The sequence below is a fragment of the Pinus tabuliformis genome, chromosome 7, assembly GCF_031772625.1.
Source record: "Pinus tabuliformis cultivar Carrire ecotype Pingquan chromosome 7, CPIR1, whole genome shotgun sequence".
Lineage (NCBI taxonomy): Eukaryota > Viridiplantae > Streptophyta > Pinopsida > Pinales > Pinaceae > Pinus > Pinus tabuliformis.
In genome coordinates this window covers 15699315-15843493 of record NC_142293.1, presented here as the reverse complement: position 1 = coordinate 15843493, position 144179 = coordinate 15699315, and the positions used below count along the sequence as shown (strand labels likewise).

Here is a 144179-nt window from a genome sequence, read left to right as displayed (position 1 = left end):
CATGGTATTGATCCATGATTTTAGGAGGAGCTTGCCTATATAAAGCAAAGGAGATCACTTGGCTAAGTATCTTTTGCAATTGAATATCTTAAGATCTGAAATATTGGGTTATGGTCTTAAAAGCTTGATCTATATGTAAGGGAAGTTGAAAGCGAATCTGTGAAGGGTGATCTCTCGAGCACATGATCAGATCTGAGCAACTGTGCCACTCTGGTGGACTACCAATTCGGCCCTAATCAGAAGTATGCAGGTGTTTAACAGGAGAGCTACGTGGGTACGCAGAGCAGAAACAGGAGATCTGCGTGGGTATGAAGAGTAGAAACGGGAGAGCTGCGTGGGTACGCAGAGCAGAAGAAGGAGAATCGCGTGGGTACGCAGAGCGACAAAGGTTCAAGTGCGTACACACAGTAAAAGTACGCGGCGCAATAGTATCTCTGGTTGTGTACACACTGTAAAAGTACGCGGCGCGATAGTATCTCGGGTGCGTACATGCAGTAAAAGTACGCAGCGCGATAGTATCTCTGGGTGCGTACCTGCATAACAGTACGCGGCGCGATAGTGTCTCTGGGTGCATACCTGCAGTAACAGTACGCAGAGCGGTTGAAGGAACAGTGCGTGGACACGCAGTGCGGCAGAAGGATCTCTGCAGATATACGCAGGGAAGCAGAAGGTGAAGTGCGTAGCGACGCAGGCCACAGAGGGAAAAACTGCGTATCTGTCTTAAGATCTTCTGTTGATTGAATTTTTCTGTTGATTAGTTGTTCTGGGTTAGTTCTGTTATTGCTGATCTGATTACTGCAGTGGACTGTGTAACTTACATGTACTTGATGATCATTTGATGCTTTATGAAAAGAAGTAGGGGGTTGTAGCTCCCTTCTAGGAAAGACTGGAAAACGAGAGAGAGTTGTAGCTCTCTGCAAGTTGCATCCTGTGTACTGGTAAAGGAATGCACCAGTACAAAATCATTGTAAAAGGAGTTTCTAATTTGAAAGAAGATAGAGACATATTGCAGCAGGTGGTTTTCACCCACATTGGGTTTCCACCTTACATCTGGTGTTCTTTGGTGTTTTTCTTGTTCATGCTCATTATTTTATGGTACTGATATGCAAAAATAATTCAAAGTATAAATAAGGAAGATTTGTTAAAAAGAATTTAATAATACTGATTCACCCCCCCTCTCAGTATTATTTCCAACAATTGGTATCAGAGCAGGTCCTTCGGAGAAGCTTGATCGCTTGAAGGCAGATCATTCATCATGAGCAACTACGAGAGGGAAGCATCAATCAAGCCACCAATTTTTGATGGGACAAACTTCAATTATTGGAAGGTAAGAGTTAATGCCTATCTTCAATCTCTTGGTACAGAAGTTTGGGATATCATAGATACAGGCTACACTTTTCCTTCAACTACTCCTACAGATGCGGCCGAAAAGAAGAAATATGAAACAAATGCTAAAGCAGTCAATACTTTGCTGGGATGCTTATCTCAAACAGAATTCGTAAAGGTTATGCAATATAAATCCGCAAAAGAAATATGCGACAAGATTGTCTTGAGCTACGAAGGAGATGAACAGGTAAAGCGTGCTAAACTTCAAACTCTCAGGATTCAGTATGAGAATCTCAGGATGTATAATGATGAAAGTGTGGCTAACTATTTTCTTCGGGTAGATGAGATTGTTAATTGCATGAAAAATTTGGGTGAAGAAATAAAAGAGGCTATTGTGGTTGAAAAAGTTCTAAGATCATTGTCCCCCAAGTTTAAATCTAAGGTGTCTGCAATAGAAGAAAAGGAAAATCTACGAATTCTTACTATGTCTCAGCTTCACGGAATTCTAACTGCTTATGAAATGAGAAAGGGAGGTCCTCCAGACAGAAGAGAATCTGCTTTCAAGGCTTCAGGCAAAGGAGATTATTATGAAGCAAGCCACGTCCCAGAAGAAGAAGAAGAAGAATCAAATTTTGTCAGAAATCTTCAAAGGGGTTCTGGAAGGTTCAGAGGTAAGTTACCTTTTAAATGCTTTTCTTGTGGAAGAGTAGGTCATTATGCTGCAAAATGTCCTTATAAGGATAAAGGAAAGGAACCTGCTAGATGGAACAAGAAACAGAGTGCAAATAAGAAAAGCTACTACACTCATGAAGATAGTGATGGTCTATCAAACAGTGATGAAGATGAATGAGGTAATGAATATAAATTGTTAATGGCATTTGAAGATGATGATTATATGGATGCTATAGATGTGGATAACCTTTATGAAGAAATTACTAGACTCAAGAGATGTATAGAAGAAAAGAATATGATCATTGATACTCTACAATTTCAAATTGATGAAAAGGAAAAACATCTTGAAAAATTAGAAGGTGAAATTGTTGGTCTTAGAAAAGAGATTGAGAAAACAAAAGCTATTAATCTTAAGTTTGTCAAAGGATCTGAAACTTTGGATGAGATTATCAATGTACAGCGGTCTCCACTAAACAAGATAGGTCTGGGCTATAATGGAGAAACTTCTCAAGCATCCACCTCAAAAAGTTATCTTGATGCAGCAAGAAGAAATGAGAAAAAGCACAATGGAGACCATCAGGTAAAGTAGGGACGAATTGCAAACAGAGACTATCAGGGGCAATCTGCCTTAAGGGTGAACAAAAGCTACAACCAGCCATAGGTAAAATCTTCTCAATTTGGTTCAAGAATGGATGACAATAGAAATTGCAATCATTTGGCTGGTAGATTTGATAACCGCAGAAGTTTCTTCAATGGACAATGCTTTTCTTGCCATAACTTTGGTCACAAAGCAGCTCAATGTGTTGCATATAAAACGATCATGACGAGAGAAGCTCAAAAACAAAGAAGTATGACCAGGATTACAAAAAGGACCTATAACAATTTTTCGGTTCTTGAAAATGAAGTTGAATGTTCTATTTGCAATAACTTTGGTCATGAAGATTCTGAATGCAGGAGCAGGTTTCAGCAGGAAAAAGGAACAAGCCTCAAGCACCAAAACATGGAAAATAAAGGAACCACAAACAGAAAGATGTGGGATAGAATTTTATGCAGAGGGACAGGAAAATCTATGGTACATTGACAGTGGATGTTTGAAGCATATGACAGGTGATAAAGAAAAACTTGAGTCATATTCTGCTTTAGAAAAGGGAAAGAAAGTTTCTTTTGGAAATGATACTCCTACAACTATAAAAGGAAAAGGCATTGCTCAGTTAAAAGAAAAGGTCAAGGCTGGAAATGTTTTGTATGTTGATGGATTGAAACATAATCTTCTAAGTGTCAGCCAGATGTGTGATCAAAGAACCGAGGTGATATTCAGATCAAATGGATGTCTTGTTCGTGATCTTGATACAGGTAAAACAGTGATCAAAGGTAAAAGAACTCAAAATAATCTGTACATATTTGAAGAAGGACAACAACAATGCTATCTGAGCAAGGATGATGAGCACTGGTTATGGCATCGAAGGTTGGGGCATCTAAGCTTTTCACAAATGAGGAAAGCATGCAAATATCAGGCAGTTCGCGATCTTCCAGATATCAAAATTCCTGACAACACCATATGCAAATCATGTCAGTTTGGAAAACAAACCAGAACTAACTTTCTAGAGAAGGAAGGATCAGCTAGCATGCCTCTTGAGCTAGTACATACAGATACATGCGGTCCATTCAGGAAAAGAACACCTCGAGGAGAAGAATACTTGATATTATTCATTGACGATTTCTCCAGGTTTGTCTGGTTAGGACTTATGAAGCACAAAGATGAAGCATTCGAAAAATTCAAATCCTTCAAAGCCTTGGTTGAAAATGAATCAGGTCACAAAATTAAGTTCCTCAGATCCGACAGAGGTGGGGAGTTTACCTCAAATGAATTTTTCAATTTCTGTGAAGAACATGGGATAAGAAGAGAATTCTCTATAGCTAGAACTCCTCAGCAAAATGGAGTTGTAGAAAGAATGAACAGAACAGTCCAACAAATGGCTCGTGCTATGCTTGATGAGTCAGGAACTCCCGCAACTTTCTGGGGTGAAGCTGCACATGTTGCGGTTGTTATTCTCAACAAGACAAATGTCCGGGTGAACAGCACTCAAACTCCTCATGAGCTCTGGAGTGGTAAGACTCCTTCGGTAAAGCACTTCAAAATCTTTGGGAGAAAATGCTATATCAAGAATACTGATGAGCAGCTTGGCAAACTTGAACATAGAGCAGATGAAGGCATTCTTCTTGGTTACTCTCCACATAGCAAAGCATACAAATGTTACAATAAAAGACTTCGCAGAATTGTTGACAATATTGATGTAGTGGTTGATGAGAAGGGATACATTCCTAGGCAAGTACATCATGAAGACATCGAAGAAGATGAAGGCTACCCTCAACGACAGAATGATGAAGAAGAAGAACCTCAAGAATAATCTCAAGAAGAACCAGAGGAGCAGACAAGAATAGAAGAAAAGACTCCATCCAGATATGTTCAAAAGAATCATCCAGAATCTCAGATTATGGGGCAGAAAGAAGCAGGTGTACAAACAAGAAGAACAGTTTCCGAAGCTTCAAGCTATTTGGCATTACTCTCCTCCACTGAACCACAAAATGTGAAAGAGGCATGCAAAGATGAATGTTGGGTGAAAGCAATGGATGAAGAACTTGAGCAGATAGAAAAGAACAACACTTGGGAGTTGGTTCCTAGACCAAAGGATAAGAATGTTATCGGAACAAAATGGGTCTTCAAAAATAAATTGAATGAAAATGGAGAAGTAATTAGAAACAAGGCCAGACTTGTTTGTAAAGGGTATGCGCAGCAAGAAGGAATAGACTTTGAAGAAACCTTTGCTCCTGTTTCAAGACTTGAGGCCACCCGAATGTTCCTTGATCTCTCAAGTTTTCAAAACTTCAAAGTATTTCAAATGGACGTGAAATCAGCCTTTCTGAATGGAGACTTGGAAGAAGAAGTATACATTGAGCAGCCAGATGGGTTCATTCTTGGAAATGATCCAAATCTTGTATGCAGATTGAAAAAGGCTCTTTATGGTCTCAAACAAGCTCCAAGGGCTTGGTACTATCGTTTGGACAAATATCTTCATCAACAAGGTTTTTCAAAAGGATCAGCAGATAGCAATATATAAAAGTTGAAAATGACAAATTGCTAATACTTGTTGTGTATGTAGATGACATTATTTTTGGCAGCAATGAAGAAGCTATGAGTCAAAGCTTTGCCTTGGTCATGCAGAAATAATTTGAAATGTCTTTGCTGGGAGAACTAACATATTTCCTTGGTTTGCAAATCCAACAAAAAGAAGGAGGAATCTTTTTATCTCAAACCAAGTATCTCAAACAGATTTTGAAGAAATATGGCATGGAAGATGCAAAACCAGTATGTACACCCATGGTCACAGGATGTAGCCTCAGCGCAAATGATGAATCTACAGCAGTACATCAACCAACCTATAGATCTATGATTGGAAGTCTACTTTATTTGACAGGTACCCGACCGGACATCATGCATGCAGTAGGAATAGTTGGAAGATTTCAGGCAAATCCAAAGGCGACTCATCTTCAGGCAGTGAAGAGAATTTTCAAATATCTTCAAGGGACACAAAATTATGGCTTATGGTATCCTAGAGATACAGATCTCACACTTCATGCTTATACAGATGCAGATTGGGCCGGAAGCGTGGATGACAGGAAGAGCACAAGTGGTGGTGCGTTCTTTATGGGTTCCATATTAGTATCTTGGTTCAGCAAGAAACAGAGTTCGATTGCCTTGTCTACAGCTGAAGCGGAATATGTTGCTGCTGCATCTTGCTGCACTCAACTCCTTTGGATGATGCAGACCTTGCAGGATTTTCAAATCACTTGTACACCACCTATCTCCATCTTATGTGATAACAAAAGTGCAATCAGCATCTCAAAGAATTCTGTCATGCATTCAAAAACCAAGCACATACCAATCAAGTATCATTTTCTCCGGGAACAAGTGCTTGAACAGAAATTCAGGTTGGAGTATGTTCCTTCTAAGGAACAAGTTGCTGATATTCTCACCAAACCATTGCCCAGGGAGACTTTTGAATACCTCAGGAAAAAGCTGGGGGTTGTTGATGCATCATCTTATTGTTGAAACTCTTCTGATTGATGGTTGTACGCATGGTTTATCTGGGGTATATGCGTACATGTGCTGGGTTGCGGCACAGGTTCAGGGGGAGCATATAATGCATTTGTTGGAATTATGGAGGATGTACAGAAGGAGATCATGGAAGCTGGTATGTATATAGCTGCAATATGTCTCTATCTCTTTCTGGTGGATTATGGTTCTTCTTCACAGATCTGGTTCATATTCAGGGGGAGCATGTTCTAAGGGGGAGCATAACCCTTTGCCCTTGATGTCAAAGGGGGAGAATGAAGCTGAAGTTTTTGAGGTTGCCATCAAGTCCAAAGGGGGAGATTGTTGGCATTATGTTTCTGGTATGGCTATATGTTACAGATGTTGTACTTGATGGCAACACCCGTGGCAAGGCTCTCAATATGTTGAAAAGTAAGAAGTACGCAGGAGATCAGTTCAGAAGGTGCGTACCCGCAGGTACACCGTGAAGGGACCGTGGCCAGTTACGCAGGTCAGCCGTTCAGGAGGTGCGTACCCCCAGTGCACTCATTTCAAGGCAGAGAAAAGCACACGTGGGGTTTCTTATGTTTAACCCTTGGTATTTAGCTGACAGTATTTTTGTTATTATGGTTTTGGCTCGTGGTATTGATCCATGATTTTAGGAGGAGCTTGCCTATATAAAGCAAAGGAGATCACTTGGCTAAGTATCTTTTGCAATTGAATATCTTAAGATCTGAAATATTGGGTTATGGTCTTAAAAGCTTGATCTATATGTAAGGGAAGTTGAAAGCGAATCTGTGAAGGGTGATCTCTCGAGCGCATGATCAGATCTGAGCAACTGTGCCACTCTGGTGGACTGCCAATTCGGCCCTAATCAGAAGTACGCAGGTGTTTAACAGGAGAGCTGCGTGGGTACGCAGAGCAGAAACAGGAGATCTGCGTGGGTACGCAGAGCAGAAACAGGAGAGTTGCGTGGGTACGCAAAGCAGAAGAAGGAGAACTGTGTGGGTACGCAGAGCGACAAAGGTTCAAGTGCGTACACACAGTAAAAGTACGCGGCGCGATAGTATCTCTGGGTGCGTACACACAGTAAAAGTACGCAGCGCGATAGTATCTCTGGGTGCGTACATGCAGTAAAAGTACGTGGCGCGATAGTAACTCTGGGTGCATACCGGCATAATAGTACGCGGCGCGATAGTGTCTCTGGGTGCGTACCTGCAGTAACAGTACGCAGAGCGGTTGAAGAAACAGTGCGTGGACACGTAGTGCGGCAGAAGGATCTCTGTGGATATACGCAGGGAAGCAGAAGGTGAAGTGCGTAGCGACGCAGGCCACAGAAGGAAAAACTGTGTATTTGTCTTAAGATCTTCTATTGATTAGGTGTTCTGGGTTAGTTCTGTTATTGCTGATCTGATTACTGCAGTGGACTATGTAACTTACATGTACTTGATGATCATTTGATGCTTTATGAAAAGAAGTAGGGGGTTGTAGCTCCCTTCCAGGAAAGACTGGAAAACGAGAGAGAGTTGTAGCTCTCTGCAGGTTTCAGCCTGTGTACTGGTAAAGGACTGCACCAGTACAAAATCATTGTAAAAGGAGTTTCTAATTTGAAAGAAGATAGAGACATATTGCAGCAGGTGGTTTTCACCCACATTGGGTTTCCACCTTACATCTGGTGTTCTTTGGTGTTTTTCTTGTTCATGCTCATTATTTTATGGTACTGATATGCAAAAATAATTCAAAATATAAATAAGGAAGATTTGTTAAAAAGAATTTAATAATACTGATTCACTCCCCCTCTCAGTATTATTTCCAACAGCTATGTTATGTAGCTCGAAGAGGACCATGGAAGCCTATTCATTCTGATATGATGCAAGCACCTAAGCCACAATTTCAAGATTTTGCACATCCATCTCAAAATAATTGGAACACACCCTTTCCTTGGCAACCTTGGCCATCTCAACCCCAAAACCAATCTTCACAGTAAGGTTGTCAAGGAACTTATGGGAGCCATCCACAATATCCTCAATATCTTCCATACCCAACTCCATGTTATCCCTACCATTCACCTCCACCGTAACCGCAACCCCAACCACATCCATCTAAAATATCCACTTCCACCCAACTGCCTATATCATCATTTCCAAACTCCCACAATGAAGTAGCTCAGCCCAATTACAATGCTGAGGTACAACACTTCCAAATATTTCCTCTTGATCTCAATGGTATTCATCTCAGCTCAGGAATAGTATTGGAAAAGAGAGATTCTCTTGATATCATTGAAGGACCACATCTAGAAGGAGAATATTCAAATGGGAATATTGAAGGATCATGGGCTGCATTTGATGAAGAGCAGACATCAAAATTAGAGATTGAGAAATCTCCCTCATGGTTACCATCGAATCCTCCGTGTGTTTAAGAGAACAATTAGCAAAAAGAGGAAGATTTAAAGGTCATGGAAGAAGAAGACATCCAAGATGATCCAAATCAACAAGTGGACCAAGGGCATCACAACTATATTGAAATATGGTTCTAGAGAGTCATTAAGTTGCAGTAACGCTCTCTTCTTCAACTGCGCTAGATATAATCAAAGTCAAATCATTTGATATCTCAAATTAAGGTACATGTCAAATCATACATTTCAAGCTTACACATCCGTTTGTCTATCATATTGATGTGCACATGGCTCCATTGGATGTATTCTTATACTTAAAAGTGATTTTGTTTTCAAATAGAGTAGGGTAGAAAAAATTAAAAATGAAAAATAAGATAAAACTTAAAAATATCAGATGAAAACCTCCTTTGAGGTGCCTAAGATTGGCACATTGATTGAAAACCTCCATGAGGTGGTCAGTGGGTTGGAAAAAAGGAAATAAAAAGGAAAGGTCCTAGGTGAAAACCTCCTTTGAGGCACCTAGGTAGACCTACTAGTTGAAAACCTCATTGAGGCGTATAGAAGGCCTTGAAGAAAAAAAGGAAAAAATAAAAAATCTTTTCTCCATGGATCTCTCTGATGAATGTAGGTTCTCTCGAACATTTGGAAGCAACAAAAACAAGTTGGCACAAAAAAAAAAAAAAAAAAAAAAAATGGTCAAAATTCTAATCAAAGGAAGTCAAAATTGGATTTTGTCTTCCTTTGCTCATATGCTCCATAAGGGCCAAGGCCATGTCAATCCATCACCCTCATCTATTTCCAACATCCACCCATCATTCTCAAGCTTTTCCCATTCAGTTTCCTTGTTGTCCTAAAATACTACAGGAATGCTCTATTTTACTATAGGAAACAAAAATACATCAAGCATAAATTTATTTTTGTCATATATTGAAAACCACGCATCTATTTGCCAAGTTGTTTCAGGTGGAGATGCATATGGATGATGGTAACATGCTCAAGCGATTTCAGTAAATTCTAGCGCACATTTCTTGAGAAATCGGTCTCCATCACCTCCATCCATTTTTTTTTTTTCTCGGTATTCATGCATCCATTTAAAAGCTTGTTTCATGGGGAGATGAATATGGATGATAGTAACATGCCCAAGAAATTTCAGCAAATTATAGTGCATGGTTTCCCTGAATTCAACCTCCATCAACTTCAGCCACTTTTAATATTTCTCAAGATTCGTGCATCCATTGGACATTTTTTTTATGGGAAGGTGCATAAGGATGATGGCAACATGCTTAGGAAATTTTAGGTCAATCCATTCTACTATTTGGGAGATATGCACAAAACAAGGCAAATGTGTTGTTTCCTGTAGTACTACTTCAGGGGTCCAAGTTTACTACAGGAAACAAAAGGAAAGCTATAGGAAGGTAAAGAAGGTGAAATAAAGTGTGGGAGAGGTGTCTAATGGTGGAATAATGTATAAGGAAGGTAAACATCTCCCATGGAAAAACCCATCACTCCAAGAAGGCTCGATTTGACAAGGATAGCTTGCTCATGGTAACTGGAAGACAAAGGTTTAGAATCACCAAGCTATGAAGACCTGTGCAAAAGAAAACAAAGGAAATTATCACCTCTAAAGGACCATGGATCAATCATTAACTCAGCAGCAGCATGCATGTCTCTCCAACAACCATCAGGTAGGTACAGGTATGCAATATTCTTGACCTCTTCTCTTGAGCATATTATAGTTATAAATTTGTTGTCAATGCATGAGAGATGAGGATTTATAAGCTAGGATGGGTCAAAAGTCTCAACCACCTGCAAATACTTAATTACAGATCACTCCTTCACTCATGCAATGTGGAAAAGCCAAATTATGAAGGGTGATGATTTCGAGGAATGGGAATAATAGTTAAAACAGGAAATTTGTGCAAAGGCCAAGTCACCAAAGCACTCCAATCCCTCCATCCACTTCATATCCACTATCTATCAATCATTCATCCTTTCCATTTCATAGAAAAAAATAATATTTTTCAAGAACAAACTCTACACTCTGTCTCACCCTGAAAATTTCTTGAAAAGACAAACAGAACATCCTTTCCATTTTCACAAACCTACACTACTCCCTCTAATCCCTAGCATCATCCTCCAACCCCTATACATCATTTCTTGTCACTCCCATATAGTTAGAAGACCCTAAATGAAGAAGGAATGACTACTATAGGAAGGTAGAATTCTGCTACAAGAAGGAAGAAAGGAACAAATTGTGCTAAAATCCAAAATGGCAGTGCCTAAGAGAGACCTAATCAAAACATAGAACTCCAAAGCCATTAGGAAATCATATATGCCACAAAATAGAAGAAGAAGGCAACAAAAGGAAATAAATAATTCACCATCAAAACAAAACTCAAACTACAGTGAGGAAAAGAGGCTTTCCAAGAGGTGCCTAATCTCTTTCTAGGTTTTTTCCAAGGCCTAAAAGATGTTATAGAAATGGGAGAAAGGCATGGAAGTCAAGTTGAGGGCCTACCCAAGGCTCGGCCTATCAATTTTTCTCAAAACATGTTTAAACAGAGTTTCCTGTAGTACTACAGAAACTGCTATAGGGTTTCCTGTAGTACTATAGGAACTGCTACAGGGTTTCCTGTAGTTTTTGCCAGAATTATTACAAAATGTCCTAGTTCTTGTTTTTAACGTTTTAGAGGTGTCCAAATGGTGGAACAATGTAGAAGAAGGTTGGAAAAGGATGTGAAAGACCTTGCTATACTAAAAAATATTCAAGAACTCATCTTGAATAAGGGAAAGAAGGCAGGCTAATGGTCTCAAAAAAGACTCTGATTTTTTCTATGCACAAACAATTTTGGAAAAATGAGTGAAAATGGAATGAAAGTTTCAAGGGAGAGGATATGAATGAAATGGATCTACAAGGCAACATAATTCACTTGCAAAGAGGAAAGTTATGTTTGTTATGTTTATGGATAATTGCATATTTGTGCCTAATATTATTTATTTTTGTGGAATATTGTGAGAATATTGGGCAGATTATGAAGATTTGGAGGAGGAGATAATTTAGGGACTTGCTCCCTACTATAGGAGGATCAATATTAAATAATAAATCAACAATATATTCTATAATTATGGCACAGATTGTGGAGCTCCAATGATTGAGAAAATCTAGGAATGTGTTCCCTGCCATTTAATGCAGATTCCTAGTATTGGGAACCAGATCCACTAATCAAGGGATTTTGGTGGAGAAGCTTCCTCCTTTCATGGGGAATGATTCCTAATCACTTTGTATAAGTACCAAATCGAATTTTCCTCTAGGGGTGTATTTTTATTAGTCTTCTTGTGGACAGAACTCGTATTTTTACATCTCCATTCTCATCTCTTGCAGGTATGTAATTGTATCAATGGAAATAATGAAGATTGGCACCATGTTCAGCATCTAAACCTTGGTATCCGTCATAGGACTCTAGTTTTTCTTGGGATTGGCCATCCCAAGAGCCTCAGATCTCTTTTGTATCATTTTCTTTTCTTCTTTTCAATTCTTATTCACACGCATCTCTTGTTCTTGTTTCTTTCTATTTCTGCCTTTAGTATTAATGATTTCTTATTGTAGGATTGGGTTAAATGGTTGATGTAAGTTCTTTTGCAGGATCACAAGCATAATTTCATCCTTGGAAAACATTTGGAATGTCATATTAATCATTGAGCTACTTGGATTAGTTTTCTTATTCCAAAATCTAGATTTCTGGAACTACTTTGTCGCAAATAACAATAAATTCCTGCTTCTTTTTAGAGCATGCTAACAAGCTTCAATCGAGTGGGTTTCACTTTTATTATATCACAAAAACATTCTAGTTAATAACAAAAATTACCCCACTAAATTTTCACTTGATTAGGTTAGGCATTTGATAGCTTTACTAGCTCACTAGTTCTTGAATTTCTAGATTTTAGACTAGTAGTTTTCTGCCATTTTTTAGCATGGGTTAATAGAGGTATTTTTGAGTGATTCCACTTGGAATGGAGACATAGGTCTTCCTAGTCAACAATTTTCTTTTTCAATCCATTTTGAATTTTATTTGGTTTGTCATTCAATGAAATATAGCTCCCTATATCAAATATGTTGTTTCCTGTAGTAGTACTAGAGGAAACCCTTAGTAGCCTTCCAACATGCATATACTTGCCCAGATTCCCTCAATTAGATATTTTATTATCCCTTAGGGTTGAATCAAGACCCCTAGGTTCTAAATCAATTATTAGGGAAGACTAAAGACCAGTTAGGACTTTCCTCTTTACCCATGCAAAACATTTCAGCGATTTGGGCTAATGGAAAGATTTATGAAATGGATAATACAATGATGATTTTTTTGATTTCCACATCCAATGAACTTTGTTAATGGATATAAATTATTTGAAATGTAATGATTGAAATTTAGTTTCTGATATTTACTTTATGAAATTAGAATAAGTTTCCTTCCTTGTACTTTGTTTTTACAATAGGTTGAGGTTTCCATTTCGATCATTTCATTTTCTACAATTAGTTTAGGATTTGACTTTAGTACATGCACTCCATTACATCATGATAGAAAAGGAAGGACACATTGTATGTTGCACACATACTGTCGATAACTCTTAAGTTTGTACGAACCCCGAGTTGATAATTAAAGTCGATAGCCTTGGGAGTTGCAACATTCTTGTTGCAATATCAAGGCTCATCACCTTTTGGTGCCATTGTCGGGGAGGTGTCAAAGTATGCATTGACTTCTTCCCTAGTTGATTTATTTACTTTATTCTCTGCATACAAAAAAAAAAACATTAGGCTTATTTCATTTCAAAAACAAAAAAGTGCATTGCATTAGCATTTTCATTCAATCATAAAAGCAAAAAAAAAAACTCCAACACCAACCCATCCCCCCATTTGATCACGTGGTGCAGTAAGAGCCACATCACCATCTAGTTTTGCAGGTAAAAGAGGAAGATATGGAAAATAAGGTATAATAAATGGATGCATACGACGACAATGAGGAAGATCCTCTAGGATTTACCATTCAAGATACTGATATCAATGTGCATATGAAGAACATACCTGCATCTTTTCTTCCAAACTTTCATGCTCTAAGGTTAGAGGATTCGGAAACCTTTCTCTTTGAATTTCAAATCCTTTGTAGATCTTATGGTTACTTGTTAAACACTCAAAAATTGATATTGTTTCAGGCAACATTGAAGGATAGAACTCTTAAATGGTTCATGAGTTTAGGGACTAATTCAATAAGATCATGGAATGATATGCAAAATATATTTCTAGAAAAATATAAAGATCATGATCTTAAAGAAGAAATATTTAGAATGAATCGAAAATAAGATGAGAGCCTTGAGGATTTAATAGAGAGGTTCATGTACAATGTTAAGAGGGGAAAATTACATCATTTAGTATTTGACACACTAATAACTTTCTTACTTAGAAAAATTAGAGATGAGTGGATTGATATTCTTGATCTCATGAGTACAAGTGATGTATACCAATTATCATTTGAAGAAATATGTGAAACATGTAAACACATATCAAGAAGAAGCACAAGAGTAAGTCAATCAGAATCAAGATTGGTAAATCAAGCTAAACTTGGAAATTTGCTTGATAAATTCAAAATAGAAATTCTTACAAATCTAAGTGAACAAGTAGAAATGTTAATAATACAAAATGACCAAAACAAAGATGTTGATATTTTTGTTTTCTATGCAAAATCACATATGTTAAATATTTCCCCTCATTACCCAGGTTGAAGGAAGTTTACCAAGAGGACAATGGAGCAAATCAATTGCCAATGCAGCTATGTTATGTAGCTCCAAGAGGACCATGGCAGCCTATTCATTCTCATATGATGCAAGTGCCTAATTCACAATTTCAAGCTTATGCACATCCATCTCAAAATAATTGGAAAACACCCTTTCCTTAGAAACCTTCGCCATCTCAACCCCAAAACCAATCTTCACAATAAGGTTGTCAAGGAACTTACGGGAGCCATCCACAATATCCTCAATATCTTCCATACCCAACTCCATGTTATCCCTACCATTCACCTCCACCATAACTGCAACCCCAACCACATCCATCTAAAATATCCAATTCCACCCAACTACCTGTATCATCATTTCCAAACCCCCACAATGAAGTAGCTCAGCCCACTTACAATGTTGAGGTACAACACTTCCAAATATTTCCTCTTGATCTCAATGGTATTCATCTCAGCTTAGGAAGAGTACTGGAAAAAAGAGATTCTCTTGATATCATTGAAGGACCACATCCAGAAGAAGAATATTCAAATGAGAATATTGAAGGATCATGGGTTGTATTTGATGAAGAGCAGACATCAAAATTAGGGATTGAGAAATCTTCCTCATGGTTACCATCGAATCCTCTGTGTGTTTAAGAGAACAATCAGCAAAAAAAGGAAGATTTAAAGGTCATGGAAGAAGAAGACATCCAAGATTATCCAAATCAACAAGTGGACCAAGGGCATCACAACTATATTGAAATATGGTTCTAAACAGTCATTAAGTTGCAGTAATGCTCTCTTCTTCAACTGTGCTAGATATAATCAAAGTCAAATCATTTGATATCTCAAATTAAGGTACATGTCAAATCATACATTTCAAGCCTACACATCAGTTTGTCTATCATATTGATGTGCACATGGCCCCATTGGATGTATTCTTATACTTAAAAGTGATTTTGTTTTCAAATAGAGTAGGGTAGAAAAAATTAAAAATGAAAAATAAGAGAAAAATTAAAAATATCATATGAAAACCTCCTTTTAGGTGCCTGAGATTAGCTCATTGATTGAAAACCTCCATGAGGCTATCAATTGGTTGGAAAAAAAGAAAGAAAAAGGAAAGGTCCTAGGTGAAAACCTCCTTTGAGGCACCTAGGTAGACCTACTAGTTGAAAACCTCATTAATGCGTATAGAAGGCCTCGAAGAAAAAAAGGAAAAAATAAAAATCTTTTCTCCATGGATCTCTCTGATGAATGTAGGTTCTCTCGAACATCTGCAAGCAACAAAAACAAGTTGGCACAAAAAAAAATGGTCAAAATTCTAGTCAAAGGAAGTCAAAATTGGATTTTGTCTTCCTTTTCTCATATGCTCCATAAGGGCTAAGGCCATGTCAATCCATCACCCTCATATATTCCCAAAATCCACCCATCATTCTCAAGCTTTTCCCATTCAGTTTCCTTGTTGTCCTAAAATACTACAGGAATGCTCTGTTTTAGTGTAGGAAACAAAAATACTCCGAGCATAAATTTATTTTTGTCATATATTGAAAACCACGCATCCATTTTCCAAGTTGTTTCAGGTGGAGATGCATATGGATGTGTTGTGGCCACCAACAACGCCCCTCCTTATTTAGTATTAGCAATAAGACTATGTAAGTGGGGACCCTTAGTCAAAAAATTCAAAAAATCAACTCATGTATGTTACTCCTTAAGAAACATCACATCGCGCAAAGAATGATAGGGTATTTCCTCGTGAGTCAAAGTGATGAAATGCGAGATCGCGATGCGAACTCCATCACATCACATGCATTAAGAAAAGCTCACGTTAGAAAACCTTAAGAAAATGCCGATATGCGAAAACGCCAATATGCGATATCGCATATCACATCTCGCAAAATTGCATGAAAGACACATAACGATTTAGCGATTAAGCGACCTGCGATCTTGCGATACTGCGATCCACGATCTTGCGATAGCACAGCACGATGAAATTGCAGTAATGTGATACTGCGATGCAGATCGCAGAAACATTCCATTGCAGATTTTCCTGGCTCAATAATCAAGAAAAAGTTTTCTGGTTACGCGCTTTAATGATGATTAATGTATTATATGCCAGTTGTTAATAAAATATGGTTTTGTGTTGTTCGAAGAGCCAGTTCATGTCAGGTGGCGTGTTTTTACATATCCGTAGCATTTAAACTTTCATGTCGTTATTTATTATCATTACTCTCTCCTCACCTGTGAACTACAGGAACGAAAAACAAAAGTTACATAAAGCAATGTGCAAGAAGCTATGAGGAAAAAGGGTAAAGCTCCAATGTTCAAAGACAGAGAAAAGACACTCTCATAAATAGATACCGCATGCAACAGAGCCGCAGATTCATAGAATGCTGCTGAGCCATCCATTACAGATCTTTCATATACAGCCATGGTTAAATGAGCACTAAAGGATGCTGATATCAACAGGCAGTTTAATGATCAGGGTCAAGAACTCACAAGGACATTATTTTTTTTACAGATTTTGAAGCTTTATACCCGATAAAGATGAAGAGGTGCAAAAGGAGAAAAACGCATTAGAGAAGCCTGGATCAAAGAACGGAGGCAATTTTCGATGCGCGATTAGCACCTAGCGCTAATCACGCATCACTGAGAAAAGTGTTCGAAAAGGAAAGCTTCTAACGGCTCAGTCACTTGTACGCCCGAGAAGTGCAAGGAAGCAATGGTAAAAAACAAACTGGAAATAGAAAGTTAAAGAAAATGCAGAAGCAATCCAAAGGGTTAATCAAGTGAACTGCGATTATTACTGGGCATACGCAGTAAATCCACATAGTCACAGGATGACTCTCGAGTATATCATCGACTTTGCTGAGAAGGTGGTGCCAGCTCTTACCAATTCTGTTTGCTTAGCTCAACCAAAAGCGGAAGACAATCAGCCGACTCTACCCAGGAAAATACTGAATGCTTGCAACATTAAGGAGCAAATGCAGAAATAATTAGATATTAGATTTAATTTTTAGAAATAGTTTTGTTTTATTTTTTTCTTAGAAAAAGGGCGGTCTTTTAAACCATATCCTGAATATGTGTAATTAAGTTATTTAGTTAGTAGTATTTAAACCCTTCTCATGCATTTAGAGAAGGGTCGAGAAATTTATCAAAAACTTGTCCTCAGAACATGCACTTTTGCACCCTCAGAGGAGGTTTTGGTGAATGAATGGATCAAGATTTGTTGATGTTTGCATTTGATGTCTGCTACTGATGTTGCACTTCTGTACTCTTAGTGGATGTTAGAGCAAGGAGAGATAAATCATTGTCGCTTGAAGCTTATGAGTAGGACTAGTCATAAATGGTACTTTTATCTCTTGACCATTTCTGCTTATATGTTAGCGCGATATACCGTTTTTAGTTGTTTATGTATTATTGCATGAATTCCTGAGTTATCATTTGGCACTTTAGTACGGTGATAGCTATTTATTTATGCTTAATGTATGAATAGCTCATTATGCGATATGTTTTTCACAATTGTTTCGTCTAAGTTTTTATGTGAAGTGGTTCATCCTTATTGATTTCCTTTCTTATAATAGTTGAATGATCTTTATTACCAGTTGTTATATGCGATCTTTTTAGATCGTATAATAGAAGAATTACATCTCGGGTTAGTATAGACTTAGATGTTACTGCTTATTAGATTACAATAGCATAACATTAGATTACATTTACAATTAGAATATCTTAAATTAGGAACTGTTAGATCAGGAACATCAAATTCTACACACACACACTCATAGATTGGGAAACTAGTCCCATATCCCCAATCGGACCCGCTATACCAAACGGATAAGGAGCTGCCAACCAAAGTCCAGACCAGGTGGGTATCCCCCTTGTTGTAGACCCGATTTTTGGGGCTTCAACATATTTGGCGCTAGAAGGAGGGCCTGAACTATGAATGGCAAGTAAATCTAAATCTGAATACCATTCTAAGAGTAAATCGCCCTCACCATCTCCCCCGACTTCTCAATTACACTTAAATCCAGAGTTAGAAGTTGCTCGAGTATCAACCGCTGCTACAAATCCTAACATTTTAGAACAATATACAGTTGAACTTCCTGAAGTCGAATCTCTAATTCACAAACTTCAGTGATTTTCCATTTCTCCTCAAAGGTCTGATAAATCTCAAGGCAACGTGACTTCGCATTATAACCCTGCTCATCCCCTGACCAGGCTAAAGAGTGAAAATTTTGGCATTTAGCCAACCGAATTACCTCTTCCCACCAGGAAAAGAGCAAGGAAATCACCTAAAGAGTCCGACAGTGAGACTCTTTCATCAACATCATCCATCTCAACTTCTTCACCGCGAAGTCAACCATCCACTCCACCACTTCAGATCATTGTCCATCCATCCACTAGAACCCCCACAACTCTTCCTCAGTCATCTACAATCATAGTATCCTCATCTTCCTAGCCACAGGGATCATCTTCTGCACTTTACACTATTAGTAGCACAACAATGACCTAGTCTCCATGGAATAACCCTGGGGCAGTCTTAATGTTTGCACCCTTGAGTCAAATACCAGCCCATCCTGAGAAATGGCTGCCTAAATTTAATCTTGAGGCAGGCATGCTAGCAGAAGAGCACATAAACAAATTTATGCTATCCATTAATCTCAATGGGGTTACTAATGAAGATGTTTTTGTTCGACTCTTTCCTTATACTCTGCAAGGAACAGTCGGATCATGGTATTTTTCATTACCCTCAGGATCTATCACTAGTTGGGATATCTTCCAGGAGCAATTCCTGATCAAGTTTGGTGATGACAGGTCTACGGCTATGTTAATCAATGACCTATCCAACCTTAGGGCCTAATCTAGAGAGCCTAACAAAGATTTCAATTTACGTTTCAATAAAATCCTAAAAACAATTCCTACTGCTTCCCATCCCAGCGAAGAAGTACGAAGTGAATGGTATATCACCGCTCTACCATCAAACATAGCAATCTTCATGGACAGGGCTAATTAAACAACCTTAGCCGAAAACATGAAAGAAGAAATGGCAGTAGAGAAGCATATAATAGCCCTGGAAAAGAAATTTGCGATAGAGGAACGTAAATCCAAGAAAGTCACCTTCAAGGAAGACTCCAAGAAGAAACAAGCAAAATATCCATTCGATTTGGAAGGATTGCAGAAAATTCTAAAGACCATGTCCAATGAAATGGTCGACATCAAAAAGCAAGTAGCAGAAACTTCTTCAAAAAATCCCTACAGAGCTTTTAAAAGAGGCCCTTCAATGGATTCAAAGCCACCCAATGCTATTTCAAATGCTGAATCCAAAGAAGAGGAAGAGGAAATTGCCACCGAAGGGCAAACTGATGAAGAAGAGGTTGTGGAATTACAAGGAATGTGGGATTTCATCCTCCCACAAGAAGAAGATCAAGAAGTATTCCCAGTTAGCACACGAAGCAAAAATCAACTTGATCCTCCCCAAACTATCCCTAAGCCAAAGAGCGCAGGCTCTGCAATAAAGGATAAATTCGCAACAAAGAAAATGACATCTAAAGCGACTCAAACCAGCCCAGTCCAAAAAAATGAATCAACTCCATCTAAAACACTAATCATGTTAGATGAAATGGAGTACAATATTATAGAAGATATGAAAAAGACTAGGGCCAACATCACCCTTTACGAACTGAGCAAGTTAAAGCATCAATAGAAGATAATGATGAAAGAATTGCATGTTGTGCCAGTTGCACCTTTGCCTGCTACTGTACTTTCTCAAGCTTCTCATAACATGGGAAGATCTCCAACTAACGCGATCAATAAGATTGATCCAAATGACATCGCTCTAATTGGAGGAAGATCGAGATCTCATACTCCCTTGTTTCTCCTTACTTATGAAATTTTCAATAAAAATGTGCACAATTGTTTGGTAGATTCTAGTGCTTCATCCAATATTTTACCAAAGTCCATATGTGCCAAGTTAAACGTTCAGCCACTGAAATCCACTGTGCACATAGTTCAGCTAGATCGATCTCAAGTCGAAGTGATTGGCGAACTAAATCAAGTAACCATAAGGCTGTCATCCAACCCAAAGGTATGTCAAGTTATTGACATTCTAGTTGCTGATATTCCAGAATTCTATGGCTTAATTTTTAGCAGGGATTGGTCAGAAAAACTTCATGGATACTTCGCAACTGACTGGTCGCACATGTGGCTGCCCTACAACAGTAAACCGAATCAAATAAAAGTTGAACGAGAACTACACCAGAAATACATAGTAACGGAGCTAGAGGGGGAAAATGAACCAGTAGCGTATAACAGCAACATTATTGGCAATTACTCGGTAGATTCTTTCCTCAACAATTTCAATGCTCATGCGTCACCCTATTTAGAACACTCAGTTTTGTCCCAAGTCGAAAATTTTTCTCGAACTGATAGTTCGAAATGTATCAATTTTTTAGATAAACCTGTAAATAAATCTTTGTTTTGGAAATTATTTTTTGATGGTTCTAGATCGAACAAAGGAGCAGGAGCAGGATGCGTTCTGATTAGTCCAAAAGGAGATAAAATCATGCTCACATGCAAACTCGAATTTGATTGTACCAACAATACAGCAGAATATGAGGCTTTGGTCCAAGGGTTGTATAAAGCAATCGGGTTAGACGTCAAGTATATTCAAGTTTTCGGAGACTCTGAGATTGTGGTTAAACAGGTACGTAACACTATACATTGCTTATCAGGTCATTTAAAACATTATCAATCTTTAGTTCAAGATCTGACTGAGCATTTCATAGCATTTAATATCTCTTCAATCCCCAGGCTCCAAAACGCAAGTGCAGACCTTTTGGCTAACGTAGCTTCTAATCTTATTCCTTCGGAAGATTTTAGTCCAGATAGATTCTCAATAGAATTAATCTTTAGACCATCCATTCCTGATAACATCACAAATTAGAGAGTATTCAATGACGATCTTGATATTGTAAATTTCCTCACATCTGAAGGATCCTACTCCAATCAAATAATTGATGAAGACCAACATGATCGACAGTTGCAACAAGATAACACTAACAATGTTATACCTAAGTCGGTAGTCAAGTTAGAAGACTTGTACGATTTGAAGGATCGGTTTAAAAGGTTTACCAATTCAAAACTCCAAAGTTCAACCTTGAACTACGAATTGGTAAACCTAGGAACCAATGCCAAACCACAAAACATTAATCTAGGTCTCAACCTAGCCCCTGAAGAAAAACTAGCGTATATTCGTCTTTTGAGACAATATAAAAATGATTTTGCCTGGAATTATGATGAACTGAAAACATACGACACTTCCATCATCCAACATATTATTCCCATGATCGATAATGAAAATCCTGTCCAACAAAAGATGAGAAAGATCCATCCCAATTTAGAAAACCAAATAAAAACGGAGCTTAATAAGTTATTGAAAGCTAGAATAATCTTTCCCGTCAGACATTCCAAATGGGTCTCCAATATGGTACCTGTTAGAAAGAAAAACGGAGATATTAGGATCTTCATTGATTTTCAAAACCTTAACAAGGCCTGCCAAAAAGATAATTTTCCTTTACCACCTATGGAATAGATATTGCAGGCAATGGCGGGCTCAGAATAATGTCTTTCTTGGATGGATTTTCAGGATATAACCAAGTGTTGGTACATCCTGATGATCAATTGAAAACCACATTTAGAACTAAATGGGGCACATACGCATATCGAAAGATGCCATTTGGTTTGATTAATGCTGGTGCCACATTTCAAAGAGCCATGGACATCGCATTCAAAGGTTTAGCCAATAAATCTATAGTAATTTATTTGGATGATATAACAGTGTATTCAAAGAAACGAAGTGACCATATTAAAGACTTGAAACAAATCTTCCAATGGTGTTTAAGGTATGGAATTTCACTTAATCCAAAGAAATATTTTTTCGCATTAAGTGAAGGGAAACTTCTAGGATTCATAGTGTCAAAATCCGGTATTCACATCGATTCCAACAGAATCAAAGAAATTTCTGAAATATCCTTACCTCATAACAAAAAATCCATGCAATCTTTCCTTGGTCAGATCAACTTTGTAAAGAGATTCGTTCCAGATTTTTCATGAATCATCTCTCCTTTGAAAGCCATGATTAAAAAGAACTCAAATTTTAAATGGGGCCAAGATGAACACGAAGCATTCAACCTGATCAAACAAGCTATTATTAATGCTCCATCGTTAGCAACTCCGAATTTTTCAAAGTCTTTTATTTTATACACATTTGCCTCAGATAGGTCATATGCTGCGATACTCACTCAAGAAAATCAAGAAAAATCGGAAGCCCCAATTGCGTTTTTTAGTTCAAATTTACAGGGAGCTGAATTAAATTATTCAGACGTGGAGAAATAGGCTTATGTTGTTTTCAAAGCGGTCAAATACTTCAGACCTTTCTTACTCAAAACCCATACTAAAATTATAGTATCGTTTCCAGCGGTATGGAACCTTCTAGTCCAGAAGGATGTTGGTGAGAAAAGGGCCAATTGGGTTACTTCCTTACAAGAATATGGCATTGAGATTAAACCAGCAAACATTGTAAGAGGTCAAGGCTTTTGCAAAAAGCTGGCTGGAGCATCGCAAATTTCTGAAATTCCATTTGCAGAGGTACAAATATGTGAGGTAAGCCTAAACGATGCAGAGTCATTATACACTGATATCATTTATTATCTTAAGAACGGGTATGCTCCTTCACACCTCGATCATACTAAGAAAAGAGCTCTAAGGTTGAAAGCCAAACAATATCAGCTCATAAATGATATTCTTTTTAGAATAAATTATGATTCTATTCTTCTTAGGTGTCTTGAGAAATCTGAAGCTGAAAAAGTTTTGCAGGAACTCCACGATGGGCCAGCAGGCGGACACTATGCTGGAGATGCTACTGCACATAAAATCTTGCGCGCAGGATATTACTGGTGCACTTTATTTAAAGACTCGCACAGTTACATGAGGAGATGTCAAGTCTGCCAAACTACTGCTGGAAGACAAAAGAAGCCATCCTTGCCACTACAACCGATAAACATTGAGCAACCTTTTAGTCAGTGGGGATTGGACATAATAGGTGAGATCGTTCCTTACTCTTCTAAGCAGCATAGATACATCCTCACAGCAACATATTATTTTACTAAGTGGGTAGAAGCAGTTCAACTCAAGACGGCTAATGTTGAAAATATCATTGAGTTCATAGATCAATTTACAATCACCAGGTTTGGATTGCCTTCCTCTTTAATGTTTGATAATGCATCATACTTTTCTGGAAATGCAATGACTGAATTTGCACTTAAAAGAGGATTCAAACTTAAATATTTGGCCAATTATTACCCACAAGGCAATGGGTTAGTTGAATCCACAAATAAAAACCTAATTAGGATTATCAAAAGAACAGTTGACCAAAATCATAAAAAATGGCATAAGGCTTTGATATATGCTTTATGGGCAGATCGAATAACGCAAAAAGCTTCTATCAGCACTTCTCCCTTTAATTTAGTTTATGGGAAAGAAGTGGTTCTTCCGACTCATTTATCAATTCCCTCTTTGTCTCTATTTCAATACATTGATGAAGTACCCACTTCCTCCTTATATCTAAGACAAATGGAAATAATCAAATTAGAAGAACAACGAGAACAGGCTAAGAAAACGCATGCTCATCATCAAGCACTAGTAAAATCCTCTTTTGATTCAAACATCATGACCAGAAAAGATTTTCAGATGGGAGACTTAGTTTTAAAGTGGGACAAGGCTCATGAAGAGAAAGGCAAACATACAAAATTTCAAAAAATGTGGCTTGGTCCTTTTCAAATTGTAGAAGTCATAGGTCCATCAATGTTTGTGTTACAGGATTTAGCAGGTAAGAGAGACTCTTTGCCTGTTAACGGAAAAATTCTCAAGAAATATTTTCCATAGAAGATTGTTCTTCTATTTTTTGTAGAGTAGTTATTTTTATTTTCATAATAAAACCATTTGTGAGTAGTTACATTAGGCATTTAAGAAAAAGACACCAATTCTCTTTCAGATTTTGAACTTTTCGCTTGTATAAATAGAAAATCTTTTGGACAATTGATCTTTATTATTGACAGATATAGTTAAAGACTCTAGCCCAGATATGATACTAGTTTCAACTTCAAAAAGTTTGATGAAAACAACCTTTAGTGAAGAAATTGTTTTATCTCAGTACAATGAAAGGTATCAATAACAAAATAAAGATTCTCTGTAGAACAGCTGTTTCCAAAAACTCTATCATTGTCGTCCAGAGCTATCTTAAGGAAACAATGACTTCCTCCCTGCTAAGGAAATCACAACTTTCAGAGGAACAACCCAAGGATACACTTTATCTTGAAGAATAAGAGGTCTCATCACGAGCTGGCTTATCATAATCACAGATATTATAACTTGCTGACTTTGCCAATACTGTACACCACAACAGGGCAATGACTCAAGATTGTTGCAATCAAAAGACAAGGGGTCTCATCACGAGCCAGCTTGTTCAGCAAAGTTATAAATCAAGTGAATGACTGTGTCATAATTTGGCTACCAAACCAAGACATTGTTCTTTAAGAGTAAAAAAGAAAATCAAAGAAGTAAGTGTGGATATGGATTTTTCTTTGAAAGTTGTAGGCTGCCTTAAGTAGGATACAGGATCATTGCTGGGTAACAGGTAACCCTGTCGAGGCTATAAATGCCTACTGGCAGTAGATCTTTACAAGACCAAGTAATGACTGATGTAAATACAAGGACTAGCCTGAGAAGGTGGTGCCAGCTCTTACCAATTCTGTTTGCTTAGTTCAACCAAAAGTGGAAGATAGTCATCCGACTCTACCCAGGCAAATATTGAATGCTTGCAACATTAAGGAGCAAATGCAGAAATAGTTAGATATTAGATTTAATTTTTAGAAATAGTTTTTTTTTATTTTTTGCTTAGAAAAAGGGCAGTCATTTAAACTGTATCCTGAATCTGTGTAATTAAGTTATTTATTTATTAGTATTTAAACCCTTATCATGCATTTAGAGAAGGGTCGAGAAATTTATCAAAAATTTGTCCTCAGAACATGCACTTTTGCACCCTCAGAGGAGGTTTTGGTGAATGAATGGATCAAGATTTGTTGATGTTTGCATTTGATGTCTACTACTAATGTTGCACTTCTGTACTCTTAGTGGATGTTAGAGCAAGGAGAGATAAATCATTGTCGCTTGAAGCTTATGAGTAGGACTAGTCATAAATGGTACTTTTATCTCTTGACCATTTCTGCTTATATGTTAAAGTGATATACAGTTTTTAGTTGTTTATGTATTATTGCATGAATGCCTGAGTTATCATTTGGAACTTTTGTACGGTGATAGCTATTTATTTATGCTTAATGTATGAATAGCTCATTATGCGATATGTTTTTCACAATTGTTTCGTCTAACTTTTTATGTGAAGTGGTTCATCCTTATTGATTTCCTTTCTTATAATAGCTTAATGATCTTTATTACCAGTTGTTATATGCGATCTTTTTAGATCGCATAATAGAATAATTACATCCCGGGTTAGTATAGACTTAGATGTTGCTGCTTATTAGATTACAATAGCATAACATTATATTACAATTAGAATTAGAATATCTTAAATTAGGAACTGTTAGATCAGGAACATCAAATTCTACACACACACACTCATAGATTGGGAAACTGGTCCCATATCCCCAGTCGGACCCGCTATACCAAACGGATAAGGAGCTGCCAACCAAGGTCCGGACCGGGCGGGTATCCCCCTTGTTGTAGACCCGATTTCGGGGCTTCAACAGGATGATGGTAACATGCTCAAGCGATTTCAATAAATTCCAGCACAAAATTTTGGAGAAATCAGTCTCCATCACCTACATCCATTTTTTTATTTTCTCAGTATTCATGCATCCATTTAAAAGCTTGTTTCATGGGGAGATGAATATGGATAATAGTAACATGCCCAAGAAATTTCAGCAAATTATAGTGCATGGTTTCCAAGAATTCGACCTCCATCAACTTCAGCCACTTTTAATATTTCTCAAGATTCGCACATCCATTGGACAATTTTTTTTTATGGGAAGGTGCATAAGGATGATGGCAACATGCTTAGAAAATTTTAGGTCAATCCATTCTACTATTTGGGAGATATGCACAAAACAAGGCAAATTTGTTGTTTCTTGTAGTACTACTTCAGGTGTCCAAGTTTACTACAAGAAACAGAATGAAAGCTATAGGAAGGTAAAGAAGGTGAAATAAAGTGTGGGAAAGGTGTCTAATGGTGGAATAATGTATAGGGAAGGTAAACATCTCCCATGGAAAAACCCATCACTCCAAGAAGACCCGATTTGACAAAGATAGCTTGCTCATGGTAACTGGAAGACAAAGGTTTAGAATCACCAAGCTATGAAGACCCGTGCAAAAGAAAACAAAGGAAATTATCACCTCCAAAGGACCATGGATCAATCATTAACTTAGCAGCAGCATGCATGTCTCTCTAACAACCATCAGGTAGGTACAGGTATGCAATATTTTTGACCTCTGCTCATGAGCATATTATAGTTAGAAATTTGTTGTCAATGCATGAGAGATGAGGCTTTTTAAGCTAAGGATGGGTCAGAAATATCAACCACCTTCAAATACTTAATTACAGATCACTCCTTCACTCATGCAATGTGGAAAAGCCAAATTATGAAGGGTGATGATTTCGAGGAATGGGGATAATAGTTAAAACAGGAAATTTGTGCAAAGGCCAAGTCACCAAAGCACTCCAATCCCTCCATCCACTTCATATCCACTATCTATCAATCATTCATCCATCCTATTTCATAGAAAAAAAAATATTTTTCGAGAACAAACTCTACACTTTGTCTCGAGTTTTCTTCTTATAACAATTAAATTTGCTAGGAAAAAATACTGCCATTACAACAAAAAACGCGAGCTGGAGCGAATGGAGTTCTCCCACCCCTGGATGCCCTGATCGCCCTTGACTGAGCTTGGGAGCCCTGCTGCCGGGCTGCAGCCCCCGCTGCGGGCCTCCTCCGCTGGTGTCTGCCTTCCCTGCATCCCGGGCATTCTGCCCCGTCTCCGTTTGATCGCGCTGCTCCTGCGGGCATCCACTGCTGCTCCCTCTCAGCTGGGCCTCCTGCCCTTCCCTCCCTTCCCTTGCCGTTCGATGAGCGCCCCTGGCTCGATGGACTCACCCGCCTCTGAACAGGCTGAACTGGAAAAAGCCTTTGCAACTCTCATTCCAGAGAAAAACTCAGAAAGGATTCGACCTACTGCCTCAAAATTTATCAAGAAGCTTGATGAAATCCCGGAAATCCCTCTTCCCCCAACTCTTCCAAGGAGATCCGCTGTAGCCTTGGCTGAACGCGGCCTGGTTGGACAGTTCACGGGGTTATGGCCCTCCCCTCGAACTGTTCAACGTTGGGTGGAAAGAAACTGGAATGCCATGGTCCAGGGGAAAATTGCGATAAGGTTTTGTGGAAGAGCCTTCTTCACCTTCCTCTTCGAAACAGTGGAGGATCGCAATCTAATTTTCAGGAACGGACCATACTTCATGGACACTAGAGGCCTTTATCTCAACCACTGGACCCCGGACTTCGACCCAGAAATGGATGTTCCCAACGCAGTCCCTGTCTGGGTTCGCCTTCCGCATCTTCCGCTTCACTACTGGGCCGACGAATCTGTCCGAGCAATTGGAAACGCAATAGGAAAATACGTGGACAGATCGGAGCCAAAAGAAAATATGCATGCATGTGCGAGGATCTGCGTGGAAGTAGATTTGGGCAAAGGTCTACCAGAGGCAGTCAAGCTCAGAGTGGACCAGTGGACGCATATTCAGTAGGTGGACTATGAGCAACTCCCCTTTAAGTGTAAGGTATGTCATGAGTACGGTCATTTTGCAAATAGGTGCTCTAAATCTAGATCAGAAGTCAATAACAACACTGAATCCCCTGAGGAAGCATGGGAAATAGTCAGGAAAAAAAAGAAGTCAAACCCTCCCCCTGAACCAGAGGTGCCCCACTCTGAAACCCCTCCCCTCTCCACCGTCCCTGCAAGCACGGGCCAATCCATCCCCTCATCCTCCAACCCCTTTGAATCCCTAGCCTCAGAGGAACCCTCATCTCCCCCTCCTTCCCCCAAGGGCCCCAGAATCTCCCCCTCTTCCCCCCTCCAGGCTTCCCCTCCTCAAACAGTGGAAAGGATCTTAACAAGAAACAAAACAAAGGAAAACATTGCAGCCACGGATCCACCAAGGAAAGTTGGAAGAAAATCGAATAAGGAAATAAGAGATGAGAATGCAGCAAAAGAGATGACCACAGGGACTCAGCAACCAATAGACACATACCTGGACAAGAATAAGGGAAGTGGCGAGAAGATGAAGGAGAAAAGCGGGACTCACAACAAATCAGGTAAATGATGATTTTGGTCTCTTGGAACTGTAGGGGGATGGGCTCCTCCCTTAAATCAAATGCAGTCCGAGATCTCATCAAATCAGAACAACCAGACTTCCTCCTACTCCAGGAGACCAAAATCAGTGATCAAGAATTCCAAAACAGCATTTCAAAAAATAAAAAGTATGAAGGAATAGCCACGAGCGCCATAGGAGCCTCAGGAGGCATAGGAGTAATATGGAAAAAAAGCAATTGGAATCTCATAAGCAACAATCAAAAAAGATGGTGGATTAGAACTGATATGCAAAGTTCAGATCAGAAGGAGGAATACACAATCTATAATGTGTATGCACCACCCCACTTCAGAGACAAAGCAACATGTTGGGAATCTTTGAAAGCAGACATCGAGACTACCCAAGGGAGGAAGATCTTTCTTGGAGGAGACATGAAACTAATTAGGAATGCAGAGGAAAAACTAGGAGGGAAGTACTTCATAGACCCATTCAGAGACAAACTGGAGGATATCATCCAAACTTACAAATTTATAGACATCCCTCCTCAAAATGGCCGTTATACATGGTCAAATAAAAGGACAGGCAGGAATAATATCAAAGAGAGACTCGATAGAATTCTCGTTCAGGAGAGTGCAGCAATCAACTTTCAAAGGATCCACAGCTCAATCATACAGGGATACACTTCTGATCACAAGCCCGTGGCGCTGTATCTAGAAAAAGAGGAGGATTTGGGCCCGCTTCCATTCAAATACAATAAAGTCTGGGACGCCAGCGAAGACTTCAAAACCTTGATAAAAGAAACCTGGAGGATAGAGACAACAGGCTCCCCTCACTTCGTTTGGGAATCAAAGATCAAACTATTAAGGATTGTCATAAAAAATTGGGCAAGAAACCACGCAAATGAGGAAAGGCTGGCAAAAAACGAATTGCAAAGAAACTTGGAGAAATGGAATCAGGAAAAGGAGACAGTCCAAGAAATGGAAGAAGACCAAAAGACAGAAGGGGAGATGTATAAAGCATTATACAACCAGCACCGAAAAGAAGAGGAAGAGCTAAGGCAAAAGTCAAGATGCCTCTGGCTCAACTCGGGGGACAAAAATACCTCGTTCTTCCACAATTGTCTCAAGGTAAGGAGAGCTGGGAATAACATAGACAAGATAATGTTTAATGAGAAAGAGATAAGGGAGAAAGAGGAAATCAAGGAGGCTGCCTCAAATCATTTTCAATCCCTGCTCACAGCTGACCCACATTACAAGGAAAACACAGATTTCACAAACATCATTGAAAGAAGGGTTACAGAAGCCCAAAACAGCGAATTGGACAAAGAAATATCCATAGAAGAGGTAGAATGGTCAATCAACAGCATGCCTCTTGACAAAGCTCCCGGGCCGGATGGCTTCACGGTAAGCTTCTACAAAACTCACTGGGATATCATCAAAAAAGATTTTCTCAGAATGGTGAGAAATTTCCACCTAAAAAGCAAAATGGGTAGCAGTGTCAAATCCTTGTTTCTAGCTCTAATCCCAAAAGAGCCCAACCCCCAATCCTTTGATAGGTTCAGACCTATTTCATTATGCAATGTCTCATATAAAATCATCTCAAAGATTCTGGCAAATAGGCTGAAAAAAATCCTACCCTCAGTCATCTCGGACAACCAAGGAGGGTTCCTCCCCAAGAGACACATAACTGATAATGTAATTCTGATACAAGAGGCAATACACAGCAGTATAGCTAGAAATGAGAAAGGCATGATAATCAAGCTGGATATGGCGAACGCTTTTGACAGGGTAAACCACACCTTCTTGGGGACTGTGCTTGCAAAATTTGGGGTTTCAGAGCATTTCATTAATAGGGTCATGGAATGTGTCTCTCAAAACTGGACAGCTCCGTTAATCAACGGGAGGCCATGCAGAGCCTTCAAGAGCACTAGAGGCTTGAGGCAAGGCTGCCCTCTCTCCCCCTTCCTCTATATTATCATGGCAGAAACATTAAGTTTGCACTTGGAAAACAAGCGAAGGTTAAAGGAAATAACTGGAGTGGACATCATCAGAGGAGCTAAAGGGATCAACCATTCCCTATTTGCAGATGACACTCTGCTAATAGGCGGTGCTTCAAGCCTAATGGCTAGGAGATTCAAGGCCATCCTTGATCTCTTCCTTCAAGCCTCGGGGGGCAGATTAAACAACAACAAATGCAAGATATATACCTGGAACGTTCCAAGATATATAACTCAAAGGATCTCTATAATTTTGGAAATCCCAGCCCAATCAAGTTGGTCATACTTTATGTACTTAGGACTTCCGCTGGCCAAAGAGTCAATCAAAAGCGAAGTTTGGGTCAAACTAATTGAGAAGCTGAGGGGGAAACTTCAAGGTTGGGGGATGCATTGGCTCAATCTGGCTGGTAGAACAATCCTTATCAAATCAATCCTTACAGCCCTTCCAATCTACCAATTCGCCATAACCCTTGCCCCTTCAAGCATCCACAAGCACATGGAGCTGATCCTTCGAAGCTTCCTATGGAAGGGAGGAAAGCAAGAAACGAAAAAATTCAGTCTAGTAAAATGGGAAAAGGTCATCCTTCCCATAGAAAAAGGTGGCCTAGGAATTAGAGTTCCCAGATTGGCAAACTTGGCAATGGGATTTAAGCTAATATGGAGAATCTTAATTGAGAAGGGATCCTGGTGGGCAGAGGTTCTCAAAAAGAAATATCTAAGTGGGAGCAATAGCAATATACTCTTAGATACAATCACAGAAAGACAATGCGCCCCTGTTTGGAAGCTGATCAAAAAAACCTTGCCTCTCCTCAAGTCTCATATCTCCAAAGTTCCAGGTAATGGGAAACATACCAGCATATGGAGGGATAGAATAATGGGCCAGGAAGCCAAGGAAAAGCTCTCCCACCTGAGGCCGTTGCAGCAGTGGATGTCTGATACAAACCTTAAAACCCTCTTTGACATCTCAAATTGGGATCATGACAGCTGGAAAGGATGGAAAATTAGGCACCTCCCTGATGGACTAGATGATCTTTGGAACAACCTTAAGCTTTCACTGGCAGGAGCAGCTCCTTCAGGCAGAGCGAAAGAAGACAGCTACATATGGGATCCTACTGGAGGCAATTATTCAGTCAAGGAAGGGTACAAAGCGATCCAAAACCAAGCAGCATCAAACAATTGGCAATACCACAAGAATGCTTGGAAAATCGAAAGCCTTCCGAAGATCAAACTTTTTAATTGGACCTTGCTCCACGGCAAGCTCCTAACAGCAGAAAACCTGAGAAAAAAGGGTATTCAGGGGCCTTCAATATGTTTTATGTGCAGGAAAAAGGAAGAAAACATTAACCACCTCTTCATAGAGTGCCCAATAGCTTCGTCCTGCTGGAAACTCATAACCAGCCCTCTTGAGATAGGGGATGTTCCCAATCAGGTCTCTCTCCTTCAGAAAGGCTGGGGGAAACTCTTTCCTTTTGCAAACAAAAACATGAACCTCGCCAAGAGACTTTGGACCAGCATCCCTTCTAACCTCTGCTGGCAGATATGGCTAGCTAGAAATGAAAGCATATTCAAAGGCAAAAAACCTAGTGTCTCAAGCATCCTGGTCAAATCTATTGCGCTCATAACAGAAACTATCGAAGCTAATGGGATCCAACATGCAGACCCGGACTACACAGATGAGCAGGTGAAGGAATGGGTCCAAAGATTCAATTATAAGATAAAAACAAAATGCAAGCCAATAAAAGAATCAGGGCAGAAGGAATGGAAACTCAGAGGGTCAAAAGAGGAAGTCAACAAATGGATTCAAAGGCAAAAGATGTTTACGCTTCACTTTGATGGGGCCTCAAAAAACAATCCAGGAATAGCTGGAGCAGGGGGAGTAATCAGGGATCCTCAAGGGAGAACGATGGTCACCTATGAATGGAGTTTGGGGACCATGTCAAACAACAAAACCGAAGCATACAGCCTTCTATTGGGGACCTCCATTGCGTGGAAGTTGGGCATTCATGACCTCCTAGTGTTAGGGGATTCAGCAATCCTTATAGCAGCCATGAACACGGGGAATAACTTCAACCAATGTGCCTTGAACAGATTAAAAGACAGAATATTGGAACAAGTCAGGGGCATGAACAACGTGATCTATAAGCACGTCCTCAGAATCCACAATTCGACAGCAGATGAGCTGGCCAATAAGGCCACAAGAAGACCCACGGGCCAGGTGAAGGAGAATAATGAAATCTATGACCATGATATCCCTTAGTCAACTCTCAATCCCTATGCATCAGACTAGAAGTCACCTCAGGCATCCTATTAGAGACAGCCGGCCAGTGCAAAGGCGATCCTCTGTTCTCCAAATCCCTCTCGACTGCCAAAACTGGGGAAGCAGGACATGGAATCGGCCTCAGGATTCGAGCAACGAAGGAATTAACAGTGGCTCTTTACGACACACCTCAGGAAGCAACAAAAGGCGTGATCACGCCCATGCCGGTTCCAGATCACAAGGACGGAGACATATCACCTCAGATGATCCGATGTTAGTCAAGATCAGATCCTCCACACCCATTCACGAGCGGGAGAAAGCCCGATTTGGCCTTATAAATCTCAGCAAGCCTACCAGGGTCCTCACAACTCACCATAATCTCAGGAAGAGGCGGAGAGCTCTTTGGGGTCGGAGGCAGGGACAAGTCGGTCTCTTACACAGTAGCAAGGCTAGTTTTGGTGCCAAAAGAACCTCTGAGACCCTCTCAGCGGACGGCAATCGTTGGTATCTCTTTGCGCACAGTGCCAGCTTGTATCGATTGAAGCAACACATTTCCTGTGGGGGCTCAGTCGGTTTTCCTCTGCTCAGGGTAAACAAACTTCCTCATCTCTGTGTTTTTTCTAAGGCTAATCATCGGATTTGTGTTCTCAGCAGCGCCCTCATTCAGCAACAGGGCTCTCTTTTCCACTCTGCTCCAGCCAAACAGTTCGGCAACACAAAGGTCAAGCCTCCCAAATCCTTTGCATTTGACAAAGCAGAAAACGCTCCAAACAAGATGGCGGACCAGAACAACCAGCCTGCCAATCAGCAGCAGCCAAGGAACCCAATGGATAACATTTTCAATAACAGTGAGTGTCATATGTGCAAAGCACATGTTGTCATGATTAACGCCCTGAAGAAGCAGGTGAAAAAGCTCACGGAGGACTACCACGCGGACAGAAATTCTAAGCGCAAGAAGCTAGAGAAGAGGAAGAAAGATATTGAAGACCTAAAGGACCGTTGCATCCACATGGAAGCTGTAATAGACCACCTCCGCACCATCACTGAAAGTCAGCAAGGAGAAGCCTCAACTAGAGTGAGCAGGAGGGAACCACTCCCGGATGTCTCGGTCACCCAACACTCCCCTTAATCCATATGCACTGCAAATTTAGTTGGATAGGAGGATCTTTTGTAAGGCAATATAGCCGTTTGTTTTCAGCTTTAAGTGTAGTCAAGAGAAGCTTCGAGAACTATGGGTCTGCGAACCCAATTTTGAATCTCAGCTCTTGGAACTTCCCCCTTATTGTAATAGATTTATGAACTGCAGTTTTATAATATACAAGTAGACGACGTTGTTAAAAAAAAAAAAACTCTACACTTTGTCTCACCCTGAAAATTTCTTGAAAAAACAAACAGAACATCCTTTCCATATTCACAAACCTACACTACTCCCTCTGAGCCCTAGCATCATCCTCCAACCCCTATACATAATTTCTCATAACTCCCATATAGTTGGAATACCCTGAATGAAGAAGGAATGACTACTACAGGAAGGCAGAATGTTACTACAAGAAGGAAGAAAGGAACAAATTGTGCTAAAATCCAAAATGGCAGTGCTTAAGAGAGACCTAGTCAAAACATAGAACTCCAAAGCCATTAGGAAATTATGTAGGCCACAAAATAGAAGAAGAAGGCAACAAAAGGAAATAAAGAATTCACCATCAAAACAAAACTCAAACTGCAGTGATGAAAAGAGGCTTTCCAAGAGGTGCCTAATCTCTTTCTAGGTTTTGTCCAAGGCCTAAAAGATGTTATAGAAATGGGAGAAAGGCATGGAAGTCAAGTTGAGGGCCTACCCTAGGCTCAGACTATCAGTTTTTCTCAAAACATGTTTAAACAGAGTTTCCTATAGTACCACAGAAACTGCTATAGGGTTTCTTATAGTACTACAGGAACCGCTACAGGGTTTCTTGTAGTTTTTACTAGAATTACTACAAAATGTCCTAGTTCTTGTTTTTAACATTTTAGAGGTGTCCAAATGGTGGAACAAGGTAGAAAAAGGTTGTAAAAGGATGTGGAAGACATTTCTATATTAAAAAATATTCAAGAACTCATCTTGAATAAGGGAAAGAAGGCAGGCTAATGGTCTCAAAAAAGACTCTGATTTTTCTATGCACAAACAGTTCTGGAAAATAAGTGAAAATGGAATGAAAGTTTCAAGGGAGAGGAAATGAATGAAATGGATCTACAAGGAAAAATAATTCACTTGCAAAGAGGAAAGTTATGTTTGTTATGTTTATGGATAATTTCATATTTGTGCCTGATATTATTTATTTTTGTGGAATATTGTGAGAATATTGGGCAGATTATGAAGATTTGGAGGAGGAGATAATTTAGGGACTTGCTACCTACTATAGGAGGATCAATATTAAATATTAAATCAGAAATATATTCTATAATTATGGCACAGATTGTGGATCTCCAACGATTGAGAAAATCTAGGAATGTGTTCCCTGCCATTTAATGCAAATTCCTAGTATTGGGAACCAGATCCACTAATCAAGAGATTTTGGTGGAGAAAGCTTCCTCCTTTCACGGGGAATGATTCCTAATCACTTTTCATAAGTACCAAATCGAATTTTCCTCTAGGGGTGGATTTTTATTAGTCTTCTTGTGGAGAGAACTTGTATTTTTGCAGCTCCATTCTCATTTCTTGCAGGTATGTAATTGTATCAATGGAAATAATGAAGATTGGCACCATGTTTAGCTTCTAAACCTTGGTCTCCTTCATAGGACTCTAATTTTCCTTGGGCTTGGCCATCCCAAGAGCCTCAGATCTCTTTCTGTATCATTTCCTTTTCTTCTTTTCAATTCTTATTCACATGCATCTCTTGTTCTTGTTTCTTTCTATTTCTGCATTTAGTATTAAAGATTTCTTATTGTAGAATTGGGTGAAATGGTTGATGTAAGTTCTTTTGTAGGATCACAAGCATCATTTCATCCTTTGAAAACATTTGGGAGGTCATATTAATAATTGAGCTACTTGGATTAGTTTTCTTATTCCCAAATCTAGATTTCTGGAACTACTTTGTGGCAAATAACAATAAATTTCTGCTTCTTTTTAGAGCATGCTAAGAAGCTTCAATCGAGTGGGTTTCACTTTTATTAGATCACAAAAAAATTCTAGTTAATAAAAAAAATTACCCCATTTAATTTTCACTTGATTAGTTTAGGCATTTGATAGATTTACTAGCTCACTAGTTCTTGAATTTCTAGATTTTAGACTAGTAGTTTTCTGCCATTTTTTAGCATGGGTTAATAGAGGTATTTTTGAGTGATTCCACTTGGAATGGAGACATAGTTCATCCTAGTCAATAATGTTCTTTTCAGTCCGATTTGAATTTTATTTGGTTTTTCATTCAGTGAATTATAACTCCCTATATCAAATATGTTGTTTCCTGTAGTAGTACTAGAGGAAACCTTGTAGTAGCCTTCCTACATGCATATACTTGCCCAGATTCCCTCAATTGGAATTTTTATTATCCCTTAGGGTTGAATCAAGACCCATAGGTTCTAAATCAATTATTAGGGAAGACTAAAGACCAGTTAGGACTTGCCTCTTTATCCGTGCAAAACATTTCAGCGATTTGGGCTGATGGAAAGATTTATGAAATGGGTAATACAATGATGATTTTATTGATTTCCACATCCAATGAACTTTGTTAATGGAGATAAATTATTTGAAATGTAATGGTTGAAATTTAGTTCATGATATTTACTTTATGAAATTAGAATAGGTTTACTTCCTTGTACTTTTTTTTTGCAATATGTTGAGGTTTCCATTTCGAGCATTTCATTTTCTACAATTAGTTTAGGATTTGAATTCAGTACATGCACTCCATTACATCATGATAGAAAAGAAAGGACACATTGTATGTTGCACATATACTGTTGATACCTCTTAAGTTTGTACGAACCTCGAGTTGATAATTAAAGTCGATAGCCTTGGGAGTTGCAACATTCTTGTTGCAATATCGAGGCTCATCACCTTTTGGTGTCGTTGTCGGTGAGGTGTCAAAGTATGCATTTTTTTCTTCCCTAGTTGATTTATTTACTTTATTTTCTGCATAAACAAATAAATTTCATTAGCCTTATTTCATTTCAAAAATAGAAAAGTGCATTGCATTAGCATTTTCATTCAATCATAAAAGCAAAAAAAAAATCTCCAACACCAACCCATCCCCCCATTTGATCACGTGGTGCAGTAAGAGCCACATCACCGTCCAGTTTTGCAGTTATAAGAAGAAGATATGGAAAAGAAAGTAGAATAAATGGATGGATATGACAACAATAAGGAAGATCCTGTAGGATTTACCATTCAAGATACTGATATCAATGTGCATATGAGGAACATCCCTCCATCTTTTCTTCCAAACTTTCATGTTCTAAGGTGAAAGGATTCGAAAACCTTTCTCTTTGAATTTCAAATCCTTTGTAGATCTTATGGTTACTTGTTAAACACTCAAAAATTGATATTGCTTCAAGCAACATTGAAGGATAGAACTCTTAAATGGTTCATGAGTTTAGGGACTAATTCAATAAGATCATGGAATGATATGCAAAAGATAATTTCTAGAAAAATATAAAGATCACGATTTTAAAGAAGAAATATTTAGAATGAATCAAAAATAAGATGAGAGCCTTGAGGATTTAATAGAGAGGTTCATGTACAATGTTAAGAGGGGAAAATTACATCATTTAGTATTTGACACACTAAAAACCTTCTTACTTAGAACAATTAGAGATGAGTGGATTGATATTCTTGATCTCATGAGTACAAGTGATGTATACCAATTATCATTTGAAGAAATCTGTGAAACATGCAAACACATATCAAGAATAAGCGCAAGAGTAAGTCAATCAGCATCAAGATCGGTAAATCAAGCTAAACTTGGAAATTTTCTTGATAACTTTAAAACAGAAATTCTTAGAAATCTAAGTGAACAAGTAGAAATGTTAATAACACAAAATGACCAAAACGAAGATGTTGATATTTTTTTTTCTATGCAAAATCACATATGTTAAATATTTCCCCTCATTACCCAGGTTGAAGGAAGTTTAACAAGAGGACAATGGAGCAAATCAATTGCCAATGCAGCTATGTTATGTAGCTCCAAGAGGACCATGGCAGCCTATTCATTCTGATACGATGCAAGCGCCTAATTCACAATTTCAAGCTTATGCACATCCATCTCAAAATAATTGGAACACACCCTTTCCTTGGCAACCCTGGCCATCTCAACCCCAAAACCAATCTTCACAAAAAGTTTGTCAAGGAACTTATGGGAGCCATCCACAATATCCTCAATATCTTCCATACCCAACTCCATGTTATCTCTACCATTCACCTCCACCATAACCACAACGCCAACCACATCCATCTAAAATATCCACTTCCACCCAACTACCTGTATCATCATTTCCAAACCCCCACAATGAAGTAGCTCAGCCCACTTACAATGCTGAGGTATAACACTTCCAAACATTTCCTCTTGATCTCAATGGTATTCATCTTAGCTCAGGAAGAGTATTGGAAAAAAGAGATTCTCTTGATATCATTGAAGGACCACATCCAGAAGAAGACTATTCAAATGAGAATATTGAAGGATCATGGGCTGCATTTGATGAAGAGTAGACATCAGAATTAGAGATTGAGAAATATCCCTCATGGTTACCATCAAATCCTCCATGTGTTTAAGAGAAAAATCAGCAAAAAGAGGAAGATTTAAAGGTCATGGAAGAAGAAGACATCCAAGATGATCCAAATCAACAAGTGGACCAAGGGCATCACAACTATATTGAAATATGGTTCTAGACAGTCATTAAGTTACATTAACACTCTCTTCTTCAACTGTGCTAGATATAATCAAAGTCAAATCATTTGATATCTCAAATTAAGGTAAATGTCAAATCATACATTTCAAGCCTACACATCAGGTTGTCTATCATATTGATGTGCACATGGCTCCATTGGATGTATTCTTATACTTAAAAGTGATTTTGCTTTCAAATAGAGTAGGGTAGAAAAAATTAAAAATGAAAAATAAGAGAAAAGTTAAAAATATCAGATGAAAACCTCCTTTGAGGTGCCTGAGATTGGCTCATTAATTGAAAACCTCCATGAGGCGGTCAATGGGTTGGAAAAAAAGAAAGAAAAAGGAAAGGTCCTAGGTGAAAACCTCCGTTAAGGCACCTAGGGAGACCTACTAGTTGAAAACCTCATTGAGGCGTATAGAAGGCCTTGAAGAAAAAAAGGAAAAAATAAAAAATATTTTCTCCATGGATCTCTCTGATGAATGTAGGTTCTCTCGAACATCTGCAAGAAACAAAAAAAAAGTTGGCACAAAAAAAAGTTGGTCAAAATTCTAGTCAAAGGAAGTCAAAATTGGATATTGTCTTCCTTTGTTCATATGCTCTGTAAGGGCCAAGGCCATGTTAATCCATCACCCTCATCTATTTCCAGCATCCACCCATCATTCTCAAGATTTTCCCATTTAGTTTCCTTGTTGTCGTAAAATACTACAGGAATGCTCTGTTTTACTATAGGAAACAAAAATAAATCAAGCATAAATTTATTTTTGTCATATATTGAAAACCACACATCCATTTGCCAAGTTGTTTCAGGTGGAGATGCATATGGATGATGGTAGCATGCTCAAGCAATTTCAGTAAATTCCAACGCACATTTTTTGAGAAATCAGTCTCCATCACCTACATCCAATTTTTTATGTTCTCGGTATTCATTCATCCATTTAAAATCTTGTTTCATGGGGAGATGAATATGGATGATAATAGCATGCCCAAGAAATTTCAGCAAATTATAGTGCATGGTTTCCAAGAATTTAACCTCTATCAACTTCAGCCACTTTTAATATTTCTCAAGATTCGTGCATCCATTGGACAATTTTTTATTTTTTTTATGGGAAGGTGCATAAGGATGATGGCAACATGCCTAGAAAATTTTAGGTCAATCCATTCTACTGTTTGGGAGATATGCACAAAACAAGGCAAATTTGTTGTTTCCTGTAGTACTACTTCAGGGGTCCAAGTTTACTACAGGAAACAGAATGAAAGCCATAGGAAGGTAAAGAAGGTGAAATAAAGTGTGGGAAAGGTGTCTAATGGTGGAATTATGTATAAGGAAGGTAAACATCTCCCATGGAAAAACCCATCACTCCAAGAAGGCCCGATTTGACTAGGATATCTTGCTCATGGTAACTGGAAGACAAAGGTTTAGAATCAACAAGCTATGAAGACCTGTGCAAAATAAAACAAAGGAAATTATCACCTCCAAAGGACCACGGATCAATCATTAACTCAGCAACAACATGCATGTTTCTCCAACAACCATCAGGCAGGTATAGGTATGCAATATTCTTGACCTCTTCTCATGAGCATATTATAGTTATAAATTTGTTGTCAATGCATGAGAGATGAGGCTTTTTAAGCTAAGGATGGGTTAGAAGTATCAACCACCTTCAAATACTTAATTCCAGATCACTCCTTCACTCATGCAATGTGGAAAAGCCAAATTATGAAGGGTGGTGATTTCGAGGAATGGGGATAATAGTTAAAACAGGAAATTTGTGCAAAGGCCAAGTCATCAAAGCACTCCAATCCCTCCATCCACTTCATATCCACTTTCTATCAATCATTCATCCATCCCATTTCATAGAAAAAAATAATATTTTTCAAGAACAAACTCTACACTCTGTCTCACCCTGAAAATTTCTTGAAAAAACAAACAGAACATCCTTTTCATTTTCACAAACCTACACTACTCCCTCTGAGCACTAGCATCATCCTCCAACCCCTATACATCATTTCTCATCACTCCTATATAGTTATAAGACCCTGAATGAAGAATGAATGACTGTTATAGGAAGGTAGAATGCTGCTACAAGAAGGAAGAAATGAACAAATTGTGCTAAAATCCAAAATGGCAATGCCTAAGAGAGACCTAATCAAAACAGAGAACTCCAAAGCCATTAGGAAATCATGTAGGCCACAAAAGAGAAGAAGAATGCAACAAAAGGAAATAAAGAATTCACCATCAAAACAAAACTCGAACTGCAGTGATGAAAAGAGGCTTTCCAAGAGGTGCCTGATCTCTTTCTAGGTTTTGTCCAAGGCCTAAAAGATGTTATAGAAATGGGAGAAAGGCATGGAAGTCAAGTTGAGGGCCTACTCTAGGCTCAGCCTATCAATTTTGCTCAAAACATGTTTAAACAGAGTTTCCTGTAGTACTATAGAAATTGCTATAGGTTTTCCTGTAGTACTATAGGAACCGCTACAAGGTTTCCTGTAGTTTTTATCAGAATTACTACAAAATGTCCTAGTTCTTGTTTTTAACGTTTTAGAGGTTTCAAAATGGTGGAACAAGGTAGAAGAAGGTTGTAAAAGGATGTGGAAGACCTTGCTATACTAAAAAATATTCAAGAACTCATCTTGAATAAGGGAAAGAAGGCAGGCTAATGGTCTCAAAAAAGACTATGATTTTTCTATACACAAACAGTTTTGGAAAAATGAGTGAAAATGGAATGAACGTTTCAAGGGAGAGGATATGAATGAAATGGATATACAAGGCAACATAATTCGCTTGCAAAGAGGAAAGTTATGTTTTTTTCTTTGAAATACTGTTAAACAATCATGAAAAGAACAAATACATTTTTGGACTTGTCTTTGCAGAACTTACAACCAAGATTCTTAAGAGAAAGGACGGAGGAATGCACAAGAGAGAGGCCACCAGAGCCATGAATTAACCAAATTGATGTCTCTAAGTTTCTTAGAGGATGAGCAACACTTTCAGCAGGGGGATATGATGGGCCTTTAAATTAGACATAAATTAAGGCCCATCTGACCATCCTTCAACACAATAAACCTCTCTTTTTGCATTAGATAATGTATTTTTTACTTTAATATGTTGATTAGGAAGGTTTATGGATAATTGCATATTTGTGCCTAATATTATTTATTTTTGTGGAATATTGTGAGAATATTGGGCAGATTATGGAGATTTGGAGGAGGAGATAATTTAGGGGCTTTCTCCCTGATACAGGAGGATTGATATGAAATAATAAATCAACAAGATATTCTGGAATTATGGCACAGATTGTGGAGAAACAATGATTGAGAAAATATAGGAATGTGTTCCCTACCATTTAATGCAGATTCCTAGCATTGGGAACCAGATACCCTAATAAAGGGATTTTGGTGGGGAAAGGTTCCTCTTTCACGGGGAATGATTCCTAAACATTGTGTATAAGTACCAAGTCAAATTTTCCTCTAGGGATGGATTTTTATTAGTATTCTTGTGGAGATAACTCGTATTTTTGCAGCTCCATTTCCATTTCTTGCGGGGATGTGTTTGTATTAATGAAAATAATGAAGATTGGTGTCATGTTCAGCTTCTAAACCTTGGTCTCCTTCATAGTAATATGAGTTTCCTTGGTCTTGGCCATCCTAGGAGCCGCAGGGCCCTTTTGTATCATTTTCTATTCTTCTTTTCACGTATTATTTACATGCATCTCTTGTTCTTGTTTCTTTCTATTTCTTCATTTAGTATTAATGATTTCTTGTTGTAGGATTGGGTTAAATGGTTGATGTAAGTTATTTTTTAGGGTCAAAAGAATCATTTAATCCTTGGAAAAGCTTTGGAAGGTCATAGTAATAATTGAGCTACTTGGATTATTTTTCTTATTCCCAAATCTAGATTTCTGGAATTCCTTTGTGGCAAATAACATTAAATTTATGCTATTTTTTAGAGCGTGATAACAAGATTCAATAAAATTGGTTCCACTTGCATTATATTAAAAAAAAAATCTAGTTAATAAAAAAAGTTACCCCATTTCTATGTCACTTGATTAGGTTAGGCATTTGATAGATTTACTACCTCACTAGTTCTCGAATTTCTAGATTTTAGACTAGTAATTTTCTGCCATTTTTTAGCATGGGTTAACATAGGTATTTTTAAGTGATTCCACTTGGATGGAGACCTAAGACATCCTAGTCAATAAAAAAATTTGTCCCACTGAATTTGGATTTGATTTGGTTGGTCATTCGATGAATTATAACTCCCTATAGCAAATTTGTTGTTTCATGTAGCAGTACTACAAGAAACCCTGTAGTAGCCTTCCAACATGCATATACTTGTCCTGATTCGCTCAAGAAGCTTGGTTATTGTCCCTTAGGGTTGAATCAAGAACCATAGGTTTTAAAACAATGATTAGAGAAGAGGAAATACCACTTAGGATGTGCTCTTTACCCATGTAAAATATTTTAGCGATTTGGGCTAATGGACAATTTTATGAAATGGGTAATACAATGATGATTTTATTGATTTCCACATCCAATGAATTTTTTAATGGCCTAAAATATTTTAAATGTAATGGTTGAAATTTAGTTCATGATGTTTACTTTATGCAATTAGAATAGGTTTCTTTCCTTGTACTTTCTTTCTTGCAATAGGTTGAGGTTTCAATTTCAAGCATTTCATTTTTTGCAATTAGTTTAGGATTTGACTTCAGTACATGCACTCCATTACATCATGACAACAAAGGAAGGACACATTTTATGTTTCACATATAGTTCTGATGCCTCTTAAGTTTTTATGAACCTCGGGTTGATAATTAAAGTCGGTAGCCTTCGGAGTTGCAGCATTCTTGTTGCAATACCAAGGCTCATAAGGTATCTCGTCCAAGCTCATATTATCATGCAGCTATTCTACCACATGAATATTGAGGGTAATTGTTGGGAAGATTAGAATGCAATATGATTAGGTTTAGATTTTCTCCCTTATACAATTTTGGGTTGAGAATGAGCTCCCCGATGTGATTATAGGGTTGAGATGTGCTCCCCTATGTGTTTGGATATCATATTGCTTGATGTGGGGTTGTATATGTATAGCTCCCCCATGAGATTCTAGGTTGAGATGTGCTCCGTGATGATATGTTGTCTAATGATGATGCAGGTCATAGAAATGACAACCTGATGTCTTGATTTCGGGTGGTAGCAATGGCTCCCCAATGAATAGAGGGTTGTGGAATAATTTCCGCTCCAATAACAAATTATTCTTCTTTTAGATTTGATAATATTCAACATATGAGCAGGGACAATCAAGAGATAAGCATGAATAAGCAAGAGATGAATTGAGATGATCAATGATGATTCTTGATGATGAGATACTTGAGACTATATATGATTTGTTGATAGGACACACATGACATGATGTAGGTGGAATTTTCCCTGGATTATTAAAACACGCATCATATTTATAAGTCTCAAAAATCTTCTCTCAGAAATCAAAATGTCTTCTCTCCCCTGCTAAGTGAAGTAGAATTCTTAAAATGTAATAATTTTGGGAACAAATCTAATTAGTGAAAAAGCAAGTTTGAATACCTATCTAAGTCCAAAAATGTTAGACAGACAATTATCCAAAAGGATAAAGGGAGTTGGAAAGCAAATACTAAAAAGAGCATGCAATGTGGACTCACCTTATCAGCTCATAATCAAGAAGACAAATGGAATCTGGATAGTGGTTGTTCCAAACATATGAATGGGGACATCTTGAAGCCTTGAAAATCGTTGCCTCAACATGGGAGAAAACCACCCGGTCTGGACCTTGGTTGGAAGCTCCTTTTCCATATGGAGTAGTGGCTTCGACTGGGATAATGGGACCAGTTTCCCAATCTGTTTAATTATTGTGCTAAATGGGGTGATGTGTGATGTTTTTAGAGTAATGTTTAAGCTAATGGTAATCTAGTCTAAACTAATCAATAACAAATGCATTTAACTTATTATTTCTAAAAATTATCTAATCATAATTTCTAAAAGAAATTGGTAATAAATATCATGCAATTATGATTAGAAGTGAATCCATTTTAACAATAATCATTTCGTATAAAAAGTTGGCCGAAAGGATTGTGAGAAATATATCACATAAAGAGTTATTCATATATTCAGCATAAAATAAAGATCATCATCATATAGAAGTGCAATAATGATAATCAAAATTCAGACTTTCATACATAAATAATTCGAAAAGGAAATGATTGCTTAATACACAATTAAAAAGGATTACGAGATAAAAGTACCATTTATAATACGTCCTAATCATGTGTTTCAGCAATATTGATATATCTTCAATCTGTTCAACATCATCTAAGAGTACAAAAGTCTAATTTCAGTAGAAGATGCTAAGCCAAATAAAAATAAATCTTGTTCCATATATTTTACCAGAACTTCCTCAAAGGGACAGAAGTGCATGTTTTGAAGAGAGTTTCTAATAAAATTCTCGACCCCTTTCTAAATGCATGAGAGGGGTTTAAATACTAAAACTATAAAACAAAAAATAGATTATTACAAAAATAGTTGAGGAGATTTAAATGACCTGCCTAAATTTATGCAAAAATAAAATCAAAATTAAAGTAAATAGGGTGACTAACTACATTGCATTCGATCCTTCAAATCGAAAATATCCACCATAGGCTTTAGCTATGTAGGCTGGCCGACTTTAGCTTTCAACTTTCCATCAAATACGGCATTGGTCAGTGCTGACACCATTTTCTCGGCAGAAATGGTTAGGCATCGGAGGGTCATCGATTGGCTGTGAGGCTTGACCAAATGTTGCCAATATGCCTCCCAGTCTACCCTGGCCATTTGCCTTATCACTTCTACTTTTTCTTCTGTTGCCTATTTCCTTTGTTGCTCAATATAAATCGCATTTGGAAGGAACCCTGGAATGGACTTTGCCACTAGATTGGCACCATGCAAATTCTCATTGATATTTTCTATGATAATGTTTTGTTGTTGCCGCCGTGTCTGTTGTTTCCTTTTCTCCTTTTTTAAGCCAAGAATCCCAGCTTGCAAACAGAATTTCCTTATGTGATTCTTCTAGCTTGGGCAAGTCGGATTTTCTCCCCTCCTCTGTATTTTTCCAGGTGATGAAATCAGATATCTTTTTAAATATCTCATCATATTCAAGTCGCATTTCTATGACTTAACTTGTTAGTTTATCACTTGTTTTGCAATAAGATTTCCGGTGTGAAATCCTCTGGCACAGTAATTCTTTCTGATGTGTCAACTGGGAATTAAGGTCGAGTGATTCGGTAATAAACTAATCAATTTTTGGATCGTCTTTATGTAGATCAATTATTTCCTGAACTTGTGCTTCCTTCTTGGCTAAGATGATTCTATGTTCTATTTGCATCTATTCAAATTCCCATTGAAGCTTGGCCAACTGTATCTATGCCTGTTGGTCGGATTTGACTTGCTGTAATTGTTTCTCAAGCGACGTTATTTTATTTTCCTTTTCTCTAAGCAACATTTCGACTTCTTTTTCTTTGTCTATGGTTGTTGTAGCATAAGCACTTGCAAACTGCGAGAGTCTATTTAGGTTGGCAGATGGATCAACAGGCGAGTACTTCCATAGAACATCCATTAGTTCATTTTCGGGGGTAGTAACATCTATAGAGTCCAATTTTATTTTCTTTCTTTACCTTTTCACCATGGCCTTATGCTGTGGGCTATAGAATACATCTAGAGGGGCTATTTCTTCAATTCTCGGAATTATTTTAGAGGTGGGGGTAATAGGGATATGCTCTACTTCTGGTTCATTTGCATTTTCTTCCACTGTAATTTCCAGAACTATTTTATGTTGTGGAGTTTGCAACTCTAGCACCTATTCCTCTATATTGATACTTTTATTAAAAGTATCCCACTCTTCCTCTAGGTTCGTTTTTGGTATTCGAAAGAATTTCAAAGGCATAAAGACCCATTCCATTACAGGACAGAGGCAGGGAGACAGAAAACCAAAAAGGGGGAAAAAGCCACAGCACAAAACAGCTGAACCAACAAAAATCATGGAGCATCACTAGCACGAGCAAGCCACCTGACAGCGAGGCACAATTACCAGAATTTGGTTACTATGATGTTAGAAAAAGAGACCTCTAAGTTCATGTGTGTCTAGTCATGGCATCAAGTAGTTAGAAGCCAGAGGGGATAAATTAAGACCTCTCGAGCCTCAGAAAGCCCGAAAGCATTGTAAAAAGCCTATAAATGGTTGAAATCTAAAAGAAACAAGGGTTCAACTTTTAGAGACTGTGGATACTATGTTCCTCTCGGCGTCTCATCTTCATTCCAGTAATACAAGCTTCTTTTGTTGTTACATGTTCAATTCCCATTTTCTCCTCTACTCTAAACTTGCACTTGAATATGTTATTCATGTTTTCTTCTATGTCTAATGCCAAATAATCGGCATCTTATATCTGCATTGATAAATTAGATTTACAAGCTTCATTTACTTTCTGTAGCTAGCCATTCATATGTGTTTATGTATGTATCTGCTGGTACAGTCAGGATTCTCCATCTATTCATTGAATCTATAAACTATTGAGCATTAGTGGTCTAAAGCCTTGTCAAGCTAAGGGACTTCATGCATGTCTTGAGTGAAAATGGAGTTGAGATAGTCATTTGACTTGATCCAAACCATCATCCATTCCAATAGTTCCGAGAACGATATTGAAGATTTATATGTTACCAGGCATCTCTGAGCTACAACCTAGGAGAGCTTCCTGGAGTGATAATAGGTCCAACCCTAACCCCTTTATTCATGTAATAAACCCAATAGGGTTGAGTCATAATCATAGTTAGTTAAAGAGACAATAAAGCCTATATTAATAATTGTAAGTGGTTGACCTGCATTTAAGAAAGGGACCATAGTTAGTTGCAAACTGGCCATTGTATTAGATATATGGTATTGAGAGAACCATGGTAATGACCCATGGTACTGTATGTATGAATCCTATAGAGAGGCTAGAGACTCTCCATTGAGAAATATGGAGTCTTATTTTTTAATCGAGCTCCCCTCTGCTAGAGGTTGCCCCCTCGAAGAAGCAAGTGAATTTTGCTTTCATCTCTAAATAATAAAATACTTGTTGTTTTTTTCATTTTGTTGTATGTTTTGGATCGTATTTCTTTGCATATTTGGTATTCTGGAATTTCTCACAGGTCATGATCATAACACTCTTCCACAATGTTGTAGTCAAGAGCGGGTAGACTCACTGATATGTTTGGGGTCAGACTGGTGTCCGTACTATTCAGCGGAGTGTTATGCAGTTTGCTACTCATTTACGTACTCTTGTCCGTCGTTGTCTTCCCGAGCTTGCTTTGTGTTTTCTTCTTTTGGACGGCTGGTGGATCAACCTTCCTCAATAATTCAATATTTTCTCGCATTTCCCCAAATGTAGGGGGAGCCGTTGGAAAATAATGAGAGGGGGGGCGGGGGGGTGAACCAGTACTCCTTAGAAATTAGCACTTTTAAATTTTTTTCAAAGCATTAGTTAATCTTCAATTATTATTAATTTTTATGCAATAATAACAGTAAATAAAAGAACACTGGAGGCACAAAAATTTAGCTGGAAAACCCCCTCCGAGTTAAAAACTATTGAACGCTTTTCTAATCAATTCTTTAGTCTTCAACCCCAACTGAAATGAAAGCAACAACTTCCTAGAATTCTAGAAAAACATTCTTCTCCAACTCCCACTGGAAGGATGCCCCAACGCCCTGGTTTCTTCAGTAATCAACTGAATGAATTCCCTAACACCCTAGACCAACCTACCACCTTAAAGTTTTCACAGGATCCAACCTGTAGGTGACTTCATGCACCTTCCTAGCACCTCCCTACCACCCTATAATGATTGAAATGAGACAAGAGTGTGGATTCTCGTACCAAGGACAATGATCCATGATATAATATGATTTACAATGATTTTGAATGAAGACCCAATCACACTATGACCTGCAACCCAACCATGACATCATCCCAACAGAGACTCCTATACCTCCCAACAATGCCTTTTCGACTCTAGGCAGATTGATTCTTTTACAATAATGACTCTTCCAATGATGACACTTTTACAAATGACTCTTTTACAACTTTACAATGATGACTCTTGGCCTTGACACTTCTTCACAATATACAGATGGTTGTCATGTCTTTAAAGGATGTCCCACTGCAATGCTTCCTTTGATTTGATACTTCAGCTCTTGAATGCTCGCTTGATGTTGTCCTTGAATCTTCTTCTACCTACATGCAAATTTTCCCAGTGAAACCCAATCTCAAAAGGAAAAACAAAATACCCTTCAACTTACCTCTTCCTGCAAAACACATGTAAGTGCATAATAATGAATAAATACAAATTAAAATTACAATGCATACCTGAAATGTTCTTGTCACTTTTGTTGTTGACTTGTTGCAGCAGTAGACAAAGACTCCCACTCTTGATATAGGCCTGGACTCTATGCAAGACTATATCCAAAACTGACCTAAAGATATATACAATAGAAATTGATGACAAACCCTAGACTTGTGATGAACCAAGTTAAGTACAACAACAGAGAGCATTCTATCAACTATGAAAAGACAAGTAACATGAACTTACAACATCATATAGATTTAGCAGACTTGGTGTAGCATCAAATGTGTAGTATTAAGAATAGGACATTTGAAATGTGGTATCAAAATTAATTGTGACATATAGAGACATAGAGATATAACCGAGACCCTATATATACTTACGTTGTCCTGTAAAAACATATGTCAGAGATGATACTCAAAATTCAAATGTAAACACTTAATCATACATACCTTGTTGTAGGAGACTTACCCTTGACTGATGATGTTTTGTCCTTACTGTAGTGATCCTTGAATGCATGCTTTTTCTTTCCTTCTAGGAGTTTGATATTGAATATCTTGTATCTATGTAATTTCAAATCTCCAAGGTCTGAAATTTCATCCTATAGTAGCCTTCTGAGTCCTGTTTGCAACCCCACAGGTCTAATAAAGATTGGATTCTTCAAGAAAGCGTTATTCCAAATCTCCCACAATGACCTGATTATAGGCTAGCTCAGTAGAGCGAACTTGTACGAAGTGCCACGTATCACTGTTGCGACCTTCATCCCTGAAAATGCTACTCAACAAACTATAGCCCATCCTCTTTCTGTGAGTATTTAGGAAATTTGAATCCAATTCTCAGAGAGAACGTTATGACGATTTTCCCAACACCGCCTGTTTGACATGGCATTCGGGATCCTGTAAAAACCCTAACTTCCTCGAATCATATCTCCGAAAATATAGCGAACCAAGATCTACAATTCGGTCACAAGGTTTATCAAGATTTCGACTCAAATGGGTTTTAATTTTAGCTTCTGAAGCTTCGCCTAAAAAACGTTATATCCCAAATTCCACGATTACCTGTTTGAAGCCGCAAACTCCCTACAGGAGGAGGTTTAGGGTCATTATTTATATGAATATCTTGAGTTGAGAGGGTCCTCAACAAGTGAACGTTGGAGGGATTTTAGGAGAAAAATATTATTATTAATTATTGACTATTCAATTACCACAACCAATTATGAGTGCTATTCCACAACCCCATAGGGTTTTAGCCCACTAATTGGGGTTACTAACTCCAAATGCAAATAACTCCCAAATCGTGAAGAACTGGGAGGCGTACCATATATCAACGGAAACATCTAGACGAGTAGAATCCGTAGAGAAAATATTTGATGCAAAATAATATGATTTTTCAAGTCAAATTCCCTTGCAAGATCGGGGTAAACCCTGGTGCTACTTGGGTTGACATCAATGACAACCACTGATCAACAATCTCCCCCTTTTGCATTGATGGAAACACAAGTACTCACCCTGCAATCATGACACCTCTTCCTACTGCCTTCTCTCCTCCTTTTTCATAAATGGAAAATGGTAACTCCCCCCGACAAACATCCATACTGCGGACCTATACACACCTCCACTCCCTCTTTCTACTCGAGTAGATAAGAGAAAGAGTCTAATGAAAACTTGGGAGAATACCAAACTTTTGGTGAAGATACTCAAATGCTTCACTAGGTAATGGTTTGGTAAAGATATCAGTAATTTGTTCCTTTGTGCCAACATATTCAAGCTTGATATTCCTTTCAGTGACCTGCTCTCTAACGAAATGATATTTAATCAGAATGTGCTTCGTTTTGGAATGCATCACAGGATTCTTAGAGATACTGATGGCGCTGGTGTTATCAAAAAATATGGGAATAGGCTCATCAAACTTGACTTGAAGATCTTGCAAAGTTTGCTTCATCCAGAGAAATTGTGTACAACAAGTTGCTGCCACGATATATTCTGCTTCTGCTGTGGATAATGAGATTGAAGACTGCTTTTTACTTAACCATGAAACAAGACAACCACCTAGATAGAATGTTGCTCCACTAGTACTCTTATAATCATCAACACTTCCTGCCCAATCTAAATCTATATAAGCTTGGATAACCATATCATTTCCTTTGGGATACCATAGACCATATTCCGTTGTGCCCTTAAGATATCGAAGAATTCTTTTGACGACAATAATATGAGATTCTTTTGGTGCTGCTTGGAATCTTGCTACTTGTCCAACTGCCTGCATCACATCAGGTCAGGAGGTTTTCACATATAGGAGACTACCAATCATGGATCTATACAACCTTTGGTCCACATCCTTTGATGAATCATCTAAGCTTAACTTGCAACCTGTTATCATGGGGGTAAGTACTGACTTGCAATCTTCCATCTGGAATTTTTTGAGCATTTCCTTGATGTACTTGGTTTGATATATGAATAATCCTTTATCTTGTTGAGAAATATGAAGCCCCAAAAAGTATGTCAACTTGCCAAGCATAGACCTTTCAAACTAACTTTGCACTTTTGTGGCAAAGTCTTTACTTAATCTATCATCATTGCTTCCAAAGATTTTGTCATCCACATATACCTCGATAGTCGTTAGGTTATCTTGATCCACTTTCACATAGAGATTGTTGTCAATGCTTCCTTTCTTGAATCCTTGTTGATGTAGATACCTATCAAGACAATCATAACAAGCCCTAGGAGCTTGCTTGAGACCATATAGTGCCTTCTTTAGTTTGCAAACGTATTTTTCTTTGTTAGTGAGCGAAAAACCTTCGGGTTGTTCAAAGTAAACTTCTTCTTCCAATTCACCATTTAGAATGGATGACTTAACATCCATTTGGTAGAATTTGATTTTTCTCGAGCATGCATAAGAAAGAAACATCCCGATAGCTTCCATTCTGGAAATAGGAGCAAATGTTTCTTCAAAATCGATTCCCTCAACTTGTGCATATCCTTTGCACACTAATCTTTCTTTATTCCTGGTAACCTGTCCGTCCTCATTCAATTTGTTTCAGAAGACCCATTTAGTTCCAATAACATTTTTATCCTTTGGTCGTAGAACAAATTCCCAAGTGTCGTTCTTCTCAATTTGATCCAGTTCTTCATTCATAGTTGCTACCAAGTGTTCATTTTGACTAGCTTCCTCAAAATTGTTAGGCTCAAAAGTCACTAAAAGGGAAAGATGGGCTTGTTGTGATGAATGAAGTTGTTAACTTCTTCTAGTTCCAATTCCTTCATTTATGTTGTTGATGATCTGATTTGACAGATGATTCTTTTGATACCATTCTTTTGATACCATTCTTTTGAACCCTTTGGAGAAACTTCTTGTACATCATGCTGATCATTTCTCATTTCTTCTTGGTTGAATGGTGTTTCCTTATTTGATTAGTCTTGTTCTAGAGCTTGTTCTTCATCCTTCACAAATTCTACCTCAAGCCCCTCAGATTTCCTTGAAGAAACGAGCTCATTGTTATCCTTTAGAACACAGTCTTCGTCAAAAGTAACATTTATACTTTCAACTATTTTTTTTTGCCTTAGATTGTAGCATCTATAAGCCTTTCTTTTGCATGAATAACCAACAAAAATACCTTCGTCAACACGGGAATTGAACTTGCCCAATTTTTGGTCTTCTCTTTTGATGTAGCATTTACTTCCAAATAGTTTGAAGTATTTGACGTTCACTGGTCTTCCTTTCCATAGTTTGTACCATGTTACAATTATTCCTGAGCAGGCCTCTGTTTATAATGAATACGATAGTATCAATTGCTTGAACCCAGAATTTATCATCTAAGTTTGATTCTTTTAACATGGTTCTAGCCATTTCCTGTACTGTTCTATTTTTTCTTTCAACTACTCCATTTCTTTGTGGTGTTCTGGCTATTGAGAATTGCCTTTTTATTCCATGTTCGTCACAGTGTTGCTGAAATTATTTGGACGTGAATTCTCCGCCATTATCTAATCTTAGACATTTGATCTTCAATTTATTTCTTTTTCAACCAATTCCTTGTATATTTTGAAACATTCAAATGCCTCGGACTTTTTCTTCAGGAAACTGACGGTTGTCATTCTGGTGTAATCATCTATCATTAACATAAAGTATAATTCATTGTCTAAACATTTTGTTCTCATAGGAACACATAGATCAGTATGTATTAATTCAAATAGATGTGTCGTAAAATGTTCCTTTGTCTTGAGCTCGACTTTTGTTTGTTTTCTGTGCCGACAAGATTCACATATCGTGTTGGTAGGTTTTGAGATTTTCAGAATTTCTCTAACTGCTTCCTTTTTACTAATCTTAACCAAATTGTCGAAATTTATATGTCCCATTTGTTTGTGCCATAACCATCTCTCGCCTTCTTTTGCCAAGAAACACCCTTTAGGTATCTCATCCATAATATATATGTCTTTTGGAGCTCTGCTTGCTGTAGCCACAATTTTACCACACTTGCCTTCCCTGATTTCACGTCTCTTCAAGTTGAATAACATTGTGTGTTCTTGATCACACATATGTCCAACATTGAGCAAATTGTGATTCATATTTTCAACCAACAACACATCCTTTGCTAATGCATCATTGCTTCCAAGAGTGACTATACCTTCTCCTATGACGTTTGAAGCCCCGTCATTTCCAAAAGACAGTGTTCCATCCTTCTTTTCTTTCAAGGATATGAACTTATTTCTATCTCCAGTCATATGCATTGAACAACCACTTCCAACATACCAATCGTTTATATTTCTTTGAGCCTTGAGAGTGAGAGCACACCTTTGAGTCTTCCTTTTCCATACTTGTTCATTCTAATTTTGTGAGAATTCCTTTGAAGAACTTCCAAGTCTGCAATCTTTGGCCAAGTGTCCAAAATTGTTACATTTGTAACATTCGACATCATCTCTCAAATGATCAAATCTGTTGATATTTTGTTGAGTTCTGTAATATCCATTTCTAAGAGATCTCCTGGAATTATATTCATTTCAAACATACATGTGACATTCTGCAGCTCTATGTCCAAACCTTCCACATGAATAAAAATGACCATAAAAGATAGGTTTATACTTGGGAGGAAATCTTCTTCGAGGAATTGTCTTACAAGGTTCTTCCTATGATTCTTGATCTCTCAATCTAGCTGGGAGATCTACCTACTTGGTAGATTTTGCATATCCACTTCTTTGGTTTTCATAGAAGGGCTTGACTCCTTTTCAAATTTTTCTTTGTAACCAAGACCAGTCTTGTCGCTGCATGATCACTGGTTGCTGATGAGTTCATCCAAAGTCTTTGAGTTATTGGCGTAGTTTTGAAGATTTTTTTCCATTTTTTACTTCCTTTCACAAAGAAACGATTTCATCTTCCAATGCTTCTCTTTCCTTATTGCTTTCCTTTAATTCTTTCCTGAGTGATTCTTTAATTTGTTTGTATTATTCAACCTTGATTTTAAGATTTAGGACCTATTCCCTTTCTGTCTTTAATTCGTTTTTAAGAACGTTGATGTGATTCTTCTCGGCCTTGAGCTCTTTCATAACCCTGATCACTTCGTTTTGAAATTCAACCTCATTCATTTCTTCTTCTTCCTCTCCTTCTTCGTCAGGTGCCTCTTGCTTATTATGCTTGGCCATAAAAAATACTCTTCCGTTGAATTATTCTTCATTATCACTGTCTTCTTCGGATGAGGAGCTATCTTCTTTGGAGAAGAAACTTTTCTTAAACCATTTCTTCTTGCCTTGCTTTTTGAACTTCTGTTGAGGGCCTCGAAATCGGGTCAACAACAAGGGGGATACCCACCCGGTCCGGAACCTGGTTGGCGGCTCCTTGCCCGTTTGGTGTAGCGGGTCCGACTGGGGATAATGGGACCAACTTCCCAATCTAAAGGATGTGTGTGTGTGTGTGTGTAGATTTTGATGATGTTAATTTAGAGGTGATTTTAAGCTAATTTAATTCTAAACTCTAAACTGACTCTATGCTATTGTAATCTAACAAAAACAGCACATCTAATCTATACTAACCCGAGGTAAAATTCTTTCATTATGAGATCTAAAAAGATTTCATACAATAACTGGTAATAAAGATCATTCAGCTATCATAAGAATATAAACCAATTAAGATAAACCATTCTACATAAGAAGTTAGGCAAAACAGTTGTGAACAGCATATCGCATAACAGTTTATTCATATGTCAAGCACAAACAAATGACTCCACCGTACAAAAGTGCCAAATGGTAACCCACATATTCATACATTAACATATAAACAACTCAGCTGTATATCACTCTAAGAATATGAGCAGAAATTAATCAAGAGATAAAAGTACCATTTATGATTGATTTCACTCACAAACTTCAAGCAATAACGATTTATCTCTACTTACTTCTAACATCTACTAACAGTACAGAAGTGCAACATCAGTAGCAGACATTAAAATGCAAACATAAATAAATCTCGATCCATCCATTCATCAAAAACCCCCTCCGAGGGTGCAAAAGTGCATGTTCTGAGGACAAGTTTTTTGACAAATTTCCGGACCCTTCTCCAAATGCCATGAAAAGGGTTAAATACTACTAACTAACTAATCTTAATTACACAAATTTAGGAAACGGCTTCAAATGACCGCCCTTTTACTAAAACAAATTTATTTCTAAAAATTGAATCTAATTTCTAACCGTTTCTGTATCTGCTCCTTAGTGTTGTAAGCAATGCAAGATTCGCCTGGAAAGAGTTGGTTGGTTGTCTTTTTCTTTTGCTTGAGCGATAACAGTAGAAATAACAAAAGCTGGCGCCTCCTTCTGACAAACTAGAAGATATTTTCGAAAATCTTCTTCTGACTGGGTGTGTTTGCTGTGTGTATACTTAGTATAACCTAGATTTCTTTCAAACTGATTGTGTTGTTGCTATTTCGGTTTCCGACCATGCGAATGACTCAATGAGTTAGGGATTTCGTTGCCTGAACAATCTTCTGTTCTTTGTTCCAGGCTTTTCTGGAGCGTCCTCCCTCTTTAGCGTTTTTCTTTTTGCTTTACCCGGTCTGAGCTTCAGGATCTTTTGCAAACATGTTGCTTTTGTGCGCCTTTGACTCTGAGTCTTGGATAGTCTATTTTCATCAGTGTCCGTTGAGTGATACTCTGGAATCCGCGGCCCTGCTGCATGCGGCATCCATCTACGAAGGCATCTCCTCTCTGTTCTTCTAGTATTGGCACTTTCCCCTTTTCCGTAGATGTTTCCTGCATATAGATTTATATTAGTTGCTGCCTTGCAGTTTACACAAACGAAAAGAGAATTGACGAAAAGATTGACATGAAAGCTTTAAGTTCTAAATGAATGCATAATCATGACATTCATAATGACTTGACTCTTCGAAAAACGCAATACGATCATCTTTGGATACTCAGGCGTGCAGTCGTTAATTTTCCTTAAGGTGCGCGCTCAATTTTGGGTTTACAGATCATGCCGAAGAAACTTTGCGATGAGTGGTTTCTGCGATTCGCATCGCAGCAATTAATAGTCTCAGTCATCGCAGATCACAGATCGCAAGATCGCAATATCGCATTTTTCATTTGATCATTGTGCGCTGCTTATGCGACGTTGCGATATGCGACGTCGCATATCGGCCATCGGCGATTCCTTTTTGTTTTCTTTTAAGGGCGCTTTCAAAATATGCGATGCGATGAATTTCGCATCGCTTCTTTGCAGCTTATTTATGCGCATAAGGAAACGCTTCACTCTCTCTTTGCGATGCGATATAGCTTTTAAGGAGTTAAATACAAAAATTTTGATAAAAATATTTTTGGGATTTTTTGTTAAGGGGCCCCCTTTGCTTGATGTTATTGCTAATATAAAACAAAGAGGGGGGTTGTTGGTGACCACAACAATGGCGATTCACTGTGAAGAACCAGTTATCTCTGTTTTTTTATTGACATTTCCACTTCCGAAACAGAAAAATTTTCATATGTCTAAATTTTGTTATGGACAGATAGAGTAGATTACCCCTTGTCCTGTCAATGATACTTTGTCTCAACCTTTCTTTTATCCCAATTGTCTGCTTCCTTAGGCTTAGTTCTTGCATTCATACCAGACATTACTTGGTCCCTTTTAAAGATAAAATAAAGTATTCTCTGCATACTGGCTTTAAAATATGCTCATTTTTCGTAGGTAGAGCCTCTGCTGCCCGCAAGCGTCCATAGCCTCGACAGGGTTACCATGTTATCCAACAATGATCCTTTTTCCTGCTTGAGGTTATTTACAACATTTCAGAGAAAAATCCTTTTTGATACTTTTTTCTTTTTTTTTTATTCTCTAAAGAACAATGTCTTGGTTTGGTGGCCAAATTATGACACGGTCATTCACTTGATTTACACTTTTGCTGAACAAGCTGGCTCGTGATGAGACCCCTTGTCTTTTGATTGCAACAATATTTGAGTCGTTGCCCTGTTTTGATAGACAGTATTGGCAAAGTCAGCAAGTTATAATATCTATGATCATGATAAGCCGGCTCGTGATGAGACCTCTTATTCTTTGAGATATAGTGTTTTCTCAGATTGTTCCTCTGAATGCTGCGGTTTCCTTTAGCAGGGAGGAAGTCATTTTTTTTCCTTAAGAAAGCTTTGGACGACAATAATAGAGTTTGAAAACAACAGCTTTACAGAGAATATTTATTTTATTATTAATGATACCTTTCATTATGCTGACATAAAACAATTTTTTACCAAAGGTTGCTTTCATCAAAGTTTTTTGAGAGGTTGAAACTAATATCATATTCAGGTTAAAGTTAACTCTATTTGTCAATAATAAAAATCAGATTTTTCGAAAAGTTTTGCTATTTGTACAAGTGAAATCAAAATCTGATAGAGAGTTGGTGTGCTCTTTCATGAATCCTTTTCAATGATCATTTACAACCGGTTTTATTTATAAGAAAGAGAAAAACAAAATAAAATAAACTAAACTAAAACTATCCTACAAAAATAGAAGAATGATCTTCTATGGAAAATACATTTTAAGAATTTGTCCATTCACAGGCAAAGAATCTCTTCTACCTGCCAAATCCTGCAACACAAACGTCGATGGGCCTATGACTTCTACAATCTGAAAAGGACCAAGCCACAGCTTCTGAAATTTCGTATGTTTGCCCTTTTCTTCATGAGCCTTATCCCATTTCAAAACTAAATCTCCCATCTGAAAGTTCTTTCTGGTTATGATGTTTGAGTCAAAAGAGGATTTTATTAGCGCTTGGTGATGAGCATGGGTTTTCTTAGCTTGTTCTCGTCGTTCTTCTAGTTTGATTATCTCCATTTGTCTCAATTGTAAGGAGAAAGTAGATACTTCATCGATGTGTTGTACTAAAGACAAAGAGGGAATGACTAAATGAGTTGGAAGAACCACTTCTTTCCCATAAACTAAATTAAAGGGAGAAGTGTCGATTGAAGCTTTCTTCGTAATTCTATCTGCCCATAAAGCATTTACCAGTGCTTTGTGCCAATTCTTTTGGTTTTGGTCGACTGTTCTTTTGATAATCCTGATTAGGTTCTTGTTTGTTGATTCAGCCAACCCATTACCTTGTGGATAGTAATTGGTAGAATATTTCAGTTTGAATCCTCTTTTAAGTGCAAACTCAGTCATTGCATTTCCAGAAAAGTATGATGCATTATCAAACATTAAGGCCGTTGGCAATCCAAACCTAGTGATGATAAATTGATCTATGAATTCAATAATGTTTTCAGAATTAACTGTCTTGAGAGGAACTGCTTCTACCCATTTAGTAAAATAATTTTTTGCCGTGAGGATATACCTATGCTGCTTAGAAGAGTGAGGAACGATCTCACCTATTATGTCCAAACCCCATTGGCTGAATGGTTGCTCGATGTTAACCGACTGTAGTGGCATGGACGATTTCCTTTGTTTCCCTGCAGCAGTCTGGCAGATTTGGCATTTCCTTACGTAATTGTATGAGTCTTTGAACAGCGTGGGCCAATAATGTCCTGCACGTAATATCTTATGCGCAGTAGTTTCTCCAGCATAGTGTCCACCTGCTGGTCCATCGTGGAGTTCCTGCAACACCTTTTCAGCTTCAGTTTTCTCAAGACACCTAAGAAGTACAGAATCGTAATTCCTTTTAAACAGAACATCATTTATGAGCTGGTATTGTTTAGCTTTTAATCTCAAAGCTCTTTTCTTGGTGTGATCTAGATGTGATGGAGCATACCCGTTCTTAAGATAATAAATGGTGTCCGCATATAATGATTCTGCGTCGTTTAGGCTTACCTCATATGTATGTACCTCTTTAGATGAGTTCTCAGGAATTTGCGATGCTCCAGCTAACATTTTGCAGAAGCCTTGACCTCTTACGATGTTTGTTGGCTTGATCTCAAGATCGTATTCTTGTAAAGCGGTAATCCAATTTGCTCTCTTTTCGCCCACATCCTTCTGTACTAACAGGTTTCTTACCGCTGGAAACGGTACTACGACTTTGGTATGGGCCTTAAGTAAGAAAGGTCTGAAATATTTGATCGCTTTGAAAACAGCATATGCTTGTTTCTCCACGTCTGAATAATTGAGTTCAGCACCTTGTAAGTTCGAGCTAAAGAATGTGATTGGAGCTTCCGCCTTCTCTTGATTTGTTTGAGTTAAAATCGCGGCATAAGATTTCTCTGAGGCAAAAGTGTATAAGATAAAAGATTCTGAAAAATTTGGGGTAGCTAAAGATGGAGCGTTGATGATAGCTTGTTTGATCAAGTTGAATGCTGCGTGCTCATCTTGACCCCATTTAAAATTTGAATTCTTTTTTATCATATTTTGTAAAGGAGAAATAATACGTGAAAAATTCGGGACAAACCTTTTTACAAAATTGATTTGTCCAAGGAAAGATTGCATTGCCTTTTTGTTATGGGGCATGGATATTTCAGAAATTTCTTTGATTCTGTCAGGTTCAATGTGAATACCAGATTTCGACACTATGAATCCAAGAAATTTCCCTTCACTTAATGTGAAAAAAGGTTTCTTTAGCTTAAGTGAAATCCCATACCTTAAGCATCTTTGAAAGATTTGTTTCAAATCTTTGAGATGGTCGCTTCGCTTCTTGGAGTACACTGTTATATCATCTAGGTAAATCACTACCGATTTATTGACTAAACCTTTAAACGCGATGTCCATGGCTCTCTGAAAGGTAGCGTCGGCATTGATCAGACCAAATGGCATCTTCCGATATGCGTATGTGCCCCATTTGGTTTGGAATGTGGTTTTCAATTGATCATCGGGATGTACCAGCACTTGATTGTATCCTGAAAATCCATCCAGGAAAGACATTAATTCTGAGCCCGCTACTGCCTGTAATATTTGCTCCATAGGTGGGAGGGGAAAATTATCTTTCTGACAGGCTTTGTTGAGATTCCGGAAATCAATACAGATCCTGATATCTTCGTTTTTCTTTCTAACGGGCACCATATTGGATACCCATTTGGAGTGTCTAACGGGGAAAATTATTCTGGCTCTCAACAATTTATTTAGCTCAGTCTTTATCTGATTTTTTAAGTTGGGGTGGATTTTTCTGAGCTTCTGCTGGACAGGTTTTTCATTGTCAATCATAGGGATAGTGTGTTGAATGATAAAAGTGTTGTATGTCTTCAGCTCATCGTAATTCCATGCAAAAACGTTTTTGTATTGTCTCAGAAGACGGATATATGATGATTTTTCTTCAGGGGCTAGGCCGTGGCCTGGATTAACGTTTTGCGGCTTCTGATCGGTTCCTAGGTTCACTAATTCATAGTTCAGAGTTGAACTGTAGAGTTTAGAATTGGCAGACCTTTTAAACCAACTTTTCAAATCATATAAATCTTCTAACTTAACCACCGATTTAGGTATAGCATTATCAGTGCTATTTTGCTGAATTTGGTGATCATGATGGTCTTCGTCAATTATTTGATTTGAGTAGGAGCCTTCAGAAGTGAGGAAATTTACAATGTCTGGATCGTCGTTGAATACTCTCCAGTTGGTGATGTTTTCAGGGATGGATGGTCTAAAGATTAATTCTATTAAAAACCTATCTGGACTGAAATCTTCGGAGGGAATAAGTCTAGAGGCTACGTTAGCTAACAGGTTTGCGCTCGCATTTTGGAGTCTTGGGATTGACGAAATATTGAATGCTATGAAATGTGAAGTCGGATCTTGAACTAAAGATTGATAGTGCTTTAAATGACTTGACAGGCAATGTATGGTGTTACGTAACTGCTTGACGACAATTTCAGAATCTCCAAAGACTTGAAGATACTTAACATTCAACCCGATTGCTTTGTATAGGCCTTGCACCAAGGCTTCGTACTCCGCTGTATTGTTTGTGCAATTGAACTCAAGTCTGCCTGTAAGCATGATCTTGTTTCCGTCTGGGCTAATCAGAACGCATCCTGCTCCTGCTCCCTCATTAGATTTAGAGCCATCAAAATATAATTTCCAAAATAAAGACGTATTTACAGAGTTATCTAAAAAATTAAAACACTTTGAATCATCAGTTTGGGAAAAAATTTCCACTTGGGACAAAACTGAATTTTCTAAGTAAGGTGAGGTGTGAGCATTGAAATTGCAGAGGAAAGAATCTACCGAGTAATTGCCTATGATACTGCTGTTGTATGCTATTGCTTCGTTCTCTCCCTCCAATTCTGTCACTATGTACTTTTGGTGCAACTCTCGTTCAACCTTTATTTGATTTGGTTTACCGTTGTAGGGTAACCACATGTGCGACCAGTCGGTTGAGAAATATCCGTGGAGTTTTTTGGACCAATCCCTGCTAAGAATTAAACCATAAAATTCAGGGATATCAGCTACCAGAATGTCGATAACCTGGCATACTTTCGGGTTAGACGACAATCTTATGGTCACCTGGTTAAGTTCACCAATCACTTCGACTTGAGATCGATCAAGTTGAACTATGCGCACTGCGGATTTTTGTGGCTGGACATTCAATTTAGCACATATTGATCTGGGTAGAATATTCGTTGAAGCACCAGAATCAACCAAGCAATTGTGCATGTTTTTATTGAAAATTTCATAAGTGAGAAGAAAAGGAGGAGTATGGGATCTTGACCTTCCTCCAATCAAGGCAATGTCATTCGGATCAATCTTATTGATCATGTTGGTCGGAGGTCTTCCCATGTTGTGGGAAGCTACAGCTGTAGGTAAAGATGTAGTAGGCACGGCATGTAATTCTTTCATCATTATTTTCTGTTGATGTTTTAATTTGCTCAATTCGTAAAGAGTAATATTAGCCCTAGTCTTTTTCATGTCATCGATAATGTTATACTCCATTTCATCTGACACTATCAGTGTTCTTGATGGAGGTGTTTGATCTGATTGGACTGGGCTAAATTGGGTCGCTCTAGCAGTTGTTTTCTTTGATGCGACCTTATCTTTTGCTGCAGGGCTTGCGCCCTTCTGTTTAGGGGTAGTTTGGGGGGGATCAAGTTGATTTTTGCTTCCCGTGCTAACCGGAAATGCTTCTTGATCATCTTCTTGTGGGAGGATGAAATCCCACATTCCTTGTAGTTCCACAACTTCTTCATCATCGGTCTGCCCTTCAGTGGTATTCTCTTCTTCTTCTTCTTCTTCAGATTCGACGTTTGAGACAGCATTGGGTGGCTTCACCTCCATGGGAGGATTTCTTTTAAAAGATCTGTAGGGCTTTTTTGAAGAAGTTTCTGCTACTTGTTTTCTTATGTCAATCATCTCATTGGACATGGCCTTTAACACCTTTTGTAATCCTTCCATATCGAAAGGATCTTTCGTTTGCTTCTTCTTGGTGTCTTCTTTGAAAGAGATTTTCTTAGATTTGCGTTCTTCTATTGCAGATCTCTTTTCTAGGGCAACTACGCGTTTTTCTACTGCTAATGCCTCAGTCAAGTTTTCAACTAAGGTCGTCTTGTTTGCCCTATCTACAAAGATAGCCAAGTTTGATGGTAAGGCCGTGATGTACCATTCACATCTTACTTCCTTGCTGGGTTGAGAAGCAGCGGGAATTTTGTTGAGGATCTTATTGAACCGTAAATTGAAATCTTTAATGGGTTCTCTAGCCTCAGCTTTAAGATTAGATAGGTCATTGATCAATGTCGCTGTTGATCTGTAATCGCCAAACTTGGTGAGGAATTGACTTTGAAAAGTGTCCCAACTTGTGATGGACCCGGAAGGTAACGAAAAGTACCATGACCCAGCTGTTCCTTGCATTGTATAAGGAAAAAGCCGGACGACAGCATCCTCGTTGGTAACTCTGTTGAGATTAACAGAAAGCATGAAATTATTGATATGCTCTTCAGCTAGCATGCATGTTTCTGGATTGAACTTAGGTAGCCATTTCTCAGGATGGGCCGGTATTGGGCTCAGGGGTGGAGGCATTAAAACTGCCCCAGGATTGTTCCATGGAGACTGGGCCATCGTTGAGCCGCTAGTTAATGAAAGTGCAGAAGACGGTCCCTGATGCTGAGAAGATGAAGGTATTATGATCTTTGATGATTGAAGAGGAAGTGTTGTGGAAGATGGATGAGTGATTTGGGATGAGGATGTGGGTGGTTGACTTCGCGGTGAGGGTGTTTAAATGGATGAAGTAGATGAAAGAGTCTCACGGTCAGACTTTGGTGGTGTTTTCCTTGCTCTTTTCCTAGTAGGGAGAGGGAGTTGACTTGGTTGAATACTATATTTCTCACTCTTCAATCTGGTCAGGGGATGAGCAGGATTGTACTGCGAAGTCACGCTGCTATGAGATTTATCAGACCTCTAAGAAAAAATAGAGAATCCCTGGAGTTTACGAATCAAAGCTTGAATTTCCGGGGGTTCAATGATAAGTTGGTCTGATATATTAGGATAGGTAGCAGTGGTGGATACTCGAGCGACTTCTAACTCTGGGTTTAACCGTACTGGAGAAGTCGGGGGAGTTGATGAGGGTGATTTACTCTCAGAATGGCATTTAGATTTTGACTTAGTTGCCATTCATAGTTCGTGCCCTCCTTCTAGCGCCAAATATGTTGAGGACCCCGAAATCGGGTCAACAACAATGGGGATACCCACCCGGCCCGGAACCTGGTTGGCGGCTCCTTGCCTGTTTGGTGTAGCGGGTCCGACTAGGGATAATGGGACCAGCTTCCCAATCTAAAGGATGTGTGTGTGTGTGTGTAGATTTTGATGATGCTAATTTAGAGGTGATTTTAAGCTAATTTAATTCTAAACTCTAAACTGACTCTATGCTACTGTAATCTAACAAAAACAGCACATCTAATCTATACTAACCCGGGGTAAAATTCTTTCATTATGCAATCTAAAAAGATTTCATACAATAACTGGTAATAAAGATCATTCAGCTATCATAAGAATATAAACCAATTAAGATAAACCATTCTGCATAAGAAGTTAGGCAAAACAGTTGTGAACAGCATATCGCATAACAGTTTATTCATATGTCAAGCACAAACAAATGACTCCACCGTACAAAAGTGCCAAATGGTAACCCACATATTCATACATTAACATATAAACAACTCAGTTGTATATCACTCTAAGAATATGAGCAGAAATTAATCAAGAGATAAAAGTACCATTTATGACTGATTTCACTCACAAACTTCAAGCAATAACGATTTATCTCTACTTACTTATAACATCTACTAAGAGTACAGAAGTGCAACATCAGTAGCAGACATTAAAATGCAAACATAAATAAATCTCGATCCATTCATTCATCAAAAACCCCCTCCGAGGGTGCAAAAGTGCATGTTCTGAGGACAAGTTTTTTGACAAATTTCCGGACCCTTCTCCAAATGCCATGAGAAGGGTTAAATACTACTAACTAACTAATCTTAATTACACAAATTTAGGAAATGGCTTCAAATGACCGCCCTTTTACTAAAACAAATTTGTTTCTAAAAATTGAATCTAATTTCTAACCGTTTCTGTATCTGCTCCTTAGTGCTGTAAGCAATGCAAGGTTCGCCTGGAAAGAGTCGGATGGTTTTCTTTTTCTTTTGCTCGAGCGATAAAAGTAGAAATAACAAAATCTGGCACCTCCTTCTGACAAACTAGAAGATATTTTCGAAAATCTTCCTCTGGCTGGGTGTGTTTGTTGTGTGTATACTTAGTATAACCCAGATTTCTTTCAAACTGATTGTGCTGTTGCTATTTCGGTTTCCGGCCGTGCGAATGACTCAATGAGTTAGGGATTTCGTTGCCTGAACAATCTTCCGTTCTTTGTTCCAGGCTTTTCTGGAGCGTCCTCCCTCTTTAGCATTTTTCTTTTTGCTTTACCCAGTCTGAGCTTCAGGATCTTTTGCAAACATGTTGCTTTTGTGCGCCTTTGACTCTGAGTCTTGGATAGTCTATTTTCATCAGTGTCCGTTGAGTGATACTTTGGAATCCGCGGCCCTGCTGCATGCGGCATCCATCTGCGAAGGCATCTCCTCTTTTTTCTTCTAGTATTGGCGCTTTCCCCTTTTCCTTAGATGTTTCCTGCATATAGATTTATATTAGTTGTTGCCTTGCAGTTTACGCAAAGGAAAAGAGAATTGACGAAAAGATTGACATGAAAGCTTTAAGTTCTAAATGAATGCATAATCATGACATTCATAATGACTTGACTCTTCGAAAAACGCAATACGATCATCTTTGGATACTCAGGCGTGCAGTCATTAATTTTCCTTAAGGTGCGCGCTCAATTTTGGGTTTACAGATCATGCCGAAGAAACTTTGCGATGAGTGGTTTCTGCAATTCGCATCGCAGCAATTAATAGTCTCATTCATCGCAGATCACAGATCGGCCATCAACGATTCCTTTTTGTTTTCTTTTAAGGGCGCTTTCAAAATATGCGATGCGATGAATTTCGCATCGCTTCTTTGCAGCTTATTTATGCGCATAAGGAAACGCTTCACTCTCTCTTTGCGATGCGATATAGCTTTTAGGGAGTTAAATACAAAAATTTTGATAAAAAAAAATTTGGGATTTTTTGTTAAGGGCCCCCCTTTGCTTGATGTTATTGCTAATATCAAACAAAGAGGGGGGTTGTTGGTGACCGCAACAACTTCCTAGGACTTTTCTTTTATTTCGTAACAACCTCATTTTTGTGAGGAAATTTGGATACAAAATTCCCAACCTCACCACAATCAAAACATATTAATGCCGAAGTTTAGCTTTGAATTTTCTCGTACCTGTTCTCATTTTTTGCATGAAATAAGAAAACCTTTATCCGAGAATTCTTCTTCATCTTCTTCATTTTCCTCATCCTTACAATTGTAAGTTTTTGCTTTTAGACTCTGTTTGTCCTTACTATTATTTTTGGATGTGACAAATGTTGTTTCTAAGTGAGATGTGCCATCCTCTTATTCAATCCTCATTTCATATGCCGTAAGAATTCCATGTAATTCATCTATACTGAGATTGGTCAGATTCAATCTATCTTCCAAGCCAGATACCTTAAGGTTAAATCTTGTTGGCAAGGTTTTGAGGATCATTTGGACGACAATTTTCGTTTCAACGGGTTCTCCCAAACCTTCCATTGCATTTTTTGTTTCATCAACACGCTGAAAGTATGCAGAAATATCTTCATCTTCCCTCATTTTGAGTTGCTCAAATTTTGCCCTAAAAATTTGAAGTTTTGCTTCTTTCACCTTTGAGTCACCTGCATATATATTTTCAAGCTTGCCCTATACCGCTTTAGCAGTTTTGCATCTCAATACCTTAAGATAAAGAGATTCGATAAGTCCACTGATAATAATATCTTTAGCCTTTGCATCACATACCATATTTTTCTTACCTTGTTCATCTTGGGTCGGTGTGAAGCCTGTCAACGATTTCCCATACTTTGTATCCTTGTGCCAGAAAATGAACCTGCATTCTTCCACTCCAAAGTGCATAGTTATTTCCATTGAACAAAAGAACTCTATTCTTAGTATACTCCATGATCTCTTTCCAGTTGTTACACTGTTATTGAAGGAACCAAGCTCTGATACCAATTGTAGGAAAATACTGAGAGCGGGGGTGAATCAGTATTCCTTAGCATTAAGCACTTTTAAATTATTTCAGAGCATTAGTTTATCTTAAATTATTATTAATGCTTATGTAGTAATAATAGTAAATAAAAGAACACAAGAGTCACAAACATTTAGGCGGAAAACCCCCTCCGGGTCAAAAACCACCAAATGTTTTTCTAATAAATTATTTAATCTTCAGCGCCAACTGAAATGAAAGCAACAACTTCCTAGAATTCTAGAAAAGCATTCTTATCCATCTCCCACTAGAAGGAAGCCCTAATGCCCTGGTTTCTTCAGTAATCAACTAAATGGATGCCCCAACACCCTATACCAACCTACCACCCTGAAGTGTTCACAGGCTCCAACCTGTAGGCGACTTCATGCACCTTCCTAGCACCTCCCTGCCACCCTATAATGACTGAAATGAGACAAGAGTGTGGATTCTCGTACCAGGGACAATGATCCATGATACAATATGATTTACAATGATTTTGACTGAACACCCAATCACACTATGACCTGCAACCCAACCATGACATCATCCCAATAGAGACTCCTATACCTCCCAACAATGCCTTTTCGACTCTAGGCAGATTGATTCTTTTACAATAATGACTCTTCCAATGATGACACTTTTACAAATGACTCTTTTACAACTTTACAATGATGACTCTTGGCCTTGACACTTCTTCACAATATACGGATGACTATCATATCTTTAAAGGATGTCCCACTGCAATGCTTCCTTTGATTTGATACTTCAGCTCTTGAATTCTCATTTGATTTTGTCCTTGAATCTTCTTCTACCTGCATGCAAATTTTCCCAGCGAAACCCAATCTCAAAAGGAAAAACAAAATACCCTTCAACTTACCTCTGCCTTCAAAACACATGTAAGTGCATAATAATGAATAAATACAAAATTAAAATTACAATGCATACCTGAAATGTTATTTTCACTTTTGTTGTTGACTTGTTGCAACAATAGACAAAGACTTCCACTCTTGATATAGGCCTAGACTCTATGCAAGACTATATCCAAAACTAATGTAAAGATATATACAATAGAAACTGATGATAGACCTTAGACTTGTGATGAACGAAGTTCTAAGTACAACAATAGAGACTATTCTATCAACTATGACAAGACAAGTAACATGAACTTACAACATCATATAGATTTAGCAGACTTGGTGTAGCATCAAATGTGTAGTATCAAGAATAGGACATCTGAAATGTGGTATCAAAACTACCTGTGACATATAGAGACATAGAGATATAATCGAGACCCTGTATATACTTATGTTGTCCTGCAAAAACATTTGTCAGAGATGATACTCAAAATTCATATGTAAACACTTAATCATACATACCTTGTTGTAGGAGACTTACCCTTGAATGTTGATGCGTGGTCCTTACTACAGTGATTCTTGAATTCATGTTTTTTCTTTCCTTCTAGGAGCTCGATATTGAATCTTTTGTATCTATGTAATTTCGGATCTCTGGGGTCTAAAATTTTGTCCTGTGGTAGCCCTCGAAGTCCCCTTTGTAACCCCACAGGTCTGATCAAGATTGGATTCTTCAAGAAAGAGTTATGCCCAATCTCCCACAATGACCTGATTATAGCCTAGTTCAATAGAGCGACCACAGCCCTCAGAGTCCCCTTTGTAACCCCACAGAGCTAATCAAGATTGGATTCTTCAAGAAAGAGTTATGCCCAATCTCTCACAATGACCTGATTATAGCCTAGTTCAGTAGAGCGAACTAGTATGAAGTTCCACATGTCACTGTTTGAACTTTGGCCCTAAAAATACTACTCAACAAACTTCAGTTCGTCCTCTTTCTGTGGCTAGTTACGAAATTTGAATCCAATGCTCAGAGAGAAAGTTATGATGATTTTCCCAACGTCACCTGTTTGACATGGAATTCGAGAGCCTGCAAAAACCCTAACTACCTCAGATCATATCTCCGAACAAAGATGTGAAATTTGGTCACGAGCTTCATCAATATTTCGAATCAAATCAGTTTTAATTTCAGCGTCTAAAGATTCGCAGAAAAAAATGTATAGCAAAAATTCCACGATGACCTGTTTGAAGCCACAAAAAACCTACAAGAGGACGATATGAGGTTCATTATTTATATGAATGTCTTGAGTTGAGAGGGTCCTCAACAAGTGAACATTGGAGGGATTTTAGGAGCAAAAAAGTATTATTAATTATTGACTATTCAATGACCACAACCAATTATGAGTTCCATGCCACAACCCCATAGGGTTTTAGCTCACTAACTGGGGTTACTAACTTCAAATGCAAATGATTCTCAAATCATGAAGAACTGGGAGGTGTACCATATATCAACAGAAACATCTCGACGAGTAGAATCCGTCGAGAAGACCTTTGATGCAAAATAAAATGAGCTGTCAAGTCAAAATTCCCTTGCAAGATTGGGGTATCCCTTGGTGCTGCTTGGGTTTACATCAATGACAACCACTGATCAACAGGAGCTCCTTAACTTCTGAGATTATATCGACCATTTTTCTTTTGGGGTTACTTCTCGCTATTTGTCTTATGCATTTCTTGCGAGCACTGACACATGTTGATTACCTGCCTAGTGTTGGGTGCCTCATTAGGTGCAGCATCTTTGTCGTCATATGTGTCTCTCCGCTGGCACTGCGTACTACTCACTACATTTAGTGCGTGGTTGCATATTGAGCCTGCAACTCATTTCCATTCTAAACAAGACCCTTCCGGGTGATCGTCTTCATGGAAAGATAAAAATTCATTATTCCCACACAGTTCTAACTGGAACTCTGAACTGGATCTCTGTGCAATTTTAGCCGGGAAGTGATTGCAGCCTGATGACATGCTTCCTTTCTATTTTCTTGGTGGGCGGCTACTCGCAGATGTGTCAACCATTCATTGTTTGAGCTCGAACACTTTTTTTGTCAAGTTCTTGACAAGACAAGGGTTTCAATATCACTTGTTTCCTTGTCTTTAACCTTGCTCGTCACATCCTGGGGCAACCTGCTCGCATCTATGGAATCGTTCATTGGTTCTTCTTCCTTGATGACTCCAATCGCATGCAGGTCCTTCTCTACAACGATTGCCTCTTTGCAGTTTTCTAGTAATGTTGGTTTCGCAACTCAATTGAAGAACTATGAAATGTTGGTTGGCAGCGCGAACATGTAGTAATTGACAGTGATGGAGTCATGAGGTTTCGTGTCCACTACAAACTTGTTCAATATGCGCAAAAACCTCTTATTAATTTTTTTACCTTTTCTTTCACCTCCATCATCAGGCTACCCAACTCTTTGAGCAACATGGCTGAGGTTTTGTCATCAGCAAATTTTTCTAGAAACATGTGGTTGAACATACCCCAGTTATGGATAGAGTTGACCAGAAGGTTGTGATACCATACAGTTGCGTGGCCATCCAAGGTACACGGGAATAGTATGCATGCAATGTCGGCGTATTGTACCTCGAGTGTTTGTAGTTGTAGGTAGAAGTTGTCCAAGTGATATTCTACCTTCACTCCTATGTCCGGGTCATACTTTGTGAGCATTCTCTCTGAACACTTTGGCATCCTATGCAAAACACTCAGGAGAGCCAATGGTCCTTGAGTCATCCATTCCAATTTTTGGTCAGCCATGTCTTCTTCTTCTTCATCCTCCTACTCTTCTTCAAAATCTAAAGGTTTTGGCTACGAGTTTGTTGGTTCGTCTCCCCCTCCGTCTCCTCTATTGCCTTCCCCTCTACCTCATGTACCGGAATCTGAGCCCAATATCACGAGGGTGTCTCATTCTCCTTGTTGGAAGACTGGAGGTTCCTCTCTATTCTCAACAGCTTCTACCAGACCTTCGAGTGTGGCAAGAACTGCTTCTTCCACTGATGATACAACAACTCCTGTGGGAGTGGTCTTTGGCTTTCTTGATGTGTATGGAAGATCTTTTATTCTTGGGATCAAACCGATTGCTTTAACGAACTGACGGGTGATGGGATGGATAGAGCAGAGGTGCTAATACGAAATTTCATGTTCACGTCTGGGAGGTGAGGAGTAACCAACTTCAGAGTCACGCGTAGGTGAGAGGGAGTGTGAGTTACTGCCTTGACCAAATGATTGATGAGTGGGGGTGAGAGGACATTCAACCATAAACAACTAGCAGCCCTCCTTCTAGCGCCAGAAATGTTGACAGTGTTGGACCCACCAACATTCAGGGGATCTCCCCAGTATGAAGTCCCAAATAGACCTCACACCGTTTGGTGTAGGAGTCCCATCTAGTATGAGTCCTTAGCTCTTGCTTGTCAACACATGAGAGTAGTCTACTTTGTCTTCGAACAGTGAGGTTCACGTGTCTGCTGAGTGCTTAGTGTTACTTATGTCAAGGTTCTTTCACCATAGAGGAGGAGGGTGGAAGTGAGTCTCAAGTCTAAAGGGAATAGTCCCAACTCTATCAGAGACACACGACACAGCAGGACATGCATAGCTTCAGGAAGAGTAGTCCACACGGAGTGGTAGTCACAATATCAAAATTGGCAACTAGGGCCAAACTCCATGTAGGTCATCTTATTAATATCAGCTGATATTTTTCTTGGAGCCCTCTCATCGATAGGTATAGGATTGATCTAAAGATCATCCGATTTTGATAAGTATTCATGGAGATATTAATTTATTTGTGTTATGGGACAATTCGTCAAGGTCGGCCAACAACTAAATAACCCCCACATGTGCTCAATGTTTTAGTATAATAGGAGATGAATTGAGATTCATTTCACACACACTTCACTCTTGATTTATCTCCACTCGCTTTTGGTTTTAGTGGAGGATAAATATAGGAGGATGAAGCCCTAGACGAAGGATGAATGGAGGCTAAACAATCTGCCCTAGCCGCAATAAGGAAGACAAGTCAGCGAGGGTTTGAAGGGACGTTGGAGGTCAGCTTCAGGTGACCAAGTGCTGGAAGGAGGGTTTATCTACGTTGCTAGGAGAAGCCTTCTATAGGTTGTCTAAGGAAAACTTATACGTTGTTTAGAGGAGGTCTCTACAAGCCCTAGCCGTAGTCCAACAAGTTCCACACGCTGGTATTCTAATATGACCTAGATGCAGGTCAAATTCAAGCCCTAACCGTAGTCAACAGAAGGTCTTGGACGCAGCAAAGGAAGGTCTATTTCATGGGTCTTTTGGAGGGCCGAGGTGTTGTAAGGGAGGCTGAGGTAGCTCCTTTGAGGCTGAGACAAGGGAAGATTGTTTCAAGACAGCGTGGAGGTGTTCTTAGGTACCCAACTCTTGGTGAAGGGCAGTGTAGGATGTTGTGGGTAAGCCGCAAGCCCTACGAGCTATTTGGAGGGCCACGTATGGTGGTTTGAGTGGGTTGTAAGTGGAAGTGGAGGTCTGTGGTAGGCCACAAGCCTAGCCACTCCAAAACAGGGCAGCATGAAGGTGTATTGAGGGTTTTCTATGCCCAAAATAACAATGAGGGGAGCCACCACTTCTCCAAGGGTAAGCCGCAGCTAAGGAGGGTTGTCTTGGTGACTGATTAGAGGTGATTACAGCAGTCATATTTACTCTAACTAGTCATTTTCATAACAACAGCAAATGCATTCTCAGAACTGTTGACTTGCAGTGGATAGGTGGTGTCAGATGTTTCATGGCAGATACATGGGACAGCAACAACATGTTGCACCAATTGCACATGGGACAGCAGCATGATACAGAAAGCACATGGGACAGCAATGTGGCAGCATGGTGCAACAAGCACATGGGACAATAGTGTGGCAGCATGGTGTAGCAATGGCACACGGGACAACAGTGTGGCAACATGGTGCAACAATGGCACATGGGATAGCAATGGTACATGATGCAATATAGTCATGATTAGTGAAGCATGATTAGATGCATCACAGTGATGATGGGTGCAACACAGTGAGGTGAAACATGATGATGAGGAGCAGCACAATGATAGGTGCAGCATGGTGATGGAGTCACCTAGGAGAATCAGTTGAAGCAGCATGTCTTCAACTGAGTTCAGCTACCTCATGTATCATCTACTTAGAGATGATCTATGCTCTTATTTAGATAAGTCAAAGTGTTGACTTCTGTTGTATATGTACTATCTCTCTCTTTCTACTGAACTATTGAAGAACATATAAGAATAATTGATCAAGGGTTTCCCCACATTGGGGTTTGTCCCTGGCTAGCACCACATCTTGTGTCCTCTTGTCTTGGCTTGTCTTCTGCGATTCATGTTTATGTTCTATCTACAATTTACTATTATGCTGATGTGATTGCTAATCTGGAAAATATATTGAGCTAACTTTGAAAATTGAAATAGTTTTCTCTAAGCATAGAACTTACCTAAATTTAACATGGTATCAGATCTGAGGTGAAGACAAATCCCAAGAAAGAGTGAAAGAGAAATCACCGAAGACAGTTGGGAAAGGACAAAAGGATCAATGGATCCCTCATCCCTCTTCAAATTCACCAAGGGTGAAGACGAAGCAAAGAATATTATCTGAGTGGCGCAACGGAAGCATCTGATGACCTTCCTAAAGATCACTTCAATGGGAAGTCCAGATCTAAGGGTGGAAGGAAAGGCAGATGCTTTGTTTGTAATAAGTTCGGCCATTATGCGAAGGAGTGTCCGAATGGTAGGGACACATCACTTGATGATGATAACAATCATTCCAGGGACATCTTCAATGATCAGAGGAATGACAAGTAATGCAGGTCAAAAAGGAAACAACCGACTCTTCAAAGAAAGCAAGGAACTCCAGACTCTTTGGGAATTTGGCTTATTGATTGTAGTGCTTCAAGCCACTTCATTAGATAGAAGGGTGCACTCTCTAATTTGGTAGAGATGAAAACAATCATGGAATTATACTTGGATTCAATGCCACCTATCCTAGAAAGGGAGTAGGGAATACTACCCCTCTATTGAACGAGGGTAACTCGATTCATTTATAAGAATCTCTTTATGTACCTAATCACAAAAAGAACCTGGTATCCATTTCGGCAAATGGAAGTCAAAGGTTTATGGGTGGAATTCATCGATAGAAAGGTACATGTTTGCAAATGGAATTTTCAAAGATTCTTTTATTCTTGGGTTCAAGGTTGGAAATTTGTATCAAGTTGTAGGAAGTCCATTGGGGACCATGTCAGTTGACACATCTCTTCTATAGCAGCGAAGGTCTACTTATTATGGGGCCCTACCCGATGTGAGTCAGATGGTGTCAGGGATGCCTGAATTCAAGAAGAGAATGAAGGTACATGTACAAGATGTACCAAAAGAAAATATTACAAGGGGACCATTCCCCTCATGTAGCAGGTCCATAGGTTTGGAACAACCCGAGGGGTTTGAGATTCATAATCAAGAATCTCATGTATGCAAGTTGAAGAAAGCCCTCTATGGCTTGAAGAAAAACACCTCGGGCTTAATATAAGAGGATTGATAGTTGTCTGATGAAGCTGAGATTCACTAGGAGTGAAGTCGATCCAAACCATTGCTTGAAGGTTGTGGATGATAGACCTCTCATACTGGCACCTTATGAGGATGACCTCTTTCTGATAGGTGTAGACCCTCTCATATGAAAAAGTAAGAAGGAGTTGGATTCTGGATTTGGAATGGTGAACTGCAAGCCCGTGACTACCTTGATGGAGCTTAACTTTCAGAAGTTATGTGGTAGTGATGCCAAACTAGATTTGGGAAATGCCTCTAAGTTTCATAAACTCATTCGCATTGATGTTCTTGGTGAACTTTCGGCCGGATATATGTTTTGTAGTTAGCATGTTGGGCTCATATTTGGTTGAGCCTCATTGGATTGGTGCCAATAATTATTTGAGATATCTTCAGGGCACAACTATCATGGATTGAGATACAATGCCAAAAATGTGAAGTTATATGATTATTCTAAAGTTGATTAGGCAGGAAGTGTGCAGGATCACAAAAGCACTTCTGAGTGTTGATTCTCTTTTGATTCTGCTTCGATATCCTGGATGAGAAGGAAGTAGAAGTCGGTTGCTATAAGCACCGCTGAGACCGAATACATAGCTACGAGTATGACCTCGTGTGAAGTTTCCTAATTGTGGAAGCACTTTAGTGAGCTATTTGTACACATGATGGATACCATCGTGATCTTCTATGTCAACCAGAGGGGGATTCGATTATTGAGGAATCTTGTATTCTATGATTGCTCTAACATATAGACATCAGGTACCACTTTATCTGGGATATGGTACATCGATGAGCAAGAAGGCTCCATCGCATTGGGACTAATGTGCAGGTCGCAGACATTCTGTTGAAGCCCCGAGGAAAGATCAAATTTGTGACTTTCCAGAATGACTTGGAGTCGTTGAGAGACCCTCTTATGAGGATCTTGAATGATGCATACATTGAGCTCTGGGAGCTCCAGGGAACTTGGGGTACTTCTTGGAGCAACAAGCGACCATAGGGAAACTCACCATCCCCTAGTGGTGCACTGTGTACAGGGTGAATGGTTTAGCCTTCCTCTGTGATACGTTGTGGTGACTTATGGACAGGATTAGTGATTCTCCTGTCGAGGCATCCTACCCATGCAGTCTGGGACTCATGGGAAGTGTTAGCTCTGCTTTGTTCTTCGACATTTGATGGATTAAAATAGGTTTTGGGGAATGTTGGTCTTGGTTGTATAAGGCTCGCAGAAATTTTTCCCGCTTCCTCCTTCATTCTCCCTATAACTCCACAAGGACCGTTATCACTATTTTATACCCACATTTAGCTTTAAAGCCGTGTTTCCTTAGCTCCCGGGTGTTGGGTTTAAATGTAATAAAACCCCAATAACATGATCACGCATCAATACCCACCCTTTCCTTATCACTCCGCTTACACTCTTTAACTCCCATTCCTCCGTTTTCGGCTAAAATTTCCCCGTAAGCCCTGTTTATATCATTTTCCTTCGGATCCCAGGCACAAAGCTAACTTATAAAGCCATGGTGATATAACCACGTGCATATAAAAAACGTCACCGTCGCGGCCCTCACCTGTCACGTCACTCAAAGCACGTGTGCATTCACTCACCGTCATCTGATCATTTCTCGTGGATCCAATGATATCCGCTCCTCCCGCCGTTAGAACCCATGCACGCGATAACCCGCGAGGAAAGTGGTTACCCCGCCATCCCTATAGCCACGTGTCTCATAACTACTGCATCGCATGCCCGCATACGAAAACCACCACAGCGCCGTTAGCGGTGTGGGAAAACCGCTTACCGCCCTCTCTCGTACATCCTCCCGCTTGTTAACCGTCGTGCAGCTCCCGCTTCCGATAGTCGTCCGATCATCCCCGCCCGAGATCCAACGGCCAATAATCTTCCCGCGCATATACCTTCTGATAGCCCTCATAACCCGATCTCCGTCATTTTATCTATCAGATCCGACGGCTTATAATCAATTGTGCCTTTGTGTCTTCCCATCGCCTCCTGCCATCAGATCTCGACCGTCTGTCTAAGCCATCCAACGGCTAGCGTTCATTCTTAGCTCCTCGTTCGTTTTCCACACAATTTTCGTGTTTTGGCAGTCCTGTGCACCCAAAGGAGGAAGGCGGCCAGTGTTTCAGCTCCCAGCGTAATAAATCCTCAGCAACCGCATTCAACACAGTGTACCTCCGAAGGATGAGAAGGACATCCTTGAGCAGATAAACACGGCATTTCACCTGTTCGTGAAGTACAGGAGAGCAACATAAAGGTCATTTTGTCCATTAAAACAATCAAATTGTATCAAAGACCATATCTGATAGTAAATGTGGTTGGTGGTTAGTTATGACCCCTCCACGCATAGGTCAACAGAGCAATTTTGTGAATAAACTCTATATAAACCCAAAAACAAGATATGTTGATAGTTGATGAATGTTATCTTGATGTAAAGTTCAACTTCTGGAGACTGTAACTACTGTGATACCTGCAGCTTCTGGTCTTCATTTTCAGCTAATGCAAGCTTCTTTTGCTGTTAATTGCTCACTTTCCACTTCTTCTTCTTTGTTCGAGGTTGTGCCTATTATGCATTTATTCATGGGTTGTTGATGTTTAGCATTAGAGGGGCTGTCATCCCACCTCTGTGTTAGAATCTAGCTTATATCATTGAATTTGTATGCAGGTTTCTGTTATTTTAATGCCAGAGAGTTGTCATTCTATCTGTGCATTATGGAATAGATTTACATACCTTTTAACTGGTTGTAGCTAGCCATCACAGGGTTCTGTGCATCTGCTAGTGTGATCAGTATTCTCCATCATCACATTTTCCTTAAAACTGTGAGTAGTTGGTGGTCTAAATCCTTGTAGTCTGGGGGTTTTCACCCATGTCTGGGGTTAGGCATAGTAGAAGTGGTTATCTGTCTTAAATATGCATCATTCCTTTCATTCATCCTCCATTTTTCCAACATTTTTGTTGAGTTTGTAATGTTCCCGAGCATCTCTGATATACAACCTAGGAGAGTTTCTTGGGGTGATAACATTAATTGGCGCGATTGCCGGGGAAAGGAGAATTGAAGCTCAGCGTCCCTGGGAGAACGACACAGTTCCAGATTTTGATGATAGACAAGGTCTGGGCACAGTTTTTGGTTGTAATCATATATCTAGCGACTCCACTGCAGGAAGACCATCCTTTGGCGACTCCACATTGAAGTTCTGGTTCAGTTTCTGAGACATACTCGAAAATATCCTCAGAAATCACCAGCTGAATCAGTGCCTAACCCTGAGAGGATTGTCAAATCGAAGGTGAATGAGCATCTAAATGACGTATTTCTCTAGTGATTCTTTCAGGACCCTGGCTCGTCATACAGATTTCAATCCTGCCTGTCAAGACTTGTTGTATGATCGTAATCACAAGAACGTATAACATCGTAAATATCAACAGTAGAACGAGAAAGGGGCATTAGGATCAAATAAGTCTAAGAAATCTCATGCATCTCTAAAAGATAATGTTGTAACTGAAGATATACAGTATGAAGATTTAGAACCCAGCACTGTTAATAAGGAAATTCCTTCAGAGATTAGTTCAACCCCTTGTTCAGTTAGTTCCCCTTTGAATCTCAGTCCAAAGAAAGCTTCCCATTCAATCCAAAACATCCCTTTGTCTCTGCCATCCATCACATTACTTCCTACCATTCAATCTACCAGTGTTCTTCCACATATCCCAATTATGGCAGGACAACAAGCACCCATGAAGATAGAAATAATTGTAGCTGCCAGATATGGACCTTTAATCTTGCTTGTTCCTTTAAATCCTATGCCTATGGGAGAATATCAGAAATATATGCCTAAATTCACTAGTACAGAGAGAGTAACAGCAGAAGAACACCTAGAAAGCTTTTTACAGTTATGCTGATAATTTAGATATAAGCGAAAATGATGTGTGGATGAGAGTTTTTGTCCAGAGCCTTGATGGAGAGGCTAGGAAGTGGTTTAGAGAATTACCCCAGAGATCTATAACATATATTGAAGCCTTAGATGATGCATTTTTGAAGCACTGGGGAGATAAAAAAAGACGTTGTATTACTACACTGAGTTTGGTAATCTGAAGAGGGAAAATGGTGAATCTTTGCCTAATTTTAATAAAAGATTCAACCGTATGTATAGTAAGATACCAGCTGAGGTAAAGCCTACCCCCACCTCTGCCAAACTCACTTATTCCAATGCTTTTGAATTTGATTTATGCCTATTGTTGAGAGAAAGGAGATATGCCACTCTAGTTGATATGCAGGATGCAACACTAGAAATGGAATCCAATATTATGGCTGCAAAAAAGCTAAAAAGTCAAGTTGACAGAAGGAGGTAGAGAGGTCCGGCTTCTACTTCTTCTGTTTTGTCTTCAGAGCCTAAATTAGACAAAATGACTAAGATGATAGAGTCATTGGCTGCTGAAATTTCTAAGCTAAAGTTTGAGCAAAATTCAGGAAAAACAAGGCAACAAAACACATTTGCTCCAAGGAATAAGAATCCATTCAGAAGAGCAAATGAGTAGTTACAAATTATGCAGAGGGGTGAAGAATCAAAGGAAGATCAGAAAGTTAAAGCCCACTTCCAGAATGTAGTCATGGAGGAGGAACAATTTGAAGAAGATGAGGATGAAATTCACTGCATGGAAGATAAAGACAGTGCTGCATTTTTTACTTTGGCTGCTTATGAAGAATCATTGCTGCATGAACAAGACAATCAGCAGTGGGACAGAGAGGCAATTCTACAAACTGGTGAACAGCAAAGATATAACCTGAGGTCAAATGCAAAAAATGTCAAGGAGAATCATGCCCAAAGAGTTGTTTTCCAAACAAAATCATAGAATATCATACAAAGAAGACCAGCAGCTGATCCAGTCATCCTCAAAGCTCCAGTGCAAGAGGTAAAAGGTTCTGATAAGTTATCTTCTTCTTTTAGCTTTGAGTTAGAAGTTCATAAGTTGAAAATATCTGTGCCTCTGGTAGAATTGGTAAAGAGTGAAATATTTAGAAAGCCCATCCTTGAATCCCTTGAGCTGGAAACCACACAAACCTCCACTGACTTTGTCAATTTGCAAGATGACAAGCCTACCATTGTGCTTAGTCCTATGATTGAACCTGCTAGTAATAATTCTCCATCTTTTTATGTCTCATTGACGATTCATGACAAAATCCTCCACAATTTCCTGCTAGACACTGGGGCTAGCCACAATTTGATGCCTAAAGCTGTCATGGAAGAGTTGGGCCTTGATATCACTAGACCATATCATGATTTATTTTCTTTCGATTCAAGGAAAGTGAAATTCCTAGGATTGATTAAAGATCTGGCCATTACCCTAACTCAGCGGCCCATGAAGAATATGATGATGGATATTGTGGTAGCAAATGTCCCTCCTAAGTTTGGCATGCTGTTGTCCAGAGGGTGGATTAAGATACTAGGTGGGACATTACAAAATGATCTATCTTATGCCACTGTCCTAGTTTTTGGAGGAGAGAGCAAGAGATTGTACAGAGAAGCACAGTTGGCATACATCATCAAAGATAAGAAGAATCCTACTAATCATCCCATATATGCAGTGGACACCGATTTTGGAGCATGTATTCTCCAAATAGAAGAATCTCAGAAGGCCTCAATGTAGATCAGGGAACCAAAAGTTCAGGCCGAAGAAGAGCAAGGAAGTCAGGTTTGGGAGATGTTATTTGATGGAGCATATTCCAGAGAGACTACAGGAGCAAGGGTGGTGCTAGTATCTCCAGAGAAAGAAAGAACACAACTGTATTTTAAGCTGGCTTTTCAAGTCACAAACAACATAGCAGAATATGAAGCTCTGCTATTGGGCCTTAATGCAGCAAAAGACAGAGGAATCAAGAATCTGAAAGTGTTTGGAGATGCTAATTTGATCATTCAGCAAGTAAATAGAACTTTTCAAGCAAAGCACCCAAGGCTGAAAGCATACAGAAATGAGGTATGTAGAATCAGAGATTCTTTTGATAATTTCTGTATTTCATACATTCCTAGAGCCCAAAATCATCTTGTTGATTCTCTTGTTGTGTCTGCTAGTCTATTTATTCCTCCTATGCCTCCTAGACTAGTTTATGAAGTCCAAATAAAGTATAGACCATCCTTGCCTAATAATGTCCAACATTGGAAAGTTTTTGAAGATGATGATGAATTGAATAGGTTCCTTCAAGTCATTGATGAGTTTTCCAAAATGCAAATTGACCAAGAAAATGAAGCCTTGGAAGAACGCCCCCAGCCCCAGCTAAGAAATAAAATTGGAAAAAATAGCATTGTCCAGCTTCCTAGTAATCATATTCCAAAGGGTTTAATTCCTCTTGAAAGATTGTTTGACCAGAATGATGTACCTTACAACGCTGCCCAAAAAGAAGACCAATCTACAGTCTGTAAGCATGATATAGGAAGTCCAGGTCAGCCTAGATATGTAAATTTTTCCACTCATTTGTCAGTTGATCAAAGTGCTGAATATTGCAATCTAATGAGGCAATTTGCTGATGTGTTTGCCTGGGATTATAGTGATCTGAAAACGTGTGATAAGAACATAATTCAGCATAAAATCCCTCTGGAGAAAGACACCATTCCTTTCAAGCAGAAGCTGAGACCAATAAATCCTATGCTTCTTCCTCTAATTGAAAAGGAAATTAAAAAATTATTGGCTGCCAAGATCATAGTCCCTCTCAGATATTCCAAATGGGTAGCCAATCTAGTAGTGGTAAGGAAGAAAAGTGGAGAAATCAGACTGTGTGTTGATTTCAGAAATTTAAACAAATGCTCCAAGAAATATAACTATCCTCTACCCAAGATGGAGCATTTGCTGCAAAAAGTCTCAGGAGCCAAAGTAATGTCTTTCTTGGATGGTTTTTCAGGCTTTAATCAGATTGTTGTGCACCCAGATGACCTAGATAAGATTGCATTTACCACTCCTTGGGGCACTTTTATGTATGCTAAGATGTCTTTTGGATTGATGAATGTTGGGGCCACCTTTCAGAGAGCTATGGATATAGCATTTGTGGGAGAGAAGGATAAATTTGTTCTTATCTACCTTGATGATATAACAGTTTAATCCAACAGCCATCAAAATAATTTACAGCATTTGAAAAAAGTGTTTCTAAAGTGCAGAAGGTTTGGAATTTCAGTCAATCCTAAAAAATCTCAATTTGTTTTAGATGAAGGCAAGCTGTTAGGACATATTGTTTCTACTGCAGGTGTCCAGATTGACCCAGAAAGAGTAAAGGCTATATATACTTTGTCTGTCCCAAGATCGAAGAAAGATATCCAGTCCTTTTTGGGCAAAATTAATTTTGTAAGGAGGTTTATTCCAAATTTTGCAGAACTAGTGAAGCATATTACCTCCATGTTGAAGAAAAGGGCAGAAATAAAATGGGCTGATATAGCAAGAAAATCATTTGAGTCTATTAAAAAAGCCATTATGGAATCTCCCACATTAATAAGTCCAGATTATAGCAAGGAGTTCCATATATTTTAATTTTCCTCTGAAGACACTATTGCAGCAGTTTTATTGCAGGCGGATGAAGAAGGTTCAGAACATACAGTAGCATTTTTCAGCAAGAGCTTGAGGGATGCTGAACTAAGGTGTGATATTATTGAAAAACAGGCATATGCTCTTATTAAATCCTTGAAAGATTTCAGAGTTTATATCTTACATTCCAAGATAATTGCATATGTACCCTCTGCTACAATAAAAGATGTCTTGACACAACCTGATGCTGATGGAAGAAGGGCTAAATGGATTGCAAAGATGATAGAATTTAATATAGAATTAAAGCCCACCAAGCTGGTCAAAGGTCAGGGTCTTCCCAAGTTATTGGCTGAAGAAAAGTGAAGATCTTTGGATATTGATTCCCTGTGCACAATTGCAGAAAATGGTCAGGCAGAAGAAGAGGAAGCAGCTGAACCAGACAGAGAGCAGTGAATGGCCGAGAATCTAGCTTCTTGTGATTGGTATTCTGTAATAGTTAAATTCTCGCTGAAGCTAGAAATCCCTTCAAACTTTACTCAAAGTCAAGCTAGGACTATAAATCTTAGAGCAGCTAAATATTGCATTAATCAAAATCTGCTCTACTGGAAGGATACATCTGGAGTGCTTTTGAGGTGTCTGGACAAAAAATAGTCAATAGAAGTTATGCAGCAGTTTTATTCCAGCATGTGTGGAGGGAACCATTATTGGAAAACTATAGCCCATAAAATTCTCAGAGCTGGGCACTATTTGCCCACTTTATTTTTTGATGTATTTTCATTTGTTAAGTCTTGTGACAGGTGCCAAAGATTTGAAGGAAAATAGCAGTTGAAGTCCTTGCCCCTAAAACCAATAATTGCAAAAGGACATTTTCAGTAGTGGGGCTTGGATTTTATTGGAGAAATCAATCCACATTCCAATGGCCAGCATAAATGGATATTAGTAGCTACTGATTATTTCACTAAGTGGATCGAAGCAGTCCCTACTAGGAAGGTTGATCATAATGTGGTCATCAAGTTTTTAACAGAAAATATCTTCCGCAGATTTGGTTGTCCAAATAAATTAGTCACAGACAATGCAACAGCCTTCAGGGCAAAAGAGCTGGTGGAAATGTGTGATTCAATGGGAATTAAACTAGTTCATTCCACCTCATATTATCCACAAGGAAATGGTCTGGCAGAATCCTCTAATAAAAGCCTGATAATGATAATTAAGAAACTGTTAGAGGACAACAAAAAGAATTGGGATTCAAAGCTCAAGTATGCACTATGGGCTGACAAAGTGACCATTAAAAGATCCACAGGGAACTCTCCTTTCAAGCTGGTATATGGCACTGAAGTTGTATTCCCAATTCAGTTAACTCTCCCTGTGGCAAGATTCCTTCAAACATAAGAGAATGAGGAAGAATAAATGGCAAAGAGGATCACTGATTTAGCAGAGGTACATCAGATTAGAAAATAGCTGGTTGAAAAGGCTGCATCACATCAGAGAAAGATTAAGGAAGCCTTTGATAAGAAGGCAAAAATAGATGATTTTTCAGGTTGGAGACTTGGTTTTGATGTTGATATTGCAACAAGATGATGGAGCTTAGTGAAAAGAGTCGCCTTCACTAAGTGGGCCCACAGGCAAATTATGGCGCAAGTTCTATTATGATCACAGTGTGAGTGATCACAATGTGGGTGACCACAGTGTGAGTGATCACAATGTGGGTGACCAAAGTGTGGGTGACCACAGTGTGGGTGATCAAAGTCTATTTTTAGACTGGCTGTCAAAAATAGAAAAGAAAAATATTATTGTCTCATAATAATATTTGGACTATAAACTTGATCTTATTCTCTTGGAGCACTTCAGTTTGAGCTACAGATGTGGCCCATGCAGCTGTCAGAAGGAAGTACACTTTTCTTATGAGTCAGTTGAGTTGTTGCATGCATGACTTCAGTTAGAACTCAATCAGTTGAGTTTGGTGGAGTTGATTGTGGAGTTGATGGAGTTGTGTTCAGTTTGACTTGGTTAAACTAGTTGTAGTTAGTGTAACTGCAAATAGACTAATGATGAGTTGTTAAACTAATTATTAACTCATAATACAACTATAGAATACATCAGTTAACCCAGTTGCATGTCAGTGCATGTTCAGTTCAGCAGGGACAAGTGTTAGAGAATCAGATTGCTATCAATTGTGACTATAGTTGTGCATCAGATCTTGCACACTCAAAGGATTGAGTATGCCAATGAGTTTGCTCATGCATTTTCCCAGTTTGTAGCTTATGCTCACATCTTACACATTGTGAATGATTCTTTGGAGGTGAAATACGAGTTTGGTAGACCATTCTCATTCATTCTTGAGCAGGTATTGAGCAGTGGAGTCAGGCAAGCAATGGAATAGATTTGGAGATCAGATCTTAGCTGTATTGTGTGCAACAGGTGGAGCTGGTACTGGATTGCTTGTGATTAGCATTGTACTTTGTAATGTTACATGGTCTCAATCATTAATATACAGATAGTGTGGGGTTTTTAGCGAGATGCTTTCCCCGGGTTACATACTGTGTTAATGTGTGAATGCTCTTGATGTTTTATTGTTATTGATGCTGCTATATTGATGATCAACATAGAGGAGCTTATGTATTGTGTATGTATTCCGCAATAGTACATGATCAGGATAATCTCTGTTGAATATGTGTTAAATTATTCAAAATTTCTACATGGTATCAGAGCTAGATAATTGTAGAAAAAGTTTCTACATGGTATCAGAGCTGTTGATCATCAGATCTACTATTCAAGAAGTGTTTACATTCTATTTCTTCAGGCAGAGTCTGTAATCGGGCCAGGTAGCCTCTGGATTCATCCTTCCTTTGGAAGGTGAGATATCCGGTGAATGCCCATACAGTCAATCTCTGTACGAGAAATATTGTGTTCTCACGAATTTTAGATCGGAAGCGGTTGAGTTGGAGCTGGTGGAAATTCGAATTTGCAGCAGTGTTGTTCAAAATGTCTTTCAACGTATTGCAAATGTTATTCCAAAGCGAGAGCGACCTGGCGCTCAAGGATAAACTCAGAAACAATAAAGGTGAGAATGGATCTTCATCAAAGGTATCTGATGAAGAGAATTGTGCTTTGGCTACCAAAGCAAAGAAGGGGAAGAACAAGAAAGCTTCTCATTCCGGTGCGAAAGGCAAGAAGCAGGACATGTCCAAGGTGAAGTGTTTTCACTGTCACCAGCACGGAAACTATGCCACTAATTGTCCGCAGAAGAAGAAGAACAAGCAGGTTGTTGGATCTTCAGCAAGAGAGGCTCTAGCCTCACACTTTGAGCTTGATTTCTCATTGATCGCATGCTTGGTTTCAAGTGTGATGGGATCAGTGTGGTTCTTGGATAGTGGTTCGTCTTTTCACATGACGGGAGATAGAGATTTGTTCTCTGATTTGGAGGACAAAGATCTTGGAGTGCACATCGAGATGGGCAATGATGGTAGATACAGTGCGACCGGTATCGGTACCATTTCCTTTGAGAGGGAGTCTGGTAAACCCTTCGTAAAGAAGGAAGTCATGCATGTTCCAGGATTGACGAAGAATCTCATCTCAGTGGCGATGTTAGAAGACAAGGGGTATGATGTCGTTTTCAGTGAGGGAAAGGCTTTCCTGCGCAGCAAGACAACTGGTGAGACCCGGAAGATAGGGGTTCGAGTGAGGAACCTTTATCAGTTGCATGTAGATGGATGCGCAGCAATGGCGGGCAAGGCAGAAGGATTGGTGAGCCGGGATGATGGCGAGTTGTGGCACAGGAGATTGGGTCACCTTCACCATGGAGCCTTGAAGATACTGCAGCAGATCACTACAGGGCTTCCTAAAGGCACACTTGTGCAATCAGATCAGTGCAAGGGGTGTACTTTGGGGAAGTTTGTGAAAGCCACCTTTCACGAGAAGCATAATCGTGCCACGACGATCCTTGAGAGAATTCACACAGACGTGTGTGGACCTTTCTCAATTTCTTCAACAACAAAACACAGGTATTATTTGATTTTTGTTGATGATTTCTCTCGTAAGTGCTGGATCTTCTTCATGCAGAAGAAGAGCGAGACATATTCAAAGTTCTGTGAATTCAAAGCACTAGTCGAGAAGGAGTTGGGGAAGAAGGTGAAGGCTCTTAGGAGCGATAATGGTGGTGAATACATCTCGGACGAGTTCAAGGATTTCTGCAAGGCAGAAGGGATTCGTAGAGAGCTCATAGCTCCCCATAACCCACAGTAGAACGGGGTAGCTGAGCGGAATAACAGAACGATTGTGGGTGTTGCACGGGCAATGTTGCATGATCAGGGCCTACCCCTTCACTTGTGGGTGGAAGCATGCAATACAGCAGTTTATGTGTAGAACCGTTGTCCTCATAGGATACTTGGCATGAGTACACTGTTGGCCGCTTTAATTGTTTTCACAATTCAAGCTCCACATAAATTGTCAACCCGAGAAGGTCTTTTTATTTCAAAGATAATAACGCACTAGATATGCTCAATTTCAAAAGCAGAATCAATGTTGTAGTAAAAGAAGGACACACAATTATTAATCTCATCAATCTACTAATTCACACTCTACTTAATCAAAGCTGAAGTCAATTAAATTATAGCAGAAGTGATTTCTCTGTTACAGTTACAATTCAGCAAAGGAAAATCAATCTACAAGGAAAGAAATCATTCAACCATAGCAGGAACAGGACCCTATTCCTTGGTGAGGAACTTCAGCACCTGATGCCTGACACTTAATCACACCGTAAGAAAAGTAACTTCAAGATATCAAGACCCTATTCCCATGAACAGGAACCTTCAGCACTTGTCCTCTTACTTCTAATCACACTGTAGGCAAAGGAAAGCAATCAATGGGAGCAAGACCCTATTCCTTTATGCAGGAATCTTCAGCACATGCTTCCCAACATCATTCATTCATGCATTCAATACGTGTAGTGCTAAAGAAACAGAGTATTACAGAACTGTGTAACTAGTATCCAACAACAGAATTAAGGGAAGTGTAAACACACAAAGAATTAAACAAACTATAGGAACCAAAAGGGTGAATCTTGTGAGGAAGGCGGGCCCTTTCCTTCTCACAAGATTCCCCAGGAGAAAGAATTAAATTGGGATGCTCAAAAGAAGATTTTATTCATCTGTCAAAGTAACTGATACATTACAGAAGGAGACTAGCTCCCGGTTCTCACACAGTACTCTTCTGTAGCTTACAATTCAACCCCCCTCTAATGATGATGTCTCCTCTTTTTAAAGAGGAGACATCTTTTACAATTTACATGAGAGCGAATCTACATTATCTCGATTCTGTCCTCTTTCCCAAAACAGGACTATTCTGTTCTTTCAAAAAAAGATACTGTTACAACCGAGACAATAAAAGTGCTATCTTCAGGATAATCCAGGTAACCGTATCTTCGTGCTGCTGCTACTATTCCACAAAAAGTTCTTCCAGAATCGCAAATTACGCATAACGGGATTTGCATGCTTGACGGCTGTTTCAGCAACTGAGTCAGCTGTTTCAGCAACGGAGTCAGCTGTTTTAGCAACGGAGTCAGCTGTTTCAGCAACGGAGTCGGCTGTCTCAGCAACGGCCGCTTGTTCCCAACAAGGCATATAACTATCTGCGATCTTTGGACTTGTGTTAGCAACAATACACTTCAATTAATGATAAAATATAAGAGTATTCGGAATTAAATGTAAGACAGGTTAAACATATAATAAAGAAGAGGTTTCTATATACCTTGGGATAAAGTAGATGAAAAAGACAATGAAGTTCATGGTTATAAGAGTAGAATGGTGTCAAAATATATAGCAAAAATGATACATAGTGGAGTCCTAACATCCCCCCGAGCTAAAAATGTTGCATGTCCTCAGGCAACCCCTAGTCTGAATCAGAGTCTGAGTACTGAGACTGAGCATGCAAATTACTCAAGTAGTAGCTGGAGAAGGTGGCATCTGTAGGAGCTCTGAATCCGTTGTTGTTCTGCAAATGTTGCCATGCCAAGGCTTCATCTCTGTCAGTCAACTGGTAATGACATTGATATTTATCTGAAGGTAGCCATAAAATTGGAAAACGGAAATGATACCCGATCCAGTTTACTCCACAATGTTGAATGCAACCAATGTACTTAGGGACCCTGGATAATGCAGCTTGAAGATTGTGAGGGTTAAAAGGGTGATAATCCTGTCTTTCTTTACATGACTGCTGCCAAAACATATCATTGGCCTTCAATGCAGCAGTACCCTTCATTCTAATGTGCTGTTGACACTTAGAAAGTGTTGAAGCCTGTAATTGCTGTATATACTCGTGCATTCCTGGCTTTTCTAAGAATTCATAATATTGTGCTATGAACATGGCTGGGCCTAAAGGCTCTGGTCTAATCCACAGAAGTTTATTCTCCTCATTATGACTGCTTGCAGTGAACGCAGTTTGCCAAGTGAGCTGGTTAGACAAAAATGAAGCAAATGCCCTGATTTGTATATCTCCTGCAATTGGAATAAGATTAACTCTTCTATCTTCGGGAATGGCCTCATTATGAAGGTAGAGTTCGCACAGCAGATGCTGGTCACTCTCAGGGGCCTCCTTAAAGGTCTCAACAAATTTCTCTGAAGTCATTAATTCATATGGTCTGCCATTTGCTATTGCTTTTAATTGGAAATAAACTAATCGTTCAGAAAGAAAGAGAGAGTAGTTTACAGAGGGTTTGCGCGTAGCCATCAACTTCTGGACTAATGAAAACATCAAGGCTATCTTTGCCTTAGATTCCTTGGCTTCCTTTTTGTACTCCCTGTGCTGTTGTATTATTTGATCCCAACTATCCCAGTTGGCATATACATAGTTCTGCCATTGTAACTTATGCTGTCGTAATATTATATCTTGTTCTTCAGCATATTGATTCTTCCATTTGTTCATCTGTTCCAATTGATTCCATGGCAGAGTCTGTGTCTTGGCATCAGAAGTAGTGGGTTGGGACGTTGTATCCTCTGTCTGGATGGCTACATTAACCTGTAAAGGACGGGATATCTGAGGTTTGATTTCTTCTTCTTGCTTTATAGAGGGCCCTACTGGTTCTTGTGGAGCAGTAGGGCATTCCTCTTTTATTCCATCTGATGTAGATGCCTCAGATAGCTGAATTTTAACTATTTTGTAGCCTGCATCCTGGTAAATGCTGCCACACTCCTTGCACATATATTCCTTACATGGCTCCTTATTTTGCATTGAGGCTACGTGTGCTAATGTATGTAGATTCAGTTCTCTTTCAAAAGCCTCTCGAGCCATGGTTAGTTCATTTTTGTAAGCTTCTAATTCAGACTTCAGGAATTCATTCTCCTCCAATAAAGATGTCATAGTATGTGAACCTTGTGTGCTGATTGACTCTGTTGGGATATTTTGTTGATGCACAGTCGTAGCTGGTTCTTGTACCACAGTGGCTGGTTCTTGTGTTTCATCCACTGGGCAAGAGATGGGTTCTTGTGCCACAGTGGCTGGTTCTTGTGTTTCAGTCACTGGTGATTTCCCGCTATCGTCCTGCTTGGTGTATTCTTGTACCTCAGTGACTGGTTCTTGTGTTTCAGTCACTGGGCAAGTGACTGGTTCTTGTGGAGCAGTCACTTCTTGAGCCATAAACAATGTCATATTATCCCGGGGCACTGGTTCTTGTGTGGCAGTGCCTCCGGACGAGACGGGTTGGGAAGTTTGGGATGGGGATAAAGGTTTTAGTAGAATAGTGGCAGGGTCAGGGGAAATGGAGGTGAGTTTTGTCTCAACAGTCGTTTTCCTTTTTCTTTTTGGTAGGAAGGCAGCAAAATCACTGCCTTTCCTTTTCTTTGAAAGGGAGGGTTTCTTTCTGGGGACAGGGTTTTTCGGAGAGGTAAGAATTTGAGATGTGGACCTTGTCCGTGGTCTGGAGACTGCGACTGTTGGGGTCTTCTTCTTTTTCTTAGCGGGTGGGGAAGGGGGTGTTAGAGAGTCGTCACTAGGGACCGAAATGGTGGGGACAGTTGGCTCTGCTAAATGAGGCGAGCTCGGGGTTGGGTCAACTGGGGAATGTGGAATTCCTTCCTGTTGTTCTTCATGAGGAATTTCTGGAATATCATGAGGACTTTCGGATGGTTGGGGCGTTGGGGCCTGCTGAGGAATTTCCGGAATATCCTGAGAACTTTCGAGTGGTTGGGGCGTTGGGGCCTGCTGAGGAATTTCAGGCGGCTGGGGAATTTCAGGCAGCTGGGGAATTTCAGGCGGCTGGGGAATTGGGAGTGGGACATGCAGAGGGGGATTTTGCTGGGCAAAACCCCTCTGTATCAACAACTGGCACAAACGGTGATGGGTAAGGGATAACATTGGAAATTTAGCTCGTTTGCAATAATAAGACATGTTTTTAATACAACCAAGTAGATAACAGGGGATATTAATCAGTCGTCCATTCCTCAAATGATTCATCAAAACAAAATCATGATTGTACACTACCTGATAACGCCCCTCACACGTTAAGTAGTGTTTGATGAACTCTGCCACTGATGGCCATGGTTGAGGAAGTGAGTGCAGACTAACCCCGCGGCCTCTGGGTTCCACTTGCTCATCTGGGTGCAGAACTTCTTGCTGCGCGTTGAGAACAACCTGCTTCCTGCTGAACCAGCGAGTACCCTCAGTTGGCAACCCTGATACCTGAACTATGTCATCCTCTGTCACTGAAATGCGAACCCCTTGGACCACTGAAAAATTGTCTTGAAGGTTTTGTGCAAACTCTAAGACTTGTTCCTGGTTAAATTCCCCCAACCTTTCAAAATATACTGTCCATCCCGCTTGTTGGAAAATCTGATAGACTTCGGGAAACAATTGAAGAATACTTATGGAGCCGGGCTCATGTCTAACGGCCGACCCTCCCATGGCTGTAGTTTTGAGTTATCCGCAGAGGCACCGACACAGTAAACACAGACCCTGATCGCGCTAGTTGTTGCAACAGAGGCTGCATGGTCTAAATGACGGCAGAAATAGATATGACAAGGGACGGAGGCTTGGTTAATGCGAAATGATTATTTAATTTTTGAAATTCCCCCCCCCCCTACGTATGGTGTAATAATGATTGGACGTGTGAAGATATGTAATCATTATGAATGAAATCCTCTCTTTAATATGATTTAACCGAATTACATTAAAACCTCATACCTTACATTTTTACCTTTGGTTTAATAATTCGAAGTGTCGGTTGCTTCAAAATAGCTTAATGTACATGGAAGAATCTGTAGATTTCTCTGAAGTTTAGAACAGGAGTGTAATTGAATCTGGTACGTGCTGAATAATCTTTCGCCAAAAGGATCTGAAGTATAATCGTGGAGAACCAAAAAGCTCATATAACAGCAAAGAGGAATACTGTTTTGATGATAACAAGTTGCTGAAACTGGTGTTTTAGCAACGGAAAAATGAACGATACGTTGCTGAAACAGGTGTTTCAGCAACGGGAAAAATCAATGATACGTTGCTGAAACAGGTGTTTCAGCAACGGGAAAAATCAGAGAAATGGGATAAATGACTTAGGTCTGTAAATGGAGAAAATATTTGATAGGGAATCATTTCAGCAGTAAGGGGTGGGAAATACTGACTGAAGGAGGATATTTCAGGGATGGTGGGAGTGGGAATAATGGAAATAATGTGGGTATGGAGGGATATTGCTTAGGAAAAAGGGTAAAATGATGGGAACAAGCTTCTGTGATTAAAGCTTCATATCTTCTCATGATGAATCTGTCCTCCTTATTGCTTTTTCCAGAATTTGCAAAATTCAATTGTAATATGCCAATCCTTGACAGGGATTATTAGTGCTAAATCTAATCTAATACTAAAAATATAGTGCAGAAAATTAAGTGCTGTGAGGAGCAGAAGACTCCCCTAGAAAAAGATAATGAATATCAGTCATGCAAGCAGTCTTGAAATCCTCTTTAGAAACAGGGCGCTTATATAGACGGAGCCTATGGCCATTGACTAGTAGAGGTGTTTTAGCATCATCAATTGTTACAAGTCTTACCGTTCCGTTTGGAAAAACATCATCTACTTCATATGGTCCAAGCCAGCGTGTACGTAGCTTACCCTGAAAATTTTCAAACCGAGAGTCATACAACAAGGCCCAATTACCTTTTTGAAACTGCTTGTGTTTGATAATTTTGTCATGCCACTTCATCCTTTGTTGCTGTATCATGTTTGTTTAATGAATGGCATCTAATCTCTTTTCATCCAACTCCAGAAGCTGCTGCAATCTAGCTGTCTGCACATCAGTCAAATCAAGATTAACAGCTAAAGCAGTCCTTAAAGTTTTAATTTCAAATTCCACAGGAAAAACAACATTTTTACCATAAACCAATTCATAGGGAGAAAAACCTGTAGTGTTTCTCCAAGTAGTTCTGTAAGCCCATAATGCCTCAGGGAGCCTTTGGGACCAATCCTTTCGGTTGTCCTTCACTGTTTTAGTTAGAATGGCTTCTAAAACTTTGTTTGTGCTTTCCACCTGCCCATTGGCCTGGGGGTGGTATGGTGTAGTCATTCTATGTTGAATATGATATTTGTGAATGGTAGATTTAAATCCATGAGAATTGAATGGAGGTCCTCCATCAGTAACTAGCTCTCTAGGAATTCCAAATCTAGTGAAAATCTCTTCAAATAAGAAAGCTAGAACAGCCTCTTCATTGGCTCTAATAAGTGCTTTGGCCTCCACCCACTTAGTCATATAGTCTGTACAGACTAATATATAGGTTCTTTGATTGGATGGAGGGTTAATGGGTCCTATGAAGTCCAAGGCCCATCTTTCAAATGGTTCAGAAACTACCTGTGGGTTTAATGGCATTTGGTCTCTATGATTGGGTTGACCCATTCTCTGGCAGCTGTCACAAGCCCTTACATATTTCTTTGCATCCTTGAATAATGAGGGCCAATAATAATCCATCCTCAGAATTTTGTGTGCTGTTCTCTTATCAGCGAAATGGCCTCCACAAGGGCCATCATGACAAGCTTTCAATATGTCATACACTTCATCTTCTCTAATGCATCTTCGGATCTCCTGATCAAGCCCAGTATAGAAAAGACACCCGCTTATCCAGCTGTACCTGGCACTTTGTTGAACAATTCTTCTCTTTTCTCTATATGACAGGTGTGCTGGTAGTTTTCCTGCAACCAAATAATTAGCAATATCCGCATACCATGGAGAGTGAGCAGAAACTACAAACAAATATTCGTCAGGAAAACTATCATCTACTGGAATATCATTGTCAGTTTTTAACCGTGAAAGGAAATCAGCCACCACATTTTCTTTACCAGGCCGATCTACAATTGTGATATCAAATTCCTGCAATAATAATAGCCATCTGGTAACTCTAGCATTTGTGACAGATTTGTTCATTAAGTATTTAATAGCTGAATGATCAGTGTGCACAAAAGTAGGATAACCAGTGATGTAGTGTCGGAATTTATTAATGGCATAGACTACTGCAAGAAATTCTTTCTCGGTAACTGTATAGTTAAGCTCAGCTGGGGTCATATTCTTACTGATAAAGTATATAGCATAAGGAAGATGATTTTCCTCTTGTCCCAAAACCGCTCCAATAGCAAGGTCTGAAGCATCAGAAGATATATGAAAAGGAAGATTCCAATCAGGCCCCCTCAAAATAGGAGCAGTAGACAACTGATGCTTTAGTTCTTCAAAAGCTTTCTGACAAGAATTAGTCGACTTAAATTCAGCATTTTTCATAAGCAATACAAATAATGGAGAAGCTATTTTAGAGAAATCTTTAATAAATCTCCTGTAATAACCAGCATGTCCTAGAAAACTTCTCACATCAGTTTGAGTTTTAGGAACAGAAAGATTCTGAATGACCAATATTTTAGATGGATCTACCTGAATACCTTGAGATGAAATAAAATGTCCAAGCACTATTCCTTCACTCATCATCATATGGCATTTTTCGGTACTTAAGGAGAGGTGAGCTTGTATACATCTTTTAAGTACTTTCTCAAGGTTTTGTAATGCCTCTTCGAAAGACACACCATAAGGGGTAAAATCATCCATAAATATTTCCATAGAATCATTCAGCATATCGGAAAAAATTCCTATAACAGCTCTTTGAAAAGTTGCTGGTGCATTGCACAACCCAAATGGAAGAACTCTATAGGCAAAAGTTCCCCAGGGGCTGGTGAAAGTGGTCTTTTCTTGGTCTTGGGGTGCAATTCTTATCTGATTATACCCACTGAATCCATCTAGAAAAGAAAAGAATTTCTTCCCTGCAAGACTGTCCAACACCTGATCAATGAAGGGTAAGGGAAAGTGATCCTTTTGAGTAGCTTTGTTTAAAGCTCTATAGTCGACACATACCCTCCATTTCCCGTTTTTCTTAGGAACAATTACTAATGGGGAAACCCATTCACTGTCAGATATGGGGTATATAAACCCTGCATTAAGCAATTTTTGAAGTTCTTCTTTAACAATTTCTCGTAAATTAGGATTCATTCGTCTTTGGGGTTGACAAACAGGTCGGCATCCCTCTTTAATGTAAATTCGATGAGTACATAATTCAGAAGAAATACCTTTCATGTCTGTGTAATCCCAGGCAAATGCCTCCTTATATTCATGCAATAACTTCATTAATTGTTGTGTTTCAGCATCTGTTAGATCAGGATTTATGTTTAATGTCTTGCCGGGTTCAATTTCAACTGTTATGCTTTTAGATGAGATCGTGGTTAAAGTCTGAGATGAATCTTCAGATTCAATCTTTTCTTGAGCATCAGTTTCAAAAATTGCAGTTAGTTGATTGTGTGTTTCAGCAATGACAGAAGAAGGTTCACAAATAAAATTATTGATTATCTCATTCTCTATATTGTCTTTAAGAGTTAAAGCTTGTCCTATAGTTAGAATAGGCTGAACAGCATTATCATCATAATCCATCCATATAGAATCTTCATTATTAACTACTGGCGTAGCGTGAGGATAAAGAGTTAACTGTTTTGTTTCATAACCATTAGAAATTGTCATTGAACCAGATCTGCAACTAATAAATGCATCAGCTGTGGCCAGCCATGGCCTTCCTAGAATTAAGGGATGTCCCCCCAGCTTTGTTTTAGTCTGCAATACAACAAAATCAGCTGGATATTTCCAGGATTCAACTGAAATGAGTAGGTCTTCAACAATTCCTTCTGGTTTAATTGTGGAACGGTCAGCTAACTCTAAAATGGTGGGTGTATCTCTGATTGTGTTATTCAGCTGTAACAATTGTGAAGTTTCCAGAGTCATTATATTAATTGCTGCACCTAAGTCTACCAGAACTCGGGGAATCATTGTTTTACCAATCTGAACTGTGATAGTAGGATGGCCGGGATCACCATATTTTACAGGAGGGGCTTTTCCGGACATTAATGCAGACAAGTCTCCCATCACGTGTACTGTAAGGGGGTCCTTGGTTTTCCTACCAGGTTTCTTAACACAAATATCCCTTAATGTTCTGGCATAAATTGGTACATCTCTTAATGCTTGTAACAGTGGAATTTTAATATACAAATTTTGCAATTCCCCTATAAAATTAAAAGCAGGTGTTTCAGCTGTTTTGGTTAAAACCAAACGCTCGGGGAATGGTGGTTCTGTTATTTCAACATTTTTGTTAGGAGGTGGTTGAGCTTCTTTTTGTTTCTCGGTTTCATTTTTATCTGAATCAGAAGAAGTTATGTCATCAATAATAGGCTCTACTATTCTTCCAGATCTCAAATGAATATCATTACATTGCATAGTAGGAAATATAGACTGATTCTGAATATCAATGACTTGCACAACTTTATTATTGGGGTTAGGATTTGGTTGCACAGGTAGTTGGGGTCTCATTTGGTTATTTGGCAGAGCATTTGATGGCAGAGGGAGTGGTTGTTGGAATTGAGGCAATTGGTTTGGATACGGGAGTGATTGACTATTCCAATTTGGATTCCATGGATTGAAAGGAGGTGGTTGCTGTGGAGGCCAAGGAGTCCACATTGAAGGATCAACAAAGGGAGGGTTTTGCATTTGCATGGGTGGGAAATTCATTTGATTGAAAGGTGGGTATTGCATTAGGTTAAAGGGGGGATAACTTGTTTGGCCAAAAGCAGAATAATTGTTCCAACGATTAAATGGCATACTAGAGTTCATACCTTGTCCTTTTGGTTGCCATTGTCTTCTTTGAGTTAGCAGGTATACTGCTTCAGCTTCCTCTTCCGTTGGCTGCAACGCTGCTTTTATTCCTGGTAAAGATGGACATTGTTCTGTCTCATGATCTTTCTCACAAAGGGTGCAAATTGGTACTTTATCTCTTGGGCATTACCTTAGTGGATGTTTGTCTCTACATTTCGGGCAAAAGACAGCCAGAGTTGCTTCTGCTTCGGCCTGCTTCTTTTTAACCTGCAAGGTGTCAATCTGCGAAGCAAAAGAACTTAACATTTCGGTTTTAAATTCTTCAAGTAAATTACCTATTTTTGCTCTTGTTGCTCCTCCATTGGCTGATTTCTGCACTCTTGAATAGGTGGAATCTCTTATTCTGTTTCTTGCAGCTCCCCTAGAGCACCTCTTAGCAAGTTCACAAATCTCATCATATGATTCCTTAGATATATCTCCCTTAGCAAGCATATTTAACATATTTAAACAATCATCCCTTAAACCTCTAAGTAATATTGTTTTACGAATTTCCTTACTTATATCCGGATGATCAGATCTCTGTATGTTGTACTGCAGCCTTTCTATGTAGTCCTCCAGACTCTCATCCGACTTTTGTGCCATATTGAATAGTTCATCCTTCTTCTCTCTCGTCCGGTAGTAGTCTTGATATTTAAGCAGAAATTTTTGTTTCATCTGCTCCCATGTTGTGATTACCTGACTTCCAAGGCTCATGAACCATCTTAAAGCATTTCCTTTTAAGGTGGCTGGAAACAGTTTCAACTTTTGAGCATTAGTAACATAATCGTAACTTCTGCATAATATATCAAATTCAAAAAGAAATTCATCAGGATCCTCAGTAGATAAACCATGAAAGTTAGGTAAAGCAGACAATGGAATATTTTTCATTGTCCCTGCAGGGAGATCACTGATGGGAAATCCCAAGGTAGAGAGGGAATTTTCATCCCTTCTTTCTTCCTCAGGACCTGCACGTCCTCCTCCAAAGAAAGCATCATTGTTATCTTCCATTGTTGGCCCTCCTACTGCACTTTCTCGATCGTCAGAATCTTCTATTGGTTCTTCAATGTTCTCTACCGGTCGTCCAACGCTTTCTACTATTTCCTCAATGTGCTCTGCTGATCTGCTAACACTTTCCTCTGACTCTTCAGTACTGACTGCTGGTTCTTCTGTATTTTCAGGACCCACAACTTCCTCTGTTTTGTAATCTGACTGAGGGGAACGCTGAAATTTTGATTTTCGAGAACTTAATCTCTGTGATGATTCAGCCTTTGATACAATCTCGTCGATAAAAGTTTTTCGTCCTCCCCAGCCTTTGCCACCTGTGCGGTTATTTTTCTTCTGGTTTCCGCGTCCTCTCATACAATCTGCACATTAAAAAGAAAAAGATGAATGCTTTTGAAATCTATAATTACCTTCCCCGGCAACGGCGCCAAAATGTTGGTCGCTTTAATTGTTTTCACAATTCAAGCTCCACATAAATTGTCAACCCGAGAAGGTCTTTTTATTTCAAAGATAATAACGCACTGGATATGCTCAATTTCAAAAGCAGAATCAATGTTGTAGTAAAAGAAGGACACACAATTATTAATCTCATCAATCTACTAATTCACACTCTACTTAATCAAAGCTGAAGTCAATTAAATTATAGCAGAAGTGATTTCTCTGTTACAGTTACAATTCAGCAAAGGAAAATCAATCTACAAGGAAAGAAATCATTCAACCATAGCAGGAACAGGACCCTATTCCTTGGTGAGGAACTTCAGCACCTGATGCCTGACACTTAATCACACCGTAAGAAAAGTAACTTCAAGAGATCAAGACCCTATTCCCATGAACAGGAACCTTCAGCACTTGTCCTCTTGCTTCTAATCACACTGCAGGCAAAGGAAAGCAATCAATGGGAGCAAGACCCTATTCCTTTATGCAGGAATATTCAGCACATGCTTCCCAACATCATTCATTCATGCATTCAATACGTGTAGTGCTAAAGAAACAGAGTATTACAGAACTGTGTAACTAGTATCCAACAACAGAATTAAGGGAAGTGTAAACACACAAAGAATTAAACAAACTATAGGAACCAAAAGGGTGAATCTTGTGAGGAAGGCGGGCCCTTTCCTTCTCACAAGATTCCCCAGGAGAAAGAATTAAATTGGGACGCTCAAAAGAAGATTTTATTCATCTGTCAAAGTAACTGATACATTACAGAAGGAGACTAGCTCCCGGTTCTCACACAGTACTCTTCTGTAGCTTACAATTCAACCCCCCTCTAATGATGATGTCTCCTCTTTTTAAAGAGGAGACATCTTTTACAATTTACATGAGAGCGAATCTACATTATCTCAATTCTGTCCTCTTTCCCAAAACAGGACTATTCTGTTCTTTCAAAAAAAAGATGTTGTTACAACCGAGACAATAAAAGTGCTATCTTCAGGATAATCCAGGTAACCGTATCTTCGTGCTGCTGCTACTATTCCACAAAAAGTTCTTCCAGAATCGCAAATTACGCATAACGGGATTTGCGTGCTTGACCGCTGTTTCAGCAACTGAGTCAGCTGTTTCAGCAACGGAGTCAGTTGTTTTAGCAACGGAGTCAGCTGTTTCAGCAACGGAGTCGGCTGTCTCAGCAACGGCCGCTTGTTCCCAACTAGGCATATAACTATCTGCGATCTTTGGACTTGTGTTAGCAACAATACACTTCAATTAATGATAAAATATAAGAGTATTGCGGAATTAAATGTAAGACAGGTTAAACATATAATAAAGAAGAGGTTTCTATATACCTTGGGATAAAGTAGATGAAAAAGACAATGAAGTTCATGGTTATAAGAGTAGAATGGTGTCAAAATATATAGCAAAAATGATACATAGTGGAGTCCTAACATACACCTAAGGAGACTTATTCTGGTAAGAAGCCTAATCTTTCTCATTTGAGGATTTTTGGTGCTAACGTTTACATGCATGTGACGAAGGATGCCAGGAAGAAGTTGGAGCCGACCGTAGAGGTTGGGATATTTGTGGGGTACACTGATACGCCCCACAACTATCGTGTGTATTTTCCAGACAGTGGTAAAACTGTTGTGCGACGGGATATAAAATTTCATGAGGAGAAAGCCATGAAGTGTTCGCTTGAGAGGGAGCTACACTTGCATGCAGATGAGGAGCTATTAGTTCCTAAGGATGAGCTTCAGGATGTGGATCAGCCACAGGACGAGGTTCATGGAGTGGAAGAGACCACTCATGCAGCGCCAACCATCAGAGGCTTGACAGAAGCTGAGCAATTGGCTCAAGATGCAGAGAAAGTTGTAGGACCACCTACAGCCCAATGCAGGCAGAGACAGTCACCTGATCGGTACACTGGATACATGGCTCTGATGAGCAAGTGTGTTGTGACTGAGCCATCCTCTTTCGAGGAAGCTGTGGAGGATCCCGCATGGGTAGACGCCATGGTGGAAGAATATGATTCTATTGTCAGAAACAGTGCATGGGAGATTGTTCCTAGACTGGAAGGGAAATTAGTGGTAGGTTCGAGATGGATCTACAAGGTCAAGCAGGCAGCTGAAGGGAGTGTGGAGAAGTACAAGGCAAGATTTGTTTCCCGAGGCTTTTCTTAGATAGAGGGGATCGATTATGAGGAGACCTTTGCACCTGTCACAAGGTATTCTTCCATACGGACGATTCTTGCTCTCTCAGCGCAGATGGGATGGCACATTCATCAGATGGATGTGAAGACTGCGTTCCTCAATGGAGTCATTGAGGAGGAGGTGTACATTGAGCAGCCCGAAGGCTTTGAGGTATTCAGCAACGAGTCGCATGTGTGTAGGCTCAAGAGAGCGTTGTATGGGTTGAAGCAAGCACCACGTGCTTGGTACACACGAATAGACAGCTATTTCACAGGACTTGGATTCTCCAAGAGCGAGGCGGATCCTAACCTATACCAGATTGTGGTGGACGGTAAGTTGCTTATCATTGTACTGTATGTTGATGATTTGATTTTAACGGGTGATGAGTTGTTGATATTGTCATGCAAGAAGGATCTTGCGACAGAGTTTGAGATGAAGGAGTTGGGCCTCCTTCACTATTTCCTAGGATTGGAAATATGGCAGCGCAGTGGTGCACTGTTTGTTTCTCAGAGCAAGTATGCTCGGGAGATACTGGAGAAGTTCAACATGCATGGCTGGAAGCCTGTTGATACTCCTCTTCCTAGAGGTTGGAGGAAGGAGGATGCCACTTCGGGAGAAGAAGTGGATGCCACTATTTATCGACAGTTGGTGGGGTCGCTGATGTATTTGGTCAATACACGACCTGATATATGTTATGCAATTAACCAGCTTTCACAAGCTATGGTTAAGCCTACCAAGCTCTTCTGGAAGGCGGGCAAGCATGTATTGCGCTACTTGAGAGGCACATCGGGATATGGTTTGTGGTACATACAGGAGGATGAGGTGAAGCTATGTGGCTTCACGGATGCAGATTGGGCAGGGAGCCCAATGGACAGAAAGAGCACATCAAGAGGGGTCTTCAGTATTGGATCGACATCAGTTTCTTGGTACAGCAGGAAGCAGAGATCCGTGGCACTCAGTTCAGCGGAGGCCGAGTATATGGCAGCAAGTTTGGCTGCATGCGAGGCTATATGGATGAGGAAGATCCTGGTTGGTTTGTTCGGTTCTCATTTGGATCCTACTGTGATTTACTGTGATAACCAGAGTTGCATTAAACTCTTGGCTAATCCTGTATTTCATGATAGATCTACGCATATTGACATCAGGTACCATCATATCAGAGATTGTGTGCAGCGGAGGATCATGTTGCTTTCATACATTCCAACGGAGGATCAGGATGTTGATATTCTGACGAAGGCTCTCACCAGGAGCAAATTCGAGTACCACCGAGGCAGGATAGGGGTTGCTGATAATCCATATCTTGTCGAGAGGGAGTGTTGAGATTGCAACAGGATGATGGAGCTTAGTGAAAAGAGTCACCTTCACTAAGTGGGCCCGCAGGCAAATTATGGTGCAAGTTCTATTTATGATCACAGTGTGAGTGATCACAATGTGGGTGACCATAGTGTGAGTGATCACAGTGTGAGTGATCACAATGTGGGTGAACAAAGTGTGGGTGACCACTGTGTGGGTGATCAAAGTCTATTTTTAGACTGGCTGTCAAAAATAGAAAAGTCAAATATTATTGTCTCATAATAATATTTGGACTATAAACTTGATCTTATTCTCTTGGAGCACTTCAGTTTGAGCTACAGATGTGGCCCATGCAGTTGTCAGAAGGAAGTACGCTTTTCTTATGAGTCAGTTGAGTTGTTGCATGCATGACTTCAGTTAGAACTCAATCAGTTGAGTTTGGTGGAGTTGATTGTGGAGTTGATGGAGTTGTGTTCAGTTTGACTTGGTTAAACTAGTTGTAGTTAGTCTAACTGCAAATAGACTAATGATGAGTTGTTAAACTAATTATTAACTCTTAATACAACTATAGAATACATCAGTTAACTCAGTTGCATGTCAGTGCATGTTCAGTTCGGCAGGGACAAGTGTTAGAGAATCAGATTGCTATCAGTTGTGACTATAGTTGTGCATCAGATCATGCACAATCAAAGGATTGAGTATGCCAATTAGTTTTCTCATGTATTTGCCCAGTTTGTAGCTTCTGCTCATGTCTTACACATTGTGAATGATTCTTTGGAGGTGGAATACGAGTTTGGTAGACCATTCTCATTCATTCTTGAGCAGGTATTGAGCAGTGGAGGCAGGCAAGCAGTGGAATAGATTTGGAGATCAGATCTTAGCTGTATTGTGTGTAACAGGTGGAGATGGTACTGAATTGCTTGTGATAAGCATTGTACTTTGTAATGTTACATGGTCTCAATCATTAATATACAGATAGTGTGGAGTTTTTAGCGAGATGCTTTCACCGGGTTACATACTGTGTTAATGTGTGAATGCTCTTGATGTTTTATTGTTATTGATGTTGCTATATTGATGATCAACATAGAGGAGCTTATGTATTGTGTATGTATTCCGCAATAGTACATGATCAGGATAATCTCTGTTGAATATGTGTTAAATTATTCAAAATTTCTACATTTGAAGTGGGATGCATTGAAGGAAAAGAAAGGCAATCATGGGAAGTTTGATTCTTTCTGGACAGGCCCTTTCGTTATTTCACAGATTCAAGGGAACAACACCTCCATACTGAAAAGTATGGGAGGAGAAGCAGTTTTTGATGGCCCAGTTAATGGGCGTTTTCTGAAAAATTATGTTGTTTAAGGTCTTTTGGCCTTAAAAGTTGTAAATATTGTGTTTTTATCAGTTTTAGTATAGATGCAGTAGACTCCATGCCCAATGGAACACTAGGAATTTTGGCTAATTTGTTTTCATCAGGAAGGCATTGATCTGCAGGTTCTTGAGACCTCACAGGGAGGATCTCATCCCCAGAAGGAGCCAATGTTAGCTCTGCTTTGTTCTTCGACATTTGATGGATTAAAATAGGTGTTGGGCAATGTTGGTCTTGGTTGTATAAGGCTCGTAGAAATTTTTCCCGCTTCCTCCTTCATTCTCCTTATAACTCCACAAGCCCCGTTATCACTGTTTTATACCCACATTTAGCTTTAAAGCCGTGTTTCCTTAGCTCTCGGGCGCTGGGTTTAAGTGTAATAAAACCCCAATAATGTGACCACGCATCAATACCCACCATTTCCTTATCGCTCCACTTACACTCTTTAACTCCCATTCCTCTGTTTTCCACTAAAATTTCCACATAAGCCCTATTTATATCATTTTCCTTCGAATCCCGAGCGCAAAGCTAACTTATAAAGCCATGGTGATATAACCACGTGCATATAAAAAATGTCACCGTCGGGGCCCTCACCTGTCATGTCACTCAAAGCACGTGCGCATTCACTCACCGCTGTCCGCTCATTTCCCGCGGATCCAATGATATCCGCTCCTCCCGCCGCTGGAACCCATGCACGTGATAACCCGCGAGGAAAGTGGTTTCCCCGCCGTCCCTATAGCCACGTGTCTCATTCCTACTGCATTGCATGCCCGCTTATGAAAACCACCACAGCTCCATTAGAGGTGTGGGGAAACCGCTTACCACCCTCTCTCGTACGTCCTCTCGCTTGTTAACCGTCGCGCAGCTCCCGCTTCCGATAGTCGTCCGATCATCCCCGCCCGAGATCCAACGGCCTATAATCTTCCCGCGCATATACCTTCCGATAGCCCACGTAACCCGATCTCCGTCGTCCAATCTGTCAGATCCGACGGCTTATAATCAATTGTGCCTCTGTGTCTTCCCATCGCCTCCCGCCATCAGATCTCGGCCGTCCGTCTGAGCCATCCAACGGCTAGCGTTCGTTCTCAGCTCCTCGTTCGTTTTCCACACAATTTTTGTGTTTTTGGCAGTCCTGTGCACCCGAAGGAGGAAGGCGGCCAGTGTTTCAGCTCCCAGCGTAATAAATCCTCAGCAACTGCATTCAACACAGTGTACCTTCGAAGGACAAGAAGGACATCCTTGAGCAGATAAACACGGCATTTCACCTGTTCGTGAAGTACAGGAGAGCAACAAAAAAGGTCATTTTGTCCATTAAAACAATCAAATTGTATCAAAGACCATATCTAATAATAAATGTGGTTGGTGGTCAGTTATGACCCCTCCACGCATAGGTCAGCAGAGCAATTTTGTGAATAAACTCTATATAAACCCAAAAACAAGATATGTTAATGATTGATGAATGTTATCTTGATGTAAAGTTCAACTTCTGGAGACTGTAACCACTGTGATACCTGCAGTTTCTGGTCTTCATTTTCAGCTAATGCAATCTTCTTTTGTTGTTAATTGCTCATTTTCCACTTCTTCTTCTTTGTTCGAGGTTGTGCCTGTTATGCATTTATTCATGTGTTGTTGATGTTTAGCATTAGAGGGGTTGTCATCCCACCTCTGTGTTAGAATCTAGCTTGTATCATTGAATTTGTATGCAAGTTTCTATTATTTTAATGCCAGAGAGTTGTCATCCTGTCTGTGCATTAGGGAATAGATTTACAGACCTTTTAACTGGTTGTAGTTGGCCATCACAGGATCTTGCGCATCTACTGGTGTGATCAGTATTCTCCATCATCACATTCTCCTTAAAACTATAAGTAGTTGGTGGTCTAAAGCCTTGTAGTCTGGGGGTGTTCACCCATGTCTAGGGTTAAGCATAGTAGAAGTGGTTATCTGGCTTGAATATGCATCATCCTTTCATTCATCCTCCATTTTTCCAACATTTTTGTTGAATTTGTAATGTTCCCGAGCATCTCTGATATACAACCTAGGAGAGTTTCTTGAGGTGATAACAGGAAGTACCTCTCATTTGGGCAATGAGTAGGGAAATGGGGTTAGGGACCATAGTAGTACTATCGATGGACGCATCGTTGTATCTACTGTACTCCCTATGCTAGGATGACCTCCATTGATCTGGAATCAATTGGAACTGACTTTGGGTCAGTAAGAGTGATATAGCTCACTCTCTCTTGGAACTGATTTGGGATCAGTATGAGTGGTTTGAGACACTCTCTTGTGATATTGATCCAGAATCAATAAAACTGACTTCGGGTCAGTAAGAGTGATATAACTCTCTCTCTCTTGACACTGATATGGGATCAATACGAGTGGTATGACACACTCTCTTCGTATGGTACTAACTTCGAGTGAGTAGAGAATGGTATGAAACATTCTCGATCAATTCTTCTTCTTCATGGTTCAGCAAAGCAGTGCAGGGCACTGGTGGCAGAGATAGTATAGTATGGCAGATGGATCAACGGATGGAGCTCTCCCTAGTTGAGAGGGAGTGTTAAAATTGGGAACTAGGGCCAAACTCTATGTGGGTCATCTTATTAATGGCCGCTGATATTTTTCTTAGATCCCTCTCATCGAGAGGTATAGGACTGATCTAAATATAATCTAATTCCGATAAGTATTCATGGAGATATGAATTTATTTGTGTTGTGGGACAATTCGTCAAGGTCGTCCAGCAACCAAATAAACCCCACATGTGCTCAATGTTTTAGTATAAAAGGAGATGACTTGATAATCATTTCACACACACTTCACTCTTGATTTCTCTCCACTCGCTTTGGGTATTAGTAGAGGTGAAATCTAGGAGGATGAAGCCCTAGATGCAGGAGGAATGGAGGATAAACAAGCTGCCCTAGCCGCAGTAAGGAAGATAGGCCAGTGAGGGTTTGAAGGGATGTTGGAGGTCAGCTTTGGGTGACCGAGTGCTGGAAGGAGGGTTTATCTACGCTGCTAGGAGAGACCTTCTATAGGCTTTCTAAGGAAAACTTATACGTTGTTTAGAGGAGGTCTCTACAAGCCCTAGCCACAATCCAACAAGTTCCACAAGCTGGTATTCTAATATGCCCTAGACGTAGGCCAAATCCAAGCCCTAACCGCAGTCAACAGAAGGTCTTGGACACAACAAAGGAAGGTCTATTTCATGGGTCTTTTGGAAGGCCGAGATGTTCTAAGGGAGGTCGAGGTATCTCCTTTAAGGGTTGAGACAACGGCAGAGTGGTTCAGGACAGTGTGGAGGTGTTCTTAGGTGCCCAACTCTTGGTGAAGGGCAGTGTAGGCTGTTGTGGGTAAGCTGCAAGCCCTACGAGCTGTTTGAAGGGAAACTTATGGTGGTTTAAGTGGGATGTAGGTCGCAGCGGAGGTCTGTGGTAGGCCACAGGCCTATCCACTCCAAAATAGGGCAGCATGAAGGTGAATTGAGGGTTGTCTATGCCCTGAACAACAATGAGGGGAGCCACCACTTCTCCAAGGGTAAGCCGCAGCTAAGGAGGGTTGTCTTGGTGACTGATTAGAGGCTATTATAGCAGTCATATATACCCTAACCAGTCACTATCATAACAGCAGCAAATGCATTCTCAAGACTGTTGACTTGTAGCGGATAGGTGGTAGCAGATGCTTCATGGTGGATACATGGGACAGCAGCAACATGGTGCAGCGATTGCACATGGGATTGCAGCATGATACAACAAGCACATGAGACAACAGTGTGGCAGCATGGTGCAGCAAGCACATGGGACAACAATGTGGAAGCATGGTGCAGCAAGCACATGGGACAACAGTGTGGCAGCATGGTGCAGCAATGGCACACGGGACAACAGTGTGGCAACATGATGCAGCAATGGCACATGGGACAGCAATGGTACATGATGCAGTACAGTCATGATTAGTGAAGCATGATAAGATGCATCACAGTGATGATAGGTGCAGCATGGTGCAGTGCAGTGAGATGCAACAAGATGATGAGGAGAAACACAATGATAGGTGCAGCATGGTGGAGTCACCTAGGAGAATCAGTTGAAGCAGCATGTCTTCAACTGAATTCAGCTACCTCATGTATCATCTACTTAGATATGATCTATGCTCTTATTTAGATAAGTCAAAGTGTTGACTTATGTTGTCTATGTACTATCTCTCTCTCTCTGTTGAACTATTGAAGAACATATAAGAAGAATTGATCAAGGGTTTCCCCACATTGGGGTTTGTCCTTGGCTAGCGCCACATCTTGTGTCCTCTTGTCTTGGCTTGTCTTTTGCGATTTATGTTTATGTTCTATCTACAATTTACTATTATGCTGATGTGATTTCTAATCTGGAAAAGATATTGAGCTAACTATGAAAATTGAAATAAATTGCTCTAAGCATAGAACTTACCTAAATTTAACACAGAAGCACACAGTGAACTGATAGAACATACAACACGCAATGGAGTAGTCCACACGAGCGCAACGGTCATTATAAAATATTTATGAGAATTGTTCTGTCAAGTGTCTGACGGGATAGCCCACACGAACAAGAAAATGTTAACAACTTATACAACACATTTTCGTAAGCATATGTATTAGAACAACCGAAATAGTTCAACTGTCTTAATACAGGTTAAAGCAACATGCATTACAAGTGTCCAAACAATAGTCTTACAAACAAATACAATACATGTGTGAAAATGGGTTGGCCTGTTATCAGGCTTTTGAATTAAGAGAAAGTTCCAAGACACATCGGTACACCATTTCATCACTAACCGCAATAGTGAGGCGTTGGAACCACTGCTCACTCCTCAAAGAAAATACTACAGACTCTCAAGACTATGTGGGAGGAGCCAAGGTGAAAATTCATTTCCATGTACAACTAAGGGGTATTTATAGCCAAGGGTGAAACTGGCCCTTGTGACTGTTCAACTTCCCTCGTGATTTTTTGACTTACATGGCTCTTCAAATTTACATGACTCTTCAGATTTAAATGTGGGTCTCTTGGACTTCCACGTTACATTACATTGATTACAATAGTATGGCCCACAGTAGTCATGTGGCTAAGATGACTCGACATGACAAAGCTGGTATGTTCATGTTGTTGCTGGTGTGCATGTCGAGCTACAGTGTTGTTGAGTGATGGATGTGCTCTTGGTGTATCATAGCTTCACCTCTACATGGCAAGGTGTGCGGAGTCTTCGATGGTCTTGGTGTTCACTTGATGTTTCACATGCATGTCTCTCCTTCGATTGTACTTGGCATGCTCCATGCGTTTGTCCATTCACGAACAAGTCTCCTTGAATGCGCTCCTTATTCATCTCATTCGTCATTGCGCCATGTCTCATCCATGTATCTGTATTTGCAGTCACTCATGACGAGACGACATCAAATCCATAAATATCTTAGTCTACCATCATGCATTGTTTTTCGTTTTCGGATGCAAGTGACCGGGAGAGAGGACAAAGCTCTAAAACTATGTAGAGCACATTTCAAGCCGAGATGCGGGCTTCAGAAACTGTCCATGAAAATTGCGCAGAGGTCATTGGGAAGTTGAGATGGGTAGTCCAGATCAGCAGTGACTATATGCGGGATCTGGCTCGACTGAAGGGAATATCTGCACAATTTTTTTAGGGAGACAGTGGAGGCAACAAGGGGAGATTGGCAGTGAAAATTGTGCAATTTCTCCAGGGAGGCTCGCAGGGGGCTATGGGAGGCTGCTGGCAAAAACTGCACAGAGTCGGGAGGCTGGCCTACAGGATATCCCTGCACAGTTTCTGGACTGAGTAGGATGTTAAGCAGATGGGGGATGCTCATGAAAACTACGTAGTTTTCAAGGGGAGCAACAGGTCGACTGACAGGGTGACTAGCTGAGAAAACTGCACAATTTTTTAGGGCAGTGCAGTGACAGGCAGCGGGTGTTTGTCCAGCACATGGTTGTGACTCTGTTGTATGGTTGCAACCTCAATATGGAAGACATAGCAGTGATCTTGATATGGAAGACATGGTTGTCAACCTTGTGACACTTTGATCTATGATGATATGATAGTGATGGAAAATCCTATATGACAGTGACATGGGTGGGACTACTGCAAATCGATTCGAAACACCAAAACTCCAGAGGCTGGAGTTGGTGATGGGACTTGCTTTTATATTGCTTGTATCCTCCTACACTACGGGCGTATGGGTGATGCCTCTAGATATTTGAATACGAGTGGGACTACTACAAATGGATTCCAAACACCAAAACTTCAGTCGCCGGAGTTGGTGATGGGACTTTCTTTCATATTGCTTGTATCCTCCTACGTTACAGGCGTATGGGTGATGCCTCTAGAGATTTGAACATGGTTGGGGCTACTGCAAATTTAATCCAAACACCAAAACTCCATAGGCCGAAGTTGGTGATGAGACTTGCTTTCATATTGCTTGTATCCTCCTAGACTACGGGTATAGTGATGTACAGTGTGATTTAGAGGCCTGTGCTTGCCTCTCTTATATACATGTTTGCTAATGTGATCGACGATGTATGAATCTTGTCTCATGATAATTTGTACTTTGTATCTCAGCGAAACATTTGATGAATGTCTAATAGAAGAAGAATCTGGTTAGGTTTCCCCCTTGTGGGGTTTTTCCTTGGTCTCTGACCTAAAATGTGGTGTCTCTATTGTGTATGTTTTTCTTTTTTTATTCCTAATTGTTCCATTGAATTGTTGATGTTATTGTTCTCTACATAATTGCTAATGATGTTATGATGTTATGATGTTATGGGGTGAATATAATAAGTGAATGATGAAAACTTTGAAAATGCAATTATCTATAGCAGACAAGAATCTAGCCCTAAAAATTAACACCATTTGGACACCTTTTAAAAGAAAAGAAAATATTGTTTTTATCTGTCTTTCAGTCAAATACCATCTACCAAGTCGGCCCTTTATTTGTCAAGTCAGCCTACCCAAGGGACGTGTCCCTTTGCATGGAAAAACAACTATATATTGGCATTATCATTCCACCAATTTGCAAACTAACTCACAACTTCTGTAAAAGGGAAATTTGCATGTCTGAGGCACTTCACATCGCACGTTCTAAGGTATATCTAAGGCAATTCGCATGGCATATTCTAAAGCATATTTGACGCACCTCGCATAGCACATCAGAAGCATATTTGAGCTAGTTTGCTTATAATCTATGAGGCAGTTCTTACATCATTTCTGAGGGAAGTTTGTACACTATTCCTGAAAAAGCTTGTATATTATTTTTTAGGCAGATTAAAGGTCATTTATGAAGAAGTTCGTATCCAGAGGAAGTATTACAAGAAAAGTGAAATTTTTAAGCAGAACTAAGGACAAGACATGTGGCATATCTTGGACAGAAATGTGACAAGGCTATTGTTTCATGAAGGATTGCCCTGGAACTTGGGTTACTGGTTAGTTTATCTTTAACTTGGATTTCTCCTATTGACTAAACATTTTATACATAAAGGATTGTTGGGTTTTCCCCTTGTGGGTTTTTCCCTCGCATCTAGCCTAATCTCTGGTGTCTTTTGTCTCTTGTGCACTATGATCTCTATTTGAATAGTTAAATTGTTAATGTGTAACTGCTTGATGACATAACGAAATAAAGTAAATGCTAAGAGAATATATATCAGTGACAAGTAATTATTATATTAAGACATTTTATCTTGCATTCATATTTCAACATGGTATTAGAGGTAGAATAAAGGTCTAGTGTAAACCCTATGATTAGAAATCGAGAAGATTGTAATAAGGTGAAATTCCTTAGGAGATTTGAATATTTTCCTTCAATATTGTTCTTGTCACCATTTTTGACGAACAATCCTGAATCATTTATGTGGTCCAAGTTTGGAGATAAGAATTAAATATTCTTTGTAATATGGAATCCAACCAATGATGATCTTGTGGAAAGAGATCTGAATTTTTATATGGGGAAAAGCTCTTTTATGACTTATCTATGTGAAATCATTTATAGTAAAACTAGACCAAAAATACAAGATTTCTATCTATCCAAAGAGATCCAAAAACTCCAAGTCTGAGATCAGTGGCTTAAAATTCATTCTCCTTGAAAAGAAAATTTGATCACACAAAGACACGTATCTTATTTTATGTGAAGGTCTCTAAGGAAGAAATCAAGAGCTAAATAAGTCTCCTCCATCTTGCTCAAGGTTTGTACTAGTCCAAGTTCTATGGATAATGACAAAGAAATTCCAAGGTTTGATACTCATGATTCGAAAGGCTGTTTTTTGTTTGAATTTGAAAATCAGCCAAGGTTTGGTTATTAGAGTTTTCGAGGAGTACGTTGACATGGGGTCTACATTTGGTCCAATTACCAATTTGTTAGGTCACCTCAGAGCCACTTCAAAACTATGATTGGTCCAAGTCCTTGAACTTCCACTAATCTATAATCAATCCTTACTATAAGCCTCCTCAATGTGTCATAGCAATATATTTGTGGTATTGTTCACGACCAAATTTCCTTCTTCCTAATCAAGTTTGAATAAAATTATCAAGTCCAAGACATCATGAGAGAAAAAATGCATTGGTTGCAGTTTGAGTTTGTCAACCCCAGTGGAACCATGTTAAGTTCGAGTTACCCCACTGCAATTCATAAAAGGAAAAATTTTGGCATGATTCAAATTTATGGCATAATTTGAGTCTTTAAATCAAATCCAGAAAGGAAGAAGCATTTGAAGCCAAAACTAATTTTGATAATCCACATCCCTATGTAAAAAGCGGTTGAGTCCCTGTGATAGATCAAATATCTAAGCTAAAGTCATTAGCTATACAAACTTTATTATTCGAACATATCAATTACATCCTAATTGCATCACATGAAGTCGGCCTATCTTCTTGAAGCATGCAGTTCAAAGAAATGTTGATTTGTATCCAAGACATATGTTGCAAGATTCACTAGTTGGTGTCATGTCATACAAAAGATCAATGTGCTAAGATCCAATGCTCAAATGTGACTACTAAATATCATTCATTAAAAAAAATAATGGACATTAAGATTTTGGCATATGGGCATTGGATGTCTATGGTTTACAAATCCTTAGTAAGTTGGAAAAAGGTTGAAGGAATCTTATCAAACTACAATCAATGTGTTAGTCTATGAACTCTAGCGAAGATTTTAAAAGGTCTAAAAGAGGAAGAAATCCTAGCATGATGATGTGGATGAAGTTGGATTGTAAAGTTGAATGCCATATGGAGCTAACAAAGTTGCATATGTATGCAAGAAGTTCATAAATTAATGTTGAAAATGATAGCAAGAAAAGGTTCTATGATTTGTTCCTTAATCAAAGTGACCTCAAGTTCTTCTTTAGCATGCTAGAGTTCCTATAAGTTAGGAACCAATTCCTATAAGTTAGGACAAATTCCTATGATTTAGGATGAGTCCCTAGAAATTAGGACAAATGATGAAGCATTTAACTAAAGTGAAAAAGTTGAAGGTTGATTTTAGTGTCTTCTAGTGTGAGTTAACTTGGAAAAGGATGAGTGACAAGTCTCTAATTCTAGATCGAGAGTTAGGACGAGTTTCCTGAGCAACTTCAACTCAGTTAACAACTCAATCACTAGTTTGATTTCCTAAAATATAATTTTCCAGATTTAGCCATTCAAATTGCTTATAAGAAAGAGTGAAGGCACAATTGTAATCATACTTACTGAGCACGAGTATGTGAGCTTGTGAGGGAAAGAACATGCAAGAGAGACTTGTGCGAGATTCAAAGAAGAAAGAATTGCCTTAGGAATATGCTAGGAAATAAGGGCTTATTTATGTTAATTTTAGGTATGTTCTATGCTTAGAGCAATTTATTTCAATTTTCACAGTTAGCTCAATATCTTTTCCAGATCAGCAATCACATCAGCGTTAAAGTAAACTGCAGATAGAACATAAGCATAAATCGCAGAAGACAAGCCAAGACAAGAGGACACAAGATGTGGCACTAGCCAGGGACAAACCCCAATTGGGGAAACCCTTGATCAATTCTTCTTATATGTTCTTCAATAGTTCAGTAGAGAGAGAGAGATAGTACATTTACAACAAAAGTCAACACTTTGACTCATCCAAATAAGAGCATAGATCACTACTAAGAAGATGATACATGAGAGCAGTTGAAGACATGTTGCTTCAACTGATTCTCGAAGGTGACTCCTTCACATATCATTATGCCGCATCTCGTCATCATGCTACACCTCACCATGCTGCACCCATCATCATAATGTTGGACCTCATGACCATGATGTACACATCATATTGTTGCAACATGCTTGCTATGTTGCACCATGCTTGCCTTGTTGTCCATGCTTACTATTGTCCCATGTACCTTTGTTGTAACATGCTAGTCACTACTGCCCTATGTGGCATATAGTTGTCCCACTGTTCATTCCAAGTTTTCTTGTTGTCCCATGCATCTTTTCTATGTAGCCTGATGTTCCATGCATCTTTGCAGCACTATGTAGCCTTTTTGTCCCATGCATCTTAGTTGCACTAGTCACCTTGTTGTCCCATGCATTTTAGCCGCACTAGTCACCTTGCTATCCCATGCATTTTAGCAACACTAGTCACCTTGTTGTCCCATACATTTTAGCAACGCTATGTAGCCTGTGGTCCCATTTACTTTGTCGCACTAGTTAGCAGCGCCAAGTAGCCCAACTATCATATTTACTTTGTTGTTGTCCACAACATTGTTGTTCCAATGTTGCCTTTACTGTTGCTTCTATGGTGACTAGTTAGAGCATCTGGAAGCCCTTACACACCCAGATATCCGTCCACAAACAATAGCATATTGCTTCTATTCTCCTCGACTTGGTTGCTTGCCTATTGTGCTCTTAATCGTCATGTCCCCACGTTGTCCCTACAGCCCTTTCACGCTGTATAGGGCAACCTCCACGTTGTCCCTTTGATCCTTCATGCTACGACTAAAGCTCTGCGGTCCACACAGCGCTTCACGTTGTCTAGGGCAGCCTCCACGCTGTCCCTTTGACACTTCACATCAGTCTCCTCCTTCTTCTTGAGCTACCTTAGGATAGCTTCGTTAGGGTTGCCTTTAGGTCTTAGTGAGGGTTGCCTTTAGGTCTCCGTTAGGGCATCCTTTAGGTCTACGTTAGGGTAGCCCTTAGGTCTGTGTTTTAGTAGGGACCAAAGTATAGTTTTAGGGCTCCTTCTTGATAGCATTAGGGATTCTCTTCATGACTGCGTCCTCGAGATTAGGGTAGCGTATTTCTTCTTGACTGTGGCTAGGCCGGCCTCTTATCCTCCAACGTCTAGGGCTTCCACTCCTAGATTTCTCTTCCACTAAAACCCAAGACAAGTGGAGAGAATCAAGATAGAAGTGTGTGTGAGAAATGACTTTCAAGTCATCTCCTTTTATACTAAAATGTTGAGCATATGTGGGGTTTATTTAGTTGTTGGCAGACCTTGACTAATTGTCTTATAACACAAATAAATTCATAATTCCATGAATACTTATTGGAATCAGACGATCTTTAGATCAATCCTACACCTCTCGATGAGATGGATCCAAGAAAAATATCAGCTGACATAAATAAGATGACCCACATGGAGTTTGGCCCTAGTTGCCAATTTTAACACTCCCTCTCAACTAGGGAGAACTCCATCCATTGATCCATATGTCCAACTGTTCTATCTCTGCCATCAGTGCCCTGCACTGCTCCGCTCTGCTCTGCTCTGCTGAACAGTGAAGAAGAAGAATTGATTGAGAATGTCTCATACCATTCTCTACTAACCCAAAGTCAGTTTTATTAATCCTACATCAATATCACAAGAGAGTGTCTCAAACCACTCATACTGATCCTATATCAATTCCATTGATCCCAGATCAATGGAGGTCATCCTAGCATATGGAGTGCGGTAGATACAACGATGCGTCCATCAATAGTACTACTATGGTCCCTAACCCCATTCCCCTGCTCATTGGCCAGATGAGAGGTACTTCCCATGAGTCCCAAACTGCATGGGTAGGATGCCTCGACAGGAGAACCATTCATCATGTCCCTAAGTCGCCACAGGTATCACAGGGGAAGGCTCAACCATTCACCCTGTACACAGCGCACCATTAGGGGAGGGTGAGTCGCCCTATGGTTGCTTGTTGCTCCAATAAGTACCCCAAGCCCCCTAGAGCTCCCAAAGCTCAATGCATGCATCATGCAGGACCCTCATAATATGGTCTCTCAATGACTCCAAGTCGTTCGGAAAGTCACAAATTTGACCTTTCCCTGGGGCTTTTTGATAGAATGTCCGCGACCTGTACATCAATCTCAATGCGATAGAGCCTCCTCGCTCATCAACATACCATATCCCAGATAAGTTAGTATTTGATGTCTATATATTGGAGCAACCATACAATATGAGATTCCTCAACAATAAAATCCCCCCCCCCCGTTGACATAGAGGATCCCAGTGGTATCCATCATTTGTACAAACAGCTCGCTAAAGAGCTTCCACAACAGGTAGCTTCACATGAGATCATACTCGTAGCTATGTATTTGGTCTCAATGGTGCTTATAGCAACTGACTTTGCTTCCTGCTCATCCAGGATATCAAACAGAACTCAAAGAGAACCAACACCCGTAAGTGCTCTTGCGATCCTCTACACTGCCTGCCTAGTCAACATTCGAATAATCATGCAGCTTTATATTTCCGGCAGTGTATCTCAATCCATGAGAGAATGTGCCCCAAAGATATCTCAAAAGATTCTTGGCACCAATCCAGTGTGGCTCAACCATATATGAGCTCACCATGGTAACTGCAAAACATATATCCGGACGAAAGTTCACCAAGAACATCAATGCAAATGAGTTTATGAAACTAAAAGGCATTTCCCAAATCTGGTTCGGCATCACCACCATATAACTTCTGAAAGTTAAGCTCCATCGAAGTAGTCGTGGGCTTGTTGTTCACCATTTCAAATCCGGAATCCAACTCCCTCTTAATTCTGCAAATGAGAGGGTCTGCACTTGTCAGAAATTGGTCATCCTCAAAAGGTGTCAATATGAGAGGTCTATCATCCATAACCTTCAAGCAATGGTTTGGATCGGCTTCACTCCTAGTGAATCTCAGCTTCATCAAACAGCTAACAATCCTCTCATACTATGCCCAAGGTGTTTTGCTTCAAGCCATAGAGGGCTTTCTTCCACCTAAGATTCCTGATCATGAATCTCAAACTCCTCGGGTTGTTCCAAACTTGTGGACCTGCTACGTGAGGGGAATAGTCCCCTTGTAAGATTTTCCTTCGGTACATCTCACACATGTACCTTCATGCTCTTCTTGAATTCAGGCATCCGAGTCACCATCTGACTCACATCGGGTAGGGCCCCATAAGTAGACCTCCAGTGCTATAGATGAGATGTGACAACTAACATGGTCCCCAATGGACTTCCAGCAACTTGATACAACCCTGAACTCAAAAGTATTGAAAATTCCATTTTCAAATACGTACCTTTCCATCGATGAATGCCACCCTGAAACCTTTGACTTCCATTGCCGAAATGGACACCAGGTTCTTCTTGCGATCAGGTACACAAAAGAGAATTTTGTAAATGAATCGAGTTACCCTCATTCAATTGAGGGGTAACATTCCCTACACCCTTTCCGGGATAGGTGGCATCGGCTCCAAGTATAATCCCACAATTGTTTCCATCTCTACTAAATTAGAGAGAGCACCCTTCTATCCGATGAAGTGCCTTGAAGCACTACAATAAATAAGCCGGATTCCCAAATAATCTGAAGGAGAGGGCCAATACAAGATAACGCTTCTTTATCTTATCAGAAACAACATTTGATTCTTCATACCTAGGGTTCCTTGCTTTCTTTGAAGAATCGGTCGTTTCCTTGATGACCTACATTACCTGTCATTCCTTTTATTATTGAAGATGTCCCTGGAATGATTTTTATCATTCATCATCAAGTGATGTGTCCCTTCCATTCGAAGTTTAGACACAGCGACATATAAGAGATTGATATGTTAGCACACCAAATTGCGTATGAAGTCTTGGTCTTGTGAACAAGAAATGAAATGAATAAAAGGCTTGTCAACAGTGTCACTAGGGTTTTGCAGCGAATCCATTTGCATGCTTGTAGAATTTGCAATTCGTAACATGGCAGATCTTGAAGGCCGTCAAGAATATAGGATTTTGCAATTAACTTTCTACAGTGTTTGTAGAACTCTGCAATTATTAAAAGTGGCAGCTCTTGAAGACTTTGGCATCTAGGGTTTGTAAACCCTACCATAGTTTGGACTAAAAGAAACCTTAAGAACAAAACCCTATCTAATCATTTCCACTATCTAACTCTTGATGATAATGACATTGTGAGAACAAGGTTGGTGAACAGGTCCAAGATTAAGAGAAAGCTAACCTTCCTCAAAAGATAATTATTCTACATCTCCTTAAATACTACTAATACTATTGTCTTTGTACTGTCTTTTCTTGCTCTTTCATAGTCTCCTAACAAAGGTTGCAGGTCAAAAGAAGAATTATTTAAGATTGACTAACATGTTGATTTTGGTTCGCATTGGATGTGCTCTAGCCATGAAATTTGGTGGAGAGGCTAAGACACATGAAATCTCCAACACCCAGAAATCGTTTGGAGAAATTCCACCCAAATGAGGAGTTATTAAAAAAATTAATATTTTTAATGGGTTCCTAAGTCTAAACTTAAGAAAATAAAAATATTAATGTGTATTAATAAAATATGGATGAGAACTTAATATTAATGTGTATTAATAAAATATGGCTGAGAAAGTTCTAAGTGATGAGGATCAAGCTAGTTCTAATCTTAGCCGTTGATTACGGACTTAATCTTGATCGTTGATTCGTCAACAGGAAAAGTATAAGAGGAGGCTTGAGGGTTAGTTGAAAATACACCAAGTGATCAAAGAATTTGATTTTCTGGGGCGAGGTTTGCTGAGGAAATCGGGTTAGTGATCAGAGTTGCAATAAGGGGCAGTTTAGCAAGGGATTTTCATCCGAGGTTGAAGAATACATAGCAGAGAGGAAGCTCAATGTCGGGAGAGACAGCGCAGGCCTTAGAAGGGCTGACGCAAAGGCCTTAAAACTAACGCAGAGGACGCAGAGGCCTGACGCAGTGAGACGCAGAAGCCGCAAAGGCTGAAGCTGGGCCTCAGAGGCAGCGCTGGAGAGATTCTGTGGGGCAGACTGAGAGCAGATCAGCAGATTCTGAGTCGGGAGAGGGTGACGCAACTCTTGGAGGAGTGACGCAGTTCCAGAGCAGTGCTTGGAGCAGCGTTTGCTATCCAGCATATGGAACAGCCGGAGTCACTGTGGGGTTTGATCATCCGTTTGCTGATTTGTTGGAATATTTGTCTCCGGATAGAGGTACTACTGCCAAGGATATTCTCTGTTGGGTGAACCATTTCTGGCACCCTAGTTGTATTCACGAATCTGCTTAGTAAAACAAACCCTCTATATGCTGCACCGGTTTTCCAGAATTGGGTTTCTTCCGGGGACGATTGTCCAAAACTAATGGTGTCCCTTGTGTTATTGTCTCAGTGTATTTCAGCGCATGATCTGTATATTTGTGAAGGTTGCAATAGTGTTTACTTCGATGTTTATGCAATTAAATAACTTGTTAATGTAAAGAACAAGTAGGAGATTGTAAACCAGTAATTGCAATAGGGGTTTCTGATGTGTTAGATTCAGGAATTTTCACATGGTATCAGAGCGATTGCAGATCATAGGCAACTGAAGACACCAGCCGAGAAATCTGAGAATTTGCAGCAGAGAAGCAGTTGTCCCGAGAGACAGCGTTGTTCCAGAGCTGAAGAGGCAAGAGGAGTGACGCAGTGCAGAGAGTGTGACGCAGAGGCTCACGCAGTGCCTGTGTCAGCACTCTAAGCCAAGAGAAGGGCCAAAGTAGAGGCAGAGAAAGGCAGATCAGGCTCACGCAGGTCCACGTCATCTTTCTGAGCCAGGAAGGATTTGTAGTTGGCCGGGAGGAGCAGATTCAGCTCACGCAGAGATTGTGCAGAGCCTGAAGGGCTCAGATTCTTCAAGTTATCAGGGCTAAGAGAGTTGTGCATATTTTGATTTGAGGAGTTGGTGGGACGTTGTTTGTGTTGGTGCAGAACAGTGTCTAAGGAGAATGAACCAAGGTAGAGGGAAGCACTACCTCCACATATTTCTAGCCAAGAATTCAAGATCCGAGTTGCAGCGGGAAAGGAGGATTGGAGAGGAGTGATTCGACGGTTGGTCGGACGAATTCTGAGAGGTCAAGACTCAAAGGGAGTCTAGAGAAGAGGAGCAGAGATGGCAATGAATGGGTTGAGGGATCAGGAAAGATTAGACAAAGCATCCAATTTTGTCATTTGGAAAGCCAAGATCCTGGCAATCGTAGACAAACATCGCATCAAGGACTATGTCTTGAAGGTTGTTGTTGAACCGGTCGACGCTGATCCATTGAAGAAATACGAGGAGGCCCAGGCTAAGGCCAAGTGCATGATCCTAGATGGGGTCAAAGATCATGTAGTACCACATATTGTTGAGAAGGACACAACAAGGGAGATGTGGGAGAACCTGACCACCTTGTATCAGGGCTCTTCCATGCAAAGGAAGATGCTATTAGAAAATCAGTTGAGACAGTATCAGATGCAGAAAGGAGAGGAGATAGATCCCTTCCTTCTCAGGTTGCAAGGGATTTGCGACTAGCTTACTTCTGTGGGTCTACACCGAATCAAGAGTTCATGGTTAGGGCTTCCCTGAATGCAATCTCCGAGGAGTGGGAGACGTTTTTCCAAAGCATTTTGGGCAGAGCAGCTCTCCCCAGTTGGGAGGAGATGTGGACAGCTCTGACAAGAAGAGCTCAGGAGATTGACCAAGGCATGGAGTAGCAGTAAGGGAGTTTGAATCAAGGAGGAGGAGGATGCAGCTCTCACATCAGTGGGGCAACAAGGGCTACAGAAGAGGAAGAAAAAAGACATCTCCAAGGTCAAGTGCTTCAACTGTGGGGAGCTAACTTGCTAAGACATTATGCCTCTCAGTGCCCCATGAAGAAAGGTAAGGGAGAAGCTTCTGACTCAAAGGCTGCTCCAGCAAAGGCAGAGAAGGATGTTGAGACTGATCATGATTGTGCCATGAGTGCTAATGCGCCTCTAGAGAAGAGGTGGGGAGGCTTGGAGTTGTAGTCAAGAGGACTACAGAAAGGGGCAGGATCCTTGAGGTGCCCAAACTCTTGGATCACATACGGCTACGGGAGCCCTTAAAGACAGTAACATGATGACAGGTGTTGGGTGGAGCAAGGTGTGATGGAGCAGCAAGGCAGTACTAGAATGTAGAAGTTTGTAGCAGTGCAGTTGAGGTTGCAGCATTGCGAGAGGCACAGAAGAGGTTGCAGCAGCGCAATGGCAGCAAAGAGAGCACAGGATAGCAGCAGAGGTAGCTTCAGCATCACGAGCCTTCCAGACTGACTAGGATGTCAGTGTTTGGGTGAACTCAGTTACTTACTCTCGGTAACTGAGTTGTAGTGTAGCAGTTAGCAGTGGCAGTGCTATGGGCAGCATTTTGAGAGGGAGATATAGTACAAATGTAGAAGTGACAGTAGCAATGTCATGGGCAGCAGTACAGGAAGCTGCAATGCAGTGGATGTGGGGCAGCAGGCCAAGCATCAGCTCAGAGGACCAATGCGAAAGATCAGTGTGATGCTTCTATGGTGAAGCATTACTAGAGCACATTCCTCGCTAAGAGGGAGTGTTGATTTTGGGTAGCATCGAATGTGCTATAGCCATGAAATTTGGTGGAGAGGCTAAGGCACATGAGATCTCCAAAGCCTAGAAATCGTTTGGAAAAATTCCACCCGAATGAGGAGTTATTAAAATAATTAATAATTTTAATGGGTTCCTAAGTCTCAACTTACGAGAATAAAAATATTAATGTGTATTAATAAAATATGAGTGAGAAAGTTCTAAGTGACGAGGATCAAGCTAGTTCTAATCTTAGTATAAGAGGAGGCTTCAGGGTCAGTTGGAGATACACCAAGTGATCAAAGAATTCGATTTTCTGGGGTCAGAGTTGCAGTGAGGGAAAGTTCAGCAAGAGATTTTCATCCAAGGCTAAAGAATACACAGCAAAGAGGCAGCGCAGCGTCGGGAGAGACAGCGCAAGCCCTAGAAGGGCTGACGCAGAGGTCGTAAAGTTGATGCAGAGGATGCAGAGGGTTGATGCAGTGAGGCACAAAAGCCGCAGAGGCTGACGCTAGGCCTCAGAGGCAGCATTGGGGAGATTCTGTGGGGCAAACTGGGAGAAAATTAGCAGATTCTGAGTCGGGAGAGGGTGACACAGCTCCTAGAGGAGTGACGCAATTCCAGAGCAGTACTTGGAGCACTGTTCACTGTCCAGCATAGGGAACAGCCGAAGTCGCTGTGGGGTTTGATCATCCGTTTGCTGATTTCCCGAAATATCTATCTCCGGATAGAGGTACTACTGCCAAGGCTATTCTCTGTTGGGTGAGCCATTTCTGGCACCCTTGTTGTATTCACGAATCTACTTAATAATACAAACCCTCTATATGTTGCATTGGTTTTCCCGAATTGGGTTTTTTCCAAGGACGATTGTCCAAAAATAACAGTGTCCCTTGTATTGTCTCAGTTTATTTCAATGCATGATCTGTATATTTGTGAAGGCTGCAATAGTGTTTACTTCGATGTTTATGCAATTAAATAACTTGTTAATGTAAAGAACAAGTAGGATATTGTAAGCGAGTAATTGCAGTAGGGGTTTTTGATGTGTTGGATTCAGGAATTTTCACATAACAGTCAGACGATCTGAAAGAACATGGCAAAGCATAAAGATTAAGGAGGAGGAAGAAGAAGTCGATTAAAAGGCAACACAAAAAGAAGAAGTTCACTTACCTCAGCTAGAAAGAAAGAGAAGTTAGTTCTTTAATGGATATAATGCTACTTGAAGTTTGGCAAGAGAACCCTAAGAAGCTTGTGATCAAAAGAAGATGATAGTTCTAGCAATACCCGTTAGAAAGAAGTTGAAGATATTGTTGTACCAATAACTGATTGGTTCGATCCAAGGATTGACCGTACTGATGCTGATATAAATATTACTGATAATTGGAAGCTAATATAATTTCATGGAAAAGCATGAAAGCAGAACTATGTTACGAAGAAAGAAGATGTGAATGCATGTGCTATCAATTGTGAAGAAGTTTGGCTCCATAAGACTATTGATGAACTACTTGATGACATGTTGAAGCTACATGAAGGTTGACAAAGGTCCAAGAAGGTCGAAGCTCGTTACAGTGTGATGCAGATAATTTCTGAGTAACTACAATAAGATCTCCACGGAAGAAAATGTGGCCGATGCTTTGAATCTTGATGAGTATGTTTGAGACAACCTTAGGCTTGTGGTTGTTCCTCCCTGTTTGAGAGGGAGTGAGGATTTCCTCCCTGGTTGAGAGGGAGGGAGGATGGACACCGTATTCTCCATGTGTCATGCACTATGGCCAAGACTAACAGTCATAAGCCTAGTGAAGGCACTGGTAGGGAGAATGGAGGATTGGATAAGCATTTAGGAATGATACTCCTTGAGGAATGGTATCCAAGATAGGAGTAGCCCTGGGGGCCGATACTCTTTGAGGATAGGGTATCCAAGACAAGAATAGTCCTGAGGACTGATACTCTTTGAGGATAGGGTATCCAAGACAAGAGTAGTCCTGAGAACCGATATTCTTTGAGGATAGGGTATCCAAGATAAGAATAGTCATGTGAGGGCATACCTAGTGAACATCTGGATGGTGTATGTGCTTGGAGATAGGTGGTGGTGGTGTCCAAATTTATGCCTCCCAGCATTGTGCTCTAATCTAGTGGAGAGATAGAGCTTGTTAGTCAAGGCCTTGCTATGCTTGAAAATGTTGGTTATGATGATGATTATGCTTACCAATCCAAACTCTTCTTATGAGAATATTTCAATTTGAGAGTATCCTAGTATCCTGTTGAGTCATTATGAATACCTCCATAATTAAGAGGGAGTGTTGGAAAATGTAACTAGGTTCGGTCTTCATAATTTTCATTGTACTTGTTTTAATTTGTATTTCATGAAAAAAACAAAAGAAAAAAAAAAGAATTTATTATTAATATTATTATTGTCAAAGCATGTTCTTCATGCTTGTATGGTTATTTGAGTCAAAAGAAAATTTCTCATGAGTCAAGCAAATGTATTTGGCTCAAGGTCCCATTTGGACTTGTGAGAAAAAGAAAAATATTTTATCTTGAAATCAAAAGAGTAAAAAATGCCACCACAGACTAAGTCATCCCTCCATGGAAACAAGTTGGCCTGGGCTCCAAGAGCCACCTATTCGACCTCCTGGATGTGTATATATAGAGAGCAACTCGACCACTTTGGAGACTATTCATTCACTCATCATGTACATCAATTTTTGTGCCAAGAAAAGAAGGAAAACTGACGAAGTCAAAGGAAAGAGAGAGAGGTCAAAGAAGAGAAGATGAAGAATTTTCTACCCTAGTTCTATGAATTTTTCTAAGGTATTGCAGGCCTGAAATTTCAAGGCCCAAAAAAGGAGCCAAAATTTCAGGAGACGACCAGATCTCAAATGTTTGACCAGCGTTGAATTTGTTGACTTTGACTTGATGGATAAGACTTGGAGGAGGGCTGACTTGGGGTCTTTGTGGCAGTCATGGTCTTCGTCTTGGGTCTTGGATATCTCACTTTAATCTGGTTCTATAAGAAGAGGATTTCTTGGGTTCCCCCTTGTGGGGTTTTTACCCTGCTTGGAGCCTATGTCTTTGTGTTCTTTATCTTTATGTGATCTTCATGTTTGGTACTTCTGGTAATTGTTTGATGAAGAAGAAGAACACAAAATTTAATAAAGCCAGCAAACATTCACAAGTAATAATCATGACATAGAAATTAACCCTAATCTATAGGCATCTTAATTTCTCGGCACAATACTCCTAATACAATGAGAGAATGCTTCTTAATAAGTTCTGGAAATGGAGTCAACATGTGTAGCAGTTGAAGGGAAATCCTAGGACTGAGAAGTTCACCTCTAACTCATAAATATGGTCTTGCTAGTTTCTCTTAGTAGCAAATTGAGCATGTCTCCATTTGACCCGGTGACTTAGAGAGGATGTGAAGTCTCTTAGCTGTATGTTGTTAGTTTTTGTAGCACCGGATGTGTTCTAGCCACAAAATTTGGTGGAGAAGCTAGAATACATGTATTCTCCAAAAGCTAAAAATAGTTTCTGTAAATTCCACCCTTAAGTGTCCTAATTAGATTATTAACCAATTTTTTAATTATTTCCTAAGTCTAAACTTAGGGAATATGGTTAATTAATCAGTATTAATTAAGATGTGGTGAGACTCATCTAGAAACTCACACGGATCGACAGGGAATTAATCTGGGCCATCAATTATGATTTAATCTTGGCCATTGGTGCTCCAACAGAAGATTATGAGAAGTCGATGGGTAAATGGAAAGACACACCAAGGCAGATACTCAGTTGCTCAAGCAGATCGATTTTCTTAGCGGCTGAAGTTTGGCAAGAGAAAATCAAGTCAGAGAGTGAGTTGCAGGAGAGAGAGAGAGGACATCAACAATAGTTTGAGAGTGCAGGACAAATCTGGAAAGGGTAGCATAGAGGAGTGACGCAGGCACTACTTAGTCACTGCGCAAAAGGGTGATGCAGTAAGGCCAGCGAAAGGGCAAAAGGTCCTCTTCGGGGTCAGAAAAACTCTGTGGAGTGTGAGAAATTCATTAGTAAATTTATCTCAATGATTCTTCCTCTATGTTGGCTATCTGTATCTTGTACAGAAATTATTGCTAAAGATTAATAGAAGAAACCCTCATCTGCTCCACCGGTTTTCCCACATTGGGTTTTTCCTGGGACGATTGTCCAAAAATAACTAATATTGTGGTTATATATGTGCTAGTATTTTTCTTTGCATTTATTTTCCGTAGAATTTTATTTGTGTAGGTTGCAGTGTATATGTTTCGATATTTTCCGTAGAAAATTGCAAATAATTTGTTTAATCAATTTAACAAATAGAAGAAATAATATTAGTTGCTGCAATAAAATTCGAGACAACGAATTTTCACATGGTATCAGAGCACAGGTGAAGCAGGAAGAGCTCGATTGCAGACGGAAGAAGGATTTCGAAAGCACTGCGTAGGCAGCAATTCGAAACCCCAGAGAGGTTGCGTAGTCCATTGGCTAGGTGGGAAAATTTTCATGGAAAATTAATTCTCTAAGTGAGTCGATAGAGAATAAAATTTTCCGGATCAAGATTTGTCAGAGGCAGAGGGAGCAGCGCAGCAGTTTCCACGCAAAGCAGGACGTGTATTTTGCAGCTGAGAATTCAGTGTTGGGAAGGAAAAATAGCATAGGAAATTATGGATAATCAAGAAGCCTCAAAATTATCTTCCAGATTGGAAGATGAGTTTGCATCTCTATCAGGGCCGGCATCAGCTGGTGTCTAGTATATTGATAGTGGAGCTTCGGCTCACATGACTGGAGTAAGAGAATATTTCTTGAGCTATCAAGAGGAGCAAATGGACTTCCAAATCACTATGGGCAACAGAACTAAGTGTACTCCAGTAGGGAGAGTCACCAAAGATTTTCAGATGGAAGCAGGAACTAGCACTAGCACCACTAATGTACTGCATGTGCAAGGATTGGGTATGAACCTAATTTCAGTTTCCTAGTTGCAGGACAAGTGGTATGATGCATACTTTGTGGGGAAGAAACTATATGTCAAGCATCCCAACTGGAATAAGGTGAGACAAACTAGAGCACGAAGCAACGGGCTATATAGATTGCAGATCGATTCTCCAATGGCACAGATAAGCAGTGATAACAGCAGTAGGAAGGAGTTCAATGAACTATGGCACAGGAGGATGGGACACTTGCACCATGGAGCACTTAGGATGCTCATAGAGACTGTAACAGGAGTTCCATCTCTCAGCACCGAACACGATGATCTATGCTGAGGATGTGTACTGGGAAGTACACAAAAGCATCGTTTCCCAAAAGTGACAGTAGAGCCAATGGCGTGTTGGGATTGATACACTCAGATATTTGGGGCCCTACGTCCACCAGAGCTCTTAGCGGTGGCGTGTATTTCGTCACCTTTATTGATGACCATACTAGAAAAACCTAGATCTACTTCTTAAAGACCAAGGATGAGCTCTTTGATCGGTTTTGAGAGTTCAAGGCTCTCGTAGAAAACATGACAGGGAAAACTATCAAGGAACTACATTCAGATAATGGTGGAGAATACACGGATAAACACTTCTCAGATTTTTGTGCAAGGGAAGGTATCAAAAGAGAGTGGACAACTACCTATAATCCACGGCAAAATGGAGTAGCGAAACGGAAGAACGGAACTATAGTCGGGGCAACAAATGCCATGTTGTATGATCAGGATTTGCCTAGATTTTTATGGGCAGAGGCATGCAACACAGCGGTGTACATTCAAAACAGGACACCTCACAGAGCATTGGGGAAGAAAACACCAGAGGGAGTCTTCACCGAGAAGAAACCTGAGGTAAGTCATTTGAGGATATTCAGGAGTGTGGCCTATTGTCACATTCCAGATCAGAAGCAAAATAAGTTGGATCAGACTGCAGAAAAAGGGTATCTTGTAGGATATAGCGAGACCTTAAAGGCATACAGAATCTACATTGATAGCAACAAGAAGATTGTAGTGCGACGAGATGTAAAGTTCATGGATGACAGAGCTTTCAGAAGATCTCGAGAGATGCCTGCAAGAGATCAGTGATCAGATGTTCCGTTAGTCCAGCAGCAGCAGGGACCGCAGGTAGAACAAGTAGGGGGGCAATCACAGGATTCGAGTACAGTGACTAGTACCAGCATCTCCTTAGTAGTAGGAGATCCAAGAAGTTCTCAGCAGACAAAGCAACAGGAACATGTAGAGGAACAAATTGAACCTCCCACCACCAGTGATAGGACCAGCAGGGAAGTGCGTTAGACCTTGAAGGATGCAGAAGAGTTTGTCAAAGCTCCTAGAACCGACAAGTGCCAGTGCAAGCAACCTGACAAATATCAGGCCTTGGTAGCTCACGTTGCAAAACCCTCCAGTTTTCAGGAAGTCACACAACATCAAGTGTGGGTGGATGCCATGGTAGAAGCCATGGTAGAAGAGTACAATTCTATCATAACAAATGATTTTTGGGAGGTGGTACCTAGACCAGAAGATAAATCAGTTGTGGGTTCCAGATGGATCTACAAGATCAAGTACGTTGCAGATGGCAGTGTAGAGAAGTATAAGGCTAGGTTCGTGGCAAAGGGGTATGCACAAAAAGAAGGAATAGACTATGAGGAGATCTTTGCCCCAGTTGCTTGATATACGTCTATCAGATCCATCATATCCCTAGCACCGCAGATGGTATGGGAAATTCACCAGATGGACGTTAAGACAACATTCTTGAACGGGGTGTTAAAAGAAAAGGTGCACATAGAACAACCTGAAGGCTTTGAAACTCACGAGAAGCGCACACATGTATGCAGATTGAAGAAAGCCCTGTATGGGCTCAAGCAGGCACCCAGGGCATGGTACGGTCGGATTGACAATTACTTGCAGCAGTTGGGATTCATCAAGAGTGATGCAGATCCCAATCTCTACTACATGATGGTGGAGAATGAGCCTCTCATTCTGGTTTTATATGTAGATGATCTGTTTTTGACAGGATCATCAAGGCTCATAAAGGATTGCAAAAGGAACCTTGCAGCAGAATTCGACACGAAGGATATGGGGTTAATGAACTATTTTCCAAGGTTGGAAGTATGGTAGAAGAATGGGGAGATCTTCCTTGCGCAAGGGAGATATGCTACAAAAATTCGGAGGAGATTCAGAATGAAAGATTGCAGACCAATGGCAACACCAATGATTACCAACTGGAAAATGGTAGATGCATCAAGGGTCAAGGAATTCGACCCCACCTTGTATAGACATCTAATTGGGTCACTCACGTATCTGGTCAACACCAGGCCAGACATTTGTTTCACTGTCAATACCCTTAGTCAGTTCATGGTGGAACCAAAAAGGGTACATTGGGCAGTAGCTAGGCACATTCTCAGATATGTGCATGGAACAGTCAGACTCGGGTTGAAATATACTCGAGGAGATGACGTCAGATTGAGCGGATTGCCAGACGCAGATTGGGCAGGTAGTTCAGTGGACAAGAAAAGTACCTTCGTGTACTACTTCAACGTTGGGTCTGGGATGGTCTCTTGGTGCAGTAGGAAGCAGAAGTCCGTAGCACTCAGCTCAGCAGAAGCAAAATATATGGCAGCCAACACAACGACGTGCGAAGCCATATGGCTAAGGAAACTGCTAGTGAGCTTGTTTACGAAAAAAATGGGTGCGGCCAGTGTTTACTATGATAATCAGAGTTGTATAAAACTCTTTGAGAATCCAGTATTTCATGACAAGTCGAAGCACATTGATATCAGATGTCATTTCATCAGAGATTGTGTTCAACCTGGGGCAGTCCAACTACAGTATGTCCAGTGTTGCATGAAGCGCCCCCCCCCCCCCCCGCTCCGAAGCTCCGAAGCGCGCCCCGTACGGAAGCGCCGTACAAAGCGCCTTCCGAAGCGCGCTTCGGAAATTCGGAAGCGTGATTCGTAAATTTTTTTGCGCTTCCTGGAATTTCCGAAGCGCGGGCTCCGAAGCGCGCTTCGTATGGTGCTTCGGGCCGCCGAAGTGTGGCACTTCGGAGCAGGAAGCGTGTGCTTCACGCACGCTTCTGTACGCTTTGGCGGAAAGGGGCGCGCCCAAGGGAGAAAAACAAATTTTTTTTTAATTTTTTTTTAAAGTTAAGTTAACTCAACCTTAAGGGGGTGGGTTAGGGTGAGGTTAAGGTGAGGAATGAAAAGAATAAAGCCCCCATTCATTCCTCATTTTCTCACTTTGAGTTTATGAGAGTTGGAGAAGGGAAGAGAGGAGAGGAGAAGAGAAGAGAGGAAAGGAGAGGAGAAGAGAGGAGAGCTTGGAGGAGTGAAGAAGGAGGAGCTAGGAGAAGGAGGAGGAGCTTGGAGCAAGAGCTTGGAGGACTTCATCTACAAGAGCTAAAGAGGTAAGTTCAAACCCCAAACTCCCTTGTTTTTTTGAAAAAAAATTGTATTTTTCTCCTCCCTCTCCTACTCTTTCCCATTGTTTCTACTTGCTCCTTTATTTACAGGTTGTCGTTGTCCACCACCTATATCCATATTCCAAGATGGTGTTCTTTTGGCTTCTATGTATCATTCCACTCTTGGTTTTAATGATGGCAAGGGTGAGGAATAGAAGGGAAGAAACAGAAGAGGACATTGGTGATGGTCCTAATAGTAGTGACCCAATGTATGATGAGGAGGAAGGGTTTGAAGAGGAAGGGGATGAACTTGAAGGGGACACTGAAACACAAGATGGGAAAGCTACATCAACACCCTTGTGGAACTATGTGACCAAACTCGATGGGGGAAAGGGTGGTGGATCTTACAAATTTGTGTGCCCTCATGGTTGTCATGGAGGAAAACCATAATGTGGTTCATATACCCGTCTGAGGAGGCATCTTTGTGGGGTGCTGGACAGTGATGAAAAAAAGGGTTCTGTGGGGGTACAAATTTGCCCAAACATTTCAACTGAAGAAAGAAGAAAATACATCCAAATAGAGATGGATGCACAACAAAAAAACAAGAAACAAAAAACTCATTCTGAATCAAGTGCAACCTCTAAATTTGGTAGTTTCTCATCTCCTCATGGTACTTCTGCAAGCTCTAGAGGTAGAAGAACAATAGGGGATTTCCTTAATGTTGCTGGGAGGGATGATGTGGATGGAAAGATAGTCCGTTTTCTTTGTGCTTGCGGTGTACCATTCAATGTGCTTCGCTCTCCCTATTGGCATGAAATGGTAAAGGCCATCAATGAAGCCCCAAAAGGATACAAGGCCCCCAACTATGAGAAAGCTAGAACAATGTTATTAGAAAGAGAAAAAGCTAAGGTTCAAAGATCTTTGACACGTTTTACAAATGAGTGGGTAGATTCTGGGGTATCCATTGTATCAGATGGGTGGACAAATATTAGAAACCAACATTTGATAAATGTTCTTGATGTTTCTTCTAGTGGTGCAGTATTTATTGCATGTCATGACTCCTCCTCCATCACTGCATCTGCACAAAACATTGCAGATCTCCTATTGAAATCAATCAAAGATGTTGGTCCGAATAATGTGGTTCAAGTGATCACAGATAATGCAGCAAATTGTAAGGCAGCAGGAAAAATTATTGAGCGTACTCATCCACACATCTTTTGGTCTGGGTGCCTGGTTCACACATTGAACCTTTTGATGCATGATATTGTGAAACACAAAGAATGTGGGTGGATTGCTGAGGTTTACAGGAAAGGGAAGCAGCTCATTAAATTCATCACAGGGCATACAAGGGTAAACTACTTCTATGGCACTTACTCCAAGTTGCAATTGCTTAAAATTGCAAAGACAAGATTTGCTAGTTATTACCTCACCTTTAGGCGGCTAGTGAAGGTGAGACAAGCTTTAACTAATCTGGTGTGTGCTGAAACATGGGATGAAATTAACACTGACACAGATGGTGCTAATGCAGTCAAGGACACTGTTCTTGACAGTTACTTTTGGTCACAGGTTAAATATGTTTTGCAATTCACCAAACCAATTTATTACATGATCAAGTTTGCAGATTCAGATCGACCAGTAATTGGGGAGGTGTATGAGCAAATGGATAGCATGTTGGGGCAGATTAAAGACATTGTTGAGCCTAGAGATACCACCTTGTACAATTATATTCGTGTAGAGGTGCAAAACGGATGGGAAATGCTAAATATTCCATTGCATGCATTAGCATATGTTTTGACACCTAAATACTATCATCCATCATGGCTTTCAACACCAGCACCTGGGGGGGGAAGCAGGAGAAAACCACACCAAGATCAAGAGGTTCACCAAAAATATATGGCTGCATTGAGTAAATTAATCCCTGATGAGGAGGACGCTGCATTGGTACGGAGACAGGTGAGCAACTATACGCTCAACACTGGTCCATTTGGGAGCATGCATGCAATTAAAGATCGAGAGACTTTTTCTGCTCTTGAGTGGTGGAACATGCATGGAGGGGGTACTCCACTTCTACAGAGTTTGGCATTGCGGGTGCTATCACAGGTGGTAAACACTTCTTCTGCAGAGAGGTGTTGGAGCTCTTATTCTTTCATCCACAGTGTTAAAAGGAACAGGTTGAGTTTAGACCGGGCAGAGAGCTTGGTTTATGTTCATTACAACTTGCGATTGTTGTCCCATTACTGTGAAGATGCAAAGTCTAATAAAGACTTGTTGATTTGGGACAAGAATCCAGAGGAGCCCAATTTGGAGGATGGAGTGTTGCGACTAGAGCAATTAGAGGATGCTCTTATCCAGGTATGTCCATTGTGGTATGAATTTTCCAATTTTCCCTTATAAAGCATTTCTCTAATTCATGTTTTTAATTTTTTTGTTAACTAGTGTTTTTTTTTTTGCATGAATTTTTTGAGCGATTCTAGGATGATGATGACCGTGTTGATATGCCACCACCCCCACCCCCATCTGGTCCCTTGGTTCCTAGGTTCCATGGTTCAACACCAACAGCAGGGGGTTCTTCTTCATCAGTTTCAGTGCCACGACTTACACAGGCACCATCTTCTTCATTGCCACCACGTGGAGGCCCACCACCATGTTCTATTCGTGGTGGAAGGAGGAGAGATTAGTAGATATATTCACAATCTACTACTTTTTGTCATAGATTACTCATTAGACTTGTAGACTTGTGAATTTGAATTTTGAACCTTTTTGGCTTGGTGGTGACCAAGTGACATATTTTGTAAACATTATTATTTGAATTTTGGACATGACAAATGTTGACAGTTGCTCACTTGCTAGATAAATCATAATATGCTCTATGTTTTATGTTTTATAATATGCTCTATGTTTTATGTTTTATAATATGCTTAAAAATTTGATGTATGTTTGTAATAGCTAGAATATAGATGATTGTTGTACATACTAGTAACTACAATGGAATCATGGATGCCATATCTATCTTGATTTATGCAAAAATATGCATGTTTTCATGTCTTCTACAATTAATTTGGTATTTGGGATGTTTGTTTTGAGTATAAATGCAAAAAAATATAAAAAAATATATATATATATAGCAGACGCTTCCGCGGACGCTTCGCTTCCTAGATTTTTGGAAAATGACGCTTCCGCGCTTCCGCTTCGCTCCCGCTTCGTGCAACATTGAGTATGTCCCCACATGAAATAAGGTAGCTAACATACTCACAAAAGATCTAGGGAGAGCTACGTTCCTCCAGTTCAGAGAACAAATGGGTATGGTGGAGAACCCGTTTCAATAGCAGACACTGATGGATTCTCAGCAACAACAATTGAGAGGGAGTTGTAGTGCAAATGCAGTAGTTGGCAGCAATCCAAGAGGGCCAACAGCAACACAAATGCAGCGCATATCAGAATTGCGCAGTAGTTGGTGGGCAACAGTAGTCAGACATCAGCAGCGTGACAGGAGATGGTGCAAAGACAGAGTGTTGCTTCAATGGGTTGCAGCGCTAGAACACTTTCCTCGCTAAGAGGGAGTGTTAGTTTTTGTAGCATCGGATGTGTTCTAGCCACAAAATTTGGTGGGAAGGTTAGAATACATGTATTCTCCAAAACCCACAAATCATTTCTGGAAATTCCACCTATAAGTGTCTTAATTAGATTATTAACCTATGAAACCGGATTCGTCCAAAACAGGTCACGTGTACAAATCCCACAAATCCGACACGATTCGATGGAAATTCGAATCCTAAAATGGGACACCACGTGTCCTAACAGGACACCATCGAATCCTGGTCATGTCCTAATTTTGGGATTCGAATCCCAAAAAAGTGAGGGTTTATGAGGTTTATGAGGGAAGGTTTATGAGGGTTTGTGAGGGTGTATGAGGTTTATGAAGGAGGGTTTATAAGGTTTATGATGGTTTGTGAGGATTTATGAGGGTTTATGAGGCTTGTGAGGGTTTATGCAGATATTTGAATTTTGTATGTACTATGCATGCTATAATATTACTAACTTACTTTGTAAACAGTAAAACTAACATCTAGATGAAGATCTATGTTTGAAATCAATGAATTTGTATCATTAATGAGAATTTGTGTAAGAAATATCTAATTTTGAATATTAATATATATATATATAATAAAATAATATATAACGAATCCTACATGTCCTGTTCTGGGGGGTCACCGTGTTCGAATCCAACACTCGAATCCCCGTATCCTACGAATCCCGAATCCCCGTGTCAGGTGACTTAGTTATTAACCAATTTTTCAATTATTTCCTAAGTATAAACTTAGGGAATATGGTTAATTAATCAGTATTAATTAAGATGTGGTGAGAATCATCTAGAAGCTCACACGGATCGACGGGGAATTGATCTGGACCATCGATTATGATTTAATCTTGGTTGTTGGTGCTCCAACAGAAGATTACAAGAAGAAGTCGATGGGTAAATAGAAAGATACACCAGGGCAGATACTCAATTGCTCAAGCAGATCGATTTTCTCAGCGGCTAAAGTTCGGCAAGAGAAAATTGAGTCAGAGAGTGAGTTGCAGGTGGGAAAGAGAGGGCATCAACAATAGTCTGAGAGTGCAGGACAAATCTAGAAAGGGCAGCACAGAGGAAGGAGGCAATTCATCAGCACAAAGGAGTGACGCAGGCACTACATAGAGGGTGATGCAGTAAGGCCAGTGAAAGGGTAGAAGGTCCTCTTCGGGTTCAGAAAAACGCTGTGGAGTGTGAGAAATTCATCAATAAATTTCTCTCAATGATTCTTCCTCTATTTTGGCTATCCGTATCTTGTACAGAAATTATTGCTAAAGACTAATAGAAGAAACCCTAATCTGTTGCACTGGTTTTCCAACATTGGGTTTTTCCGGGGACGATTGTCCAAAAATAAATGTCATTGTGATTATATCCATGCTAGTATTTTTCCTTGCATTTATTTACCGCAGAATTTTATTTGTGTAGGCTGTAGTGTATATGTTTCGATATTTTCCGTAGAGAACTGCAAATGATTTGTTTGACCAATTTCACAAATAGAAGAAATAATATCAGTTGCTGCAGTAACATTCAAGACAACAAATTTTCACATATGTCACCAACGAAATGGTTCAGGTTCTATTCTCAATCATGATGCATAAGCATTTCATGTTGGTACAACTGACATATAGATTCTTGTCTTCATTATTGCTCCTATAATACACTTCTAAAAATGACTTTGTAAATTCAGATTATTATGTCTACCTGTATCTATTACCGTAATTTGAAATAATAAATATGTCTCATGCAAAAAAATAGAAAACACCGAGGATGACCCTCTGCAGCTCATGATGGAATCAGTAAGAGAGCTCATGTATTGTTTTTCTTCCTCCAAGCTCTTTATTCAAGCTTCTGATTTCAAAAACTTTTTAAGCTCCTCTCCACTGATCCCAATCGGATCGATGCTCCTCCAAATGTTTGGCCCAACATTGTCTGAGGTTATGAATAGCCTGCTTATGTTCCTTTAAAAATCCACTTCATGACCATAAGCTTCAACTATAGTTTTCCATTTGAAAATTTTTGCTCTCGGTGATAGATCATTGTCAGATCCTCCAGAAATTGTCTACATTGCAACTATTTGAACTAAAGGTCTCATCCCTTTTGCTTGAGTTTCCTTGTCCTTACCAGAGATTTTCTTTGTCTAAATTTCTTTGTCCTGAATAGGGAAGTCTATATCTAAATTTCCTTGTCCTGAATAGGAGAATTTTCTGTCTAAAGTTCAACATCAATGTTCTTGACTTCTTGAGAAATTGTGGGCACAACTGGTCCTTCCTCCTCTCGAGTAGCAACAATATTCGCTAGGTTAGGCTCAAACCTAAATCCCAGTCGTGATCCATATTCTCTCCTAACAATCCCTCCTCATGCTCAACAAGGGGTGACCGAATAAAGTGCTCAATGGCCTAGATAAGAATGTCCAGCCCTTCCTGTGACTGATAACCTTGCAAATTGTCCTCAAGGCTCCTCAATTTTATCTTTAATTTGATTCACCCTTCTCAATTTATGGGTCTACCTGAGAAGTTTAACATAGGAAGGTTTCATATACAATTTACTTGAAATCAGGTAAACAAATCTCTGCCTTCAGTGATTGGCCAATTCCCTTGAGATTGCCTCCTCGGTAGGTTCTTGTGGGGCAATCGATTCTATTTCCATAACATCTAGACTTTTTGTTGGTTCCTCTGGAGCAGCAAGTATTTCTTCTATGGTGGCTAAATTCTCTACAAGTTCTTGTGGAACAATAGATATTTCCTTCTCTAGGACCGATGTTGGTTCTTTTGTGACAACATCAGTACTAGCCCATAGAATTGTTGCATCTATCTTAACAAAGGACAGTGTCCTCCTCTTTCTAGGGATTTCTACAACGACTATACATCTATCCATTTGCTTCCTCATAGCCTGAATTGTCTACCTCAAAGAAGAGACTTCAGCGATTTCCACATCATTGTCATGTGGCTTTGGGATAAAGGAAGTGGCCTCCTGATCTTGCTGTTTCATGCCTACCAAAGGTTGCTCTATTTCTACATGTCCTAGATAATGTTTGTCCCTCTTGTGCCCCAACTGCCTCTTTTGTTCCTTGTTCTGATTTACCTTGGGCTGGATGTTCCAAGAAATCTTCCAAAGTTTGGCCTTTCACTCATTAGTGCATTGATCACTAGGAGTTTGATCAGCCCGTGGTGAGAAATACATGCCAGGGATCGTTTAGCAACTCTAACAGCCTTGGCCATGTGTTACAACATTTTCAAAAAGAAATACGATATATTTACCATTTTTTGATATCGAAATTTTAAGATGATATCTGAAAATGGTATCATATCTACCCTTACAAGTAGTATACTTTTGCACAAGTATAGGACATCCCATGGCTGAAGTAGGGATTTCTGATCAGGGTTTCATTATCCTACAGAAAGTCCTCCTTGGCTGTTGGGACCATGGCTTAATTATGCCACATCAACTATTGAAGATGTACCTTCATTATTTCTAAGCCACAATCCCAATAAATAGTTGTCTATGGTCAAAGAATTTTCAGACTAAAAGGTGAGAATTAATTATGGTGAAAAGCAAAATCACATATCCTCAAATGAACACGAATAAACCTTTGCACATTCACACAAACACATTTATTCAGATTTTACCATGTACCACATCAATTATTGAAATGTACCTTCATTTTTTTTACGTATACACCTACAATCCCAATGAATTGTGCCTATAGTTATCGAACTTTCAGATGCAAAATAATGGAAGAAAAAAGCAAAGAATAATTTCGGCAAGCAACAACTAAACCATTGATTGTCCTTCATTCTATACTTAGGATGATGAGGAACGGCTGGATGCTCTCGATATGAGCAAGGCCTGGCAATATATAAGATGTGATGTTGTACGCCTTCAAAGTGCATTCCACTCCTTAGTGTTCTCTTTGCAACTATTAATGTATTGGCTCAATGTTTCAAACTAGGTTCTGATTAAAATCTTGTACATGCACAAAAGTGCAACATTAAGTGTCATATAAGAGTACGAAGTGCAATTTCTTTTAAATGTTGTAACATTAAGTGTCTGCTATGCCTGGTGTCTGGTAGTGTGTTAAACTTTAATATAACAGAACATATAAGGGTAAGAAGTGCAATTTCTTTTAAATGTTGTAACATTAAGTGTCTGCCATGCATGGTGTCTGGGAGTGTGTTAAACCCTAATATAACAGAACATATAAGGGTAAGAAGTGCAATTTCTTTTAAATGTGGCAGTTGAAATTGATAAAGATGCATGTTTTATTTTGGATGGTTGCATTGAATGAAAAAAAATAGCTATTGAATGTAATATGAGTTAAAAATGAAATGAAATGTGCAACATACGTTACAGCATTTTATTAATATAAAATCAATGACAGAAGTTTTAATGACCAAAAGTAACATATGTTAACAACAATTTGTTCATATAAAGTCAATGATAGACAAGTTTTACTCTGGTGATAACAATACCAAATGGGTATTAATCAAATCAGGCTTCACCAAACCTTCCTATCGGGCCTGGGTTTAAACGCCATGAGACGCTGAACCCGATACTCTGCATCTATAGTGGGCAGCCAACTCCATGTGTCTTCGTTTAAATTGTAAACACCAAAATTCTTACATTGGCAGTCTGCGAAGTACACACAATCTTCCACTCCTACGCACTCAAACGAACGAATTCCTTCGCACGAACTCTTTGCAATCAAATTCCAAGAGGACGAGTCGTTTTGAAACTCCCACAAAATCACCTCCGTCAATGAAATCCCAGACCTTCCGCGACTCGCAGCAAGTAGAATCCGCGACCCGCAGGCCAGCAGCTTGGGGTAAACGGTGGTGTCGAGATTGAACAGAATGCGGCGGTGGGGGCGAATGCGGGGACGGGGACGGATGTCATCAACAAACTCGGGTAACGCTGTAAAAGTGGATGTACCCTCTAGAATGCTAAAACCCAAAACACCCATCCCGGCCCCGCGATTGATGATCATACAATAAAAGAAACCGTCGCAGAAAACAATCTGCTGTGGTACAACGTACATGATTAAATTCTCGGGGAGGCATCCGACTACCCGCCATGACTTGTTAAAGGAGTCATAGATTTCCACTTTCAGTACATTTGGACGGGACAAGCCCACAGCCACCACTTTGTAAGTCTCTTGAGCATCCACTCTCCAGCCCACAATGCCTCTGGCCATAAGGCTCTGTATGGATGACATGGGAGGAAGTTCTAAGAACGCTCGAGTGAGAGGATTGCAGACAGTATTTATGCCATAGGGGATATCGACCAAGAACAAACCTTGGGCCGATCCAATGTACAAAACCTTTTCATCTCCCCGCGGGAGGAATGAAAAGGAGATGTTCTTCCATGTCCTTGTGAAAAAACAATACCTCAAACAATTCACTGAGCCACCCCTTCCGTCATTCTCTTTGCACAGAACCAACCAAGGCTTTTTATTGGGAAGCGCCTCGGCCCATTTATTAGTTATGAATTTTGTGGATGTAAAGAGGGCATTCCACTCCTTGCAAACGGCTCGAGATCTGCATAGGCATTCAGGTGGCAGACGCGCCAATATGTCCTGTTTGATATCCTCAGCCAATTCATACCAGGATGCTGTGGCTAAGCACTTTTCCACTTTCACCTCCACCATTCTTGTCTATACCACACCGGTTGGACCAAGAACACCTTATAAGCGATCAACATTATATGAAGCCGGCTATTAAAACGGCATGTTGCACAGGGAACTAGCTCTTCCACTGTTACACTCTTAATGCGTCACGTTGGAACTCGTTATTAATGCGTCACGTTGGAACTAGTTATTTGAGTATTCTAGTTTAAATAAAATTAATTTTAATGGGCGGGATAGTCTAAAGTTATAGATGGACTTATAATCTTAAGTTATAGATGGACTTATAATCTTAATTGGCTGGATAGTCTAAAGTTATAGATGACTTATAGATTATGGATGAACTTATAGATTAATAAAATTAATTAGTCTAAAGTTATAGATAAAGTTTTAGATGGACTTATAGATTATAGATTAATTTTAATTGGCTGGGTAGTGTAAAGTTCTAGTTTAAATAAAATTAATTTTAATTGGCTGGGTAGTCTAAAGTTATAGATGGACTTATAGATTAATGGACTTATAGATTAATTTTAATTGGCTGGTTAGTGTAAAGTTATAGATTGACTTATAAATTAATTTTAATTAGCTGGGTAGTGTAAAGTTAGATTGACTTATAAATTAATTTTAATTGGCTGGGTAGTGTAAAGTTATAGATTGACTTATAGATTAATTTTAGTTATAGATTGACTTATAGATTAATTTTAATTGGTTGGGTAGTGTAAAGTTAGATTGACTTATAAATTAATTTTAATTGGCTGGGTAGTGTAAAGTTATAGATTGACTTATAGATTAATTTTAGTTATAGATTGACTTATAGATTAATTTTAATTGGCTGGGTAGTGTAAAGTTATAGATTGACTTATAGATTAATTTTAATTGGCTGGGTAGTATAAAGTTATAGATTGACTTATAGATTAATTTTAATTGGCTGGGTAGTGTAAAGTTATAGATTGACTTATAGATTAGTTTTATAGATTAATTTTAATTGGCTGGGTAGTATAAAGTTATAGATTGACTTATAGATTAATTTTAATTGGCTGGGTAGTGTAAAGTTATAGATTGACTTATAGATTAATTTTATAGATTAATTTTAATTGGCTGGGTAGTGTAAAGTTATAGCTTAATTATTTTAATTGGATGGGTAGTGTAAAGTTATTGATTGACTTATAGATTAATTGGCATGTTATTGCATTATTCTAGTTTACATAAGTCTTATTTATAGATTAATTGGTTGTGTAGTGTAAAGTTATAGATTGACATTATTCTAGTTTACATAAGTTTTATTTATAGATTAATTGGTTGTGTAGTATAAAGTTATAGATTGGTTGATTGGTTGTAGTATTCTAGTTCTATTCTAGTTTAAAGTTATAGATAATTGGTTGTGTAGTGTAAAGTTATAGATTGACATTATTCTAGTTTACATAAGTCTTATTTATAGATTAATTGGTTGTGTAGTATAAAGTTATAGATTGGTTGATTGGTTGTAGTATTCTAGTTGTATTCTAGTTTAAAGTTATAGATTGATTGATTAGTTGTAGTATTCTATTTGTATTCTAGTTTAAATGTTTAAATAATAAGTCTTATTTATAGATTAATTGGTTGTGTAGTGTAAAGTTATAGATTTATTTATAGATTAAGTGTAGTGTAAAGTTATAGATTGATTGATTAGTGTAGTCTAACTTATAGACTTATAGGTTAATTAACTTATAGATTTATAGGTTAATTAACTTATAGACTTATAGATTACCTTATACATTAATTAACTTCTTTTTTTTCAGAGAAATTATAGATTAATTAACTTATAGACTTATACATTAATTAACTTATAGACTTATAGGTTAATTAGTTGGTTGTAGTGAGTTTATAAGTTATTAACTTATAGACTTATAGGTTAATTAGTTGGTTGTATTGAGTTTATAGGTTAATTAACTTATAGACTTATATTAATTAGTTGGTTGTAGTGAGTTTATAAGTTAATTAACTTATAGACTTATAGGTTAATTAGTTGGTTGTATTGAGTTTATAGGTTAATTAACTTATAGACTTATAGTTTAATTAGTTGGTTGTAGTGAGTTTATAGGTTAATTAATTGGTTGTAGTAATGCTATAGGTTAATTAATTGGTTGTAGCAGTGCAGTTTATGTCATAGGTCTTATTTATAGATTAATTGGATGTCTAGTGTAGTATATAACTTATAGATTGATTGGTTGTAGCGTAGTCTAACTTATAGACTTATAAGTTAATTAACTTATAGACTTATAGATTACCTTATAGGTTAATTAACTTATAGACTTATAGATTAACTTATAGACTTATAGGTTAATTAATTGGTTGTAGTGAGTCTATAGGTTAATTAATTGGTTGTAGTGAGTCTATAGGTTAATTAATTGGTTGTAGTAATGTTATAGGTTAATTAATTGGTTGTAGCAGTGTAGTTTATGTCATAAGTCTTACTTATAGATTAATTGGCTCGAAGTCTTACTTATAGATTAATTGGATGTGTAGTGTAGTCTATAACCTATAGATTGATTGGTTGTAGTGTAGTTTAACTTATAAATGTATAGGTTAATTAGCAATGTAGTTTATCTCATAAGTCTTACTTATAGATTAATTGGATGGAAGTCTTACTTTTAGATTAATTAGTTGTGTAGTACTTATAGATTAATTGGTTGTGTAGTGTAGTTTATAACTTATAGATTGATTGGTTGGAGTGTAGTCTAACTTATAGATTTATAGGTTAATAGATTCATAGGTTAATTAATTGACTGTGGTGAGTCTATAGGTTAATTAATGGGTTGTAGCAGTGTAGTTTAACGAATAGACTTATAGGTTAAATAATTGGTTGTAGTGAGCAGGATTCCAACCGGCTGGAAGGAAATGTGTCGTTTACCAATAGGAAAAGGAAGAACGCACAGCTTATGAAATGAATTGATTGTTTGATTCATTCTCTTAATGCTCTTAATGAGAAACAATCCAGAATGGAACTAGACGGAATGCGGCTAACGGAGATATTATTCTACTTATTGTTTCTACCCATTTGTTTGTTCGGGGTTGAAGGCCCTTTCATTTTCCGCTCTTTTTCCCAGTCAAAAAGAATAAGGCAGGGGACTCTTTTTAGTTCTTCTTCCCCCGCTAGCTAGTCAGTCGTCTCATTGCCCAACCCACCCAGTCTGTAAGTTAATTAATTGGTTGTAGTGTAGTCTAATTTATAGACTTATGGGTTAATTAATTGGTTGTAGTAAGTCTTGTTAGCTCCGCTATATAACATTGATTTTCTAAAGTTGGAGGAAAACTTGGTCCTGGGTTGTGCTCGAAGAAGGTTTATAATGGTTGCCCTCACCTTCTCCCTTTACCTCTCTAACCCTCCCTTCATCTCTGTTTCCCTTGCTTTTTGGTTAAAAAACCATATAAAAGGCCCTGGCTCTTAAACCCCGAGCATTAAAGCCCATACCCCGTAAACCCGTGTCCATACAACCGCGCGCCTTCACAAAGCCTTCACTCGCAACCTCCGCCATTGATCTCTGTTTCCTAATCTAACGACTCATGTCGCAATAATTTACGCGCTCAAATCCTCGCCATCCGATCATCTCCGCCGCGATCGAACGGCATTCACTCTCCCCGTGTCCACAAAGTAACAGCACGTTAACGCGCGATGGAGGGTAGTTTTCCCCTCTCCCCCGCCGCCACGTGTCACACTCTGAATGGGATCGTGCTTCATTGTCCGTTTACCGCCCAACGATCAACAGCGGTGCGATCAAAACCGCTTACCACCCAAACCCATATTCCCGCTCGTTAACATCCACACGTTTCCGCCGCCCGACGACTGTTGGATCTGCCCGCTAGAGATCCAACGGCTCACGATCATCCCGCTCCCGCCTCCTCCGATATCCCCGTTAATTCATCCCCGTTGTCTATCCTCCTGATCCAACAGCCAGTCCAGCTCCTCCGTCCTGCTTGTACAATCGCCACACAATCCACGTCCCCTGACCATTCCGTGCACCCGAAGGACGAAGACAATTGTCTCACCAGTACCAGCTGCATTTGTTCCTCAACAACCACATTCAACAGACAGTATGGCCGAGGATGAAAAGGACGAAGCACGAACAGATAGCTACATTTAACAGTTATGGAGCTTCATCCTATACAGCACTCCAACTGCCCAAGAGCATGGCAGAGCACCTGAAAAGATCATATTCATCCACTACAGCAAGCAAATGCACTCAGAAGTTCCAACAGGCAACTAAATGCAGTTGGTGGTCAATTATGACCCCTCCATACTTAGAATGGCCAAGTGCCTTTGTATTGAATCTCTATATATACCCAAAGACAAGATGTAATCAGGGTTGATGGTTGATGTTTTGATGTAAGGTTCAACTTCTGGAGACTGTAAATATTTTGATACTTGCAACATCTCGTCTTCATTTTCAGCTAATACAAGCTTCTTTTGTTGTTAATTGCTCGCTTTTCATCCTTCTTCTATTCTAAGTTGTGCCTGATATGTTGTATTTATGAGCTCTTGATGTTTAGCATTAAAGAAGCTATCATCCTATCTCTGTGTTAAAGAACTGTATGTATCAGTGAATGAGATATTCAGGTTTCTTTTCACCTAGTGCCAGAGAGCTATCATCCTGTCTGTGCATAGGGAATTAGATTTGCAGACTTCTTTACTGGTTGCAGTCGGCCATCACATGGTCTTGTGCATCTGCTGGTGTGGTCAGTATTCTCCATATTCACCCAATCCTTAAACTGTGAGTAATTGGTGGTCTAAAGCCTTGTAGTATGGGGGTGTTCACACATGTCTGGAGTTAAGCAAAGTAGAAGTGGTTATCTGGCTTGAACAAGCATCATTCCCTCCATTCATCCATTTGCAACAATAAGTTGAACTCGTATGTTCCCGAGCATCTACGAGCTACAACCTAGGAGAGTTTCTTGGGGTGATAACATTAATTGGCACTGTTGCTGGGGAGAGGAGATTGAAACTCAGCTTCCCTGGGAGAACGACATTGTTCCAGCTTTAATGATAGACAAAGTCTGGACACATTTCTGGTTGTAATCATCTATCTGGTGACTTTACTGGAGAACCAACCTTTGGCAACTCCACATTGCATTTCTAGCTCAGTTTGTGAGGCATACCTAGAGAAATCCTCAGAAATCACCAGCTGACCCAGTGCCTGACCCTGAGAATATTGTTAAGCAGAGAAAAACATCATAGAAAGGAGCATCAGGATCAGGTAAGCCTAAGAAATCTTGTGTATCTCTGCAGGAGAATATTATAGCTGAGAATATACAGTTTGAAGATATAGAGCCTAACATTATTAGTGAAGAAATACCTTCAGAGATTCATAAAGCTCCTTGTTCATCCAGTTCACCTTTGGATCTCAGTCCAAAGAAAGCCTCCCATATAGTCCCTCATACTCCTTTGTTTATGTCATCCATTTCATTGCTCCCTACTGTTCAAACCGCCAGTATCCTTCCACCTACCCCAGTCATGGCAGGCAAGCAAGCACCCACAAAGATGGAAAGAATCATGGCTACTAGGTATGGACCCCTCGTCTTGCCTGTTCCTTTAAATGCCATGCCTGCAAGAGAATACCAGAAATACATGCCCAAGTTCATTGGTACAGAGGGAGTAACAGCTGAAGAACACCTTGAGTCTTTTTATAGTTATGTTGATAACCTTGATATCAGTGAAGATGATGTGTGGATGAGAGTGTTTGTCCAAAGCCTTGATGGTGAGGCTAGAAAGTGGTTCAGAGAACTAGCCCCTAGGTCCATAATAGACATTGAAGCCTTAGACGATGTATTCTTGAAGCATTGGGGAGATAAGAAATACCTGCTCTATTACCATACAGAGTTTGGAAACCTCAAGAGGGATAATGGGGAATCATTGCCTGATTTTAATAAAAGATTTAACCGTATGTATAGTAAGATACCAGCTGAAGTAAAGCCTACCCCCACCTCTTCCAAACTCACCTATGCCAATGCTTTTGACTCTAATTTTTTCCTACTTTTGAGAGAAAGAAGATGTGCCACTCTAGCTTAAATGCAGGATGCGGCTTTAGAAGTGGAATCTAATATCATGGCCGCAGAAAAAGCTCAAAAGTCATGCTGATAGAAGGAGGCAGAGAGGTGAGGCTTCTTCTTTCTCTGCTTCATATTTAGAACCTAAATTAGACAAAATGACCAAAATGATAGAGTCATTGGCTGCTGAGATATCTAAGCTAAAGGTTGAGCAGAGCTCTGGAAAGGCAAGGCTTCCCAACACATTTGCTCCA

The 144179-nt window shown here is 39.6% G+C and overlaps 2 protein-coding genes across 2 annotated transcripts; one reads left to right on the top strand and one right to left on the bottom strand.

The window, feature by feature from the left end:
* The first annotated feature begins 32951 nt into the window (after window positions 1–32951).
* Window positions 32952–131391, top strand: LOC149244905 (uncharacterized). The gene is made up of 5 exons (XM_089436561.1): window positions 32952–33984; window positions 89795–89877; window positions 90128–90453; window positions 129745–131065; window positions 131188–131391. The coding sequence occupies exons 1-5, from the start codon at window positions 32952–32954 to the stop codon at window positions 131389–131391; spliced, it is 2967 nt and encodes a 988-aa protein (XP_089292687.1).
* A 5214-nt stretch (window positions 131392–136605) lies between these two features.
* Window positions 136606–138043, bottom strand: LOC149244904 (F-box only protein 6-like). The gene has a single exon (XM_089455521.1). It carries the CDS (start codon window positions 137926–137928, stop codon window positions 136780–136782), a length of 1149 nt encoding a protein of 382 aa, XP_089311647.1. The 5' UTR covers window positions 137929–138043; the 3' UTR covers window positions 136606–136779.
* Between the last annotated feature and the right edge of the window lie 6136 nt (window positions 138044–144179).

Excerpts from the sequence above, each read along its gene's own strand:
- LOC149244905 (XM_089436561.1), top strand. The coding sequence starts at position 32,952 with ATGCATCAGACTAGAAGTCACCTCAGGCATCCTATTAGAGACAGCCGG. Across the intron at positions 33,985-89,794 it reads CCTCCGCACCATCACTGAAA|TGCCTCCGGACGAGACGGGT; the intron begins GTCAGCAAGGAG and ends CTTGTGTGGCAG. Across the intron at positions 89,878-90,127 it reads CAGGGTCAGGGGAAATGGAG|TTGGCTCTGCTAAATGAGGC; the intron begins GTGAGTTTTGTC and ends TGGTGGGGACAG.
- LOC149244904 (XM_089455521.1), bottom strand. The coding sequence starts at position 137,928 with ATGGTGGAGGTGAAAGTGGAAAAGTGCTTAGCCACAGCATCCTGGTAT.